This window comes from Dermochelys coriacea, chromosome 10, assembly GCF_009764565.3.
Source record: "Dermochelys coriacea isolate rDerCor1 chromosome 10, rDerCor1.pri.v4, whole genome shotgun sequence".
Classification (NCBI taxonomy): domain Eukaryota; kingdom Metazoa; phylum Chordata; order Testudines; family Dermochelyidae; genus Dermochelys; species Dermochelys coriacea.
The window spans coordinates 63504137-63629403 of record NC_050077.1 but is presented as its reverse complement, the minus strand read 5'-3'; the positions used below and the strand labels follow the sequence as shown (position 1 = coordinate 63629403).

The 125267-nt window shown below is 40.8% G+C and overlaps 2 protein-coding genes across 8 annotated transcripts; one reads left to right on the top strand and one right to left on the bottom strand.

Annotated features, from left to right (window-relative positions):
- Positions 1-11182: 11182 nt before the first annotated feature.
- On the bottom strand, positions 11183-50774 carry AP4E1 (adaptor related protein complex 4 subunit epsilon 1). Of its 4 annotated transcripts, none has more exons than XM_038418858.2 (21): positions 50554-50770; positions 47623-47694; positions 45908-46031; positions 38849-38922; positions 38317-38438; positions 37282-37441; positions 36561-36727; positions 35778-35851; positions 32749-32871; positions 32545-32654; positions 32003-32142; positions 31107-31219; positions 30840-30958; positions 29508-29810; positions 25197-25311; positions 22908-23043; positions 20521-20779; positions 19088-19663; positions 17094-17278; positions 15231-15388; positions 11183-14677 (listed from the first exon to the last, which is right to left on the bottom strand). In XM_038418858.2, exons 1-21 carry the CDS (start codon positions 50707-50709, stop codon positions 14517-14519), a joined length of 3447 nt encoding a protein of 1148 aa, XP_038274786.1. In that variant the 5' UTR covers positions 50710-50770; the 3' UTR covers positions 11183-14516. The 4 variants fall into 4 exon arrangements, with proteins under 4 accessions (XP_038274786.1, XP_043349193.1, XP_038274787.1 ...); XM_043493258.1 differs by lacking the exon at positions 50554-50770 and adding an exon at positions 48271-48345 and having other exon boundaries at positions 11365-14677; XM_038418859.2 differs by lacking the exon at positions 32749-32871 and having other exon boundaries at positions 11365-14677; positions 50554-50774.
- A 36-nt stretch (positions 50775-50810) lies between these two features.
- On the top strand, positions 50811-113875 carry SCG3 (secretogranin III). Of its 4 annotated transcripts, XM_043493260.1 has the most exons (13): positions 50811-51581; positions 70573-71647; positions 72317-72369; positions 72979-73024; positions 73117-73326; positions 74589-74731; positions 75791-75952; positions 76290-76476; positions 82477-82590; positions 98642-98725; positions 99456-99584; positions 103831-103911; positions 110539-113875. In XM_043493260.1, the coding sequence occupies exons 2-13, from the start codon at positions 71560-71562 to the stop codon at positions 110655-110657; spliced, it is 1416 nt and encodes a 471-aa protein (XP_043349195.1). In that variant the 5' UTR covers positions 50811-51581; positions 70573-71559; the 3' UTR covers positions 110658-113875. The 4 variants fall into 4 exon arrangements, with proteins under 4 accessions (XP_043349195.1, XP_043349196.1, XP_043349197.1 ...); XM_038418862.2 differs by lacking the exon at positions 50811-51581 and having other exon boundaries at positions 70598-71647; positions 76299-76476; XM_043493261.1 differs by lacking the exons at positions 50811-51581; positions 99456-99584.
- Positions 113876-125267: the final 11392 nt, after the last annotated feature.

The following is a 125267-nucleotide window of genomic DNA, read 5'->3' as shown; positions in this document are numbered from 1 at the left end:
CAATACACTGCTCTCTGTAGCCATTGCAAGAGCTGCTAATGTGGCCATGCCAGTGCGCTTGAATCTGATAGTGTGGACACACTGCAGTGCTTTCTGAGGGGTGGTTTAACTCACAGCGCCCTACATCTGCGAGTATAGCCAGGCCCCAAGACTGAGGAAATCTTGGTACCAAACAAAATGTTGGAAGAGAATTATATTGCTCGTTATTGAACTGAGGTGACTTTTCTCTTTTAGAGGCAGAGGGGAAATGCATTACCAATTCATCTGAAAGCCAACTTTGTTGTGCTAAAGTCTCCAAATGTCAAATTGTTAATTAATTTCAACCTTTACATTGCACCCATTAATCTACGGGCACTATCTGCAATAGAGCAGAGCACGATAGAAAGAGTAGGCTCTATGATAGGACATTTTTGTACCTCAAAGCCTCCTAGAAGCAAGACATTCACTGAAATATGCCAAGTGGTCAGTCTAAGAAAACAAGTTGGTCTACTCAACATACGTAGGTGAGAAATATATGCAGTACAAGAAAACTCTTTGAGAGTTCAAGATATTTTCCCATCTCAAATCAGGGCAAAAAGTCAAATTTCAAAAACATCCGGGGGGGGAGGGGAGAGAGAGCAGATTTTTGTTTTGAGTCAATCCAAATGTTTCATTTCAGTAATTTTGACTTTTTTTTTTATTTAAAAGTCTTTTTGAGGCTAATTAACTTAAATTTCAAAACAAAAAGTAGTTTTGAGCCAGCTAAATCAGAATTTTTCACTTCAAATGTTTTTCTCAACATTTTTTCAAGGTGGGAAATTCATTGAACTTGAGCATGTTCTGTGAAAACTTTGGTTTGGCAAATCAGCATTTTCTATAGGTCAAACATTTTAGCTCCTTATAACTAGTGGACATAGACCTCTATCACTAAGTGCAACAACATATCCGCCAACAGCAGGGATGTACAGTTAGTCAAAATATCCATTAAGTTACATAGGGCTAGAACATGGAGTCGTCAAGTCCCACCAGCTAAAGCTGGCAGAGTTCATTTCCCCATCTGTGCTGCGTTGATTGCAGCACAGATACGTTGGTGTCAGGTTGGAGACATAAAGGCTGCTCTCTGTCCCATGCCATGGCCTTTTGATATGAATAATTTGTGCAGAGTAAGAGGCATCTTATATTCCCATACTTCCCTGGACAAGTGCATGCTGCAGGTCAAGATTTGGCCCTTAAAACATAGTACTTAGGAGGGAACCCACTAAAAAGAAAATCTGCAGCAATATCAAATGTTATTGTGTCTTGATGCACTAACCTTTCCCTGTTTTGAAATTCTGTTAATTTTATAGCAACACCCTGGGCTTACAGACACAGCAGATTTATAGTACATTTAAAACTCTCCCCCCACCATTGTGTTCACCTGCTCTCACAGCTCTAAAGATACTTCAGTTTGAGACAGTACCTCCTTTTAGATGACATGCGAGTGATAGATAACCTTGAAGACAACACAGATGTCAAATACTACGCCAAAGGGTGTGTATTACAATAATTAGATGCATATTTTTAAAACTCATGAAAAAATGTATTTGAAAGCTATTTCTTTACCTAAGCAATGCTTACAGAGCAGATCACTGATCTCATCAGTATTAAAGAGTTGTTTTCACATGTAAACGTTATTCAAAATATTATAGTAACACAGACTTCAGAACATTTTCTTATACTTCTGTCTTTTCTCCCCCACAAAACAAATACGTCATATGCATTGCAACAACAATCCCATATTTCCTTTATATAGTGCAATTGTCCTTAGATAGCTGGAAGCTAAATGGGTACAGTTGCACATGAACAATCAGAAGTGTTCTTTTATCTCATCTTCGAAGAGTGTATTTCAAATGCACAGGAAAAAAAAGCCATTTAAAATGGCAGCACAGAAGGCCGCTTGTGTTGGAGCGATTTTCCACCCATTTCCCTTGAATCCATGAAGCTTCTGTTCAATAGCAACTTATGTGGACTGCTCTTCTGTGGCATAATACAGAGATGAAAATCTGCACAGAAGGACTTGCAAGATTTGCCTTAAGTGGTAAAAATGTAGACATTCACCAGAACCATATTTAATAATCTACATTTACATGCAACACTGCCCAAAATCTGCCCCAAAGCACTACATATCAAACTGATGGGGGGGTGGGTTTTTTTTTGAGAGTATATAATACATCCAACACACAAATCCTAGTGCACAGAGCGTATCAAATTTCAGAGGGTGTTTTTATTTTGTTTTGGAGCAAGCTAAGTGCATGTAAGATTTTTAAAAAAAAACAAAACCAGAATAAAGCTACCATTCAAAAAGGAGGACAGTTGAAAGAAAAACAATACTCTGTATGTGGTTTCTTTTTATGTCTTGCATATATCAGTATTCAGAGTCTGGTATTTTAGAAAACAGCCAAATGTCTAATCATTTTATTTATAAGTGTTAGTAGCCTTAAGGTGGAGGAAAAAAGTTTTCATGTATTTCTGATACTTGTATATCCTGTATATTCACTGTTTACTTTTATACTGGTGGCTTGGTATGTAATAATATTGGCAATGTTCAAGTCATCCATAAAGTATATGATGTATTATAATATTTGCAGATTAAATGATTTGTGATTACTGTATTTTTGGTTTCCTTTAGTTTTCATTTAGCTACCTTGTGATGGGGTGCTCTGCTCACCGCTAGGATGGTGCCTCCTCCTGATGGTTCTGGGAATTAGCCTTGCGGGTCAATGTCCCTTCCCACAGTTGCATGCCGTCTCTCCATCCTTCTCTCTCGGACCGTAACCTCTCTCTCTCGCTCCAGGAGCTGCCTCTTCTTGACTTGGCCCTCTGGCCAGGTCACTAAATACATTTTCCCCTTTCGGGGTATCAAAGTCTTTCAAAGTCTCTCTCCACACTAGCATTCTCAGGCAGTCTTCCCATTCACTACCCCCTGGTGCCACTCCCATGGTGGCTGGCAGGGGAACCCAGGCCCGCCCTCTACTCCAGGTTCTGGCTCAGGGACTCTCTAGTCAGCAGTCAAGGTCTGTTCCCTCCTGCCTTTCCCTGAGCCCTTTCTGAGAGGGGGGAATGCCAGAAAAAAGGAGTTTGCCAACCTCTCAACCCCTTCCTCCCATCCAGGGAGCAACCAGTGTTACTGGAACATTTTTAATAGTGGGGGTGCTGAAAACTAGCCTCCTTGCCTCCCGAACTGAGTTTGGGACCCCAGGCACACGGGGACAGGGCAGGGCTGGCTAGGGCAGCCAGCACCCCTACTTCCCACACCTATGGGAGTAACTGTGAGCTACCTGCCTCTGCAGCTTCCAAACACTCCTGCCTTCTCCCAAAGAGTCACTACAAACTTTCCCTCTGCTTCCTATTTCCTGTCCTTACAAGCCCAGCCCAGCTAGTTCCTCCACAGCTGGGCTCCCTCACTCAGTGGATTAATTGGCCACCTGATTCCCTTCAGCTGTGGTCTGCGAGGTTAATTAGCCCCCTTCTCAGTCTGTATTAGCCATTCGGGCAAGGGTGGTGTGAACAAACCCATCACCTGTGTAATTATCAAACGAAGTTCACAGGCGAACTCAGAACTTTTAGTATCCATTGCTACTTTAGATCAAACAATGATTATTAAATTAAGAGTAAGAGGTTATCAGCTTTAAGTGTCTATGCAATTGCAACCAATGCTACCATGCATAGGAATTTAGCACTCAGTAAATGTAAAATACATTGGAAAACTACATTAAAAGAACATTATTAGGGTTCCAAAGTCAAAAGTGAGGAAATGCCAGAATTAAGGCTGTCTGCACAACCTTAATTTGGCCCCATTGTGCATATGAATTAAGATAGACTAATTATATGATCACATACTATTTTTTCCCCCACAGGAACCCGCCTCACTCAATGCACAGGATGAACAGTGCTCACATAATGAGCAGCTATTCAATATTTTGTTTTCTCCCCATATTCAGTGTGGCCACAAGCCTTAGCTACTGTACTCTATTCAAATGCTTTTCTGCGGAAAGAAGCGTTCGGTTCCTCAGGGGGTTTTCTGTGGCACTCTATTGTTTCTGAATGCTTCACGAACATTCATGAATTTATTTTCACAACATCCCTGTGAGAGGAGCATTTATCACAGAGGTGGTCTGGCTCCTCCTGCTGGAGAATTGCCACGCTGCTGTGAGGGGATCCAAATTCTGAGTCCCCTGTGTATCAGGTGAATTGAAAAATGCGATTTCTTTTGTTTTTTTACAGTGTAAATTCTTGTAATCAAAAGTATAAAGTGAGTATTGTACATTTATTGTGTTGTAATTGAAATCGATATATTTGAAAATGTAGAAAACATCAAAAATATTTAAATAAATTGCATTTCTATTATTGTTTAACAATGGGATTAATTTTTTTAATTGATTACTTTTTTTAATCGCTTGACAGCCCTAATTTTCATATGGCAACTATGCCCATAGCATCCAAGCACATGGCTTTGGAATGTCATGGAGGACAAGGCCATTTCTGAAGTAACCAAGTCACATTCTGTTCACAGCTTCGTAGACTAGGAGCAGGCCTTTGAAAGTTGTTGGGAGGTATAAACAGAGCCAATGGAGTTCACAGAGCAGAGAGGTGCTGTGTACAGAGCTCGCTGATTTTTTTTTTTTTTTTTTTTTTTTTTTTAAGAGGATACAGGTTTTATTTCTTTTCAGTTCAGTTCAAACAATCACAATCCTGTATAATATTAAACCCCCATTTTGATGACGATTCCATGTTGATCTTAGAAAGGCTACCACTGCAATGTCAAATTATTACAATTATTATAGATCATTCTAAAATAAAATGAACTGAACTGAATTCCACGAAGAAGCAAGAAGTTTCCTTAAATTAAATATTACAGTGGTTTGGTTTACTTTGAGGCCATTCTCTTACACTCTAATTTCTGGACCATTTACATGTGTCTCCTTTGTGCTGCATATACAGTCAATGGTGAGCAGAGAGATTGAAAGGAGCTTCTTTATCATTCAAGTTCTGTGGTCATTCAGCGTTAGAGCTTCAAAGTGCGGCGGCTAGGCAGAGTTTAGGCTCTGTTCCTGGCTTCTAGGCTTGCATTCCACAAGCAGATCTCATGGCTGACACCCCTCTTTGCAGTGAGGACCCTGCAGTACAATTGCTTAGGCCCTGAAACTAGTGCCGTCTTCCCCACACTTCTTGCACGTTCCCCAGAATTCCACCTAAAACGCGGCCATCTTTAGGGAAAACCCAGGGAGCCAACAGCCTTTGCACAGGATTTTAAAACCCCATTGCTCTTTAATAGCGTGGGTGTGGAAGAGCTGACTCCCCTCTGGCACATACCATCAGGCCTAGGCATGGCATGAGCAGGGAGAACAAACACCATCCAAAGTCAGGGGCTGACTTACCCAGCCACATGGGGAAGCGCTGATCCAAAGCTGAGGAGGCGCCTTTCCACACATCTTTCTGGACTCACCGTCCCAGTCTTCCCCCAGGCCTAGTATCCATACTCAGTCTCTTTGCCCAGCCAGTCCCAGTTGCCTCCAGGCTCCTTGGCCAATCTCTCTCACCAACCCCCGCCCCAGCCTCCAGTGCCCCTCATTCTCATATTTCCTGTCCCCACTGACTGAGTCCCAATCTCCCTCCCCAGACTCCTTGTCCAATCTCAGTGTCCAACCCCTGGCTTCTTGTTCAAATTCTACCCACACACTCCAGCCCTGTGTCCCCTCCCCCGCTGGTTCTCCTTCCCAGTCTCCCCTTTGACTCATCTGACCTCAGTTTTCCTTTCACTCTAACTCCCAGTTCCCTCACCCCACACACTTCCTTCCCCAGCTCCCATTTTCCTTGCCCAGACAGACCCAGTTCCCCCCGCTCCCAGTTTCCCCTTTACCCCAACACCTAATTTTCCTCTCCCCCTCCCTGCCTGTCTCCAGTTCCAGTCCCAGTCCCAGTTTCCATTTCCCCCTCCCCACTCAAAGCTGCTACTCTGAAACCACTCAAAGTTCTGACTCTCATCCCCTCCACATTCACAGCAGACCGCTTCCTCCTCCACACTCCCTAGGCCCATCAGGTGATATGCTCTCAGTTTAATTGCCCAGATTAGGTGCAGCTGAAAGTAGCTTAGAACTAAAAAGAAAAGGAGTACTTGTGGCACGTACTCCTTTTCTTTTTGCGAATACAGACTAACACGGCTGCTACTCTGAAACCTAGCTTAGAACTGCAATTGCAGGGAAAGTCCTGCTCAGTTCCAGGCTTGAGTATGCTCAGTGTGGACAGAATCTTTGAGAAATGTAGCTGCTAAAATCCAAGAGGCATATGCAAACTGCAATATTTCCAAGCCAAATTTGGGCTTTTGGGGGGGAGGAGTGTCAAAAGGCACACCCCTGACACAAACTCAGGCTCCCTGACCAATTTCAAGTCCCTGCTCCAACATTAAGGTGGACTAGAGCATTTCAAAGAAAAGGATTGCCAGAATTTTTTTTTTTTTTTAAAACATGGACAAAACACAGAATTTTTCCCTTGTCTCATTCTCAAACATCTGAATCATTTTGGCTGAAATTTTCCAAAACTTTCAGCCTGAGGCAGACTCAGCATGGAAAATTTCAGCCCAGATTATTAAAGTCTGGCAAAGTTATAAGCAACTAAAAGGAGTGTCACTCACCATTTACCAGCCCTGCTTATAATAAACCACTTTCAGCCTGGTATAGAGGGCAGAAAATTAAACACAATATTCTTCACTTCATTCTTATTTAAATTAACTTGTGTCAAATATTTTTATGTATGTAATAGTAATAGTAAAGAATATAAGTATGATTCAGTACATCCTGAGAAGACGGCTAGTGGCATGCATTATGCAATCTATTTATTAAACAATATGAACACAATAAATAGTACTGAGTATATGCTGTCTTATTGCAAATATGTTGTAGAATAGTGTATAAGTGATGGATTCAAAATGGAGTTGGAAGCTTCACTACAATAGTCTCATTTCAGCAATAACATTGCAAAAGAAAGTCTTACAATAGATGGTAGAAGTAGGTTTATTTCCCCTTCTCTATGTAGAATGTCAGATTTGTAACAGTGTCAAAAATAGAGAGACACATACATACATTGAGAAAGGACTGTCAAGTTGTTTTAGGCCAAAAAGAGGTCTAAAAATGGTGTCTCAAGCATTTGCAAGGAGAGCAGCAACGTAATATCTGGGTGCTATATACAACCATCAAAATGACTACTGTCCATTAAACAGAACAAGTCTTTGCTCCTGCCCAAATTATGGGATGAGCAGGGATAGAGACTTATGGGAAGGGATATAATATGATTGCAATAGGGCAGTTTTAATTCATATTTAGAAATACAATAGATATGATGGATATTCCTATTCAGATGTCCCGTTGAAAATATTTTCAGAATATCTGAGAAAAAAATGACAACTAAAAAAGATAAAATGGGGATTGTGAGAGCAAAAGCAGTACTGCAAATGCAGACAGAAGGAACAGGTTTTTCCCCCAACAGCCTCTTCTCTAACAAAGTAGCAACTATCAGCACCAAAAAAAGGATGAATTACTACATAGTGGCAAGTACACAAAAATAGACGTTTTAGGACAGGCCTACACTTAAAACACTGCAGCTGCACCACCGTAGCACTTCAGTGAAGACACTATTAGGCCAACAGGAGACCTTCTCCCACTGGCATAGCTAATACACCTCCATGAGAGGTGGTAGCTATGTCGACGGGAGAAGCCCTCCCCACCAACATAGTGCTGTTTACATTGGCATTAGGTCAGTATAACTGCGTTGCTGAAGTGTGTGGATTTTTCATATCCCCAAATGATGTAGCTCTACTGATGTAAGTTCATTGTAGACCTGGCCTTAGAATGCTCTTGTGAGGTCTGGCTATCTTTTTTTTTTAACTCCATTACAACATGGGCACTTTGGAAGAACTGGCTAATTATGAATGTCAGATGGAAAATAACCATTGACTTTGCTAAACATTGTAAAATATCTGTCCTCTTTAGAAAACCGTTCAACTTCTCCCATCTCTATAACTCAGTTCTATTTACATGGGACAATTAAAGTATTATTCAATGCCCTCTGATGTACACTGTATATAAAATCCAATTTGCAAAGATTTCATTGTCTTTGTTTCTGTAGCAACCTGCAAAAAATGTCAAAGAGCCCTTAGTTCACAATAAAACACCAAAAGGAAGTTGTGTCATCCTGGTTCAGTCAGACTAGGAGTTAAAATCCTACACTTCAATAATTACATTTTCTCTAACTCCAATGTAGCTGTAAAAGCCAGCCTGTGACAATTCTTCAAACATAAGTGCTAAATGCAGACACAACATTGAGGTTTTGCACAAGTTATAAGAGACAGAAAAATTTCCCAATTTTAAATTAAGTCATGGTGGCTATTCCTGACCTCCAGGTAAAGTCTCAATCAGTTCTATTCATCCTTATGAATCTGTGTTCCAGTAGATTCTTAGGATGAGTAAACCCCGCACGTAGCTTGCGGGATTTTTAGAAATAATTTGTACTATGCAAACTAATAAACTAATAAATTACAAGGAAAATATCAAATGCAGATGTGCACATAAATGCAGAATCACACAAGAAAAAGTACAATGTATAAGTGTGAGCTTTAAATACAGCCACATTAGAATGTGGTAGTCTTGTAAATAGTGGTTAACACATAATTAGTGCTCAGTTTGATACACGTCTCCTGCCCCCTGGTTTTAACTCTCAGAAGCTGACACCACCAATGTGTGCAGGAGGGAGTTACAGAACAGGTCCAGGGAAGAGAGTTCATGTGAATGATTCTCATATCCTGTATACTCTAATGCCATCTAACTTTCTCTTGCTTTGCCTTCACATGAGACTACAGAGCCTGCAGTGGCAACTGGAGCTTTATAGCTGCATTAATGCTCTCTTCATGGACACAAGAGAGAAGATGGATGGGTCCCAGACGTTATTTTAAAAAATTAATTCCCTCTCATCCCACTGACTGCAAATCTTAATTTTGGGAGAGTGACAGGTAGGAAGAAAGGGGAATTAGCAAAAATAAAGAGAAATCCTGTGCCCAATCAGAGAGAGATGAATTTCACCTTACAATTATTTTATCTTCTGTCAGTCCTCATAATGTGGTTTCCTTCCTTCCACAGGGCATGGTGGCAGCTTCAGAATTGTCTATGAGATTATTAAGCACAGGACAGACTGTTCTGTCACAGAATTGCCCATAAATTCTAAACTTGCAGTAACTCTAGGATATTGCTAACACACCAAAGACATTTTTAAAAATAGGGGTTACTTACTAGTAACTGCTGTTCTTCAGCACAGCACCTTTAGCATTGAGCTGCAGAACTATGTAAAAATGCTGTATCTGCTGGGAGTGCAGGAATGCAATTGTACTTGGATAGTCATCTGCTCAATCTAAGGTTTCAGAGTATTAGCCGTGTTAGTCTGTATTCGCAAAAAGAAAAGGAGTACTTGTGGCACTTGTGAGCTGTAGCTCACGAAATCTTATGCTCTAATAAATTTGTTAGTCTCTAAGGTGCCACAAGTACTCCTTTTCTTTTGGCTCAATCTAAATGTGGGAATAGACGCCTCCCACACATCAGTTCCTTCTCTCTAGCCCTCAAAGTCCTGAAACACTATGAGACACAGAAGACGACAGGTGGGTAGTTTGAAGGCACAGAGGCAATTTTTGAGGAACAATTACTCGTAAGCCTCAGGGAATTCCCACTTGTGGGAGATTAGCAAGCGGGGGCCTGCAGAAGACAGTGGGCAAGGTGTTCTAGGCAGAAATGGATTGTAGCACCACCTTATGAAACCAAGTATTTCTAAGGCTAGCTAATTAGCCTGCAGACATGAGAGACAGTTCCATCTCTGCATTGGAGGCAAAAGAAAGAGGTTTGCTCCCTTATACAGAAGTGATTACATCATCTTAACACAGAGACACTCCTGGCACCCCCCAGTGGATACTGCTTTTTTATATAGTTCTATACCTCAATTCTAGAGGCTGGCTTTCATACGTGGGAATACACAGAAGCCCTTGAAGAAGAATCAGATATTTAATATAGAGACTGAACTATGTCTGTGGTTTGCACTACCTAATTAAAAAAAAATCAGAGGGTAGAACAGATTAGTGTCTACATCCTTTTAAAAGTAGAGAACTTTAACAGGCAAGGCAAAATTTCCTTTGTCTTATAAAGGCTCAGGTCTCCATATCTCAGAGCTGGGACCATAGTGAATTAATCAGTACAAAACATGAGTAACAAAGGCGGGGTATTTAAAACTGGAATTATATAATTCTTATATTTTGTAGAGCATCTTTTAAGTGCTATACAAAAGACAAAATAAAATAAGAACAGAATAATTTTTTTCCCTACAGCACTGATGTGGTTGCCAGGTGAGAACTGAGAAGCCTGCAATACCTCTTAAAAGGTTTTCATTATAAAAACTAGAGTAAGGATAATATAAATTGTTGTAGAATTACCTAAATAAATCCAACTATGCCCATCTCACCACCACCCTCCATTTTACAGATCAGGAAATTGATGCAGAGAGGTACAACTGACTTGCTCCAGAACAGATGCATTTAGGGCTAGATTTGGAGCCCCAGAATTCCCAGTTCCTGCTCCAAACTCTAGCAGCAATGTACCATATGACAAGCATGCTCAAAAGCAGACAGCCCCTTCCCTAAAGAGAGGTAGACAGGGGGGTACTAGGATACAAATATCCACACGACAGGCTGTGATCACAGCATACCAGTAGCCTAAGAATTGTCAAGTTTTTTTTGTAGGCAATAACACCATTGCACTAATGAACTCTAGGAATGATGAAAGCATGAATGCTCAACCCACAGTTTTCCTGTAGTGCCGAGATCATAATCTGGCTCAATTCCAAAAAGAATATGAAGCCGCCATGGAATACAAAATGCTGCTGAAATAACAGACTCAAAAATAGTGTGACATCTACCCTTCATATACCTGAAGCTAAAATACTTGTCATTACTAATTGCCATGGTGAGCAAATTTAGTGAAATACATACGTTACATTCTTTGTCACTATTTTGCACTGAGAAAGAATAATGAAATGGGGGCTAGTACTGTCATTCACCATGTAAAAACAGGCACGTCTGTCCCTGCTTGCTAACACATCTCATTTAAGTTTTATGTACACAATGCTTGCCAGTATAGACAGACCATTTTTCTGACTTTTATTTAATCTCTTGGCAGTCGCAGTCTAGACCTGCAGTCATTAAATTACAAATCATCTATGTTGGGTAATACTTCTTCAATAATATTAAATGCAATTATTCTAATAGTACCACTGTTAAGGTACACAGCACCAAAGACACATGCCCAGTTAAAACAGCTGTAAAACTGGGCTGGAGATTTTATTAGATGCACATTATTTAATTACAGAAAAGTGTAAACAAACAAAAGTTTTGGTGGACGATCTAAAAATAAAGGCTGTACCTCAGGTACAAGCGAGCAAACCCTTCATGTCACAGCAATATAAGACCCTTGATTGTTTTCTCAGAATCTGCATATTTACAGCTCAAAGTGCATTAACTATATGGTTAAGTTAAACAAACCAAGGTGGAAAAAATTAAGGATAAAGAGGAGAATCACACCTACAAGTAAACAGAAGGCATTACTGGTTTGTTTCATATCAGGAGAGACTCAACATCCCATTAAAGATATGGTGAAAAATGCATAGGCTAGAACAGATATTTCTGTAATTTTTTATAATACACTGAAATCCAATTATAGCACCCAACTTGATTTACATTCTGTACTAGCAGGGAAATTAAAATAAGCTTTCATTCATACAAATTGTCCCAGAGCATTAAATATACATTATTTAATATATGCAGAATGTTTAATATATTTACAGATTTAGTGCATTTTAATAAATCCCTCAATTAGAGGGTATTGTAAAAGCAGTGACCAAAAGATCTTTTCTTATGTCATAGTACCTGTGGTAATATAAGATAATTGGCTTAACCTCTAAAAGAAGTTATTAAAACAATGTTTGTGATCACTGGTGTATCAAAATTACATTCTTTATATGATTTTATGAACATTTAACAAAATGAAGCAAAATAAAAACAATTAATACTTTTCTTTCCTCAAACACTGATGTTTGCCAGATGAAAACTGAGAATATTAAGATATCTCCTAAGGTTTTCCTTTTCAATATAAAAATAGCAAAAGGATAATGCAAATTGATGTAGAATTCCATTTCCTTTGTATGCCACACTTGCAAGCATTGTTTGCACAAATGTCAATTCTTCTAAATGTAAAGAAAAAAGATAGCTACTTGTGAATTACTATAAAGTTGTGCGAGAAAGTGATGTGTTTCATTTGCTGTCTAAATAAATGCAGATCACAGGATTCCAAGGCGAAGATGCTGGGTTTTGGGAATGATAGTGACAAAGAAGGGGAGAAACAATTGAGACACACAGCATGCACGCTACGCTGATTAGATCTATTAAGCCTTATGGCTTGTCGACACAAAGCAGCAATGTACACTATGTGGGTGTGATTTTGAAAGCTCACTAACACATTGTGTATTAGCTGGTCCGTGTGGACCAGGGATCTCAAACTCAAATCACCACGAGGGCCACATGAGGATGAGTACATTGGCCCGAGGGCCACATCACTGAAACCTTTTCATACAACGATACAAAAGTATAGTCAAACATGAAAAAAAATGAAGAGTAATATAGTGTGCTATTAAAAGTTAATGTATTAACTTTTTTCAAAACTAATGTAAAGAGGGGTTTTAATAAAACAAATACTCAGTAATTCACCTCACTCAAATGACAAAGCACGCATTTACTTTTAGAATTACTTTGGTTAAAGCCCTACCTCTGTCCCCTGCCCCGCCCTCACTCCACCCCTTCCATAAGGCCCCGCCTCTTCCCACCCCCATTCCAACCCCTTCCCCAAAGTCCCCACCGCAACTCCACTCCCTCCCTGCCTCTGTTCCAACCCTTTCCCCAAATCCCCACCCCGGTCCCGCCACATCCCCGCTCCTCCCCCCTTCTTCTTGGAAACTCCTAAGCACTACTAAACAGCTGTTTGACAGCGGGAAGCGCTGGGAAGTAGGCGAAGGAGTGGGGATGCGGCACGCTCGGGGCGGAAGCGGGAGCAGGAGGGGAGGGGAGGGGAGGGGAGATTGGCTGCTGGTGGAGTCGGCACCCACGGCAGGCCACAGGAAATAACTCCAGCCCATGGGCCATGTTTTTGAGACCCCTGGTGTAGACCCTGCCAACGCACACTGAAAGTTCCCTAATGCACTTCAATGTACAGCACTAGAGTAAAACGCACTTGGGAACTTTTAGTGCGTACCAACAGTGTCTACCTAGACCAGTTAGTGCACTTTAGAAATCACACCCCCATAGTGCACATTGCTGCTCTGTGTAAACAAGCCTTTAGAAACATTCAGAACCACACAATTACGTCCAAACCATGTATAAGCAATAATTTGCAAAGACTGATAACCAATCAATACTGTAGATAATTAACATTATAAAATAAAACTCAAAGTAAATTTAAATGGTTTCAGTCCAAATTAAATACACAACACCTTCAATACTGTCACACAGCTATAATAAATCCAGGCTTAATATTTTCCTCTACTGTCCTTTTGAAAAATATCTTTGGGACATGCACAGTTCTTTTGATGAGTGTTACAGACTTCTACCAAAGACAAGTGAAGAAGAGGAATAAAATGAAAATGACAAGGAGCTGCAGATACCAGACACATGACTTGGATAGCAATGGACCTCCATCCAATGCAGCCATCACCATGCAACTCCCAGTTTTAGACACCTCTCCCATTCTCCAAAGACTGTCTGGATGACATGAGTCAAGTCCTTAACTGGTAAATGACCAAAAGATCACTTGCAGTACTTCTGATCATTTAAAGCCAGTGAAACAATTATGAAGCATGCACTTCTATCCTCTGTGGAAAGATAACATACCACGTGCAACAGCCAGTATAGGTCTTGTTTCCAATAGTGCTTAAAATGCAGCTTTAGAAAAAGCTCATAAATGAAGTAAATTGTAATGTTACAGACAAGCATTTTTACAGTATAAAGCTGACTTCATAGCAGTGATGTTTTCCTTAAAATAATATTTAAGTACTAAGTAGCTGCTCCTAACAGTAAAGGGTTGCTACATATAAAAATTATGTAATAGAAAAATAAATACTTTCAATCATCTACAATAAACTAAGGAACATACATTTCATTTAAACAGTTAGCAATACTTCATCGGGTCATCTGTCAGCAACTGTACAATCCTGAGCACATTTCTGCAGGCACATCGTAGATCATTCTGCTTTCCCATTAGTCCATATGGCACATGCCAGTCGGTGGGATGGGGGGGAGGGGCTTGAAACCACTTTTGAGTATCATCTTAACTCATTTTGCTTTGGTAAACATTTGTGTAACCCTGTAAGTCTTTTGTATGCATTATTTTTACACCAATAGGTTAGAAAAGCAGGCACTGTTGCAATTAAGATTCCTCCATCACCTTTTGACACTGATATAGTAAACTGTCTGGAAGAGCAGAACAAGAGGATCTAAACCACAGTGCCAGTGTCCTTGCATGAGTACGACAATGCAGCAGACAGGGGACTGATGGAAGTAGCTGGCATGCCACTATTCCCTCATTACCTTAAAAAACAAACAACAAATAAACTTTAAAACTAAATTAAATAATTGCAATTCATATTAAATATAGTTCAAATTGAAGTGCGTTTCAAATGTAACATTTTTCTGCCCTCTTCTTCTCTCACACCTGCAACCATCCCATGCTTCATCACCAAACATCATTCCTAATTAGCCCATCACTCCAATTTCATGCTTCATTTCATACAAACCTTCAAAGCTTGCAGGCCAGTTCCCTCACCTCTTTCAAAATACTTCTGAAAACATATCTATTTTGGGAAGCACTTAAGATAAAAATGAGAACATGCCACTCTATTATTTGCCATTGTATTATATCCACTTATACCTTTACACACCAGCCCTCAACATCTGAGCAGACTTACTAAAGTCAATGGAGCAATGACTGTGTAGAGTTACTCGTGCACAGGTGTACAGGATCACAGTCAGACTGTAAACTCTTTGATGCAGGAACTTATTTATTTGGCACAATCTATGTGCTGTGCAAAACCCTGGGCACTTACAGCACCAAGATATAGAATATAAATGTTAATTCACTCACCAATAATTTCAACAATATGGAGCTTTAATTTCTCCTTCAGGGCGTTCAGAACTACTGAGAGAGATCCCTGAGAAGGTGACATTTTTAGATTTTGTTTCACATCATTAGAAAAGGACAGCCACAGTTTCCCAAAGTCTTCAGTGGTAATTTTCATTGGTCTGAAAAAAAATTAAACACAAATCTGAGTCTGAATATATCTGATCTCCAAAATAATCTGTATCTGAAACCCATTATATAGCAAAGCAAGCAAACTATTTTAAAAATGCCCTTGTGGAAACACAAACCTTCCACCCCACAAAATATAGAGCCTGAATTGCTTTTTACAGCCCTCTAAATTAAAAAAAAAAATAATTTAACTTAAATCTAACATTAGTGCTGACCAACTTCAGAATAATGCCACTTAAATGTCCAAGTTATAAGCCCCTGAAATAAAGAGTTTACTATGGAAACCTTATGTCACTCTCAAGTATAAAGTCTAATTTAAAAAACTTAAATTGGCTGCTTGAACACAAAATGTTACTTCCACTACTTCAGGAATGAAAACATTGAGAGTTGAAAAATAAAGAGTATGAGCTGTTTTTACTGTAAAAGTGGTCAGTCCTTTCACGCAATTTGGGTCCCTGAATTTAAAATAAACTCAGTTTCAAAGATTTACAATTTACTTTCTGCTGAAGCAACGTCTTTATTCTCCTTTCTGTCCAATTTCATTCAACACTAGAAAAGAGTATTTAGGATTTCCAGTGAATGTGTCCAAGTGGAAAAGCATTAGGTAGTCTTAAGGGATTTGTACTTAGCTCTTAAATTGATAATTCAGTGGAAATCAATATTTTGGATAATCTAGGTAATTGAATCCTTTCTAAAGATAGTTTTGGTGTCTGCCCAAATAATTAAGCAGTCAGAGGTATTAACATTCTTTACTATGCAAAACCTTTGTGGCAACATTACTAAGTACCTTGTCTCACCACAAAACACCGTATTTTCCATGGTAGCAAATAAGTAGTGGATACTAAAAAAATTGTAAGTGTTAGTATAGAACAAAAGAAAGAGTTAATCTTTTATAGTGTGGTTTTGAGACAAGTATGTTTTTTTATTATTTGAAATACAAAGCTAAACTCCAAGGAAAGAAGTTGGGAAGAGGGAGGAGAGAAGAAGAGAAAAAGATTCCTGCCTGCATTACTAATCTCAGTCTCTCTCGTAGTACAATGCAAGGAATTTAGATCATACTATCTTAATTTACAACAGAAAAACTTCTCACTATCTCAAATATACATTTAAAAAGCAAAAGAGAAGGTGGCAGAAAAGCCTGTGAAAGTCACTATGTATATAATTTTTAAAGCTATGAAAATGATGGGAACTTTAATGCTCATTGAAGGTGTTGGACTGACATTCCTAATTTCTGAAATCGTCAATTTATAAGAATAGGCACAGCAAGGCAATTGCTGTACTAGCCTCCTTACAGTGCCCCTGCTATGAATGCTTAACCTGGACTGATGACTATTTAAGATGAGCTGGTTGCTCGCTCTCCATGCCTATTCATTCATCGTCTTTCTGCTGAGACTGTAACAAAGGAGCCAATTGTGATGATGGGGGGAATGGTAATGGCATTACTGGCCTCTAGAAACCAGACTAATGCCAACACACTTACTTCACATAATAATAGGCCATTGACAAGTGGTGACATACTGTACGAACATTACCAGTCTGAATTAAATTAAAAACCAACAGCCCACAGACAGAAGCCTCTATTTCCCATCATCAGCCTCTTGAGCCATCCTGTGCTATTTACTTTGACTGCAATACCAGATTTTTTATTTTATTTATTTATTTATTTTTAAAAAGAGTCTTATTTTATCAGTAATTTACCTGATGAAATCGGACAGTGAGAAAGTTAGTGAAAACTCAAGATGAGTATCCGTATCTAGATGATAACTAATGGAGCCAGAGAGAATGCCCTCTGTACAGATTTTTTCCAACTGCACACACTTTTGGCAGCTTTCCATGCTTTGAGCTTCTATTACAGGAAAATGACAGCTAAGACTCTCAAAGATCTACAAATAAAGAAAAAAGTTAACAGAAAATATTCAGATTACTTTCAACTAAAAATTGCTAATCCAGAATATACAATCCCTGAATGCACCAGGACTGACTCTGATCTTACACACATGTAACCTAATTGACTACAATGGCATCAATCCCGATTTCCATTAGGTGTAAGATCAGGATCACAAAGGACAATCCCACCCCATTATGCACACTAAATTACATTTAACTTCTATGGAAATACACACAGCAGTTTCACTAGTCAAACAATGAAATTCCAAACAGTCAACTGAACAAAATGCTAACTACTTCTCTACCAGGATTTTATTATAAAATAGCCATTTGTCTTAGCAGAGGGTAAACAGGAAATCTTGTAAACAGAGAATGCGCTTTGAATTGCTCTCACTGTACTCCATCATTGCTAAATAAAACCATGATACTGTTGCATGTTTTATCCACCACACTGTAAATTTACCCATGACTATTGTACTGCTGGTTCAGGTTTAACTATAAAATTGTATAGAAGTACACTTTGACTGACTATTCAAAGTGAATTTAGTGCTCAGGAAAGTTGTTGAACGGACAGCCCTGGAAACTGAAACCTTGATTTATCCTCAATACAGGTTCACACCACAGACAGTGAAACTGCAAGATTCCCCACACTGTGCCAACTATATGCAAAACCACAAAGTGGATACCACGTCTAGGAATGAAGATAATTCCATTTCCATCAACATTCACTCTTTGGCCTCTGCTGAGGCTGCCACTCTGCCACCGCACAGGTGCCAACTGTGGTAGCAGTCTGTGGTATGGACACTTGTCAGCTAAGAACAACATAACCAACTAGACATGTGATGGCAGCAACCTAGCATGATTCAAACCAGAAATTCTAAAGGAAAAAGGCATCAAAACCCATTACCTGTTAAAGCTACTTCTAATAAGCCTTTTGCTTATTTCCACTGATCCAGTTAGCAATGGACATCTGCAGAAACTGAATTCCCTTTCAGTGGATTCCCTCTCCCCTCCTACCCCAAAAGTCTGCCCTTTTGCTTTTGAACAGGAGACAATTTCTATAGATCAGTCAGCACTCTTATGAACATTGATTATCCAATGCTCAATGCTATCACTGGCATATACTGTCATTTTGAGGATATCTAAATGTTTTGGGGATGTGCAAGTGGCTACATCTTGGAATATAGCAATCCATAAATACTTTTTTGGGTATATCTACATTTGAGCTAGGAGGTGCGATTCCTAGTTTGCAAACATGTACCCATGTCTCGCTAGTGCCTAAAAGTAGCAGTGTGTCCTCAGCAGCACAGCTGGCGGCTCAGGTTAGCCACCTGAGTACATACCCGAATGTACACAGGGAGGCTAACCCAAACAACCAGCCATATTGCTGTGGACACACTTTTATTTTTAGGCAGTCATTCAAGCAGAGCCAGTGTGGATATGTGTACCCTTCCCAGCTCAAATGTAGACATACTCTTAGATTAATTAACACATGTAAAGGTTTGAGGTTCAATCAGTAAGATTTTTCTATTATATCCTTAATGGTTTTTTACCATGATACTCCTTTACCAACCATTATACAAATCCCAGATGTAGCTGAAGTCCTAAAGAAATCTCTAAAACATCTTGATTGCTCTCACTACATGAGAACAAAAATAGTAACATGTCTGATTCCTTAAAAGTCATCAAAAGCTTATCAACTGTCTGAACTACGTGAAAAGAAAAACTCACTGTATGTCATAAGTAAAAAACAGAGGAAACCAATGGTTCTCTTCTATTGTACAAGTAACAATTAATTTTCTTACCTTAAAATGCTCTGCACTTTCAAACACTAGGGTCACAGTTTTGAGTGGTGAGATGCTTTTGTTGGCAATGAACAAGATAAGCAGTAAACGGTCATCTGTCCAAACTTTACATGAGTACATAGTCAGGATGTCACTGCTACAAAGCTCTACTATTTCTGAATGAGGGTGATCAGCTAGTTCACCTGGTAAGCAAAGACTCAAGGGGGCCTTATTGGCAACTATATCTGGAACACTTTGGGAAGGCTGAAAAACTTCAATATTACTATCAGCAAACAAAGAGGATGCCGATAGTCTACAGTTTGAAAGCTTCTCATCCAGTACAGCTTCTGTTAGGGATTGAGACGTATCAAATGATACGCTAGCTTCCAAAACTTCTGAAGAACTCAGTGAGACTTTCCTTAATCCAAGATGTTCATTGCCCTGAAAGTTTTCCTTATTGTTAGGAGCTGTATCAGGTAAAGGACTGAAAGGCAAGGTAGCAATATTCTGGAAACTAGATGTTTCTTTGCTATTCTGGGTTTCACTTATTTTTGATTTTTTTTTGAACTTCTGAGGGGTGGTATCTGCTTTCCCCATCTGAAGAAAAAACAGAAGAGATTTTTATATTTATTTTCTTTAACTTGGTGATTGGCTCAATTAACAGAGTGAAACCTGTCTCGAAGGACCAGGGACAAAGGGCAGATAAAAGTCAACTGTCCAACAGAGGTGACCTTTAAATAAAGATTTGTTTTAAAATATGCACTGGACACTGCATGGGACACTTAAGAGGTTACTTTGAAGGCATTAGAGTTGTTCTGTAGTGCAGGCATCATTGTGGTCCCTGTACAATTAGGAAATACTTTATCTTCTGTTGAAAAGCATCTACATGTACATAAAGATTTCGCAGAAAATCAGGGATAAGATACTAAGATTTGAACAAGCAGTGCTGATAAAGGTCACTAGAAGAAGATTCTTTGAATGGTGAGTGATTTTACTTCTCACATTCTACTATAGCCAGGCACAAGTTATGGATAATGTGTCAGTCTTAACCTGTACTAACAGGTATGTGAGCTCTGCAACCTCCAATGGTCCTTTGAAGCTGGGTTAAAGGTAGCGAATACTTGGGAAGCTTAGCATAACTTGAGCTTTGTGAGGAGGCAGGGCAAGCAAACACAGGGGAGTTCTAGCTATTCAGGACAGTTCACTCCAAAGTCTTTAATAACCAAAGAAGTTGCTTGATTTAAAAATCTGTCATTTAAAGTATTTTTTGCTCCTTTCTTTTTAAGAGCCCCGATAACCGGGTTCTTTAGGTAATGACAATATCCTTTTTTTAATTCATGTCACAATTTTAAATGCTACTGAAACACTGATTTGAGAGCAACTGAATATAAATAACTAATTAAATACAGCTATTTTGTAAACTTTGTAACTTGTAATTTATAAAAATCACTTACCAGACTGATAGTGTTGTTTGACCCTAGCCCCACAAACAACGTTGATGCTAGCTGCTGCTTCTCCTTGTCTTCCTCTGAAAGGCTGACTACCTGTTGCTCAGACTGTGTCAGAGGAAGATCAACTACATGTCCCATTAATATGCTATCCTGAGGAACAGGTTGTGTTTTATCTTCTTTTCCTGTTTTGGTCTCTTTTTTCGGGAGGTAGCCTTCTTTCCCCCATAATTTCCTCACACTATCAAGTTTCAGACAATTGGTCCTAAAAAGATATGTAATAAAGCAGGGTCAGCTTGTGAAAGTGTTATTCTGAAAAGCAAAGCCATTCTTACAGAGATTTCTGTAAATTTGCACACACTTTGCACTTTAACATCCCAATGGACAGAATAGAAACTAGCCTTCTTTTGTCTCCATGGACATTCCATGCTAGCAACTTTCTCTGCTACTAGCTAAGCACTCCACAAATGCACACTCAGTCCCTGCTGTGAAATCAGCAAGAAGTGGATATACTATGCCCAATTTGCTCTCAGCTATTTAGGTTTTTATATACATCAGCAATTACAAAAAACTTTCCTTCACTTTTTATAAATATTTTTGTTGTAGATTTGACCATATTTAATTTAGGTGGGGTCACTAACGGTGAGGAAGATCCAGGAAATGGGATTTAACAGACATGGGCCAGATGTGGAGAAAACTGACTCATGCACACACAAAAGTCTCATTCTTGATATTGATATTTCTGTTGTTCCAGCAGAACTGAATTGTTTTGACAGATCATAATCATCTAGAGCAGTGGTTCCCAACTGGGGTTCGCGAAATGTTACAGGGGATTCTCAGGAAAAAATTGCCTAATGGCGGACAGAGCTGTCCCTAGGACCCCGGGCAGCATGGGGCCAGCAGCTCAGAGCCCCGGACTTCCAAGAGCTAAGCAGATCAAAGCAAGCGTATCTATCACACTGAGGAGGAGATTTAAACTTCAAGACTCCTTATAAAAAAAAAATGTAAAGGGATGTGGATATTTTTTGCTGTTTTTAAAATTAAACAGGCAGCTAGTATTGTTTTTAAAATTATTATGAAGAACGTGTTTAAGCTTTGTTGTAACGTGCTTGGACTGCTCAAGACTGAATGCTTCTTTGAGTTGGTTTCTTAAATACCTTCATGCTGTTTCACATCTGATACTCCCTGATGAAACATAAGAGCCTTGTGTTATAACAGGCTTATTCAAAGTGATACAAGCTATGAAAGTGAGATGTTGGAGGAGTGATGCTGTTTTCATAATGTAATAAAAGTATTGTAATGATAAATAATAAATAGTGTGTAATAAGCATGGTCATAAAAACAAATGTTATATTTCCAAGATCACTGCTTTTATCATTTATACTCAGGTATAAGAGAAAATCCCTGGAAATATTCATTTTTAGGAGGGGGTTTGTGAGACTTGACATTTTTGTGAAAGGGGTTCACAGGTTGTTAAAGTTTGGGAACCACTGATCTAGAGTGAGGCACTTCCTTGGATAAATTGGGCCAATCCCATGTAAGGCTTTGAAGATTAGGAATAAGATCTAGAGTTTGACAAGGTGTTTAATGAGAAGCCAGGGATGAGAAGCATAGTGAGACTGGAATACATTATTTCATAGAAGTATTGAACTTAGTAAGTAGTGAAAACCTGTAATAAACTTGAAGATGTAAAGCACTTTGTAAATGCTGCACATTATACGTTTGGACTTTACTTTAAAAATCTGAGATAAGTTAATTTTCTATTCAATTTAAACTAACCTCAACACCAGCAGAGCCTAATACCAGCACAAGAATATGCTTGAACACTCTGGACAGACTCTCAGATAAAGCACAAGACTTGCCAGACTTGTAAATATTCTATGGCTGTAAGTGCAATGAATGAGTAGGGTTTTATGTTTTCCCTTGTGCTAATAAAAAGAGAATTTCTGACTAAGTTGACATTTCTGAAATTCTTCAACAGTACTTGTGAGAAACATCCAGCTGTTCCATGATATTTTAAAGATGTTAAGTCCCATTTAATAACTAACTAATTTGTGTGGAACTATAATTATTCACGGATCTCTGAAACTTAAGGGAATTTCCTTTATTACAGAGTTTTGTACTGTCTGAAGAGTAAGATTCTGAAAAGCTTGCATTTTCAGTGCATAAATATCTTCTAGTTAATCTGACAAAAAAGGTATCCTTGATTATTTCTTTTTTGTATACTGGATTAGCATAGTGATTTCTTTTTACATAATAGCTGTTTTCAAGATCTACTGTTCTAAATTAAGTCCCATGTGATTAAACAAGTAGCAAGAAATCAACCCTTGACAAGAACATAGGTTTAACTGCACATGAAATTCTATATTTGAGTTCAAAGATTGAAAACTCACTCTTTCTGACCTATCTCGGCACTATTACCAGACACGTCTGAACCAAGAGAAAGACCAGCAGGAGATTGCCGGCCAGTGAAGCCAGATGAAGACATGCTTGAAGTAAATGACAATCCATAAGGTTCAAAATTCAGAGCTGCAATACAGACAGAATGGCATTTATCAAGACGGATCATAAAACTTTAAAAAAAAAAATTAAAAAAATCTAGCTCCTTTAGAAAAAGACAAGTTATTCTAGCTAAGATTTGTCAATTTTCAGCCTTTACATTCAGGATTTTATCCTTGTTAAAACCAGCTGTTCCTGTTGCTGATTTTTTATTTCATTTTAGACAGATAGGCTTTTTCCTCTCTCAAAGAAACATGTACACATACACCTCCTTGGTTCGTACGTAAATTCACATACAACTTTTTTTTTTTAAAATTGAAAAGCATCAGAAGTTATATTTTCTCCCCTAAAAATTATTGTCAATACCTTTTATTATTATTTTTTTCAAGAGACATTGCACAGGACCAAAATAAACCAACTTTTGCATGTGCTCTTCAGACTGCACATCCTCTAATGTGTTTTGAATTCACATTAAGTTTGTCCACACACACACACACACACACACACACACACACACACACACACACACAATTTTTTAGAGCACATACATATGAGAAGCTCTTCACTGGGGTTCATGCTTATTGCACTATTCTCTTGGCAATGGGGCATGTAGGCCATCATCAAAGCTGCTATGGTTTTCTGTTCAGATCCTTAACGGGGGGAAATAACCTTTTGTGTTTGCAATAGTTTTCTTTGAGGGCATAGGATTGGGTTTTTACTACATTTTTTAAATATAACACTTGATATAAATTATCAAACACTTAGATCTTCCACGAAACCATAAGGTTTTCATGTCACTGAACACACTGTCAGCAATAACATTTTTAAATTAAAGTTAACTGTTTCACCTCTTATTAAAAATATGTTTAAACCAGTAGAAGATACTAATGACTACCTGAAGAACCACTGTTTGTATATTTGATTTCTATAGTATAAATATAAATACTTTTCTTTATAAATCCATAATAAACTACACACCAGACCGCCACTTGGGGATGTTTGTCAATGTAAATACCAGTAATTCAGCCACCAATTCTTCCACATGAACAAAGAGGAACTAAATATATTTGCATCCACAACCAATATCAACGTTAAATACTTCTTAAAGTGTGATTTTTTTAATATTACCCGTTTCCACAGTTAACTTTCATTTCCCAGAAAAAGAGGACCGTACATGCCATATAACTTAAAAGAAAGCCAGGAGTACCTACCTTGCTTAAGAAAATCAAATGCTAGAAGTATCCATACTATACACAAGACTATTGTACTTTCTGATTTTCCACGGTGAACCACAACATTATACACTTGTAATCTTCCTTGGGACTTCATTTAAAACAATGTTTTGTGTATTTTTACACAAAATAGCTACAAAATGCTTTCTAAATATATACTAAAAATAGGGTAGATCAAATAATTCTGCTCTTAGATCTATAGAATCTTTCTACTTAAGGTTTTTATAAAGGGATATCCCCTGTTTTCTAAACTGTTTATATAAATAAAGCAAAAGTGGTATTTCTTCTAAAAAACAAAGCCCAGAAACCAATAAAAAAAAAAAAAAAAGGACAATAGTGTGGCCAAGATGTGAATGCTAAGTACTATAAGACTGGGAATTCCACGCCTTTATCTTTATGTTCTTGACTCCAGAGCAACAAGATATTTGTAGGTGAAGTAACACATGCTAATCAGGTATGACATTAGCCAAGTCCCAAAGGGAGCTTAGTCCAATCTTCAATAAAGAAGAGTTTTTTGGATGAATCCTAGTGGCCAAGGGTGAGCTAAGGAACTGGCACAAAGTAGCAGAGGGTCTGAAGAACATCACAGAGCAGCCTGAGATCCTCTGCATAATCAAAAGCTGAATATGCAAGATAGGGTCCCAGTGCACACTACGGGTTTGATCCAAAGTTCAGTGAAGTAAATTGGAGAATTTTAATCAACTTCAACGGACTTTGGACCAGGCCTTGTTTTAAGCACTGCAATCTATAGCCTATGTAATTCAGGAAGCTGGGCAACATGATTCGCTTCTAGAGTTGTGGATGACATTTTTAAATGGAGACGTAACATTTTGGGGAAGAAGAAGATGTAAATGGATGGTGTTCTTACACCAATGTTATACTAACATTTTAATTTGTTTTAATTGTTTGGCTAATTTGTCATACATTTAATAAATACAAACCAACAGCCACCTTTTTCCTGAGAAAGCTTCTCCTCCTGTCTCTGATGATGAGGTTTATATGGTGCTGCACCACAGCTAAGTCCTTCAGCCACAAACCCATCTAGGAAAGATAAGGAAGCATCTACCTACGTTGAATTCAGAAAGACAGTAATAATCAGAATCTTTCCACTAAATAAAACTAATATTTCTTAACAAAGGAACTTTCTATTTTATAAAAATGCAGAGTGCTGACATCTCACAGCTCTCACATCTGCATCACTAAGAAGATAATGACAGGTTTCAGAGTAGCAGCCATGTTAGTCTGTATTCGCAAAAAGAAAAGGAGTACTTGTGGCACCTTAGAGACTAACAAATTTATTAGAGCATAAGCTTTCATGAGCTACAGCTCACTTCATCGGATGCTCACGAAAGCTTATGCTCTAATAAATTTGTTAGTCTCTAAGGTGCCACAAGTACTCCTTTTCTTTTTGCGAATACAGACTAACACAGCTGCTATTCTAAAAGAATATCAGAGGAACAGTGGGGGTGGGGTGGGGGGGGAGAAATACCATGGGGAAATAGTTTTACTTTGTGTAATGACTCATCCATTCCCAGTCTCTATTCAAGCCTAAGTTAATTGTATCCAGTTTGCAAATTAATTCCAATTCAGCAGTCTCTCGTTGGAGTCTGTTTTTGAAGCTTTTTTGTTGAAGTATAGCCACTCTTAGGTCTGTGATCGAGTGACCAGAGAGATTGAAGTGTTCTCCAACTGGTTTTTGAATGTTATAATTCTTGACGTCTGATTTGTGTCCATTCATTCTTTTACGTAGAGACTGTCCAGTTTGGCCAATGTACATGGCAGAGGGGCATTGCTGACACATGATGGCATATATCACATTGGTAGATGCGCAGGTGAACGAGCCTCTGATAGTGTGGCTGATGTGATTAGGCCCTATGATGGTATCCCCTGAATAGATATGTGGACAACGGGCTTTGTTGCAAGGATAGGTTCCTGGGTTAGTGGTTCTGTTGTGTGGTTGCTGGTGAGTATTTGCTTCACATTGGGGGGCTGTCTGTAAGCAAGGACTGGCCTGTCTCCCAAGACCTGTGAGTGATGGGTCGTCCTTCAGGATAGGTTGTAGATCCTTGATGATGCATTGGAGAGGTTTTAGTTGGGGGCTGAAGGTGATGGCTAGTGGCGTTCTATTATTTTCTTTGTTGGGCCTGTCCTGTAGTAGGTGACTTTTGGGTACTCTTCTGGCTCTGTCAATCTGTTTCTTCACTTCAGCAGGTGGGTATTGTAGTTGTAGGAATGCATGATAGAGATCTTGTAGGTGTTTGTCTCTGTCTGAGGGGTTGGAGCAAATGCGGTTATATCGTAGAGCTTGGCTGTAGACAATGGATCGAGTGGTATGATCTGGATGAAAGCTAGAGGCATGTAGGTAGGAGTAGAGGTCAGTAGGTTTCCGATATAGGGTGGTGTTTATGTGACCATCGCTTATTAGCACCGTAGTGTCCAGGAAGTGGATCTCTTGTGTGGACTGGTCCAGGCTGAGGTTGATGGTGGGATGGAAATTGTTGAAATCATGGTGGAATTCCTCAAGAGCTTCTTTTCCATGGGTCCAGATGATGAAGATGTCATCAATGTAGCGCAAGTAGAGTAGGGGCATTAGGGGACGAGAGTTGAGGAAGCGTTGTTCTAAGTCAGCCATAAAAATGTTGGCCTACTGTGGGGCCATGCGGGTACCCGCTGATTTGAAGGTATACATTGTCACCAAATGTGAAATAGTTATGGGTGAGGACAAAGTCACAAAGTTCAGCCACCAGGTTAGCCGTGACAGTATCGGGGATACTGTTCCTGACGGCTTGTAGTCCATCTTTGTGTGGAATGTTGGTGTAGAGGGCTTCTACATCCATAGTGGCTAGGATGGTGTTTTTAGGAAGATCACCAATGGACTGTAGTTTCCTCAAGAAGTCAGTGGTGTCTCGAAGATAGCTGGGAGTGCTGGTAACGAAGGGCCTGAGGAGGGAGTCTACATAGCCAGACAATCCTGCTGTCAGGGTGCCAATGCCTGAGATGATGGGGCGTCCAGGATTTCCAGGTTTATGGATCTTGGGTAGCAGACAGAATACCCCAGGTCGGGGTTCTAGGGGTGTGTCTGTGCGGATTTGTTCTTGTGTTTTTCAGGGAGTTTCTTAAGCAAATGCTGTAGTTTCTTTTGGTAACTCTCAGTGGGATCAGAGGGTAATGGCTTGTAGAAAGTGGTGTTGGAGAGCTGCCTAGTAGCCTCTTGTTCATACTCCGACCTATTCATGATGACGACAGCACCTCCTTTGTCAGCCTTTTTGATTATGATGTCAGAGTTGTTTCTGAGGCTGTGGATGGCACTGTGTTCTGCATGGCTGAGGTTATGGGGTAAGCGATGCTGCTTTTCCTCCTGGACACTACGGTGCTAATAAGCGATGGTCACATAAACACCACCCTATATCGGAAACCTACTGACCGCTATTCCTACCTACATGCCTCTAGCTTTCATCCTGATCATACCACTCGATCCATTGTCTGCAGCCAAGCTCTACGATATAACCGCATTTGCTCCAACCCCTCAGACAGAGACAAACACCTACAAGATCTCTATCATGCATTCCTACAACTACAATACCCACCTGCTGAAGTGAAGAAACAGATTGACAGAGCCAGAAGAGTACCCAGAAGTCAACTACTACAGGACAGGCCCAACAAAGAAAACAACAGAACGCCACTAGCCATCACCTTCAGCCCCCAACTAAAACCTCTCCAACGCATCATCAAGGATCTACAACCTATCCTGAAGGACGACCCATCACTCTCACAGGTCTTGGGAGACAGGCCAGTCCTTGCTTACAGACAGCCCCCCAATGTGAAGCAAATACTCACCAGCAACCACACAACAGAACCACTAACCCAGGAACCAATCCTTGCAACAAAGCCCGTTGCCAACTCTGTCCACATATCTATTCAGGGGATACCATCATAGGGCCTAATCACATCAGCCACACTATCAGAGGCTCGTTCACCTGCGCATCTACCAATGTGATATATGCCATCATGTGCCAGCAATGCCCCTCTGCCATGTACATTGGCCAAACTGGACAGTCTCTACGTAAAAGAATGAATGGACACAAATCAGACGTCAAGAATTATAACATTCAAAAACCAGTTGGAGAACACTTCAATCTCTCTGGTCACTCGATCACAGACCTAAGAGTGGCTATCCTTCAACAAAAAAACTTCAAAAACAGACTCCAACGAGAGACTGCTGAATTGGAATTAATTTGCAAACTGGATACAATTAACTTAGGCTTCAATAGAGACTGGGAATGGATCAGTCATTACACAAAGTAAAACTATTTCCCCATGGTATTTCTCCCCCCCACCGCACCCCCCACTGTTCCTCTGATATTCTTGTTAACTGCTGGAATTAGCCTACCTTGCTTGTCACCATGAAAGGTTTTCCTCCTGATGGCGTATCTTAAGTGATCACTCTCCTTACAGTGTGTATGATAAACCCATTGTTTCATGTTCTCTGTGTGTGTGTGTATATAAATCTCTCCTCTGTTTTTTCCACCAAATGCATCTGATGAAGTGAGCTGTAGCTCACGAAAGCTTATGCTCTAATAAATTTGTTAGTTTCTAAGGTGCCACAAGTACTCCTTTTCTTTTTAAGAAGATAATGTATTCCATACTTACACTACCGTCCAAGGGATTATTTTGTATATAGAAGGTATTGAGATAACATGTTAAAACAGAACATCAATTTGGATGGTAGGTCTTAAACATAATTAGCTTCTCTACAATTTTCCAATATGACTGGTAGTTTAGACAAGGAATCTTGAACAAAAGAACTTGCATCCCAACACAATCTAACTGAACGCCATATAAATATACTAATTTTAGAGTAAAATTAGTAAGGGAAGTAAACATTTCCCTTCCCAAATACTATACTTCAATTCAACTACTAGTAGGCTGTTCTAACAAAAAGTAGACAACACAAAGACAAACTAATGCTGTATAACACTGGATACACAAAAGGCTGAATTTGCCTTCCTAAAAAAATCATTTTATAAAACAACAAATATGAATATAGCATAGCAAATGACAACTTCATTGCCTCTTAGTATCACAGCACATCAAGACTTATCAAGAATCCCATTAAGAATGCTTATTGCAACTCATTCTAAGTGATTTGATAGATTTGCATCTTTCCTCTTACACATATCTAAATATAATCATTTTAAATACATATTTTATAGAAATACATGAATCTTTAGGCTCAGAATACATATGTTACAGTTATCTTACCATTATCTCATCACAACTGGCATCAAGTGGAAGCAAGTTTTTCATCAGCTCCTTGTTTTCACACAAATGTTTTAATTCAAAGGCATACTGCCTCATGCATGTGTCTAAAGAAGTGCTGAATTCCTGCATTAGTTTATCAACTGTTTTAGAACAAGGCATACGGGATGATATTTTAGTGATTGCAGACATAATCCAGGCTTTGGTTTCAGAAGTAACAAAGGTCTGCTTCAGCAACCTGTACAGTTTTGTTATAATGACTTCTGGATCACCATCATTTACAAGGTAGGAATACTCCCCCAAAACCTACGAGCAAGACACAGATATAACAGACCTTCAGTTACACAGGAATCAGTGCTTTCATCTTGGAAAATTAATATGTAATGGTAATACTCTAACATAAAATCCACCTCACATTAAACAAACCATTATAAGATAAAGAAATCCTTTAAATTCTGGACTTATAAAAATTCCTTCTAATTATATATCCATCTAAAATAAAAACAAGGAATATACTGTGGAAAGAAACATAGTGTCTGCTGGTTTTCGAGTATTGCTGGCTGATCCTCAGTTTAAGATCATCTCACTGTAGTTCTACCTACTCTACAAAACTGACCACCACTCAGAACAGTGGTCAGCAACCAATTCTCTCTCACCCTGAAAACAGTTTAATTCCTAGTGTAGAGCAGATCAAACTACTTGCATTTATTTAAAAAAAAAAAATAATCAATCTCAACTTAAGGTTTCTGTTTGCAAATCAATAATGTTTTCTATAACGATGCCTGTCATGTCTACCCTAGTAATTAAACTGTTTTCAGCACTGGTTCGAGGGGACCCATTTGTGACAATCATAGTCAGCAAAGTGCAGATTTTCTAGTGCAGATAGTGTTTTCCAAGCTATATTTCAATTTTAAATGGAAAATGCCCGAGATTACATTTTACTGCATTTGTAAAAATGCAAGTGAAATACATCAGTGGGATGCCAATTTTTGGTTCATTAAATCAAGTAGCTGCCCAGTACAGTGTTAATCCAATACCTATACAAGCACAATTAACCATCTGCCCAATTTCCAGTTCAAGTGGAATCTGCTTGCTTTCACAGGTGTCACAGAAAACAAGTTCAGCAGCTGGGCAGGTCATCATAAGGTTACGAATGCTTTTCACAAACACATACAGCCTTACTATGGAAAAAACATAATCTCGCAGCCACTGAAACAGGTGCTTGTTTCAGTGTAATAAGTTTTTGTTTTTGTTTTTTAAAGAGAATATAAAGTTTAAAAAGCCATGACAGGCAGTTTTCATATCTATCATATTTTCATACTGCATCAATCTTACCCAACTCATTACTTGAAGAAATTTCTGTGGATAAAAAGTATCTTCCTCCTCCAGCAAAGAAAGATAAGACTGGACAGCATAAAGCCTTAGTTGCTCATCTTCCTTTTCATCATCAAATCCTAAAAAGAAAATTACACATTATTAAATCTTTGCTTAAAAACTTATGCTACATGTGTCACGGAATTCAAGACAGATTTAGAAAAATAAAACCAAGACATTAGCTAACAAAGCATGGCTTCTCTTTACAGAATTCAGTAAGTTACCCACCTTCAGCCAACAGCCTCAAGAAGTTGTTTGGGATGTCAGGGTGCATTACATCTCCTCCTACCGAAAATACTGCATTCATAGTCTGGATGAACCACTCATTGTCAGGGGCATATGTATACAGAACATTAAGGGAAGATAAACATAATACCCTAGTATATATTTTATCTATTTTTTACTTACAATCGGGGGGGGAGATGTAAAAAAAGTTGAGGGCACATACACATATGGAATATCTGAACAGACAAGTGTTCGCTATTTAAATATTTTCCAAGCTAAGGAAGGAGAAAGGATGAATAGGGCAGTTTTCCCAGAGCCTGTGGTTCCAAAAGTGTTACCATATGTGAATCTTTTTTCTTCGAAGTGTTTTGCAATTCCAAAGCATGCACCATTGCTGTCCTGCAGTGTTCTCATTTAATGAGGATACTTTTCGGACTACTGGGGATTTTTTATTTACTTATTTTAAATAAAGCCATATCATGCTCCACAACTACCTATTTCATTGGAAGAGCTGCACTCTACTAGGAAAACCATACTCACAATTAGGAATTGCTGAAGTCTAATTCAATAAGGCACTAAACTCCTTCTCTCCTTCAGATTACAGTGCATGTTTTTTAAAGTTTTCTTTTAAGAGAATTAATATTAACTTAAAAGGTGAACTCCAAAGCAAATCCCAAATGCTTCAGTGTCCTTTACTTTGTGATGAAATTTAAAAAAATATTGAGATCATTATTTCTTCTCTTTATTTTTTTAAATTTGAAATAAAAAATTATATTAACCTGGCTTCCCTCTTTTTCCTGGAAGACCACAAAATGATTTTTGGAGGGTGTGATTAGTGATGTCACATGAAACTGTAACAGAAGCTTTGGCTCTAAATCTTCAATAAAAGAAAAGGATATTTCTCAGCTAATTCTGCTATTTTGCCAGTTAAGTTGATGATGGTATATTCTTCCTTGCTTTGTCTTAAGTAGTCCAGCATCTTTTGAATTATGACGGTTACATTCTGCCCATTGGTAATTCTGTAAAGAAGCTCCAATGTCTGAAGGGGAAAACAAAAGAAACAACATTTAAGTAACTCTAATCACACAAACACAGGAGTGACACACAGACAGGAACTTAGTGCCAAATTGGACAAAAATCTTAAAAGCAATATATTATTTTGTTCTCCAATCATACTGGCATTTATCATCTTCTTAAGAAATGTTTTTAGAATGAAATATAAGATTTGTAGAAAAGGAAAGGAGAGAAAACAGAGTATAGAGAGGACTAAATTTTCTATAGAATTCTTTTCACACAGTTACCAGAGCCGAACAATATAAACATGCCTTTGTTTGATGACGCCACTATTGTAATATTAAGGGCATTTGCTCTAAAATGACATTAATATAGCATGGACTTTAAACATTAAGCTCTCTTTGTGGGTGTTCAAAAATCAACTTACCTCCCTTTTGATGATAGGATCAGGATGGTCTAGACACTCAATTATTGTCATTTGGTGCTGAAGTGCCAGATTTGGATCCTGCTGGATAACATAGGTCAGAGCCTTTAGTCCTAGAAAATAAATTATTGCACAGAGAGATGACAAAAGATCACATACACATGATCAGATTAAAATCTTCTTGCTGAGATGATCAGGTATCCTTACCTAAATACTTCAAATTAATTTTAGGCGATAGAACAAATTTTCCAATGCATTTGGCAGCCTTCTCAAGCAGATCAGATTTGGGGCAAATGGTATAAATTGTTTGTACACATTCAAATAAGATAGCTGGTGGGAAAACAACAAATAGTAAACAGCAGTAATTTAAGAGTATACATTTATATAACAATGCATTTTCATAAAAAAGCTAGCACATACAAGTAAAAAATCTTCATGTCAAATGACGACTTTCTCTGGAAAGGGGTTGGGCTTAATATTTTAAAGCAATCTGGTATGTGTGCTGCATGTAGATTTCTGGGATCTTAAATATTATCTCATGAAATATTTTAAACAAGTGTTACTGTTTAGATGTGAATAAATTTCCTTCTTTCAGGCAAGCAATAGCCCTATTCCATCTCCCATGAATGTGATTCACCCAACTAGAGGAGATATCAAGATTGTCCTGTTTAGAAGAGGCCAAATAATGTAGCTGGACAATGGCTAGGTTGGGTACATAGCCACCATTGCAGAGTGGGATTTCAATTACTTTGCACAAGTGGCTGGAAGTATTTTCTCTGCTTTATCATCCACATACCAGGAAGATGACATCAGAGGAAGATGATGTTTGTGTCTTAATGTAGAAAAATTTAGCAAGCAGTTATTGTTAGTAACATGAAAGCAAACAGAGGTCATCTGGTAGGGAGCCTAGTACAGTTTATGTAGTAGGATGGATAGATGAACTGCAGAAAGTGTGGGCAGAAGCTCAGTAGTTTGACTTAAAAAAAAAAAAACCCACCACCACAATAATACACTTCTCTGTCAACAACAGACAGGACTTTGGGGTCCAACAATGGATTATTAAGTTTTAAGGAAAGAAATCTATCTAAAACTGGTTTGCCATTTACGTTTAGTGTATGGAAGTTTGAATTGATTTTGTTGAACAGAAGTTTCCACCATCTGCTATTCTGACTGATTTTCAGGAAAGGTACATTCAATGTGAACTTGGGGACTATCACAGCAGCAGTTACAAAGTCATTACAAACAACCGAGATCAACAAACCTTATGACAGACAAAAGGGACAAGAGCTCAGAGGCATAATTCCTCTTGAGGGAAAAAAAATATTTCTGCTGGGAAAAGCTAAATGGGAAAACAAGTGAAGTGAAGGAAAAGAGATACAAATCAATCTTTTAGGGCACCAATTTAGGTGAGTCAATAGCAAAATTCAATATCCACGTTAGATTGCCAATTGGTATTTAGGACCATAACAGCAATTCACATGTTTTTTCCACATCTCATATTAGGTTAGCAACCGGATGAAAAGACCAGAATCCATCAATTGTTAGCAATTAAACTAAATATGAGACAGGTATGTGCACTAACTGTGCAGCTACATGCAACAAGCTAGGAATGTCTGCAAGGTATGGCTTTAAATATTAGAGAATTGGCTATATTGCAACAAAGTAATCAGAGATTTTAACATTTTCTCATTGGATCATAGATTCTTTAGCACTTTATCAACAATTAACATATGGTGAGCAAAGGAACGCACATATAAATTCTATTCTCGGTGTACATTTCACTTGATAAGTGCCAAAATAAGGCTTTTCACATATGGTTGTCTACTCTGATCCCTAAAGTATTTAACATTCAATCTTGGGAATCCAATTTCCTCTCACTGTGCAGAGAATTTATGCACATTAACTCTTTTGAGAGTTGCATGTGTAAATCCATCATACACTAACAAACCCCTCAATGTCTATGTTGCTGTTTGTGCATAAAAGCACACCTCTGACATACAAGCAAAGTGAAACACAGTGAACGGATGGTTGTAAGATTTGACACGTTTCATCAACGTATCATTTGCCAAAAACAAAAAATAAAATAAAGGGATGGGGGAAGTACTCAGCATTTCATGTACACCTCACTTTCATTAATTCTTAGAAAATACACCTCGTCAAGAAAATAGACTCCTAGAGCTTTGGGGCATATGTTCCAGTTATTCAGCCACTTGCAAAACCAAGTCTTAATTGTCCATCAATCGCTGGCAACATTTATGGCTTCATTTTAAAACCATTAACTACTATATTTTTTAAGAGTAAAAGAACAGTTGTTAATTTCGTGTTCTAGAACCTTAGATATTTGTTCTTGAAAGATAGCAAAAACAAGCCAACCTACCCACACGTCCTTAAAACTCTCCATAGTTTGCAATATGCCCTTATGAGTTGGAAATTATTGTTTCTTGTTGATTCTCCTCTACTGTCAAATATTTTTGAAGAGTAAATTAACATGGCCGTTTGCAACAATTATAAGATTTACGGTAGTGCCTTATGTCAAAATACACTTTCACATGCATCAGTGTCAATGAGCTCTGGAAATAATTTTAACAGGAGGTTCTAGAGTGCAACTCAAGAGATCACAAGTGTGTTTGTGAAAGGAAAGGATAGCGCATGTGTGTGGCGTGCACGCACACACACACACTTTTTGTTAAGTTTCTTAACAACTAATCATGTGGAGGATTTTTTTTTTTTTTTTTTTTTTTTTTTTTTTTTAAAGAAACCTGAAGCCCAGTCCTTCCTTCTGACACACAAGGCAGTATCACTATTTTTTTATTTTTAAGTTAGCTACTAACTATAACGAATACACCTGTGCAATTGATGATTTCGCAAGTACAAGATGTTGCATATTTGAGGAAAAGAGCAAGCCCAACATAATTTGGAGGACTTTCACATAGTATGCAGCAGTTTGAAGGCACGCAAATTTGGATCTACAAATATTTAGTTGTTTCCCATTAAATTCTCTTCACTTCAAAAACATTTCAAAACTACATTATACAGGAATATGTAATTTCTGTTCATGTGTTAACATTACTAACATTATATTTCCTTGCTTTATAATTCACCAGTCACAATACCCAAATTCATGACCTCACCATATTACTAAACAAAAAAATACATAGTTACTCATGTCAACAGCACAACACTTACATTTTCATTCTTTGCAAATATTTGTACTTATGCAATATATTCTCACCCACCATATGTAATATTATGATTTATTTCTGCTCTTCTTAAAGACTCATCCAGAACATCATACATTAATTCACTTGTCCTGTTACAAAATAAAAATTGTAAAAAAAGGTCTCACTTTATTTGAAGCCCAGTAAATTAATCACAAAAAACAAACAACCCCCCACATCTGTATGTAACTGTTTAGTGAAAAAAACAACATCCTAATCCTACAAACTGCTCCACGTGATTTCAATGAGACTATTCATATTAATGAATTTTCATTAGTGCGAGTAAGGGCTCTACAATCTGGCTCTAAATGGCATCTCACAAGATGTTTACTACTTTCAAATAAGCAGTCTATTGCATCAAAATAGACTAAAAATACATTCCTTGCTGATCAGTAAATAAGACAGACTTTTTGGTTAAGAGGAATAAAGAACTCAAACTAAACCCTTACAAAGGACAGCATTCTTTTTACACTGTCTTGTCTTAGATTTTCACTGTGATCATATCATCAACCAAATTCATGGAAATTCTGATCTCAAGTCCACAAGCGTCTCTCACCACATATCCCATAATCAGCTGCCTGACCCTCACAGGAGCTGAGAAACAAGTCGTCAAGTATAACAACTTTTCAATAAATCACTTTTCACAGTATTGGTTAATAAAGAGCAAATAGAACGTATTAATCCTTTATTTTCCTTTGTGTTGTGAAAGCACAGTAAAAGTTATGCATTACCACAAAATAATGACTCACTGTGTATTCTTTCTATTTTCAAATAATTTATTACATAGAAGAAACTGGTTACCTTGGATCATCTTTTCCTAACAGCCCCAGTATTCTTAAGAGCTGAATTTGTAGCCATGGTGCTGGCACGCTGTGGTAATTGAAGTCTATAGGAAGCTTTCCTCCCACTACCTGCTTTAGAATGGTTACAAAGCTCTCTGTCAAGTCCTTGTATCCAGATGCATTTTTCTAGACAAGGAAAAGAGAAATACAATTCAAATATTTTAAGTACAGAAATATACCATAAAGCCATGACAAGGATATAATCTTATTAACTATTATTCAATAAATTGTTCCATTTCCTAATCCATCACTTCTTCCTCTCAAACCCAAACATCAACTCCTTTTTGCTTTAAGCTTAAAGTGTTTTCCCTGCATTTTCAACAAGACAGTGAGTATGACTGAAAACATTTCCCTTGAAACGGTACACTGAATTCACAGGCAATCCTCAGCATAATCTATAACACACTGAAAAAAACCTAAACTTTGGACTTAAAAACAGGGCCATTATGCCAAAGGTGCTGATCACCAGGGTCAGGCTCCGAAATGGTCAGCTGGGGCTTTTGTCAAGGGTTGGAATGCTAATGAATATAGTACAGATTACCACGATTCACCTTCATAATTAAAGACAAGTTGACAGACTATCCTTCCAGAGTGATTTTCCTACAGAACAATTTTACAATTGTTTGTACATTTTAATAAACAGCCTATATGTTCAATTAGACTTCTAATTCTCAACCTACCTTAATCATTTGAAGGTAAATGTGTAAAGAAGCAGCCATGACTCCAACATCCCTGTCACACAGGGCTTTCCGGAACTTGTCATGGATGTGCTGGACTTGGTTGGGAGCAATGAGATAGAATTTGTACAAGGCCTGAACTGCTTTTCTTCGGATAATTTCCCTAAAGAGAAACATTTTTCTTTAAAAGATCAAGCAACTTGACCCTAAATAGAAGCTTTACTTAACCTAAATTGTTTCTCTATCTTATGAAATAGATACTTTATTTTTAAGAAAACTACTGACTTTGTAGCATTTCCCACTTTTATAGCTAGTTAGTTAGTTAAAATATTAACTAATCACCACATCATGACGCCTCTGAAAAAGTATCATCATTCAAGTTTTACAAATGAGGACACCGAGACAAGAGAGAGGATAAGTAATCTGGCAAAAGCCACATGATTAGTCAGTGGCACAGCAAGCATAGAGTTTAGTAGTTCCTGGAGTTAGATCATGCTTCTGCTACCTTTTAGTTTAGCATGTACACCGTGCTAGCTCTGTATTTTCATGTATGTAATGTTATTAACTACAAGGCCTGATAATCAAAGGGCTGAGCACCTGCACCTCACCAGTCTTCAGTAGGGTTTGTGCATGCTCAGCGTCTCCAGAAATCATGCATAGATCCTTCTGTGATGTAATGAATTCCAAGGGTACAATTTGTTCCTCCATTTACACTACAAACACTTCTTAACCCACATACATTGTATAACAGTATCTCCACATGTATAAAGTTACATGACATTTATCCATCAACAATGCTTAAGCAAAACAAAAGATATTCATTATGCAATCAAGAATGCACAAACTAAAGGGAGTGGGGGGGAGACACACAAAAGGAAAATTTGGAAAGGAACACAAAGTTGTGAATAATGACTAAGGAAGGATTCGGAGCAAAAACAGTATTTAAGAGAAATATTTATGTACTGAAATAAAATATCTAAATTTTAGGACATCCTAAGTTCATAACAATGCTTGAAATCCTTCTCAGTGAATACGTACTTAGAATGCTGAAGTTTGTCTTCTATGAGGGGAAGTACAGCTGGAATCATTTCCCGTGGAAAAATCTGGCTGACAACAGTAAGTGCCATACACACCTCAACCAGGTTAGTGCTCTGCAAGTCCTGTCACAGTCATTAAGACAACAAAATGGTCATTTCTAATTTAAACTATGGGAAACTTTTCATTTCTAAGGCCAAATGTGGGAAAGCTTCCACTTTTTATGCTATGCTGTGAAGCACTGCTCCCTAATGCTCTGCTAATTAAGGGATTGTTCAGTTTATCTGTGACATTTTCATTATATTTGTTTAATACTGCTACAAAACTTGAAACTATAACCACAGGAAAAGGATATATTAGATTCCCATCAGAAACTCGGGTGAATAGTCATTTTTCTTATTTCAGTGTTAACTGATAAACAAGTAGATTTTATTAATGAATACACAGTTTAGAATTAATTGGCATTATACTTGGAAAAGCACGGGCCTAAAATGTTAGTGTAATGTTTTTCTCCAAACCTCCCATAAAGCTGTACCTTCACAACTGTGTTCACAAGCAGAAGCAACAGTTCATGATTTTCATGGAGGAATAAAGAAACAGCCAAGTAACCTACAAAAGAAAAAAAAAAACAAAAAACCTCCATCACCTTTTCCAGTTATAAAGTGTTTCCAAATGTTAACAGGAAAACATAACACATCCAGAGCACAAGAGTTGACGGCTCAAATCATCGGTGAAAATACTGGCGGATTATAGGGTCTCTGTGGGTAAGTCTAGAAAAGGGAAAAATCCTGTGGCAATGGGTTTCAGAGCCCAAGTAACTGACTTGGATTCGCTGCCGTGCAGGATGGGCGGTTTGCTGTGTAGATGCACTCTATTTTTTTTTAATGTCAGGGTTTTCAATTAACTGGTTTTTTATCATCTGGTTGCTTGGAGATATTTAGCAGGTCATACTGTTCAGTAAGGATGGACTTGAAACCCACAAGTTGTGTCCAAAATTAAGAAGCCTCTGTAAAGCTGTCAGATCTAAAGCGCTGAGGATGACATCATACAACAGACAATTCATTAGAAAATGAATGCCTTTTTCCCCCACCCTAACAAAATTATATTCTCCCTAGACCAGACAACTACCCATAAGCAGCCTGCACTTCATTTTTAAGGATGGAGACACCGATATAGGAAATATTAGTTTTAAGTGAATTATTGTGTCCCAGTTTATTTACTAAATTAAATAATTCAACACTATATATTTTCCAGTGTTACTCTTCTATTTATTTGGATTGGTAATTATAAAACAGACCTATTCAAAGGAGCTCTAGATACTGTGACATCATTAAAATAACACAATCGAACACAAAAAAATCGGTTAAAACTGGTCATTCCAATCCCATAGCACAAATCAACCCACATAATTATAGCAGAGCAAACAAATCCTCTATCACAGCTCAAACCTCATTCATGCCCTCACCCTCCTCAGATACCCAGGAAATCAGACAGGGCTTGGGGCATGGCCCGAAGGTCACAGACTTCAACCATGTGGAATTAATGAGGGAACTAAATTCCAGAATCAAGGACCCTGATGGAATAAGCACCTCTTCTGATCCCATGTGATTATCCAGAAAAGGTGGAACTGTTTGTGGGTCTCAGACAGGTAGGGCTCAGGCCATTTAAGGTTTTACTATATAGAATTCCACAAAGGAACCAATAGATAGGTCATGAGCCACTGGTGAAATGTCTCCTGATATGATAAACCTCTAAACAATCAGATCACTGCATTCTGGACTACCTTCAGTGTCTGAATTAATTTCAGGTTTAGCCTACAATGAGTACACGGCAGTAGTCTAGTATCAGTAAGTGATAAAGACAGGGACTATGGTAGCAAATTCCATATTGCAAAGAAGAAATCACAGCCTTCTGGTCAGACATTGATTTTTTAAAAAGCAGCCTTCATGGTAACTAACAGGTGCTACCTTATTGTCTAACAGCAGTTGTTTTCTAACTGAACTCTCAAGTGGCAAACTTCAACGAAATAGGAGGTTACAGTGTGATGGGCACAATCCTGCAGTCAAGAAAGTCGATATAATCCCTGCCAGCCACTTCAGAGATTTATCCCAACCTATCAACAGCGCCTGTGTCATATCTGGACTTGGCCTCAACTAATTAACTAAATGTTCTCATTTTTGCCTAGATTGCCTCCTAACATTCAACCACAATGGCAAGATCAACTGAGAGGAGATGAACGTACCGAAGACATGAGGGCCCATGCCGTCTCACTGACTCTCCTAGAAGCCCCAAATATATATCCCAGGGGGTTGCATTCTGTGTGTGTTGTGTGTGTGAGAGAGAGAGAGAGAGAGAGAAAATAAGAACAAATAGTCCTACTGGGTCAGACCGAAGTATCTAGCCCAGTATCCTGTCTTCCAATAGTGACCAGAGCCAGGTGCCCCAGAGAGAATGAACAGAACAGATAATCATCCAGTGATCCATCCCCTGTTGCTCATTCCCAGCTTCTGGCAAACAGAGGCTAAGGACACCATTGCTGCCCATCCTAGCTAATAGCCATTAATGGACCTATCCTCCATTAATTTATCTAGTTCTTTTTTGAACCCTGTTATGGTCTTGGTCTTCACAACATCCTCCAGCAAGGAGTTCCATAGGTTGACTGTGCGCTGTGTGAAGAAATACTTTGTTTTATTTGTTTTAAACCTGCTCCCTATTAATTTAATTTGGTGACCCCTAGTTCTTGTGTTATGAGAAGTGGTAAACACTTCTTATCTACTTTCTCTATACCAGTCATGATTTTATAGACCTCAATCATCTCTCTCCTTAGCCGTCTCTTTTCCAAACTGAAAAGTCCCAGTCTTATTAATCTCTCCTCATACGGAAGCCATTCCATACCCCTAATCATTTTTGTTGCTCTTTTCTGAACCTTTTCCAATTCTAATATATCTTTTTTGAGATGGGGCAACCACATCTGTATGAAGTATTCAAGATGTGGGAGTACCATGGATTTATGTAGAGGCAACATGATATTTTCTGTCCTATTATCTATCCCTTTCTTAATTATTCCCAGCATTCTGCTCGCTTTTTTGATTGCCTCTGCATATTGAGTGGATGTTTTCAGAGAACTATCCACAATGACTCCAAGATCTCTTTCTTGAGTGGTAACAGCTAATTTAGACTCCATGATTTTATATGTATAGTTGGGATTATGCTTTCCAGTGTGCATCACTTTGCATTTATCATCAAATTTCATCTGCCATTTTATTGCCCAGTCACCCAGTTTTGAGAGATCCTTTTGTAGCTCTTTGCAGTCTGCCTGGGTCTTAACTATTTTTCGTAATTTTGGATCATCTGCAAATTTTGCCACCTCGCTCTTTCCCCTTTTTCCAGATCATTTATGAATATGTTGAATAGGACTTGTCCCAGAACAGACCTCTGGGGGACAGCACTATTTACCTCTCCATTCTGAAGACAGACCCTTTGTTTCCTATCTTTTAACCAGTTACCAGTCCATGAGAGCACCTTTCTTCTTATCCCGTGGCAGCTTACTTTGCGAAAGAGCCTTTGGTGAGGGACCTTGTCAAAGGCTTTCTGAAAAATCTAAGTATACTATATCCACTGGACCCCGTTGGTCCATATGCTTGTTGACCCCCTCAAAGAATTCTAGTAGATTGATGAGGCATAATTTCCCTTTATTAAAACCATGTTGACTCTTCCTCAACAAATTATGTTCATCTATATGTCTGACAATATTGTTCTTTATTATAGTTTCAACCAGTTTGCCCAGTACTGAAGTCAGGCTTAAAAACCTGAAATTGCTGGGATCACCTCTGGAGCCCTTTTTGAAAAATGGCATCACATTAGCTATCCTCCAGTCATCTGGTACAGAAGCTGATTCAAATGATGGATTACAGACTACAGTTAGTAGTTCTGCAATTTCACATTTGAGTTCCTTCAGAACTCTTGGGTGAATACCATCTGGTCCTGGTGACTTACTACTGTTTAATTTATCAATTTGTTCCAAAACCTCCTCTAATGATATCTCAGCTTTGGACAGTTTCTCAGATCTGTCACCTAAAAAGAATGGCTGTTTGTATCAGTCTTCCCAGCTGAGGATGTGAGGGAGATTCCAAAAAAATTCATTTAGTTTCTCCGCCTTATCATCCTTGAGTGCTCCTTTAGCACCTTGATCGTCCAGGGGCCCCACTGGTTGTTTAGCAGGCTTCCTGCTTCTAATGTACTTAAAAAAAAATTTGCTATTACTTTTTGAGTCTTTGGCTAACTGTTCCTCAAATTCTTTTTTGGCCTTCCTAATTGTATTTTTACATTTCATTTGCCAGCGTTTATGCTCCTTTCTATTTTTCTCACTAGGATTTAGCTTCCACTTTTTAAAGGATGCCTTTTGCCTCTCATTGCTTCTTTTACTTTGTTGTTCAGCCGCGGTGGCTCTTTTTTGGTTCTCTTTATGTTTTTTAATTTGGGGTATACATTTAAGTTGAGTCTCTATTATGGTGTCTTTTAAAAGTTTCCACGCAGCTTCCAGAGATTTCACTTTTGGCGCTGTACCCTTTAATTCCTGTTTAACTAACCTCCTCATTTTTTTGTCATTCCCCTTTCTGAAATTAAATGCTACAGTATTGGGCCACTGTGGTGTTTTTCCTGCCACAGAGATATGAAATTCAATTATATTATGGTCACTATTACCAAGCGGCCCAGCTATATTCACTTCTTGAACCAGATCCTGTGCTCAACTTAGAACTAAATCACTACACAATCAATACACACACACACCCCTCGAACAAGAGGAGTGACAAGATGGAGGATGACTCCACAAGAGAACCCTTGAGGCAGATGAACAATTCCCTATTGCAACCCCCTGGGACTGCTCACCCAGGAAAGAATGGAGACACTCAAGAGCCCTGTCCACCATTGCATACAACTGTAGTGTCAGCAGTACCAAAGACAATTGAACAACTTCATAATATCAGCATAGACACCTACTCATTCTCCATTACTAGTAGATCCCCAAGCCAAAGCAACAAGTGCTATTTTTTTGTCCAGGATATCTGAGGCATCTAGACACCTAAAGACTGGTCTCACACAACCTTCTCAATAATATTACCTACAAGAGAAGATATGAAACTGGTTGACAGTTAGCCAGATTATTTCTTGAGGTTGACAATCTCTTGATCAGAGACCATATACAAGCAGTCTTCAAAAGAGATTGCACCCTGCCTTCCACAAGGTGTTAACAATTCCTACGAACATCACACTGAGAACCTTTTCACTGGTCTTCAATAGTGAGGAAGGACATGGGTCTAAAATTAGAGTTTCTGATACAAGGTTTATCCAACTCCAGTGCTTGAGTGAATTATACCAGCTGAAATTCAAATACAGAAAACCTAACAGTTATTTTACCCAATATATTGCCTTCCTATTGTGGATGCAGATAATTTGGCCCACATCTGAACTATTTTCTCTGCAACACAAGAAATGTCTTCACTAAAAAAAAAAAATGAGTCCTTGTTGCACCTTAGAGACTTGCCCAAATAAATTTGTTAAAGCTTTCGTGGGCTAAAACCAAGTTTATTAGATGCATGGAGTGGAAAATAAAGAGGCAGGTATAAATACACACTACATGAAAAGATGGGAGTTGCCTTACCAAGCAGGGGATCAGTGCTAACGAGCCAATTCAACTGAGGTGGAAGTGGGCTATTTTCAACAGTTGACAAGAAGGGGTGAATACCAAGGGAGGAAAAATCACAATAGCCCACTTCCACCTTAATTGAATTGGCTTGTTAGCACTAACCCCCCACTTGGTAAGGCAACTCCCATCTTTTCATACCTGCCTCTGTATTTTACACTCCATGCATCTGATGAAGTGGGTTTTAGCCCACAAAAGCTTGTGACCAAATAAATTTGTTAATCTCTGAGGGCTTGACTACACTTGCAGATGTAGAGCACTGGGAGTTAAACCATCCTTCGGAGAACGCAGCAGAGAAAATGCTGCCCTGTGTTTACACTGTCAGCTGCCAGCGCACAGGCATGGCCATATTAGCCGCTCTTGCAATGCCAGGAAGAGCAGTGAATTGTGGTAGCTATCCCAGTGTGCAAATGGCTGAAATGTGTTTTTCAAATGGGGGGGAGTGTGACAGGGAGTGTGTTGTGTGTATGTGGGGGGGGGGGGGGGAGAGACAGTGTGTTTTGGGGGGCTGAGAGCGTGTCAGCATGCTGTCTCGTAAATTCAGATAGCAGCAGACCCACACCCTCTCACACGCGCTCACAACAGCAGCATTCCACACTGATCATTTGCTTTGTTCCAGAGCAGATAAGCATGCTGGCTGTCAGAAACGGAGCTTTGAAAGGGGATATCCGCATGCCTGCAGCAGATTTCAAAACAACGAGAAGAGTGGCCACTTGACTTCAGGGGATTATGGGATGTTTTCGGAGGCCAATCACAGCACAGTAATGCAACACCTCGTCCACACTGACGCCCGGGCATTTCAGCTGGGGCACAGCAAGCTTTAGGCTTCTTGTGGAGGTGGATTATCAGGAGCCCTCCAGCTGCAAAGTCCAGGTGTTCTACATGCCTCACCAGCGTGGACACCTCAGGAGTTAGGGTGCCAGGGGTCACTTTAATGCACTCTAACTTGCAAGTGTAGCCAAGCCGTAAGGTGCCACAAGGACTCTTCATTGTTTTTGCTGATACAGACTAACACGGTTACCACTCTGAAACATGTCTTCACTAAGACACTTGAATCAGCAACCTCTTGGAGATACTCCAGATTAATCAGAATGTCAACTCCTTGAAACAAATCTACTGATAAGACTTTGTAGATAAAGAAGAGTTTCATATCTCTGTTTTGTTACCCATACAATATGTGGTGTAAAATTTCAAAAATTCTTTTACACATCAATCAGATTTCTCCATAGGCTTCTGCACTGGCACTCTCATTATCTTCCCTCTCGCCTCATTTGTCACAAGCCACCTCTAACCCGAGGTGACCGGTGTGTACAAAGACAGGGAAGAATATGCTTAAAGGGCACTGCACTAATATTGAAAAGAAAAGCTTATAAAACCCTATAAAAGCATAAATACAGTTGAATGTTGGAGAACCGGCACTCTCCATTTGGAAGCACTCTTACTCCACTAAATATTGTCTCTTTAATATTCCACTTATATTATTTTAAGAGGGTTATTTATGACAACTATATATAAAGTTTCCACATGGAAATTGACCTTCAAGCCAATGTGTCTCTTTGAAATACCCTTTAAATGAAAATGCTTGTATGTGTCTACTGTTTACTAGAGCTGATATTCAAAATTATTAAATAATACAAAGGTGGTGGAGGGGTTTTATGGTTTCCCCTCTGTACCTATTTTTCAACCAGGTACAGAGCTCCTTAAAACTAAAATAATTTTGTATTTTCAAATTTTGAAATATTAAGTTGAATTTTTTTTCCCCAAAAAGAAAACATATTGAAAATAAACTTTCAACCAGTTCTTGTGTTTACTATGACTTCCAACCCAATTTCAGGGGACATTTGTGGCAATTTTGCACAATATTAAGATATACCAGTCTTATACACATACCAACTCTTTTTTCTAAAAGGTTTCCCTGTTGTGCTAGCTTAATAGCATGGATGTATCCGAAGGAGGACTCATATCCCAGCATTTCACAATAGATTAGTCTCACCATACATTCTTTCATCAGTCTCTGAAATACCAAGAATGAAATATTAAGAAATTTAGAATAGTTATAAGTGCTCTGTTCCTCTTTGCAGCTCTAACATATTGAGGTTTGAGACTTTGATAAGTATATTATAAACAAAAAGCACTACTTTTTCTAAAAACAGAAGTTAACATTTCTAAAATGAAAGTTTGTCAATATTTGATGCAATACTAATGTTTCAAAACAAATTTAAGTTAAACTACAACTGAACTTCATCAAATCCCATGCATAAATATGTTATCTGGTTATGAGTGGCATCCTTGCAATCAAAACAAAATTATGACCATCTTGGGTATTAAAATGAATAGTCACCAGGCACTGTACCACCGTACGTACAATACCACAAATTATTCCACATCCCATTGTTGTTGTATCACCAATGGGAGGAAAGTGGTCAGTGCAGACACAAATGGACAAGGAATGGTTCCACTAAATACTCTATTAAAAAACATTTTTGTAGTGTGGACCACAACTTTATAAAGCCAATAATGAATGACAGATAAAACATGATCTTGCGGTGTGACAATGTAGCAAAAAGACAGATAACATACTAAGGGTCTGTATACACATGGAATTATTCAGGAATAATTATTCCTGAATAACGTCATGTGTGGACAGACCTATTCCAGAATAAGAGAATCCACACATGGAGTTATTCTGGAACCACTTTTACTCTTTAAATTCACATGCTACCTTAATCCAAATTAATTTTCAAGTACAGATAATCCCTAGATTGCATGTACAATGGAATTGCATGCTAGGTTAGAAAGGTAATTATTACGAACACAGAAGCATGCCTGTCTGAAATCTGTAATGATTGGTCTGCATTAGAGAATTCCTTGACTAATCTCAAGCAACCAGTGGTTGGTAACTTGACAGATGGTAGAACCAGTGTTCTGAGACAGCACAAACAGATGGGCAGGAAAACTTTAAGGGTACATCTTCATTACCCACTGGATCTATCGGGGATAGATTTATCGCGTTTCATCTAGACGCGATAAATCGATCCCCGAATCGATGCCTGTACTCCACCTCAGCAGGAGGAGTAAGCGGAGTCGACAGGGAACCTCCGCAGTCAACTCGCCGCCATGAGAACGGCCAGGTAAGTCGAACTAAGTTACTTCGACTTCAGCTACGTGAATAGCGCAGCTGAAGTTGCATATCTTAGTTCGAACCCCCACCCCCAGTGTAGCCCAGGCCTTAAACTGCACTTGGGAGGAGTAATTGGACATGCTCAGCTGCATCACCTGATTTCCCTGTCTACACTAGTACTGCAAGAGTACACAGTGACTCACTACAAGATACAATAGTGGCAATACTTGCTCCAAGCAAGCACAGCTGCAATAGTACTCTCGCTGCTTGGGCACCATTGCAAAAACCTGGGTGTAGACATAACGTGTATTACAAGTACAACATGTTCCTGTAACGGCGCTAACAAATGCAAGATTTCTCTAGTGTATACCAACTATACCAAATTAGTATTCACTCACCTGCCAAGCACAAGTCTGCACATTGCTATTCTTAAATTCAGTCTACAGTAAAGGTAAATTTCCTTACAAATAAGACTAAAACTTACAAGTGTTGTAGTGGGAGCAGAAACCGTTGCTTTCAAATTAGTTTGTTCCTGTTGTATTAATTTTTCTTCCTCCTATAAAAGAATAGTTTAAACATTTTTAAGATCTTGCATAATTTTGGGGGGTTAAAAAAATAAAATGAATGATGGCAAGGAAAGCATGATCTATTAGAATCTATCAAAAATAATTTATATAATCTTACCGTCTTCATTTGTTTTTTGTATAAATAATATTACAAAGCTATTACACTTCCAATTTCACTAGTGAAACCCTTTGAAGCTGTAAATCTAGATTTCCATATACTGTTTTTTTTTAAAGCACAGAAAATGGTATACTTTCCGTATCGACATTTTCATCTGCTCACTCTTCCATTGGCCTGTATTACAGTACACATAAGTTTATTGATTTAAAAGGGTCTAACAGTACTTCATTTATATTCTTGGACTTGGAAAATATTTTAAAGTGCACAGTTTTAATACATGCCATTCAGAACAGAAACTGCATTCTGCAGCCATTTTGCAAGCTCAGCAAGCTTGGCCCTAGTTAGGACTTAGGCCTGGTCTACACTAGTGGGGTGGGATCGATCTAAGTTACGCAACTTCAGCTACATGAGTAGCGTAGCTGTAGTTGACATACTTAGATCTACTTACCGCGGTGTCTTCACTGCAATAAGTCGACTGCTGACGCTCCTCCATTGACTCCGCCAGCATCTCTCGCCCTGGAGTACCGGAGTCGACGGGAGAGCGCTCAGCAGTCAATTTATCGTGTCTTCACTAATGCAATAAATTGACCGCTGCTGGATCGATTGCTCTGGAGGTAAGTGTAGACATGCCCTTTGATGAGACCTCTAGTGCCTAGACAATTACACTGGTAATTCAGCCAGTAACACCTTTTCTTCTAAATCAGTATTTGAAATAATACACAGCATGGTGTCAGGGAATGATACGATTATTATTCTGGATGACAGATAACACTAAGGTCCTGCCCACCTGTACATCATGTACTCTTAGAATTAGAAAGGGATTTATCTCTGTATCCTGGCCAAGTTACATCATCTTATTTACACCTACTCCGACAAAAACTGATCACTGTGTATTGCATTCATATTTACTCCCTGTACTAAACTGGAAGGATGGTCCAATGGGTAGGTCTCTAGACTCTGGTTTTGAGATCCTGCTCTGTCACTGCCTTCCTGTGTGACTATGGACAAACCATTTAACCTCTCGGCACCTCAGCTCCCAATCTGTAAAATAGGGATTTACAGCACTCCTTTCTCTACCTGGGGCGAGGTAAGGATACTAAGTATAAATATATTAAAGATAGGGTTACTAATTTTGGTTGGAAGTATTCCTGGACATTTCATCACATGACAATCTTTAATTCCTGGAGATTCCAGGACAATCCTGGAGGGCTGACACCCTAATTAAAGCCTATGAGGAACCCAGATTCTATTGTAACTGGGGCCATATCAATAGGTTAGGTGGGTAGAAAGAAAAGCATATTACTGGGCAGGGCTGAACCGGTGTGTTTCACCCCAGAGGCAGCTGCCAACACCTGCTGACCTTCCACATTCAGGATTTTCTACCACACCCACGGCTGTCGCGGGCGGAGCTGCTTGGCCGAAAACCCGTCTGCTCTAATACCTGGCGACAAGGACCCCCATGGCTTCATGCCTTTCCAGAGCATGAGACACATGCGGTGCGGGAAGCCAGGGACACGGGTGAGAAGGGAGACCGCGGACCCAGCCTCCCCGCTCGCTTTCAGCCGGGGGTGGGGGGGGTGCGAGGCTATGACTACAATCAGTGGTGAGCTGGAGCCGGTTCGCTAGAACCGGTTGTTAATTTAGAAGCCCTTTTAGAACCGGTTGTTCCAGGAGGAACAACCTTCCAACCTTCGGCGCCAACTCCATGGGTGCTCCAACCCTAGAGCACCCAAGGGGAAAATTTGGTGGGTGCAGTGCACCCACCGGCAGCTTCCCCACCCCAGCCCCGGCCCCAGCTCACCTCTGCTCCATCTCCGCCTCCTCCCCTGAATATGCCGCCCCGCTCTGCTTCTCTACCCCCCCCCCAAGCTTCCCGCTAATCAGCTGTTCATGAAGGAAGCTGGGGCAGGCGGAGAAGCAGGCAGAGGCTTTGCACTCAGGCCCAGGGAGGCAGAGGTGAGCTTGGGCAGGTGGGCATGAGGAGGGCTGCCCGTGCCGCAGCAGATAACCCGGGGGGGAGGGGGCGCAGGGGAACCACTCCCTGCCCCAGCTCACCTCCGCCACCCTCGACCTGAGCGAGAAACCGCTGCCTGCTTCTCAGCCCTCCCAGGCTTCCCGAAAAACAGCTAATTCACAGGAAGCTGGCAGGGGCAGGGGAGGGCGGAGAAGCAGAGCGGGTCAGCGCGTTCAGCGGAGAAGGCGTAGTGGAGGTGAGGTGGGCTGGGGCCGGGTGCAGTGCAGGGAGCTGCCGGTGGATGCTCTGCACCAACCAAATTTCCCCCGTTGGTGCGCCAATCCTGGAGCACCCAGGGAGCCAGCACCTAATGCGCCACTTTTGATGTGACCCCTTGCTCCCACCCAGCTACGCTCCCCCGCCCCTAGGAGCCAGAGGGACCTGCCGGATGCTTCCTGGGAGCTACCCCAAGTAAGCACCGCCGGGACTCCCCACCTCGCCCCCCAGGCAGGTCCCGCTGGCTCTTAGGGGTGGGGTGGGCACCCACTACAGTGAGACCCTCCTGCCCGGTTCTGGGGGCAGACAGGGAAGGGGGTTGGATGGGGCAGGAGTCCCGGGGAGGGCGGGGGTGGGCAACGACCCCCTCGTGGGGTGAGGAGAGAACCCGCTGTTAAGATTTTGGCAGCTCATCACGGGCTACAATACACAGGGGAAAAGGTCCGGCCGGCCAGGGGCCCAGCCCCCGCGGAGCCACCCCGCTCCCCCCCCAGCCCGTACATGTTTGGAGGAGAGCGCGGTGATGCTCCGGATCAAGCCGCCCAGCCGCGAGGTGGCCGAGACCCGACCCGGGCCCCCGCCGGGCCCGGCCCCCGGGTCGTGCTGCCCCAGCAGGCCGGGCAGCGCGCTCAGCGTCCGCTCCACCACGTCGCTCATAGCCGGCCCCGCCGCCAGCGGCGGCCCCCACTCGCCTCCGGCCGCCTCCCGGAAGGGCAGGGCCTGATCCCGCCCCCGCCGCCCCGCACTTCCGGTTTCCCTGACTGAAAACAACTTTATTGAGGCTCCCGGCGCGGACAGCGGACACCGCGGCGCTGCTGGCGCGGGGAGAGAGGCGCCTAGGGTCCCGGTAGCCCGAGTCCCCGCCAGGTGATGTAGGACCTCAGGGGGCCCTGGGGAAAGCAGCGACCCCCCCCCCCCGAGCACCGTGCCCGACCAGGCCTGGCCGCGCAGAGCCGAGGGGCTGGGGCCCGAGGCGCTGCCTAGAAGCCGCTGCGGGCGGCAGCTTATGCAGTTCTCCCGCACAGGCCGTATTGATCCACCCCAGCGGGCCAAGCATGTGGGGCCGAGGCCCCGGCCCAGAGTAGGAGTCCGCCCCTTTGGCACCGTGCGCTGGTCTTGACCGACGCTGGTTTTCCCCCTCGGGCCCTTGTCTGAGCTTGGGGGGCATGGCGACTTGGCATTCCCTCCGGCACAGCGTGCCCTGCTCGTCAGCTTCACCTCGGCACAGCAAGTGGGCTACAGATGGACACAGCTCAGTTGTGTGGGGGAGCAGAGCTGGCCATCCGCTGTGCCATCGCCACTGATCGCGATTGGTGAGTGGCAACGCCCAATTCTTTGAGGGGTTTCCTGGCCTCCCTTCACTCCCAACACCCTGCCCCACACACAGCCTGCTAAACCTGAAGGTGGAGCTGAAACACCGCTTTATAAACTGGCGCGGACAGCTAGGGGATTCAGTCTGTACAGAAGGATCCTGGAATCAGACAGGACTGCTCCCACAAGGTTTCGAAACTTGGCAAGATTTGCTCTAGGTAACCTCTCTTCATAAGTCCTTTTACAAAATCTCAAAACCCTAGGATGGTCACCCATCCTGCCAACCCGAGAGGGACACAATGGTTGGGATAGGTTAGTAAAATACTTATTTTGATGTGTAAAAGCTGTAACAAATCAAAAAGAAAAGGAGTACTTAGGGCACCTTAGAGACTAACAAATTATTTGAGCATAAGCTTTCGTGAGTATAGCTCACTTCATCGGATACATTCAGTGAAAAATACAGTAGGGAGATGATTTATATACACAGAGAACATGAAACAATGGGTGTTATCATACACACTAAGGAGAGTGATCACTTAAGATGAGCTATTACCAGCAGGAGGGAGGGGGGGGACGGAAGAAAACCTTTGTAGTGATAATCAAGGTGGGCCATTTCCAGCAGTTGACAAGAACTTCTGAGGAACGGGCGGGGGGGATAACGGGGGAAATAGTTTTACTTTGTGTAATGACCAACTCACTCCCAGTATCTGTTCAAGGCTAAGTTCTCCACCCCCCATTGTTCCCCCCTCCCCTCCTGCTGGTAATAGCTCATCTTAAGTGATCACTCTCCTTACAATGTGTATGGTAACACCCATTGTTTCATGTTCTCTGTGTATATAAATCATCTCCCCACTGTATTTTCCACTGAATGCATCCGATGAAGTGAGCTGTAGCTCACGAAAGCTTATGCTCAAATAAATGTGTTAGTCTCTAAGGTGCCACAAGTACTCCTTTTCTTTTTTGCGAATACAGACTAACACAGCTGCTACTCTGAAACCTGTAACAAATCAGTTACATGCTTATAGGTCTTTCTTTTCAGTCTTTCACAGATGAATAATGAGTTTAAAATTAAGTAGCAGAATTAACTGAATTTTCAGATCCTTTATTCCAATGGAAAATATCAATAAGAGATTTTTCTTTTTCTTCAGTAGCAGAAACAACAAAATAAACCCCAAAGAAATAAATTAAAATGCCCCAGGGGGCTAATTTGTTAAAGGTTTTTCTCAGTAGCTTTTCATTTAGAAATAAAAAATTTGTTTTTACAGTATCCGCTCTTGAAAGTGAAGAAATGTGTGTATAGCATGAGACATGAGCCTGATTTTTCAACAATGAAGTCAATGGGAGTGTTGTGGTTGTCTTTAATGGGAACAGCATGGATAAGGCTGAAAAACAAAATGTACAATCACACACTGATTCAGATTTCATAATTAAATTGAGAGATCATAGCAATGTACGATCATTTTCTCAGTTGTGATTGTTGTTACAAATTATTCCAGTTAGGACACGTACAGTTGGTTTCTAGGCTGAGGCAACCAAATAAAGACAGACTGCAGAGTGTCTCAAAGTTTGCAGGTTTATTACGCACGAGCGTGGTACTGCTCTGTTAAGCAGAACGGGACCCCAATTACTGGTTACACAAAGATTATATACGGTTGGCAAAACATCCTGCCTGTGTGCCTTGGGGGACCTAAACCAATAAACAGGCCTTCTCCTTATCTATTACCAATCCCCTGCAGCCACCTTCCCCATGCAAAAAGGCTGAAGCGGCAACTATTTCAGGCATGTCGGCTGATTCCCGTCTCCTTTGTTTCCCTTATCTTGAAACTGTCCAGCTGTCCACTTTGAAGGATCCTTCCTTCCTTGGTACGTGATGTGATTGCTTCTAGTTAATGGCCGACAGGAAACCCAAAATGGAGTCACATATGCTAACTAGGTTGATTTCCCCTAACAGTTCCTCCTTTTCTTATGTACGTCAGTAAACTATACGGTGGCAGAATAACCTCGATGCAAGATTAAAATTTGCCGGCAGCACGTACTACTGTATTGTAGTCATACAAAGAATAATACAAAAACAGAAACAGCCATAAGAATGAGGGACAAAATATGCCTTCCCCAAGCCCGGCAGCCAGGAATCCGGTACTGGTGTCGTCAAGAGTGATACGGTGGAGCGAGGTGGCCTGCTACATAAGGGTGTGGATATTGGTTTCCACCCTGCGGTGTTGATTCACAAAGACACAACATCTTGAGTTAACAAGAACACAATCCCTCCCCTCCCCCCCCCCCAGGTTTGCAAGGAGATAGTCCAAGGCTAAGCAGTTCTGCAGTGTGGTCTGAGATAACTTAGTCACCTCAATTTGAAGGGTAAACAAGGTGTCTGCGGTGGCATTTGCCATTAATTCTAAGGCTGCAGAAACATTATCTATAGCCTTTTCCAATTCACTCACCCCCACCCAGGGCAAAAACCAATGAACAAAGGAGTGAAAGCCTGTAGGCCGTTCAGAGAGAGGGTTTAATGGGACATTTTGTCGGTTCCTCCGTACCAGGTTCCGAATTTTCCCCTGGGCCAGGGTCTGGTGTACTGCAACTGCAGGTACTATGACTCGTAAGGTGCATGTACCACACCAACCTGCTGGGAGGACTTTATAAGCCGTGTGGTTGCACAACCAGAACCAGTCTGATCCCTCAGGGACCGGCCACAGCACCCTGGAATACTTGGGGGAACTTGCCACACCAGAGCTAATGTGGGTGGTATCGTTGCACCTTACAAAGTTACCCACAAAAACAGTATTTTTGAAATTCTTACGTCGGGACACACATAAAGCATAACTACCTTGGGCCACCATATCAATAGACCAAGTTTGGATTGTAACATTCCAGTTAAATGGAGTGTCTGTCCATAATCCAGCCTGGAGGGTTTGGTTGAGAGGGATAGGCACCCCTACCAACGGGATTCCCTGACCTATGTACGTGGGGGTATGAATACAGACCCAACCCTGCGTTCGATTAACCTTCTGCGCTATAGCATGGGTTAAATCCAGCAAGCTGTTGCCTTCCCATCCATGTACTGAACTTGGGAATAGAAAGGGGATTCCACAGGCCACCCATACCAGTATTTGCATCCTCCCATGTACTACGCAAAAAACAGGACAACAAATATAAGTCCAAGTAACAAGAAAACAAAAAGTCCTGATGGAGTCTCGAGATCACAATAGTTGGGGAGTTCAGCCCAGGGACTGCCAGTGGTGTTCATTCGCGGGGCAGCTCATCAGACAGCTCGTCGGGCCCAGGCAGGGGTCCCTGCGTCAACTTAGCGTAGCTGTGATGGATCCAGGAACTTCTACCTGCAACTTTTAAAGCAGGATTAGTACATAACAGAACCTGGTACGGCCCCTCCCATCGGGGTGCCAAGGGGTCTGTACGGGGGAATTTTTTTACCACCACCCAATCCCCTGGTTTGAAGGGATGAACCTGTAACCCCAATGGTGCGGTTTGAAACAATTGAGCTGCAGACTGGTTGCTATTGAGCTCTATTTGTAATCTGGCTACATACCTGGCCAAGGTCTCATCTCCATCCAAGAGGCTAGTCTGAGCGGGAACATAGGTTCCCAGAACCAAAGCCGGCCTCCCAAACAATACCTCGAATGGGAACAAGCCAGAGGCATGTGTGGGGCCCACCTTACATGCCACCGGACTATGGGCAAAACCTCTGGCCACTTCAGTCCAGTCTCTTTGCAAAACTTCGCTACCATCGTCTTCAGGGTTCGATTCATGCGGTCCATCTGCCCTGCCGACTGGGGATGACAAGGGGTGTGGAGTTGTCACGCAATCCCCAGGCACCGGTACAGCTCCTCTAAAATCTTTGCAGTGAAGTGTGATCCTCGGTCCGAGTCGATGATTTCAGGGACTCCAAATCTGGGCACAATGTCTTTCAGCAGAAATTTTACCACAGATCGGGCATCTGCTTTTCTGGTTGGTACTGCTTCGGGCCATCCGGAAAGTTGATCCACTATTACAAAGAGGTGGTGAAACCCCCAGTTTTTAGGCATTTCTGCATAGTCCATCTGTAATCGCTGAAATGGGAAGTTAGCCCAAGGTCTTCCCCTGCCTCCCCAGTGTTGGCATCGAGCTGAGACTGAGCAGAGAAGGCCAGGCAAGTAGAGCAGAAGCCAAGAGCTTGCTTCACCGCCGGATAGACATGAGGCGTTGTCCAACATTTAAGAATAGCAGCTGCAATGGCCTGAATGCCGGCATGACCCAAAGAATGAAAATAGTGGGCGGCTGAGAGCAGATAGCAACGGGAGAGAATAGGTTTGTTCCCGATTCGCCAAACCTTATCGATGCCTTCAGAGCCTTCCCAATGTTTCCAGTCCTGGAGCTCGTCAGGCGGCACATCAGCATACAAGTGCGTCCAGTCCGTCGGCGGGAAGGACGTATCCAGAAGAAAAGTTGCTGACTGGGAGGGGCTGAAGGGCAGCAGTCTTTGCGGCCGCATCAGCCAAGGCATGACCTTGAGAGACAGGATTCTCAGACTGCTGGTGAGCATAACAGTGGACAACAGCCAGTTCAAGAGGACCTTGAATGGCGTCCAAAAGTGCAGAGATTAAAGGGCCATTTGCAATCTTAGTGCCTGAGGAGGTTAGAAACCCTCACTGTTTCCAGAGCTGGCCCATAACATGGCAAACCCCGAAGGCATAACTAGAGTCTGTATAAACGGTAACAGTTTTCCCAACAAGCAAGCCCTAGTAATTCTGTGCCCTGAGCAATAAAGGAAGGTGGAAGGGGGGCTGCTTCTACAACTGTTGTCTGAGTAGTGACGGAATAGCTGGATGCGCAATGGCCCGCTAAATAGAAGGAGGAGCCATCGGTAAAAAGGAACAGGTTGGGACAGGTTCAGAGGGAGGTTGCGTAAATCCAGGCGAGGTTTACCACTCTCTGCGACAACGTCCATACATACATGGTGTATGCGTGCCATCCTCCGGAAGGGGTGTCAGTGTAGCGGGGCTGAGGACGTTGCAGCGGGGAAGGGTGATGTTGTCAGCGGCCAGCAGAATCTGCTCGTATTTGTGTGCCCGCTGCGGAGATAGCACCTGCATTGTATGCTGTTTTAAGAGAATCTCAACTTCGTGGGGGACCCAGACAGTCAAAGGGTGCCCCAGTACAATAGGGCGTGACCATTCCACCATAAGGGCTGCAGTGGCAATGGACCTCACATAGGAGACTGATCCCCAATGACAGGATCTAATTGTACAGAATAGTAAGCTATGAAGCATGGGCAATCCCCTAGGTATTGCAATAGGACACTGCTGGCCACTCCCCGCTGCTCGTGACTGAAGAGAAAAAATGATTTACCATAATCCGGGAGCCCCAAGGCGGGTGCAGAAATCAGGGCTTTCTTTGTGGACGCGAAAGCGGCTTCCATCCTCAGGGTCCAGAGAACAGGATCAGGGTTAGAAGTTGTGGTGGCCTTGACTAATGGTTTCACCAGTTCTCCGAAGGCCACTATCCAGGGTCGGCAGAACCCCGCAGCCCCCAGGAAAGCCCGCAACTGCTTTTTTGTAGTCGGGCGTGGGTAATCCTGGATTTCCTGCACCCTATCAGGGGAGAGTAAATGCTCTCCAGGCCGAATCACAAAACCTAAATAGATCACCTGGGTTCGGCACAGCTGCAGCTTGGATGGAGATGCACAGTGGCCCTTATTAGATAATGCAGTAAGCAGAGTAACAGAATCAGGTAAACATGCATTATAATCAACAAATCATCCATATATTGGACTAGAACAGAGGAGCTAGGCAAAACAATGTCTTTCAAATCATCTGCTAGAATTCGGGAAAAAATAGTGGGGGAGCCTGAGAACCCTTGGGGGAGGCGCATCCAGGTTAGCTGCTGACCTCCTTAAGTGAACGCAAACAGATATTGGGAGTCAGGGTACAAAGGAATACTGGAAAATGCAGCACACAAGTCTACAACCATGAAACAAGTGGCCAACTGGGTAATCAGTGTCAGGATAGTACTCAGATCAGGGACCACTGGGTGGGGGATTATAACATAACTATTTATCGCACGCAGATCTTGAACGAACCGATAAACTGGGTGCCCATCCGGGCCCGGTTTTGGCTTTTTCACAGGAAGGATAGGAGTATTACAAGGAGAATTACATGGAACCAAGACCTCCTGGGTTAAGTAGATAGAGATAAGAAGGGAAATACCTTCCTCCGCCTCCTTCGGCAAGGGATATTGTTTTACGGAGGGAGGCGGCCCATCCCTCACCTGCAGACTGACTGGAATGGCTAATTTAAGGAAGCCCACATCGGTGGAACTCCCACTCCACAAATTGGGTGGATCGCTGGACAATTCTGTGGGGAGATTGGGAATCAGGGTAACTGAGGCCATAAGAGAAGCAACCGCCGAGTCTGGGACGGACATGCGAAGCCCCTTAGGGGCACAATATATGTGGGCTCCCAGCTTGCAAAGCATGTCCCTCCCAAGAAGGTTAGCAGGGCCTTCTGGCATGACAACAAATCTGTGTGACAACTTTAAAGAACCCAGCTCCACAGGTACGGGGCAGGATAGGGGAGCCAGGCACGGGTTGCCCTCAATACCCTGCACCCAGACCTTGGTATTAGAAAGAGAGCCTGGAACAAAAGTTAAAGTGGAAAGGGTGGCTCCGGTATCCACCAAAAAGGGCACAAACGGTTCCCCAATTTTCAAATAAATTTGCGAGTGCAATCCAAGATCCCATTCCAACTCTCCCACAGCTCCCAAAATCTCCGCCTCTAGTCACTGGGGATTAGCAAAGTCCTGGGGAGCGTTAGAGGGAAAGGAAGAACCTTCTCTGGCTGATCCTGCCAAGGAGCCCCTCGTGGAAGCAGGGGGCATTCCCTCTTCCAGTACCCCGGTTGTTTACAATAATTACAGTTCCCGTTCCTTGTCCCACCCCAGCCTCCTCCCCGTCCTGTCCCGCATCCGCGTCCCCTCCCCCTTGTATCCCCCTGTCCCTGCCAGTGTTGATTCCCCAGGGGAACCTGCAATGCAGCTGCCAACATACTTACTTCCTCCTTCTTTTGCTTACATTTTTCCTTAGCTTTCTCCTCGTCCCTACCATTAAATACAAAAGTGGCCAGGCGAACTACTTCACTTAGGGGTTTCCCTGGCCAATCGGGAACATGTTTAGTTAAATACTTCTTTATGTCCGGCGCCGCTTGATCAACAAAGTAAGACCATCATCGTGCGGCTAACCTCGACTTCTGGCTCCACACCCCCCCCATACATTCTAACCTGCTTAAACAAGCGGGCCAAAAATGCAGACGGATGCTCGTTTAGGTCTTGCTGGCACTCTCTAATTTTTGACCAATTTGCCATCTTACTACCCACCCTACAGATGCTCTCCAGGAGCCCTTCCCGGGCAGCTGAGAGGTGGGCCCAGCCATTGGGGTCGTTAGGATTCCAACCTGGATCGGCTTCGGGCCAAGGGGTGCGATTCTCAGCATCCCCCACCCAACACCGATTAGCGTCTAGAATAGAATACCTCTCGTCAGGGGTAAATAGGGTTTGCAAAATAGCCTGGACATCTGCCCAGTTAGGGTTAAAAGCCGTAAAGACTGAACGGATAGTCTGTAGGACTCTTTCCAGATTGTCGTGCAATCTCAGCATCTGTGACTGCCAGGTTACCAGGTCCCCAGGGCCAAAAGGGCGGTGGACCGTGACCATAGTCGCAACGGGCTGTTGTATCGGGGCGCTTGAAGCGCAGCAGAGGTTAGGGTTAGAGACGGGTATAGAGGGGCAACAGGAGGAGGAGTAGAGGGAAGAGACGGAGGAGGGAAAGCAGCATAGGGCGGAGCGGAACCCCCAAGTGGCATGCAAACCTTAGCTATTGTACCAGAGCCCAAAGTCGAGGGGCGCTCCTTATCTTGGGCATATGCCCAATTATCCCATACATACCAATAATCCATTTGAGCTGGATGCTTGTCCTCCATCTGTTGTCTAAGGCAGGTTAATTCATCCTGTCCAAAATTTCCGTCGGGTGGCTATCCAAAGGGCGTCTGAATAATCAGTGCTGGCCACTCGACTTTACACAAAATTACAGCTCTCCTTTTACCTAACCCATGGGTGCCAGAAATATTTTTCCAGTTCTCGAGAATCTCAGCCAAAGGGGTTCCCCTGCTCACACTCTGCCCAGAGCCCATTCTAGGGCTACCAAAAGAACACCTAATGTGCCACCTTATCGCCTAAGCGATGGCCCACGCTCCCGTTCCTCTGAGTTCTCGAAGGTGAACTCACCTGGTGCCAGCTGGAGTTGTCCAAGGGAAGGAGTGCGGCTTCGCTTTCAAGGGTGAGCCTAGAGTCCCATCTGGGTCACCAAACCGTTATGAATTATTCCAGTTAGGACACGTACAGTTGGTTTCTAGGCTGAGGCAACCAAATAAAGACAGACTGCAGAGTGTCTCAAAGTTTGCAGGTTTATTATGCACGAGCGTGGTACCGCTCTGTTAAGCAGAATGAGACCCCAATTACAGGTTACACAAAGATTATATACTGTTGGCAAAACATCCTGCCTGTGTGCCTTGGGGGACCTAAACCAATAAACAGGCCTTCTCCTTATCTATTACCAATCCCCTGCAGCCACCTTCCCCATGCAAAAAGGCTGAAGCGGCAACTATTTCAGACATGTCGGCTGGTTCCTGTCTCCTTTGTTTCCCTTATCTTGAAACTGTCTAACTGTCCACCTTGAAGGATCCTTCCTTCCTTGGCACATGATGTGCTCGCTTCTAGTTAATGGCTGATAGGAAACCCAAAATGGAGTCACATATGCTAACTAGGTTGATTTCCCTAACATTGTTTTCTTTTGTACTGTGAAATTACTCTCTCCAGACACATTACCCATAATATTCAGTAAGCATCTACTTTGTAAATAACGATTAATTTAAGAAGAGTTTCTTTTTGTTGTATATTAAGGTTGTTCTTTTCCTCCATCTTGTTTTAAATTCTGATTGACTGTTTTCTGTCAGTGTAAATGCAGACAGAGTAAGTAAGGAGTGAAATATTCTACCCAATACCTGATCTTTTTTGTTTTTAAAAGCCCCTTTAACCTTTAAATTAATAAATCTGAATCAGTTTCTGTTAAATTTCAAAAAGAAAAAGGAGTACTTGTGGCACCTTAGAGACTAACAAATTTATTAGAGCATAAGCTTTCGTGAGCTACAGCTCACTTCATCGGATGCATTTGGTGGAAAAAACAGAGGAGAGATTTATATACACACACACACACAGAGAACATGAAACAATGGGTTTATCATACACACTGTAAGGAGAGTGATCACTTAAGATACGCCATCAGGAGGAAAACCTTTCATGGTGACAAGCAAGGTAGGCTAATTCCAGCAGTTAACAAGAATATCAGAGGAACAGTGGGGGGTGGGGTGGGAGGGAGAGAGAGAGAAATACCATGGGGAAATAGTTTTACTTTGTGTAATGACTCATCCATTCCCAGTCACTATTCAAGCCTAAGTTAATTGTATCCAGTTTGCAAATTAATTCCAATTCAGCAGTCTCTCGTTGGAGTCTGTTTTTGAAGCTTTTTTGTTGAAGTATAGCCACTCTTAGGTCTGTGATCGAGTGACCAGAGAGATTGAAGTGTTCTCCAACTGGTTTTTGAATGTTATAATTCTTGACGTCTGATTTGTGTCCATTCATTCTTTTACGTAGAGACTGTCCAGTTTGGCCAATGTACATGGCAGAGGGGCATTGCTGGCACATGATGGCATATATCACATTGGTAGATGCGCAGGTGAACGAGCCTCTGATAGTGTGGCTGATGTGATTAGGCCCTATGATGGTATCCCCTGAATAGATATGTGGACAGAGTTGGCAACGGGCTTTGTTGCAAGGATAGGTTCCTGGGTTAGTGGTTCTGTTGTGTGGTGTGTGGTTGCTGGTGAGTATTTGCTTCATATTGGGGGGCTGTCTGTAAGCAAGGACTGGCCTGTCTCCCAAGATCTGTGAGAGTGATGGGTCGTCCTTCAGGATAGGTTGTAGATCCTTGATGATGCGTTGGAGAGGTTTTAGTTGGGGGCTGAAGGTGATGGCTAGTGGCGTTCTGTTTTCTTTGTTGGGCCTGTCCTGTAGTAGGTGAATTCTGGGTACTCTTCTGGCTCTATCAATCTGTTTCTTCACTTCAGCAGGTGGGTATTGTAGTTGTAGGAATGCATGATAGAGATCTTGTAGGTGTTTGTCTCTGTCTGAGGGGTTGGAGCAAATGCGGTTATATCGTAGCGCTTGGCTGTAGACAATGGATCGAGTGGTATGATCTGGATGAAAGCTAGAGGCATGTAGGTAGGAATAGCGGTCAGTAGGTTTCCGATATAGGGTGGTGTTTATGTGACCATCGCTTATTAGCACCGTAGTGTCCAGGAAGTGGATCTCTTGTGTGGACTGGTCCAGGCTGAGGTTGATGGTGGGATGGAAATTGTTGAAATCATGGTGGAATTCCTCAAGAGCTTCTTTTCCATGGGTCCAGATGATGAAGATGTCATCAATGTAGCGCAAGTAGAGTAGGGGCATTAGGGGACGAGAGCTGAGGAAGCGTTGTTCTAAGTCAGCCATAAAAATGTTGGCATACTGTGGGGCCATGCGGGTACCCATCGCAGTGCCGCTGATTTGAAGGTATACATTGTCACCAAATGTGAAATAGTTATGGGTCAGGACAAAGTCACAAAGTTCAGCCACCAGGTTAGCCGTGACAGTATCGGGGATACTGTTCCTGACGGCTTGTAGTCCATCTTTGTGTGGAATGTTGGTGTAGAAGGCTTCTACATCCATAGTGGCTAGGATGGTGTTTTTAGGAAGATCACCAATGGACTGTAGTTTCCTCAGGAAGTCAGTGGTGTCTCGAAGATAGCTGGGAGTGCTGGTAACGAAGGGCCTGAGGAGGGAGTCTACATAGCCAGACAATCCTGCTGTCAGGGTGCCAATGCCTGAGATGATGGGGCGTCCAGGATTTCCAGGTTTATGGATCTTGGGTAGCAGATAGAATACCCCAGGTCGGGGCTCCAGGGGTGTGTCTGTGCGGATTTGTTCTTGTGCTTTTTCAGGGAGTTTCTTGAGCAAATGCTGTAGTTTCTTTTGGCAACTCTCAGTGGGATCAGTTGGTAATGGCTTGTAGAAAGTGGTGTTGGAGAGCTGCCTAGTAGCCTCTTGTTCATACTCCGACCTATTCATGATGACGACAGCACCTCCTTTGTCAGCCTTTTTGATTATGATGTCAGAGTTGTTTCTGGGGCTGTGGATGGCACTGTGTTCTGCATGGCTGAGGTTATGGGGTAAGCGATGCTGCTTTTCCACAATTTCAGCTCGTGCACGTCGGCGGAAGCAGTCTATGTAGTCTGTTTTGTAACCTGAAGAGTGTAATTAAAAGCTAAAACTTCCTTCTTTTTCTTTTCTTTTTTTTTAAACTTGGTTCAGCAATAAATATTGGGCTGGATCCTACGGTATAGTGTCAGAATCATAGAAATGTAGGATTGTAAGGGACCTCGACCTAGTTCACCTAGTTGACCTAGTTCAACTAGTCCAATCCCCTGCACTGAGGCAGGGCTAAGTATTATCTAGACTGTCCCTGACAGGTGTTTGTCTAACCTGTTTTTAAAAACCTCCAATTTTGGAGATTCTACAACCTCCTTAGGTAACTTGTTCTAGTGTTGTGATGCAGCTGCTTTACCAAATAGCTGATGGAATGTGGTTGGAGAGACAGTATAGTCAGCCCTGGTACAATCACATCAATGTAAAATGGATTATCCAGTAGGTTGAAGCTCCCCAAAGGCTTAGCCACCTCCCTTCTGCTGGCATAGTGGGTGTGGCTGGAACAAAGCATGTGCCAATCTCTGGTTGTGGTTTTAGCTCCTTAGAACAACTGGCATGAGTGAAAGCAGCCCTCAGCCTGCTCTAGCTCTTATGCTGGGCAATTGGGCCTGTTCACAGTGGCCCCAGGATCACAGGAGCGGAAAGGTGCCACCACTGCACCATACCATCCCTACATGCATTCTGTACACTTCAGACAGACCCAGGATCTGACACATCATTTACAATGTTATGGCTGCTTGTTTGTTTCAGTACTGTCTCTTTAACTAGCATGTGGTTTTGATACTGCAAACACTAACATTATTATTATTTATATTACCATAGGAGCACTGTTTAGAGCTCTGCAAATATGCGGATATCCACAGACTATTTTTGTGGATCGTGGCTCCGATGCTGATACACTTTTTGTATCTGCACAGGGCTCTAAAGATTTAGGCATAGCCTGGATGTGAGAACCTAGAGAGAGGTCCAAGTCCAGGATGATGCTCAGGAGTTGGTCTGATTCATATGATTTTGTTGCTCTCAATAGTAGTAGTCCTACAAGCAAAGATTGTTCATATCAGTAAGGGTTTGCAGAATGCAGCCCTTGAGTGTCACTTATGATTTTTGTTCCACTTTTAAATTAAACCTAAAATTTCTTACCTGTGAAAAATAATATTTGTGGTGAGAAAGTGAAAACCTTGAAATTCATGAGTCTGACTGTCTTTAGATACCATTTTTTCCCCCATGCAATACTCCATCTTTTCCAAATAGGATTCATTTTATATGATCACTTTTACGTCTGTTTCACAGGTATTAAATTACAACAGGTGCTAAAAGCAAAAGCCTTGTTGTCCTCAGCAGTTTGACACTGAAGGAGCTTAATCCTGATTTCAGTGGCCCCCATCTCTTGCTTTTTTTGTCAGTCACATACCTCAGGCTTTGGCCATGTCTCAGAACTGCCCTGAAACACAACAATGTAACTTCCCATGCTTCTATATGGAAGGAGAACCTCATAGATGATGCTAAGGGTGGAACACAACAGGCATCAAGACAGCAATGGCATAAATATGTGGAGGAGGGAACCACTGTGTCTAACTGACAGCCTCAGTCTATATTTCACCCCCTAAAGGAAAATGCACTGTTTGTCTATTCATTTCTCTCTGATCTCTGAGATCAGGCATTTCTAGGCCTGGTATATTGGGATTTTCCACCAATTGCTACAAGCTATGCTCACATAATTGTTGATGTATTTTTGAATACAGATGTGAAAGCTTTTTTCCATTGCTGAATAGTAAATAGGGGAAAATCCTAGTTCCACTGAAATCAGTGAGAGTCAGTCAGCTTGCTCATGATAGCAGAATAGCAGGCTTTCCATTTTGCTAAGGTTGAATGCCTACTTCCATTTAAAATACAGACACATACACCTTTTTTTTTTAGTTTTACATGATTTTCTCAAATTCTTTTTGGATTGAAATATCCCATATTTAATTTCAACCCAAGGATTAATTGATTTAGAGAGTGAGCAAGCTGTGTCAACCATTTTTGAGTTATATGATTGCAAGGGAAAAATAATTTTCCTTATATGTCTGATCAGAAAATTTGACTTGAAGATAAAAGCTTTAAATTGGTTGGCTTGTTTTTGTACCTCTCTGATATTAACAAAGCAATTAGGAGGAAACTCAGGTCTGTAGTCTGAAAATTAAAACATTTAAAGTTGGCAATTTCATGAAGATGTATTAAAAGCTTTCTGTTTGTGTTCTTAGATATTTTTAAGGACTACATTTGTTAAGGACAACATAGTTTAGACTATCCCTTTTGAAGACATCCTACTGTGTGAGTGAAGCTGGCAAAGCTTCTAAGCTTTGCACACCGAATGTTTTCAGTTAAATGAAGATAATAATTATTCTCTTAGTGAAGATGATGGAATTTGCATAAGCTCTGGAGGATGATTAGCTCAATTTTATTATTTATTATTTTTATTGTGGTAACACCTAGAGGCCCCAGCCCCATTGTAAAAATAGAACAAAGACAATCACTGCCATGAAGAATATGTAATCTAAGGCCTCAATTCTGCAAAGACTAACTTGATGTGCAGTGAGTAGTTCCACTGAAGTCAACAGGACTACTTGCCATGCATAAAGGTATGCACATATATATTTGTAGTACCAGGGCCAAGTCACATGTTATGTGACTTACAAGCACTGTTAAGAATGACCAATTTGGGGTATTTCTATTATGGATGATTCAGGTTGGCTAATAACTCTTTTTCTAACAATTTCTTTCCCTTTAAATAACAAGGATGCTTAATGTGGAGACTTAGCATTAATGCAACATTAAGGTAGAGAAATAAAGAACACAAAATAAAACTGCTCCCTTCGCGTAAGGATGCAATGTTGCATTCATGTAATATATTCAATTCCTGCTTTTCTTGTTAATTATAAACCTAAAGAGTGGTTATATCCCAAAATGTGAGTGTAAAATAACGTTGATGGGATCAGAATTTTATTCTCAGTGTCTGCATGTCAAATGTACTCAATTTACCAATAAAGAGTTTGGATTTTTTTAGTTGCTACTCCTGTAAATTCGTCCTGGCATTTGACTGTCAAATTGTCTGCTTTCTGGTTCATGCGTCATCACCAGTAACAAACAATTCTACAATAGGAGCTTATTTGATAATGCATGAGCCAAAATAGAATACCACACATGCTTTTTGCCGTCTGTGTCTGCAGTATGAAGAGAAGTAGGAAATAGTAAAAACTTATTTTTGTCTGTAAAAAAAAGTAGATGATTCCAAATAAAGCCACAGATTTATTGAGAAAAAAGGTGGATTTTTTTTACCAAGTTACTTTTCTGACAATGATATTCCTTCAATATATTCTGATGATTAAAGGAGAATGTTAAAGGAGGATATTGATATAATAGGCATCACAGAAGACTGGTGGAGTGAGGACAAATCAATGGGACACAATCCTTCCAATCAATGGTACAAAATCAGAAGGACAGAACAGGTGGTGCGGGGTGGGGAGTGGCACTATATGTGAAAGAAAATGTAGAATCAAATGAAATAAAAATCTTAAATGAATCCACATGTTCCATAGAATCTCTATGGATAGTAATTCCATGCTCTAATAAGAATATAACAGTAGGGATCTATTATCGACCACCTGACCAGGACGGTGATAATGACAATGAAATGCTAACGGAGATTAGAGAGGCTATCAAAATAAAAAACGTAATAATAGTGGGGGACTTCAATTATCCCCATATTGACTGGGTACATGTCACCTCAGGACGAAATGCAGAGACAAAATTTCTCAATACTTTAAATGACTGCTTCTTGGAGCAGCTGGTACAGCTCCACAAGGGGAGAGGCAACTGTCGATCTAGTCCTGAGTGGAACGCAGGCTCTGGTCCAAGAGGTAACTATAACAGGACCACTTGGAAATAGTGACCATAATATAATAACATTTAACATTCCTGTGGTAGGAAGAACACCTCAACAGCCCAACACTGTGGCATTTAATTTCAGAAAGGGAAACTATGCAAAAATGAGGAGGTTAGTTAAACAGAAATTAAAAAGTACAGTGACGAGTGAAATCCCTGCAAGCTGCATGGACACTTTTCAAAGATACCATAATAGAGGCTCAACTTAAATATATGCCCCAAATTAAAAAACACAGTAAAAGAACTAAAAAAGAGCCACGAGGCTTAACAATCATATAAAAGAAACAGTGAGAGATAAAAAGGCATCTTTTAAAAAGTGGAAGTCAGATCCTGGTGAGGTAAATAGAAAGGAGCATAAACACTGCCAAATTAAATGTAAAAATGTAATAAGAAAAGCCAAAAAGAAGTCTGAAGAACAGCTAGCCAAAAACTCAAAAGGTAATAACAAAATGTTTTTAAGTACATCAGAAGCAGGAAGCCTGCTAAACAACCAGTGGGGACCCTGGACGATCAAGATACAAAAGGAGCACTTAAAGACGATAAAGTCATCATAGAGAAACTAAATTAATTATTTGCTTCAGTCTTCATGGCTGAGGATGTTAGGGAAATTCCCAAACCTGAGCCATCTTTTGTAGGTGACAAATATGAGGAATTGTCACAGATTGAAGTGACACTAGAGGAGGTTTTGGAATTAATTGAGAAACTTAACAGTAGCAAGTCACTGGGACCAGATGGCATTCACCCAAGAGTTCTGAAAGAACTATTAACTATGGTTTGTAACCTGTCCTTTAAATCAGCTACTGTACCCAATGACTGGAAGATAGCTAATGTAACGCCAATATTTAAGAAGGGCTCTAGAGGTGATCCTGGCAATTACAGACTGCTAAGTCTAACGTCAGTACCTGGCAAATTAGTTGAAACAATAGTAAAGAATAAAATGGTCAGACACGTAGAAGAACGTAAATTGTTGCACAGAAGTCAACATGGTTTCTGTAAAGCAAGATCATGTCTTACTAATCTATTAGAGGGGGTCAACACACGTGGACAAGGGGGATCCAGTGGACATAGTGTACTTAGATTTCCAGAAAGCCTTTGACAAGGTCCCTCGCCAAAGGCTCTTACGTAAATTAAATTGTCATGGGATAAGAGGGAAGATCCTTTCATGGATTGAGAACTGGTTAAAAGACAGGGAACAAAGGGTAGGAATAAATGGTAAATTTTCAGAATGGAGAGGGGTAACTAGTGGTGTTTCCCAAGGGTCAGTCCTAGGACCAATCTATTCATAAATGATCTGGAGAAAGGGGTAAACAGTGAGGTGGCAAAGTTTTCAGATGACACTAAACTGCTCTAGATAGTTAAGACCAAAACAGACTGTGAAGAACTTCAAAAAGATCTCACAAAACTAAGTGATTGGGCAACAAAATGGCAAATGAAATTTAATGTGGATAAATGTAAAGTAATGCACTTTGGAAAAAATAACTCCAATTATACATACAATATGATGGGAGCTAATTTAGCTACAACTAATCAAGAGAAAGATCTTGGACTTACTGTTCATAGTTCTCTGAAGACGTCCATGCAATGTGCAGCAGCAGTCAAAAAAGCAAACGGGATGTTAGGAATCATTAAAAAAGGGATAGAGAATAAAATGGAGAATCCCTTATTACCCTTATATAAATCCAGGGTACGCCCACATCTTGAATACTGCATACAGATATGATCCCCTCATCTCAAAAAGAGATATACTGGCATTAGAAAAGGTTCAGAAAGGGCAATTAAAATGATTAGGCATTTGAACGGGTCCAATATGAGGAGAGATTAAAGAGGCTAGGACTTTTCAGCTTGGAAAAGAGGAGACTAAGGGGGGATATGATAGAGGTATATAAAATTATGAGTGATGTGGAGAAAGTGAATAAGGAAAAGCTATTTACTTGTTCCCATAATATAAGAACTATGGGTCACCAAATGAAATTAATGGGTAGCAGGTTTAAAAGAAATAAAAGGAAGTTCTTCTTCACTCAGCGCAGAGTCAACCTGTGGAGCTCCTTGCCTGAGGAGGTTGTGAAGGCTAGGACTATAAAAGGGTTTAAAAGAGAACTGGATAAATTCATGGAAGTTAAGTCCATTAATGGATGTTAGCCAGGATGGGTAAAGAATGGTGTCCCTAGCCTCTATTTGTCAGAGGGTGGAGAAGGATGGCAGGAGAGAGATCACTTGATCATTACCTGTTAGGTTCACTCCCTCTGGGGCACCTGGTATTGGCCACTGTCGGCAGACAGGATACTGGGCTGGATGGACCTTTGGTCTGACCCAGTATGGCCATTCTTATGTTCTTATGATTAGTGTATATTGTGTTGTTATATGTTGTAGTGCAAGGGTTTTGAAACTGTGGTCGGGACCCCAAAGTGGGTCGGGACCCTGTTTTAATGGGGTGGCTTAGACTTGCTGGGGCCTGGGGCTAAAGCCAAAGCCTGAGCCCCACCACCTGGGACTGAAGCCTAAGCCCTGGGCTCAGGTTGTAGGCCCCCACCTGGGGCTGAAGACTTTGGGCTTTGGCTTTGCCCCCCACTCCCACCAGAGGAGGTGAGGCTTTGGCTTTGCCCCCCCACCCCACCCTGAGTGGCAAGGCTTGGGTGGGCTCAGGCTTCGGTCCCCCCTCCTGGGATCATATAGTATTTTTTGTTTTTCAGAAGGGGGTCACGGTGCAATGAAGTGAGAACCCCTGTTGTAGTTCATGCTTGTTATTAGTGTATTATAATGCATATTTGGCCAAATGTTCAGAAACAGTCTGTAGCATCGTGAGTGTACTTTGTACTTGCAAGTAAAAACTGGTTCAATTATATGTGCTCATACTGCACCCATTTAGATATCTGATTTCTGATTGCAGTTGTAAATTAAATGGAAAGAAATACTGTATATTTTCTTTTGGAAACTACCAGCGATAGTCAGTTGCTTATCCCATGTGGTCTTAAATTGTGGGGCAGCTTCTGTTTATGTTTATGTTATGTTCTGTCTATGTTTTCCTGCATCATGGCTAACCCTAGTGCAGCTCCAGCAGTGATAGTAATAGTGAGAGCCATAATGTAGATAAGTCTCCTGTGATTACCTGTTGTTTAACTAAATGTCATTTGACTTGCTCTGAGCAGGGTGCAGGGAATCTTATGTACATAAGAGCTTCCATCATTGCTACCACTATTCTATTTAAAAACTGTACGGAGGAGAGATGGCTATTAATCCATTGTGGCTTCTATACAAATATAGATAGATTGATATATGGCTAAATGGACAGATAGGAAACTGAGACATTACTAACACTTATGACATTATTTGCATTTCTGTGGTTCTACACATTTTCCCAAGTATTTCTATAATAGTTGGTGTAAGGAACTAGCTGAAGTTTGAACCACTCCACTGCAGTCTCTGTTCTCAGATTTCAGAGTTGCAGAACCATGCTCCAGATTGGTAAATTTACCTCCAGTGCTTTTCTAAATTGGGATTCTTTAGACAGAAATTCTATCAGCTATCACCACTCTAACTATTGAGATGCAATCAGTTAGTTAATACTGAAATTTTTCAATTACACTTTCAGTTTTCCATCCACAGTTAACTGTGGGTGCAAAATTAGAAGCCTTTTTTTGAAGATGTTACCATAATTAATCTCCCATTTTTCAAGCAGACCCAATAGTCTTATTTAAGATTCTCACTAGTCCTGAAATAGAACTGCTGCAGGCACAGGCCATGACCTTTTTTCCAAACATAAAACTGAGATAAGGAAATATATTCCTCATATTGCAGGGGAATCACAGAAGAGTATTTGTTGTGGTTACATTTTATTTTACATATATAATCATGTGTCTGGTTATTCATAATTAAGCCTCTAGATCTATTTTCTCTTTTCAGTTGTGCTCCTGTTTCTTTTTTCTTTATTCATAGGCAAGATGTGCTGCGGCTACGCTTTTGATGGTGCCCTGCCTATGGAATAAAAAGAATAATTCATGAAGATGCCTGGACGGTGAAATTAAGTGGTGCATGGGCTGGCCTGCTAAAGAGGGGCGAATTTCACCTTTAAAGAGTATGAAGCTGGTAACATGCTGCTTTTCTGTGTTGACTCCAAACCAAATCTTTCTGTGATACCGGGCTTTGAATAGCATGATCTGATTCTCCCTTGGGTGTTCTCCTAAAGATTGCCTTACAATTAAACCGTGCTATTCAGTCCCATCTCAATGCAATTAGGAAATAAAGCTGGCCCACGCTGCCCATGAATCATATGTCATGTGCATCAGTTTGATGGATACCATAAAAACGCCTCAGTCCGATTTGACCTTCTCCTCTGGGGAGACACTGACGCCTCCCCGGAAGCTAGCTAGGCGGTGACCTTGTTGTCCTGCAGATCAGAAGGGGAATGGGAAGCCTCTGTCTTTGCATTGGAAAGGGAGCTCATTAGTACGGCGGCAGCAGCGCCGTCCCAGCCCTGGCCCGGAGAGCTCCAGCCAGCAGGGTGAGCCCGTGCTGTGGAGCCAGGTGGTGCACGCATGCTCCTCCATCTGCAACTCCCCCCCCCCCCGCCTTGTCTCCTCCCACTCCTGTCCCGAGCCATCAAGAGGGACCAGCTCATCCACTTCTGCCAGGGAAGGGACCAAGGGGCTGAACAATACGGCACCACGCCCTAGCCCTCAATCCCGCCGGCTGCTTCTAGCCGCGGCAGCTCCTGGGCCTTCAGCACCAGGAGGCTCGGACAGCTCCCTGTGCCTCCGCCGCAGGCTGGTGCGGGGTTCGGCGCCGCGGGTTGGGGCTCAGGTTACACACAAAGCCGGCTTGGGCAAAGCAGGGCGCCTCCCCATTCCTCAGTCCAGCGAGCCCGCCTCTCTGCGAGCTCTGCAGCCAGCCTCGCCTCTAGCAGCTACCCCGAAGGCCACAAGGATGGTTTTCAACTGGACGGCGCTGGTTCAGGTCCTGGCGCTGATCGTGAGCCAGGTTCACGGCTTCCCTAAGCCCGAGAGCAGCAGAGGTAAGTCATGACCTCATTATCCCTTTGCACCAAGATGGGGAAACTTTTCCATGGAATCAATGAGGTAGAGTTACAACTTTGCTCTCCCTTGGCTAAACACGATTAGATCCCAAGGAATCAACACACTGAACTGGAGGGGTGGGAGGGAGCATTTTAAACTGAAAATAGATTTTAAAAAATAGGTAGAGGGGTGGGGATCGGTTCTTAATTCACATTTTGTTCTTTTCCCAGGGCTGTTTTCTCTGTCCTGCAGTAGCTTTCAAATCTTTGTCTCCTTCTCTGGTGGTGTTCTGGATGTCATAGATCTTTTAATCTCTTGATTATGCCAATCCGATTATGCTATTACTATTTTAGTCATGCTCTTACACAAGTTTTTTTTAATGCGTTTGTTATTTTTCTGATCAGAGAGCATAAGGTTAGTCCAGTATGTAGAGCCTTCTCTTAGAGGAGGAAAAAACAACTATTTCTTTTTTCTCCTAATTTAAACGTGTGGCTTATTCCCCCTTCTTTCCAGATGTATTGATTTTATTTCACAAGGTTTTATATTTGACATCAATTTTCAATGCATGTGTTCTTAGGAAAAAAACTACAATTCATTTTTTAAATACTATGCTGCCTCTGTGTGCATAACACATATCATAACTGAATATATGTATGTATTTATTCTAGATAAAGGTATATATAACAGAGAATTAAGTGAAGAGAGACCATTGGAGGAACAGGTAGGTAAAATGAAAAATTATCAAAATGCTTTTTAACAATTTTAACTGTAGTAAATATAATTTTGTGAGCTTTCAGTTGTGAGACTGATGAGACTCTCAACAGCTGAACAGAAACTCTAAGAGTAAAATTAACATTGGAAGCCTTTGGTGAAATGTCTTAGAGTTCCAGTAATTCATAAGTATTAATAGTGAGCTAAAAGAAAGTTTTACTGGCCTAGATGCTAAAGTTATCTAGCATCCAACAGCACAACAAATCCTTTAGCACCCAAACTCTCACTGAAGAGAATGGGAGCTTGGGGTGAACAAGGAAAGTGGGATCAGCATCCATCTACGAATCTGCAGTCTATTACAACTTTCCACCAAGAGGCTCTTTAACCCAAAGATACAATGTTACAAAAAACAAAAACCACCACAACCTACCAACAACCCTAAGAGCTTGATCATATTTAGGCAAACTTCCTAACTCCTGAATAAAGAGTGCAGATCAGGCCCTATGGCTTTTCCAGAATAAAGTCTGATAAAATAAATTGTATTGTGTATAACTGAATAAAGAATGTATGATTACAATGTACTCATTGTTCCCATCTCGGATTTGTTCTCACACACCAGATTGCAGAAGCTGGGGCAGGCAAGATCAGGAAAACACTCCCTATAGGTAAAACATGTCCCCTACTAATTATATTAATCTACATAGTAAAATATTGTGAGGGTTAGATTATATGACATGTGTGTTCATAAATTTTCCAGAAAATAATCCAGAATTCAGAAATTATTCCTTTACTGATGACTTGAACCTGCTAAAGTCAGTAACAGAAAAAGAGAGGAATGAAAAGGAGAGGGAATCAATCCTACATGATCATCAACAACCGGCCCCTGATGATGCAGACTCCACCAAGAACCGCAGGCTGGTAGATGACTATGACTCCACTAAAAGTGGACTGGATTATAAAATTCAAGGTATTTCATAATCTTTTCAGTAACATCTAGCTTTGATTTTTCATGCAAGTTACTGCAGTTATGGATCATACAAAATTACCTACCTAAAAATGCACAATACTCATCAGTGGTCTATAAATTTAAGTTATTGTCAATTTTTTTTAGAAACCTACCACATAGGAAGTGCAGCTTGACACAAAAGCACAAAGAATTTCACAATTATTGGCAAAAAGAAAAGGAGTACTTGTGGCTCTTTAGAGACTAACAAATTTATTTGACCATAAGCTTTTGTGAGCTACAGCTTAAATTTGTTAGTCTCTAAAGTGCCACAAGTACTCTCTTTTTTCAGATACAGACTAACATGGCTGCTACTCTGAAACCTACAATTATTGGCAGTTTTCACAGACAACTTGCATAGATTTGCTCCAAATGTGTAATCTGCATATTTTTTAGAGCTTTCATATTCAGTGGTAGGGGTATCCTGATGGTGTTATACCTCAAAACCACTTTAAAAATAAAAATATATAAATTTCAATTAGTAAAAAGAATGTATGTATTAGTGATATAGAACTACCTGATTTGCATACCTGTTTATTTCAGATATTAAGTCTATTTAGCACATTTGTTATTTTTCACATAGTGGAGAATGAAAAATGATTTAGGACCAGATTATGCCTGCTTTACTTGAAGGAGTAGTTAATTGACTTCAGTGGGTTAAGTAAGTCCTATGAGTAAGGTAAGCAGTATTTGGCTCAAGGTGTTTTATATTTATACCAAAACCGACTGGTCATGGGTCAAAGCCTGCTCATCATATTCACTGTCGCATTGGCTTAGAATGGCATTATTTGCCTAAGTAAGGATTGCAGGATTGAACCTTTGATTTACTGAAATCCAAACAGGAAATAAACAACATGACCTGTTTTGTTCTACAAAGCCATACGATTAAAATAAAATACCAACAACGCAAGCATATACGGGAGCAATGGTATATCATTTTAAAGTACTTTTCTACAAACAGCAATTGAATATATTTCCCTGTGCTTATTAGAAAGCTTCAGCCAGAGAAAGGCATTTTTCAGAAAGGGTAAGCACTTGTGTGTTAAGACCATTGTATTGTTATTGATGTGATGCTTTACAAAATACTGTAACCCTACTTCAACATTTGGAGAAAAGTGGATGTTTGTGTTGAAAGGAGAAAGCAACGTACACATCTTTTTTTAAAAGATACCTAAATCAAATGAAAAAGAGATGTTCAGTGAATAGTTAAACTGTAATCCTTTTAGATGATCCAGATGGTCTTCATCAGTTAGATGGCACTCCCTTAACTGCTGAAGACATTGTCCAGAAGATTGCCACGAGAATTTATGAGGAAAATGATAGAGGAGTATTTGACAAAATTGTCTCAAAGCTTCTAAATCTGGGTCTAGTAAGTTTCCTATTGTCATTTCATCTAGCTATTTTGTCAGTTTATTTTCCCTTCTTTGTTTAATAGTTGGGCTGAATGCAGTGTCTGTGCAACTGAAAAGTTAATGACACTGGCTTGAATCAGGAAGCGTGAGAGTCAGGCTATAAGCAAGCTTCTCAATTCAATTGTGCCATTGCACATCAATCTTATCCTTCAATAACCCTGCTATTCCAGCCCTGAGCTTTGCTATGAAAGATGCCGAATTGTAAAATGGTTTTGTGGTGTGTAAATAAAAGTCCACTGAGGACAAGAAAGAGAGCAGCACATTCATTTTTACTTCCATTTCACTTTTTGTTTTCATTGAATTCTTTTGTATTGTCAAGTGCCTTGTGATTTTTGTAAATGATGCTCCAAATGGTGTAAATCAGCATAGCTCCATTGACTTCAGTGACACTACAGTGATTTACACCAGCTGAGAATCTGGTGCAATAAGTGCTGCTTGTTGTTGTTGATTTATGGCATAAAATGGATTTGATTCTAGGTCTCCAGAGATGACGGGCTGGTGTTTTAACCTACTGCTCTACCCAGTCCTTACGTTTTAATCTAATAGTACTATTATCTATCCTATTAAACCTCCACTTGCTGCATGCTGAACTCCCACCAATTTGAATGGGAGATCTGTGTGGAACAGTTGCAGGACCGAATCCAGGCTCAAAAAATAGTTAAGAAGGAACATAAAAGAGCAAATGCATTTTAGTGGAGCTGTGGACAATTGATTTTATTTTCCATCTTTATGTAACTGTACTCTATCGAATATTTATTTCTTAGTGGCATCTACAGGCTACAATCAGTTCAGTGACCCATTGTGCTAGGCACTGTACTGATATATAGCAAAAGCCAGTCCTTTATTTCGTGGGAAAAAATGTCTGTGTAGGTTTTTAACTTAATTTGGCTACATTCAGTCTTGAAGCAAACTAGCTAAGTAACTAACATACATAAGATCAGTTTATAAAGTTCAATTCTCAAATTACATATTAAATTTAAGAAAAAAACCAAATCCTATTATTAAATTATTAACAGATCACAGAGAGCCAGGCCTATACATTAGAGGATGAAGTAGCTGAGGTTTTACAGCAGTTAATTGCTAATGAAGCAAAAGATCATGAGAAGGAATCAGAAGATCTTGATTACCCTCCAAGCAGAACAGACAGTGATACAGAAGAAAAGCAAGAGGAAAAAATGGTAATTATTGTTAGCTAATTGTTTTGACTCACATACCAAATAGTCTGAGAAGACCAATGTACTGTTCTGTGCTTCAGGGAATAATTTGTTCAATTTGGAAATGATAAAAAGATTTTTAAAGAAATGCCAGCAACTAAAAAATATGAGCAATGCATTACATAAAAGTTTATAACAAGATCCAAAATTGGAATAACTGAGTAACTCATTGACCTCCTTCTAATTACAGAAATGCTGGCTCTAGTTGAGACCCAGCATAAGAAAATTATGCTGTTTGTTGGTCTTTTAATGACATCATCCATATCCATGTACTTACATATTTTTTTATTTTTCAATGTTGTTTGTGGAGACACCAAACATTGCTGATCAAGTTGGTGTTATGAATGGAGAAATTGACGATACTTTGGATAATACCTGGCCCTCCTCCAGTGTCTTGGAAAGAAGAAACGAGCTGCCTTCTGAGGATAATTTTGAGGACCTCCAGTATTTCCCAAACTTTTATGGACTACTAAAAAGTCTTAACTCCGGTGAGCTCTATATTTTCTCTGTCATGTGTTTATAGAAATATTTAGTAAAAAAATCTAGGTGCAAAGGATTCCCCCATTTTCTTCCTCTCAGCCTGAAATCCCTTCCCTCTAACTTCAAAGCCCCATATCTTAAGGGCTTTCCTTAAGATGAGGAGGCTGAACACAACTCCCTTTGGCTCTCATCACCCTCACTTCTAGATCAGCTAGAGAGAATGATGTGATGAACTTCATTTATCAGGTGCAAAGTATTCTACCTCTGCAGCTCCACCAGGCATGTGATATGAGACCCAGGAGCCTTGAATTTGTCTTCTGTTCATCTCCTCCCACTAAGATATAAGATGAAAGAGATGGCAGGTTGTTTTACCCAGAAACATTTCCAGTAACACCCTTGTCTCCTAAGCTAAGGGAGATACAAAAAGTGAATCAGGCTACATTATCATCAACACAATGATCGTGCCGGTAAATTGGCCTTAGCCTCCCCACCCTATTCACAAAACCACAGACTTTGTTAGACATTGCAGTGAAAGCCCTGAATCACTTCTTGCTATTCTGGAGTTAGGCATTATTCTGTCCCAGTTTATTATGAGCTAGATTGTGGCACCTAGCCACAGACACTGTCAGCACACACTCGGTTTCACTCCCACTCTTACTCCCCACAGCCAGCAACATTCTCTCTCTCTCTCACCCCATCGTAGCCAGTAACCACTTACTCTTTAGATTCCTCTTTCTGCAGGAGTCTGGATCCTCTCCCAACACATCTCCACAGGCAATGAGTGGGGAGCAGGAACCAGAGGGGATTTTCTCCCCTGGTCATTCCAGAAGGCTTGGGTTCTTCTTTTTTTCTCTTCCTCTAGGTAGCCTCAGGTGATGGTTCTTCCTGTTTTCTCTCTCTGCCTACAGAGCAGAGAGGGACCTGTATGCCTCAGTAGGTTGTCAAGAACAAGGAACTGGATACCAGCCTTTGCATATGTCTCTATATCTTCTTGTATTCCACCCTCCTCCCCTGCCAGCCTGTATCAAACCACGAGAGAGAAGATGCAACACCCTGCAGCTGTGTGTTGACTGACAGGCAGCAATGTAAAAACCTGCACAGGCAGGGAAAGTGTTTCCACCTGGCCCTGCCTGAAAGTGGACCTGATTCCTCATTGTGTACATTAGTGGCAATTTAGCATGCGGAAGGCCATGCACATAACTGTGTGGGGGTGGATGAGTTTCATGCTGCTGAGGCAGAAATAGCAATGACTTGTTTGGTATGTAACTGTGATAGAATGGAGCAGAGAAGAATGAGGAGCAAAAGTAATGAGGAAAGTCAGGGGTATATAGGGCAAGAAAGTAGGATATATGGACACTGTTTAATTTAGCTCTAACTTTAGCTCCCATTTATCATGAAATCGCTGGCTAAGAAGCAGGCCCTGAGAGGGTCAGGATCCACCCCAACGCTGAATGTGCAGATATACCTTTCCAATATGTGAGTCATACCCGTGTGGCAATCCATAAACTTCTCTTGGGACACTTTGTCTCCCTTTGTGAGCCCATGGATCTGATATGAGTTTCCCATATACAAAGTGGCATTGCCATGTTCATATCTTTTTCTAAGACGTGCCTTTAAAGAATTATATTTTCTTCCAGTATTCTTCATTGGACAGTCCTGAGACACATGCTGCTTTGTCCCTGCACCTTTCAAGCATTGACAGAAAAGATTAGAATCCTTGAGTCCAAGCCTGCAAAGTTCTCCAGGGGTCCAGTAAACTTTTTGCCAGAGTATTAAAATTTATTAATTTCATGACAACCCCTGGCTACTCTATAGCATAAGGAACAGATGTTATTCCAAGCCTTTTTTAAAAGGTCATTAATTCTTGCTCCCCAAAAATAATTTCCCATCACAAGGAGTTTTGACCTCAAGGTATGCTATCCAGTTGTAGGTATAAGAAGTTCATTATGATTGCTGGAGGATAAGACCACTTCTAAATTAGATTCTTGAACATTTCAGACAATGTACAATAACTCTGGGTGCAGCTTTCAGCTGATTGTACCTGGGCAACTCTCTGGCCTCCAGATTGGTTTTTATCTTGTAGTTCTTGGAAGGATATACATTTCTGGTGCAAGAATAAACTTAAGATAAATATGATATATATTTAAAATATATATAAATAAATAAATATAAATAAATAAATAAAGATAAATTTTCTTGTTAAGCATTTCGGGGATTTCAAAGGCTAGATTTTTTGGTTTTAAATCTCTCACATTGTATCAAGTGTCAGGATCTCGTGTTTTTCTCACATCCCAACTTTACTCACAATGGAAAATCTTCATCCAGCTACCTGTGCTTGATGGACTAAAATTTGGGGTCTGCTTCAAAGCCTGGGTGTCTTTCTATTAGCTTCAATCAACTTTGCATCAGACCTTTAATCCCTGCTCTTCTAGTCTTGTCTTGAAAAAAATTGAGGCTTTTTTTATCCTGAGCCTTTATTACTCAAAGGGAGATTGAGAAAGATGTTTCTAATTGTTGGAAACATGAAGCTGGGATATCTAAGGCAGCATTTGGAACAGACACTGTAGTTTTGGGGATAAAATTATTTACTAGTGCTTGTTCTACTACAAAAACAGAGTGCTAACAAAGCATGGGATTTAAGGTCTTTCCTTATGTTCTGGATTACTGAGTCAAAATTGCTCCTGTCTATGTTAGGAAAAGTCCTGATGACTTCTGAATAACTATACCTTACGCTATACAACACAAGAGGACTAGCAACAAGCCAATGCAACAACAGATAGGGGAGTACTCCAGTTAACTCTCCACCTAATTGCACAATATGGTAATTCAAATAAAGGCAAATCCTTCTGTATCCCCTTTACTCCTGCAGTCACATCAGGCTTTGAGAAGAGTGGAACTGATGCAGTTTTGCTGCACAGTGGAAGTGTTTGCACCCCCTCCATATAGGGAAGCATGACTCAGAGGGATCTCCTGCACCTCAGTGCACAAAAGGGTTCTGGGCGCTAGTCCACCAGCCTAACTTCCACTGAGTGGGGGATGGCACAACAGCAGTGTAGATTGCTGAAGTCCAGAGGCTGCAATAATACCCTCATAATAATCTCAGAATGAGTCCACTGGCACTCTCTAGCTGGGGGATGATTCCTCTTGTCATCCGTCCACCCCCTCCCCATCCAACCCCCTCAGCCCAACCCAGTATCCCACACTGGGAATAGGATTTGCCCCGGAGATATTAAAAAGGGAATTTGGGGCGGGGAGAGCGCTCTACAACAAAGCCTGCCCTTGCTTCCATTAGGCTAACCCTGTTAGGTGGAGTAATCTTACCCTCTCAAGCCTTTTCTCTTCCAGCCACTATTTCCAGTCTCATGTTTAGGTTAACACTTGGTTGAAGAACCAGTAGTGTAGATCCACACCTCCAGCACCAGGCAGCTTCAATTTACAGCCATATTTCTGTGAGTTTATCCCCTTAGAAACATGCAGAAATTACTCATTAGAGCAAAAAGCTTACTGCTTTTGTTTCTTTTTTTGGCTTCACTTCTCTTTGGAGTATAATTAGGGCTGGGAAGTTAAATATAATGGACATGAGACCTGTAAAAGAACACCCCAGGACTGTGGAATATGCATTATTGAAACATTAAGCTCATTTTATGTATAAATTGAGACTTTATAGTGTAAGACTTGTTCAGCCCTCAGTTATCAGGACCTTCAGATTGTTTTTTAAATGGTATTATTGAATTGCAGCATTGAGAGCACTGTAAATTAGGGTCCTAATCCTGCCAGTACAGGATTTCCTCTCCCATTAAAGCTGAAGTGTTTTAAATGATGCAGATCGCTTAAGACCCTGTATCCATGCTAAATCCAGATAAGAAAAATTCACTGGATGACATCTCCCTCTCAGCTGCCAAGCCAGTGCGTTAAGTTCCATCCAATCATTCACCATCAATCGTCAATGGAAGTGGAGTAGGTGTGGTGGCAGGCCTTTGAGTGACTATTTGAATGGTGGTACAGAACGAGCTGTAGCCAGCACAGGGAGTTATTGATCTTACACAGTAAGGCAGTCTTTTGCTTCGGCTATGTGGATTGTAATATTTATTTTAACGATATGTTTTTAATTCAAGCGAAGGATCCAGATGCTACTGCAATTAGTGCCATGTATAAATGAATAAATAAACTCCATGCATCACATCCTAGATCTTGGGCTTTTTAAAGGTCTGTTTAATTAAAGAAAAAAGCCCTGTAGTGTAGGTACGAAGACTAGTGATTCAAGGTCTAAATAATAAGCAGCCAGTTGATTTTACTGTCTTTGCTTGAGGGGAGAATGCAGGCATCACATTCTGTAGACGTTTCAAGTAAAAGTACCAGTAAGTGAAAACATCTTTATATCTACATTGACATCAGCTTTCAGAGCTACTCACTGAGGGTGAAATACTGAGGAGCATCCCTGTTTTGAGGATTTACATGGTATGTAAGTGCTGCATAGCTCTTATACCGTTCCTCTGCACAGGAGTGAATGTCACCATGAGAAAATAATGTAATTGTCATTGAAGACTAATCTTCTTGATGTGACTAAGTAAATAGACTTTAAAGTGGTAAAATATAGTTTTGCTTTCATGTAACCCACTCTGTGTCAGGCTGACAATTTAGGGGCTCGCTCTTCTGAGTCATAAGTTTGGGAAGAACAGAGGAGTAGTGCCCAAGCAGAAAGTCTCTGAGCTATCTTGCTAGTGCAGGGCAGGATATAATGCCAGTACTGTGATAGGTTCTTCCCAGATAAATAAGAAGATGGGGAGAGGTATGTAGTCCAGTGGCTAGGGAAGTGGACTGGCAATCAGAAAACCTGGGTTCTAGTCCCAACTCTGTCCCTGGCCTGCTGGGTGACCATTGTCACTTTACCTCAGGGTACGTCTACACTGAAGCTGAGAGTAAGCCTCCAAGGGCAGCTAGGTAGGTAGACTCAAGCTAGTACATTAAAGATAGCAGTGTGGACATGGCAGTTCTTTCAGAGACCCAGGCTAGCCACCCAAGATCACCCGTGAGGGGGGTCAGGTGGGCTTGAGAGCCTGAGCTGCTGCCAAAGTCACATCCATACTTGCTATTTTTAGTGTGCTAGCTTGAGCCCTGCTAGCATGAGTCAGTCTACCCAGGCTGGAAGGCTCACTTCCTGCTGCAGTGTAAACATGCCCTTAGTTTCCTCATCTGTAAAATAGAGATAATGATACTTGCCCTCCTTCATAAAGTGCTTTGAGATACACAGACAAAAAGCTCTATAGAAAAGCTAAGGCCAAGATTTTTAAAGGTACTGATGCACTGCTGGACTCAGCATCACCGTGCCTAATTGATTGTCCCTAGGATTAGACTTCTAAGTGCCTAAATCCCTTTTGAAAGTGATATTCCCTTTTGAAAGATCCTAAATCTGTTTGGTTTTGTGATGCTGAGCACAGCAACACCTAAATACATTTAAAAATCTAGGCCCAAGTGACAAGCATTATTCTGAAGGTCGCAACCAGGGACATATGCCCTGGGCTGCAGAGTCCATTGTGATTCCTGGTGAGAAGAGCCCATCCTTCCACATCAGATATTGGGGAGGCTCCCCTGCTGACAACCACAAACGAAGTCATGGACTGTGCCTTACAGAATGAGTGAAATTGGGTAACGGAGCAACTGCCAGCTTCTGAGGGTGAATAACTGCTCCGAATAAGATGCAGCCCCTACAGCTTTGTAATTCAGGGGCTTTGTAAAGTTGTTCTGGGTTGGCTACTGGGGAATAGATTTGGGCCTGACTAGATCTCTACAGTACTTTTTTCCGCAGTAGGCCATAATAGCTTTGAAGGAGCAGTTTTAGTTCATTACATAAGACATAGGACACCTCTCCTCTTCACTAAGCCATCTCAGCCTTTTCTTTTCATGACCAGAACATGTTTTTTATCCGTGAACATGACAAAAAGTTTTCAGGACTCAATCTCTTGGCCATAGTTCTGACTACTTATATTTTGCTTTGTCCCTTAACACAGAGGAGGCAAAAGAAAAAGAAACCCTAATAACTATCATGAAGACACTGATTGATTTTGTGAAGATGATGGTTAAATATGGAACAATCACACCAGAAGAAGGTGTTTCGTATCTGGGTAAGAGCACATACTTTACTCTTTATAATTATGTTATTCATCCTAAATTCTTATACCACTAACAGTGATAATTATATTGTCATCCCACTTGATGCCAGTCTTATTTCAGGCATGATCACTCAGAATATTGAGGCATCACTTTTATGATCATTCTTCATAATAGTATTGAATTTCATATGTTTCACTGTTTTTGTCTTATGAAATGAAAGGTTATCAATCAAATGTAAATTTAGAGGCTAATTCATTGAAGTGTTACTCCATTTTGACACTGGTGTAAGTCCATTGATTTCAGTGACATTACACTGGTGATGAATCAGGCCCTTATATTTTCCCAAAAGAAATACTACATATTGGGACCTTTATTCTGCCTTCCACGAACATCTATAGTAGAGTGGGCCTAACTCTGGGGACCTGGGTCACGTAACTATCCCACCATCTGTCAAGTTTGCTGCATTGTAACTTTGGGTCACAGCTCAGCAATAGGCTATGAGGCTGCTGGCTCCCAGAACCCCTTCATATCATTCTTGGCTATGCAAACTCCCTTTTCTTTAAGAGAGATCTTGGAATGATACAAACTCTCCCTCATAAACCTCCTCTTTTGACATCACATACTCTTGTACATTAAGCATTCATAGCCATTCAAACTGAGCAGCCAGGGATGCAGGAGGAGGGCTCATCTACATGAGGTCTCCTCGACCCGTCACTTTCTCAACTATCCCTGGTCTGGTTTTGCATAATAAGTTTTTGACCTCTCAGCTAAATAAATCAGCCTGTCACAGAGCCAGGATCAGCAGTGACCTTTCATGGAGCCCATAGCCTTGTATAACATAGACAGTTGCAGATATCTGATTACTGGATCCTACTGTAATTGCATGGATTTGTTATCAATAACCTGGTCACAGACAGTACTGTAGTTCATAATGAAAATACACTGCATGATTATTTTTGTACTGTAAATAATGTAGTAAATCTCTGGACAAGTCTTGCACTCCATTCTAGTGGGCTGCTAAAAGCATCATATGTTCAGACAACATCTGTCAGTATTTGGTCCTTTACTGCACAGTCTCTGTATGTGAATTAAAAGTGCCACATACAATAAAGTGATTGATATAAGTACTGTGGAGGTTTCACTATCATCATTGCAAATGGAGATAGTGTGGCTTGTATGCTTTTCACCATAGCATCATGCCAAAACATAATGGGCTCATTTTATCTCTGATCTAACTCCATTGAAGTCAATGGAGTTACATTGGGGACACATTTAACCTATTAATATTTAGGACATTTGTTCAAATTGGCTTTGATTTGGGTATATAAATACTTCAATCCTGGAAACAAATTGCCAGGATGACACAGTGGGGAAGAGGACAGGGATTAGGTTAAGAGTTTTTGGTGACAAAACATATTCTAGCAACTGATGTAGTCAGGTTATGGCTCAAAGAAAAGGAGTACCGGTGGCACCTTAGAGACTAACAAATTTATTAGAGCATAAGCTTTCGTGAGCTACAGCTCACTCTCACGAAAGCTTATGCTCTAATAAATTTGTTAGTCTCTAAGGTGCCACCGGTACTCCTTTTCTTTTTGCGAATACAGACTAACACGGCTGCTACTCTGAAACCTGAGGTTATGGCTCGCAAACCTGTGATTTGTAGAGAGACAGAGAGAGAGAAAAGGAGTACTTGTGGCACCTTAGAGACTAACAAATTTATTTGAGCATAAGCTTTCGTGAGCTACAGCTCACTTCATCAGATGCATTGATTGAGAGATTTTTTTGTGCTCTATTGAAGCAATTTACTGTAATGGAAAAAGCTCTTTCATAGGTCTCAAGTTGCTTCTGTGGTAATCTTTTTTTAGATTTACTGTTGACTGACTTGGGAAATGACTTTAAATTTGACCTTCATAGATTGAGCAAATATTTTCAAGAGTTCAAGGATAGAAAACATATGAGAATATTAGCTTGGTATAGTGGCATAGTCAATGTTATACATCTAAACATTACAAAATGATTTAATATACATGTAAATTCTGCCATATGTACAAGTGCTATTTAGTGAAGTCTAGGTGCTACAGATATGGGCTCAATGTATAACACATACACAGTAAAAAATACAATTATTATAAATGTGTCAGAAGAAAAAATTGCCTTTATTAAAAAAAAACACAACTATTTAATTTCTCCCTTCGACCAGAATTAGTTGGCATCATCAAATCCCATGTTGCTTGACAAAGGAGGAATACTTAGAGTATCTGAGCAGATGGAAATATATTCTCGCCCTGTTTTACTACAGCATTAAGCTGCATAAATTACTTTTGCCTGTCTTTTGATTGAAGCCATGTGGAAACTACATCCCTGAATTATATATTAAAAATAATAAATCATTTATTAAATCAAGTCATAAGCTTTTGTGTCTTCCATGGACATAGAGGCAGTGAGTTTAAATGAATCCACCAGTAACAGCTGGTTTGGGATTTGAAACCACAGCATTATGTCATCATCACTATATCCCACTCAGGGGGAAAATGTCTTGCTGCAACAGTGAATGATACTATTAGGTTTAGCCCTAAGTTGCACAGGATCTAGCTGAAGGATGGTGCTGGGGAAACACACACACACAGAGAAAAACAAAATTGATAATTAAATATATAAAACCAATACATATTGAAAGTCTCGTAATATATCCATAATGCAGAAGCCAGACATCAAGAAACACTATATATGTAAAACCAGTGATGCACTTTAGCAGAAAGCACAAGTCTGGAAGCATTAAAGAGAAGCTAGAACAAACTGAGGTAAAATGTGCATTCATCCAAAACACATCATACTGGGCAACTGTCCTGCGGTTGGAAGAATGCCAGCTATCCTCCCAACACACTCCACTTTTTAACTATTGATGCCACACTTTGGGGGGAAATTCTTCAGCAATGTGAAAGCTCTGCAGTATGTTTCTAGGGAGAGTCTTCCCCTTTACAAATTCTTTCTGGGGAGTACCCCTGCCCTGTGAAGGTTGGATACTATTTTAGTAAAAATCTTTGCAGCCAAAAAAAGAGTATAAAGGGTGTCAGGGTAAAGGGACAACATGGATATAGGGTACAGTTTTATTGCCTGGACTTAGAAAAATTCCAGAAAGCTTGCATACATTTCAAATATTAAACTCTGGTGTATGGGAGATCTATTTTCATTAGCTTGGGGAGTGGAGAGGGGCAGCAGAATTTCTGGAGCAGGGAGATCTAGGATTGTTAGTGACTTGGGGTGAAAATTCATGCAAATGATGCACAGATGAAAGGGCAGACAGCTGTTCTCTACACTTCATGCGCCATAGCAACTAATAAATAATAAAGCAAATAGACAGATGCTCTAACACACATTGCTCAAAATCCAATATTTAAAATGGCAGGTTGAGATTTTCAGTGCAGTCTATGAGATTTAGACATGTTGTCGGGCATTAAAGCTAATTGTAGATGTGTGTCTACTGTCCTCCAGATTGCTTTGAAAAATCTATCGGAGAGACTGAATCCAGGCAGTTTCTGAACAATGCAAAGGAGCATTCGAGCCCTTCAGAGTGGGGAAGTTGGGTTACTGTATGCCGAATAGGACACGTAGTTCATTATATTTATACTTTGAAGATAAGGCTTCTATTTATTTAACAACTAACTGATTCTGAATGTTCTACAAACAGTTTGAGATTGATCACTAAAGGCCCAAATCCTGCAAGGTGCCGAGTGCCTCCTTAGAGATGCTGACAAGCCTCATCTCCTGTTCAAGTTAATGGCAAACTACCATTGACTTCAGCAGAACAGGATCAAGGCCACATTGTATAGATCCTTGTGCAATGCACCATTTTAATATTGGAGTATGAACAATATATCACTTTCCTTCTGTAGCTTTCTTTCACTGTGCTGAGTAGAAGCATGATGGAGTTTCCCTTTGACAGCTTGTCTCTCCTATCTGAGGCATGTGTCTATAATGATGAGATAAATATATACAGGCTGAACAGCACAAAGAAAGGGATTTCTCTGTGTGCTGAGAGAGTCTCCTCTCCAGTGTGTTGTATGTGGGTTCCCCACCACCATATTATCACCCCAGCTCATTTTAAGGTGGAAGGGTATCTCCAAGTAGGTGAATCTTATTTTTTTTTAAGGTGTTGAATTGTTCTTAATTTATCTGGAGCTAATCCAGAACTGCACTATGGTGCTTTATAACTGGTTGTGAGGCTAGGATTTCCTTCTTTCTGGTTGGGCAGATGAAGACGACTGCAGGTTAATCTATCATCCCACTCTTCTATTGATGCTAAATGCATAAAGAAAATCATCTAGTTTTAATAAATATTTAGTGTGAAAGCCTCCCAGGATACCAAACAAATAGCTTGGCTCCCAAAAGAGCTCCAGTTCATTTAAATATGGTAATGAATTACTTAAAACTTTAACCTATACTCTTTAGAGAAGAGTTGACTTGTTGACATTGCATTTATGGGGGTAATATGGTAGCAATCTTATCCTTTGCCATCCCAATTCAATAAAATCTGCACTAGCACGTGAACTTCTAACCCCATGTATCCCCCAAGTGTAGGTTGTGTTGTGTAACATGCTGCTTTAATGAATCGTATTCCCTCTAGTGCAGGGATTCTCAAAATGTGGGTTGTGACCCCCTAGGGGGTCACGGGGTTATTACATGGGGGGTCGCAAGCTGTCATCCTCCACCCCAAACCCCGGTTCATCTCCAACATTTATAATAGTGTTAAATATTAAAAATGTGTTTTAATTTATATGGGGGGGTCTCACTCATAGGCTTGCTGTGTGAAAGGGGTCACCAGTACAAAAGTTTGAGAACCACTGCTCTAGTGGTTAGTGTACAGAAGATAATAGCCTACTATTGCAACCAGCTAATGGAGTTACTCCTTTAGCTCCAGTGAGAGAGACTTATGCTTTGGTGCTAAACGTCTTGTATTGTATCTTCAGTGATGACCTGGGTGGGTCCGTTTATTTTCAGTATCCAAATTAAGGGTTTACGTGCCCTGCTTTTGTACAGCATGGAAGGGAGTAAATTTGAAGAGAATCCACATAGAGTGGAATTTGGGGGCATGGTCTGCATGATGATAAGAAAAGGCATCTACATGGTATGTTTCCTCCCACCACATAGTCACTTTTGGCAACTTTGCACCAGGAATATAGATTGCCCATGAATAAAGGAGCCAGGTGGAGAGGGGAGGAGTCAGGGAACATGTTGCTCTGTGCAACAGTACCCTGAGCAGAAGTAACTCATGTTATGTTTTCCCAATCTGGACAGGGCCTTGGTGGGTGGGAAATATCAGGCTGCTCCAAGTAGCATGGATAAAAACTTGGAGACAGAGGAGGGAAAGGGGACAAAGGAAGAATCAGAGAGAGAGACTGGGCAGAGTGTGGGGCACAAAGGGGAGAATAGGAGGAAATGAGGATTCATGTGTAGGCAGATTGCCCCGTCTGTAATTCCATAGATATATAAATGGGAGGATTTGGCCATTATTACCCAGGATGACTGGTTGGGTTTTGAGCAAGTACCATCTCATCAGCATCCTAAGTAGCTACTGAAGTGTGAAGGGGAATAGCAAAACATGACAAGGAGGAGAGATGAAAGCAGAGCAGTGAGAAGGAAAACACATTTAAGTGTTCTGTGGATTTGGTGTCTATGATGGATTTCCCTCTTAACCTGCTTTGAGTAAAGCAATTAGCATGTTGTGGTTAGAGGTGAAGCAGCAGTGGTACATATAGAGAGCAGTGACATGCCGGACATAGAACCAAAAGCAGACCAGTTCTGAGGAAAAATAGACATGGCTTCATCTCTTCAATATTTATAGTGTTTGAGTCAGAACCACCTCCTTACTTCAAATATGAGCCAGAGCCACCTCTTTCACACCTCCTTCCTTCAGCTCTGAATCACTGTCTGATTCTCTCGCCCCTTCCACAGCTGAGTAGGAGATTATTTTGGTTGGAACTGGACATGAACAGATGTCTCTGTGCATTTGTTTCTCATGGGCTATTCAGAGAAGGATTCTAAATGACATGACATACCAGCAATGGGTAAGTGGTTCATAGGTAGGCACACACCCTCTGTATGAGCAATTGCCTGGGTGGACATACCCGGAGTTTTTAAAACTAGTTTGTCCTTTCTCTAAAGATATTACTCATAATACAATTTTACTGTAACGCTATATTGGAGCCAAATTGTACCTCTGAAGGAAATTCCACCAGGAGGGAAAAGAAGACCCAGGAATCTCCATATGGTTCAGCTGCAAAGATGTTCTCTGGTGGAAAGTTTTGAGGACACAGGGAGTGCAGACCCCAAACCCTTCAGACCCTGGGGAAATGCACCTCTGATCCCATAGGGGAACTGACTCACTGTGCTGCTCTCATGCTCTCTCAGCTACCATTTGGGATGCTAAAGTGGGTGTTCTTTCCTTGGCCCTCCTGTAAAGTGCCCCTCAGAGCTCCACCACAACACAGACCAGTGCCCAGGAGACACAACTTGGACTATAATGGGGAGACACAAGGACACAGCTGAGTATACTGCCAAGCTTGTGCAGTACTCCTCAATACAGCCACTCCAGACACTGAGCCTGAACATGTTCCCATTGAAACCAGTGACAAAATTTCCAGCTACTTAGGTTGGCTCAGGTCTGGGCCAATAGCGTAATGCAGAGAGCAGAAAAGTGTCTAGCAGTTTGTTCCTCTTTCACCCACTGTTACTGCGTCTGAATTGCCAGGTGAAAGCCTCCCTGTCAATGTAGGATACACACAGGTTGGTGAGTGTAACTTACATGATGAGCGGAAGGAAGGATGAGGGCTGTGGCAGGAGTGTATAAGCAGGTGAGACATAAGGAGGGCACCCCATGAATATAATTAAGCCTTATCAAACCCCTCATTACACAGTGCCAGTTGCTTTTCTTGCTACAACCTTCTGCCCCCATCAACGAATAAATTATATCTACTTATATGCACACACTCACTAATGTTTAACTTTCACCACCATGTAGGTCACCTCTCAGTTTGGCCCTAAGCCTTCCATCTCAAAAAAGGGATGTGTTGGTCAGCTAGGTCCTGAGGGCCAAATCCACTCCTTCGCACCATAAAGAGGCACCAAAGGGATGGTCTGGATCCATCCACTCCTATCTAGAAGGACATTGGGGGTCAGTCTCCCTTTGCCAATCTATGGGATGGCATTGAATTTAACAGCAAAACAAGTCAAATGGTTTTCCTGCTTTCCCCAGAGAAGGTGTGGCACTTGTGTGGGTTGTCCCAGAACAAAAATTCCAATAATGACCTGATCCTACATTTCTTTCCCACCCAAAGCCCCAGACGCTTCAAGTGAGAGTTCTTCAGTCTGGTGAGAGTGCCAGATCTGACTCCAGAAAGAACCAATGACAGCCCCAGATTGAAAAGCATGTGACTGCCGGCCTAGGACGTGGCACTGAGATTCTGAAAGGATTTGCCCCATATTGTAGTGTATAGATATGGAGATCTTGGGCCAAGAGAGAAATCTGAGTGACATGTGAGATCATAGCATATCCACAGGCTCATCAGCTGAATTACTATAGGGAGGTTTCAGTTGTTTCAGTATTACTAGACCCCTCTCATTGAACCACTCCTCCCTCATTGACTCCCCAAACCTCATGAAACACCCTTTCAACTAAAAAGAGGATATTGCATTTCATTCCTCTGTTCTTGCAAATACCATGGCTCTTCTTCTACATCCCTTTGCTGACTTCTTCCCACTCTCCCTGCTGGATCTCCTAATATTTTCTCTGTTGATGTTTAGTTTCTCTGATTCTTAAAAGCCCAGTGCTTTGCACCCTGTCACTTTTTTTTTTTTTTGTGGTGAAAAGATCATTTTCCATCCCATTTGTTGATATTTAACAGCTCAGCATAAGGACTGCCTTCTGGAGTCAGTGTCTCTGTAGGCACATCTGAGCTCTGAAACCGTAAATGTGGGATTAGGACTAGGATGTTGGGTAGGGAGGGTGCCATGTATCTGAATTTCCCAAATTAAGTTTCTCCCCTTGAGTTACAGGTGGGTTTACATGACCCCTGTCCCACTCCAGTGCCCTTCGCAAGATGCATGCTATCAAACTGTTACTTAATGGGCTGCACAGGCAGCCTGAGCTGCCCCACAGAGGGAGGGGGTTAGATAGGAGGAGGAATTGCATCATATGGCTCTTGAGAGATTTCCCATCTGGCTAACCCCAGAGTGATGTTGATGAAATCCTCTGAAGCAGTGGTTCTCAACCTGCGGCCCAGTCAGCACACAGCTGTGGCCGTAGGCGGTGATTTGTAATGGCACTGGTGGGTGCTCGACCCCCTTTGCCCCCATCCCCACCTGACTCCACCCCTGCCCTGCCCCCTCCTGCCCCCATTCTACCCCCTTCCCCAAAGTCCCCACCCCAACTCCACCCCCCTCCCTGCCCCTATTCGACTCCTTCCCCAAATCCATTCCCCAGCCCTGCTTCTTCTCTGCCTCCTCCCCTGAGTTTGCCGTGTTCCCACTCCCCCCTCCCTCACAGCAAGCTCCGGGAGGGAGGGGGAGGAGGCGAGTGGAGGTGAGGTGGGGTGGGGGAGTGGGAAGCTTGACTGCCATTGGGTGCAGAATACTCACTAATTTTTCCCTGTGGGTGCTCCAGCCCCGGAGCACCCATGGAGTTGGCACCTATGGCTGTGGCCCCCGTGACATCTTCAGGACCATACAGGTAGTATATATATTGTGTGGAGGTGGCCCACACAACACAGAGAGAGCTGCATATGCGGCCCACAATGGTAAATAGGTTGAGAACTACTGCTCTGGAGGGAGCTGCCTCTAGCTATCCTGAGCCGCATGAAGGAGTTAGCCTGATGCCCAGCCTTTGTGGGAGGGGATTAAACAGAAATAACAAAGGAAATCCTGACACTGCTTCCACCTCAGACAAACAAACTAACTAACTCTTAATTGTGATGTCCCCCTCAGAATGTCCTCTCCTTCTCATTGCTGATTACCAAGAGAGCAGTGTGTGAGGCTGCATCTGTCTCCTTTCAGATCAGCCTGCCCCTCTTGGCTGATTCATTCCACGATGCCCCCACCTGGGATATGTGACATGACTCTCTCATGAGTGGTAATGATGAGGCTGCAAACACTTGGTTGTGACACCACGCAGGCAGATTCTAAAGGAGACATGTTCACATGTAAAAATATTCTGGTGATAAGTGTGTTGGGAAGAAGTCCCAGAAACATGCATGACAAATTCACATGGCTTAAGTAAGAATTGGGGACATTTACTCTGCCAGAATTTCCCAGTGATCCTTGTGTTCTGACAGATGATCAACAGTAAGAAGGAGCCACACCCCAGCCTCGGAGGACAGTTTTGCTGGCCACCTGGTGTACATACATTGCATGTAGCCATTACTTTTTTTAGGAAGCCCTGTCTCCTGCTCTCCCACACTTCACCCTTGAGAGTGAGAGTTCCATGTTTCTTGTAGAATGTAGCGGTCAGGGGAGGTTATTATCATGGAAAGAGAAGGGTTCTCTTAGGTAGCTGGGGCGAGTTCTGTGGATGTTTGTGTGTTTATGCTTATGTATAGCCTGGATGTCACAAAGGCATGGAGCAGCACAGCTAGAGCTTCACAACAAACAGTAGAGGCCTCAGCCTCCTAGCCACTGGCAGACTGTCAGCATTCTGGTCCTGCACCAGTGTCCCCTGTGGGTGTTGATGGGTTATACACTAACTCCAGATCTGGTCACTCAAGTGGCTGTAGCACTCTGAAGGGGATGGAGTCTCAGCTCTCCGCCTGAGTCCCTCTGGATGCTTACCCCTTTCGGGACCTGGGAAACAAACAAACAGCAATGGGGAGTCTAGAAGGACCTAAAGGCTGTGGTTTGAGCTGATGATATGGAGGCAGACTCCCTTGGTAGAAAATGATGTGACAATAGTTGCTAGATGTTCAAAGTGTCTCCCTCTTCCCACCATCACCTCTGTCTTGTGTGGGTTCAGCTTCAGCCAGCTTGCTTACATCCAGGTGCTGATCATGGCTGGTCCATGGGACAGTTGGAAATGATGCTCCTTGTGTCAGAAGTAATGAAGATATAGGGCTGGGTGTTGTCTGAATGTTGCTGTCATTTGAGACCATGGTGCCTTAGGATTGCTCTTTTAACTTGGTGTGGATGTTAAATAGGATGGAAGAGAGACTCAACACTCCAGAGGTGAGTTCTCTGGAAGCAAAGGGGCAGTTACCTATCACTATCACATCTCTCTGCAGTATCCCTAGAGGAAGGATGTGGGCCATTTCAGTGCTTCCCTCTGAGGAAGGACAGTAGTATGCCATGATCAGTGATGATAAATGCCACAGACAGATCCAGATGTCCATAGATGTGTCACTGTGGACATCTTTCTCCTGTGTATGGGCAAGAGTGAATCATCAATCAGCAAAACCAGTGCTACCTCCATTCCATGACTGCAGCCCACCTCTAGTTCGGTGCCGGAGGCCCAACTTTAGCTACTAGTAGTTCATATAACCCCTTTTTGATGGGGTGAGATATGTGAAGCTGATTAAGGGCCAAACACTGCATTCAGTTTCACTGGTGAAAAGCCATTGAAGTAAACAGAATTACTTGTGTTTACATCAGTGTAACAGAGAGCAGAATTTGGTCCAAATTATTGAGCCAGCCTGACATTCCATGCAGGAGGGAGCAGTGAATCATATATACACAAGTCAATACATAAACAAATACTGAGCAGACTTGCGTCTTCTGAGAGATGGAAAGAGAGCTTGCAAGATCTCTCAGATCACCCATTGCAAGAAGCAGGAGAGCCTGGTTGAGCTCTGCTTTTCTTGGTGACTGAAACATACATAAACATACTGGTAACTATCAGCACAAACTCTAATGCTGAAGCCTGCTATAGTATGTTAAACTGATTTCTTTACCTGTAGTTAAGTTGCTATCAAGAGCTATGATCATCACATTCTGTTTAAAAACCCAGCATTTCTATGCTGCATGGGAACAACACAACAGAGCAAGTCTTTTTTGCAGAAGTGTTGTTTAATGCCATAAATTTTTGTCATCAGTCAACTTTCAAATTAAGTTGACAAGTGAACAAGGTTATAATATGAAAGTGCCTCCTAGGCACAGGTTGATTATGCAAAGAAATTATATCTTTCCAGGAAATGTTACAAAACCCCAGAAATCATCATGAAAAGATCTGTACACAGGGACAGAAGTATCAGCTTTGGATTTCATTATTCATTCAGCTAAACATTAGCATGGGCAGATTACTCACTGCCCACTAACAAGCCCATAGTCATTTAAGTAATAATAATTGGCTCTCACAACAATAATTAGCTCTTACACAACAATTTCAAAGGGGTTTATGACAGTAGATTAATATTACTATCCCATTTTACAAATGGGAAACTGAGGCAGAGAGGTGTAAGGCTAATCATTTTTAAGGGGGCCTCTGATTTTAGGTGCCTTCGTTTTTTGAGAAACTTTGGGCCTGATTTTCAGAAGGGCTGAGTTCTCACATTTCTAGCTGAAGTCAGAGGGAAATGCGGTACTCTGGACCTCTGTAAATCTGTCTCTTGATGTCTCAAATTGCATACCCAAAATAAGAGGCCACTTTGGAAAATGGCCCCAGTGACTCACCCAAGATCAAAGAGTAAGCTAGTGGTAGAGCTGGGAGTAGAAACCAGATCTGCTTGATGTCTGGTTTCTGGATCTAACCATTAGACACAGTGCCTTCATGATAATTAATAACATTCTCAAAGCCTATTGCCGTTGAGATAGCTGTTTTACTAACCTGAGTCACATCCATTAGCTCCTTAGCTCTTGTTTTTTTGTCTTGATTAGTACCATTACAAAGAGGTGGCCAGGCTGACAAAAGGTCAACACCTTTATGAATTCTTACTCTGTAACAAATAGGTTGCTAGGGTAACCAAACTAGAAAAGTCATCAGATCTTGTTAGACCACCAAGTAGGACATTCAGTTGCTTAGCTACAGGCCCTGCACATGTCATTTCTGAGATGACTCACGCCATTAATGTAACTCAAAGCAAACATCATTCAACCGTGGTCCATCCACATCTGATGGAAACACAAGTGCCTTGAAAAAATGAAAACTGCTGGGAGGGAGGGGAAATTAATTTTGAAAAAAAGAAAGCAACCAATCCTGTTTAATAAGAAATTGGCCTCTTGGGTAATCGTATCACTGTTGTGTGTGAGAATGTGTCATTGCAATTCCCACTAATGGCTTGCACAGCTAACTCCCAATATATGAAACTGAAAATACAGTAGTTCGCTAAATGTTTATATTAAGGTTAACGTGCCAGGCAGCTAACTAGGCAGCTTCAAAGTTTTACTTGTAAAAAGCACTCCCTATTGAAAGGGCTTGTATAAGAAATTGTCCACATCTTGTGAGGACTAGAGTTTTATACATCAGCTTTTGAAGATGAAACTTTTTTCTATCATCATGTTTTGTTCTATGTTGATTTCAGTGACAAACCCCAATTTACTAGTGGTAAACAATGTTAATTATATATATATACACACACACACACACTTGCATTGCTGGTGAACAATAGACATTATTGTCTTGTGCACAGAGTACTCAACAAGACGATAATGTGTATTGTTTACCAGCAATAAATTGAGTTGAAATTGGACTGCACTGATAATATAGAAAAATACAAAGAAATGTTAGGCATGTGGGTGGGAATTGCATAAGCGGTGAAGTGACTGAGGAGCACAAATCCCATTGGGTCTTGTGCTCCTAAAGCATTTTGGCGCTTATGTAGATCCCACCCCCTGTGAAAATTTCAAAAAGTGATTTTTTAAAAAGTTAGCAACTAAAAATCTTTTTAAATTTCCTTCTCATTCATATTTGGTAACATAGAAATATACATCTACAGATTTATATCGGGGTTTGAAGATCAGCCTTTCAGTGGAACCCTGTTGTAACTTTAACCGTGGAGAACTCTTGGTCTCTCCATAATACAGGTTTCAGAGTATCAGCCGTGTTAGTCTGCGTCCACAAAAAGAAAAGGAGTACTTGTGGCACCTTAGAGACTAACAAATTTATTTGAGCATAAGCTTTCGTGAGCTACAGCTCACTTCATCGGATGCATTCAGTGATCATTTCATAATACAGGGATCATTTCACCTGCCACTAAAATGCTGTTACTTCTGGGGTAGAGCGTGGAAGGCCCTAATCAATCATTCCACATAAGCATATGTTTAACTTTACACATCTGAATAGACCATTGACTTCAAATGTCTACTCACTTGCTTAAAATTAAGCATATGCTTAAATGGCTAGCCGGATTAGGGCCTAAAAGAAGTGTCAATACTTCACAACAGCATAAAACAGAATGTGAATGAGAATAATTTATCCAACTGAAACTGCAAGAGAAATGTATAGAGCAAATCTATTTGCATGGTTAAAATTGATCCAGAATTTAATGAACATAAGCACAAGGACCTCAGTTTTACACCCCATTCAAAAGATCCTACCTACTGCAGCATGGTAGTCCCCAAAACCAGGCTGGAGTACTGGCACTGTACGGATTCAGAATGAAAAATAACGTTGAGGGTTTGACTCAAAGCTTTGGAGTAGGTGATTACTGAGAAATAAATATGACTTTCTACAACACAAATTTTTTTTTATTCGTGGATCTGCTTACCAACGCTTACCAAGTCCAGTCCTCCTTAGCTGAGCAAATGTCGCCAAGTCACAATCTCATATTACAGAAATGTATAATGAATGAAACGTTTTTACAAAGAAACTTAATTTTGTGTATAATTAACAGATTTGCAGTCATGCAAAACATTGTATCAGCCACAAAAAACTGCCATTTTTATTTAATGTAAATAAAAATATAGATGACTCCATCAGCCATGCAGGATTATAATATTTCTCACCAGTTGTAGGGCAAAATTTCTCTTGGTTATCTGCTGTGAAGTAAAATATATTTCTTGCTGGTGATCTCTCCTTTGGAAAAATATGCTCTTAGAACATGGGTAAAATGATTAGCTCTGTGTGTTTTCTTCATTGCCTCATAAGTAAAATATGATTTGAAATATTTAAGGCTTTTACTAATCCCATAACCATCTACTCTGTCATAGTCACCATACCTAATAATGAATGATGAATGATTCAGTTATTTCTACAAAGGAAAAGTTAGCATTAACTAGAATTAAACCACTCAAAAATCTCACAGAGCAACTGTTGGTTTAGAAGTTTAGAAGTTAAATTAGATGTTACCACTCAAGAAAGAGATCTTGGAGTCATTGTGGATAGTTCTCTGAAAACATCCACTCAATGTGCAGCGACAGTCAAAAAAGCGAACGGAATGCTGGGAATCATTAGGAAAGGGATAGATAATAGGACAGAAAATATCATGTTGCCTCTACATAAATCCCTGGTATGCCCACATCTTGAATACTGGGTGCAGATGTGGTTGCCTCATCTGCAAAAAGATGTATTGGAATTGAAAAGGGTTCAGAAAAGAGCAACAAAAATTATTAGGGGTATGGAACGGCTTCCGTACGAGGAGAGATTAATAAAACTGGGACTTTTCAGCTTGGAAAAGAGATGGCTAAGGAGAGATATGATTGAGGTCTATAAAATCATGACTGGTGTACAGAAAGTAGATAAGGAAGTGTTTACCACTTCTCATAACACAAGAACTAGGGGTCACCAAATGAAATTAATAGGGAGCAGGTTTAAAACAAATAAAAGGAAGTATTTCTTCACACAACGCAGAGTCAACCTGTGGAACTCCTTGCGAGAGGATGTTGTGAAGACCAAGACCATAACAAGGTTCAAAAAAGAACTAGATCAATTCATGGATGATAGGTCCATCAATGGCTATTAGCCAGGATGGACAGGAATGGTGTCCCTAGCCTCTGTTTGCCAGAAGCTGGGAATGAGCAACAGGGGATGGATCACTGGATGATTATCTGTTCTATTAATTCCCTCTGGGGCACCTGACACAGTCCACTGTCGGAAGAGAAGATACTGGGCTAGATGGATCTTTGGTCTGAGCCAGTAGGGCCATTCTTATGTTCTTAAATATAGAATTGTGGATTGATGTTCAATTGTACTTTTAAAAGGTTGCTGAAAGAACAAGCAAATTCTAGATTACTGCCACAATATAAATGAAAAAGCATAACTAATTACATGATAATCTGCATTTGCATGTGTGTAATTAAATACAATATCTAAAGGGTTTTGTTTTCCTTGTACTAGTATGCACTGATTGTATCTGAGATGTAAATGTTTTTCCTTCCAAGAGCCAAATTCTGCTTTGACTTTTGTAGGATACAAGAGTTAGCCCTAAAGATTTTTAAAGTACTAGAAAGTATTGTTCTACAGTCTCCTAGGGCTGCGTAAAGTCTCCATAGTCTGCTAAGTTTTTAATAAATGTTTGTTTTCTGCGGCACTTGTACAAATGCTGTTTTAATCTAGTGAACTTTCTAAAAGTTGATTCCACTTTAAATATCACATAAAACCTTTTTACTGGACTTATTTCCCAACTAGACTATAAAAGCACTTGTCAGAGAAACTGTTCTGGAGAATATGTTCCTTCCAGGAAAAAGAAACATGCTGTTTGCAGTTTAGATTGAGATAATGTCTGTAATTGCATAGATCCATTTCTTACACCACAAGCAGTTGGTAGGCACAATGTGGTCTGTATTTTTTGTCTGCTCATTCACTGAATCAAAATGGAAGAAGAGTCTGGATGATTTAAATACTCTAATTTGAATAGATCTACATTCTCTTGCTGTCTTTTATGCATATTGGTATTATTTGGTGCCCATATTATCATGCTGTAGCATATTTTCTAACTTTAAAATATTCAAAGTTCTCTGTAGCCAAATAGCTATTCTGTTACTTGGTAATCAATTGCCTTTACATTATATCTTCAGTGACAAGAATTATTAATTCCTTGTTAACCCTTTTGTTTTCTACAGGCAATTTAACCATGTTCTTGCACAGGTGGGTAATCTGGGCACTGTCATTTTCAGTATGAGAGTAACTAGATGTTTTTTATTTTCCAGAAAACTTGGATACAATGATAGCTCTGCAGACAAAGAATAAACTTGAAAGCCCCCTGACCAGCACCAAAAACAAGCTACTAGCAGGTATTTACTCTATTCCTCTATCTTCTTGCAATCACCGTTTAATAGCACATTGTTGTTCAACCTATTTAGTTATAAGTAAACTAATTTCATGAGGTGTCAGACTGGTAATTTAAGGGTCTGAGCCTGCAAAATGCAGGGCTGTAACTATCGTGTCTATGCTGGAAGGAAGGAGTTGTCACATAATGCCAAAACCTCCAAATCTTTATTCACAAGCATTCTTATTCCACTGGGGACTATCCTTACTTCAGTGACCATTACCCATACGCAAGGACAACCCTTGTGTAATGCTTTGGAGGACCTGGCTCTAGACTTCGATGGGTTTGATTTCTTTGTACACACTGCAATAAAAGAAAAAAATAAAGACTGGCCCCATTCTGTGGATTGTATGGCCTGATCTAAAGCCCATTGAAGTCAATGGAGAAACTCCCATAATCTTCCATGAACTTTGAAACCAGCCCTTAGGGAATATATATTATTATATCTTAATTGACTGACTTAAATTAGTGTTTGCATGAGAAAATGTAGGCATTTTCAGTGACCAAGGCAGGAGATGACCTTTAGAGATGCACCATTTTCAGGCTTCTGTGAGTTTCTTTCTGAATCAATAGTCAAAGTCTTTGAAATTCCCAAAAGAACATGCTAATGCTTAGCAATGAATGATGTGATTTCAAAACACTTATGCTACGTATGGTACAAAAGTAAGGGAATGTTCTGATTGCAACTTCTTTAGATAAGAGCAATGAAGAGGCAGACAGTACAAAGGAAGAAGCAGCTAAAATGGAAAAACTGTATGAAACATTGAAGGATTCCACAAAAGTGGAAGAACAAAATACAGCAGGAAACAATGAAGAACCAAAAGGTACTCTTGCTATTAGCCTGTGCACCGAATGATTGGATTTTTTTCCTGGTCAGGCTAGCAGTGGATTACATACACAGCAGAGTGGCACAGGTGTGTGGATACAGAATAACACCACCACTGGAATAATTTTTTAATGAGACAAGCCCGTTGGTCCTGTGTTTAGCACTCTGTGTGGTCATGGGACCAATTCCTATTCAACTCTTGGGTCTGAACTCTCAGTCTCTGAGCTGACATGCTTGTCGTGTGCATGGTGTTTTGATGAACAATCAAAATTTTCCATTGAACGCAGGCATTTTTCATAAACATTTTCATTTAATCAAAAAACAATTTCCCATTGATGGAAAGTTTTCAGCCAGCCCTAATATTAATACAATTCCATTCATGCATATGTGACCTGCTCTTCCCAAATGCACCCAACACTGCTGGGCAGCAGACCTTCATGAATTTCAACCCATAAAAGTGAATTCCCTACTCTCCTCTGCACTGTGAAGTTTTTTCTTCATATATTCTTTGACCCCTAACCTGATTGGAATTGCTCAGGCCTTTCAGATAAGCTGGTACTGAGTAATGACAATTCTAATTTAGCACTTTGGCTTAAATCCAGCAGTCTGTATTCCCTGCCACCAATCCTCAGTCTAAACAGCCTGGAATGATTATTAGTATCCTTAAACTACCCTAGTGACTGAAGTGGAATATCAGCAGCCTCTTTATGCAAGAGCGTAATTCTGTGTAATGTAAATGAGATACAGATACACATCAAGGGAAGAAGAGATCCCTTAAATGTGAATGCAGTATAGTCACATGTATATTATCATTTAGTACTTGTTTAAGCACTAGACATGGTTGGCTCCATGTAAAGCAGAGGAAGACAGTCTCTCTGCCCTGAGAAGTTTCTCGGTGCAAATTATTTTGTTTAAAACGTATTTTAAAGAGCCTGGATAGTGCAGCCGTGTACAGTGGAGTCAATCGGAATTATATTGTTGAGTCCAATGAGAGAGCAGGATTGGGCCTTTGATCTGTTTTGAATCTCAAAGGTGCTCAGAAAAGAACCCAAAATGCTTATTTTTAAATTATGAAAATAAGACAATATGAGTTTAAAATAGGTTTTTTTTCCTTTTCTAAGATTTTAACCCTTTGCAACTTAAGGTTTTTAGGAATGAATGAAAGAAATTCATACGGGAATGATTAACAGTCTTCTTATACAGGTTTGCTTGCTGACATCTGTAAAGTCAAAATATCATTAATTTAGTCCATTATCTGCAAAAAAGTATCAATTAATTTATTAAATTGGTTAATTACCATTTTATGAATATTATAGTCCCTTAACATGATTCTTTCGCAATCCCAATGGCTGAATGAAGATAACTCGTTAGTGTAGTTGTGATTGCAGTGTGTATGCAGCTAGTGTATTATCTAGTAAATATGATCCTACCCCAAAGGATGTCTCTAGCAACAGTACTGTTTTCTCATTTTGTCTCCTAAAATGTATTTTATTTTGTTTCATGCTATTCCTAAGCCTCAGCACATAGGCCTTGATTCAGAAAGGTACTTAAGCATATGCCTAATTTTAAATACACAGATCCATGTGCCTAGCTGAACTGTGGCCATAATCCTTTATTACACAATTTATAGCCTACATTAGGAATCAGATCAAATGCCTTTTAATACACTAGTGCAATGAGATATGGCTTCTTTGCATCTGTGGCACTTTAGTGACGTAAGATCATCGGTGCATTCAATATTCTGGACTGAGCATATTGATTTCTCCAATCTGTGTAATGAGAAGCTGATATTGAAAGGCAGTGAGTTGTCTGTTCTACAGAATGAAGTAATTTGGACGGCCCACTGCTAGACAGTGAGGGTGCTTTTAACAACATTGTCAGCCTAAGCAATTGCCTTTTCAAAGTTATGCAGAACTTTATGTTCTGGCAGTAAATTAGCAGCTCAAAGAGGAAACAGAGCATTGATACCTGTTACCATGCCAGCTGCCTCAACACAGCATTTAATGTTGTATGCAATGGCAGGTTAGCCTGACCATAAGCTACTCTTTCCACAGAAATCCATAGTAAATGGAAAAAACTCAACTCGGCTGGCATACCACACAGAAAATCCATGGAAAACAGCATGTCTCGCCAGTGTGTATTTCAGACACGGAATGACCCAAAATCCAAAGACAAGCATAAATGTACTTTTAGCTAAATCTCTTGTGTCAAGGCACTTCCATAATGTCCATCACTATTGTGTTTCAGCACCTCTCAAGTACTTAAATAGAATAGTAACACTTTCTCTGTATAATTATTTCCTTGCAGCTTGTAGGAAAAATACTTTGATTCCTTCATAGGATTTTTTGGTTGGTGGTTGTTTGTGTATGAGAGAGAGTGGGTGTCGTGTGTGTGCGTGCAGGACTTACTGAGAGAAAACTAAGTTTTGCATGTGTTCAACATTTAGCTATGAGAGTGGCAAGCTCCAGGGTCTTTTGTATCTGTTGCTGAGGTGAATTCTATAGTCTAGTTACATCTCCCATGGACGGTCTGTCTCTTACACTCACAAGCCTCCTCAATGGTCAACAGTTTCCTTGTTCCAGTAGAAGGTAGCTATCATGGGAGGTCGTGGTTGCAGAGACGGGTGATTTGTTAGGTAACTGAGGCCAGTCTTATGGAGGACTTTGAATATCAGAGCAGAATCATTGAAATGGATTCTTTGTTAACTGATGAACCAGTACCAGAGAGTGATGAACTGGGATGATATGTTTATGGCAACCTGGTTGCCAAGCTGGCAGCTGCTGTATTTTGTATTGGTTGGAGCTTTTCCAGCATATGTGGTTTCACTACTAGATATAACGAGTTGCAATAATCAAGCCTAGAGGTCACAATTCATGAGTCACCATACCGAGGTTGGCACCCAGTAGGATGGAGTGCACTCTTATAGCCAATCACAGAGAGAAGTGGGTATTTTTGCTACGGTGGCTATTTGAGCATCCAGTAGCAATGAGAAGTTGACAACTGCAGACTAATTTAACAATCTGAGGCAAGATACCCTAGGTATGTCTATGGAGGATGTATCCAGTTTGGGCCAAATTTTGCTCTCAGACCTTCACAACCACATTCAACTCAATGGACCTGCACAGGTATAAATTAAATCAGAATTTGACCCTTTGTCTCTTCATCTAACATGCTTTGCTATTTCACAGATTGACTTCCTTCCACGCTAACTCTGCACTCCTAGCTCAAAGGTTTCAGTATATTTACTATTGTATCCACTTATTGATGGGATCAGACATGCACATTAGGCTGTAACAGTCTTCCACAAGCTAATCACACTAGTCTTTTCCTGACAAATATGAGCATGTTACATCAATAAAGCTCTAGCCAAGTTAAGAATTCAGAATCCATTATCTATAACATTCCCTTCAGAGCCTTATTAGGTAATCCTTGAACTAATTTTGACCTGTGTGCTCTTGGGGCTAAAAATAGACACCATTTCAAAATTCAGAATATAAAGGCTATAACGAGATTATATAGTTTTCATGCTTTCCTTTTCTCAGCTAATACTGTGCCTGCATTTCAGGTTGTAGGTTTTTTTCTTATGCCTTTCAGAACATTACAATCTTATATTTGATGTGCACTGTTATACCAGTCAATAGAAGATTTCAGAGTAGCAGCTGTGTTAGTCTGTATTTGCAAAAAGAAAAGGAGTACTTGTGGCACCTTAGAGACTAACAAATTTATTAGAGCATAAGCTTTCGTGAGCTACAGTGAGCTGTAGCTCACGAAAGCTTATGCTCTAATAAATTTGTTAGTCTCTAAGGTGCCACAAGTACTCCTTTTCTTTTAGTCAATAGAAGAGCTTTCTGATGTTTTTAGTATGTGAGCTGATGCACAAAGCTTTCAGTCTTATTAAAATCATACCCCAGTGTCTTAACACTTTAATCTTTGTTTAACAGCTGTTGGGCTCTAAACACCACAGACTGACCCCAGTCCATGCATGCAATATCCCTGCATATCAATGGGAGTGACACAAATCAAAGTGAGGAAACGACCATAAATTCATTTCGGAGCTGACCAATCTCTCACGGACAGGATCTGCTAACCACGCATGGGAATTTTGCTTGAATAAGGCCGGTCCCTTAAATGGAAACTAAGCACAGTTTTAATCTGCCCTCACTGTAACCAAGCTTTCTCAGTTAAACAAGCTGCATCCATCACTGATGAAGGGTGTTTGGTTTGTCTCTCATTTGTCCCTCCAGGGAAAGCTGAGGCTTATTTGGAAGCCATCAGGAAGAATATAGAATGGCTGAAGAAGCATAACAAGCAGGAAAATAAAGAAGGTACGAAATGAATAATCTTGCACATGTGGGATGGACGCTACTCAGATTACAGTTTAGTTTACAAATTACATTGTATAAATTAGCCTGATGAGATGAGCTGAATCATAGAAATATAAAATGTGAGACTAGGGACACGTCTGGATCACTGCCTCATAATTAGTGATGCTAAATCACTGTCAAGTAGTCTAGGCCCAAATGTAGGCTATGTGTACCAATTATATAAATAGTCTGTATAAAGACCCATGATCTTATGGAAATATATTTAATATTGCACTGAACTACTACAAAATATAAAAACTAGCCTGTCCAAACTGGCCCTGAATTCACAACATTTATGTTGACTAACTTGCTGGAAATAAACTCCTTGAGCCCCCTCATCTCCCCCTCCCCCACCTAAGCCCTCACTCACCAAAATCCAGAGAATACTAAATTAGCCTTGCAGAGTGCATTGAATGTCAGTCCTACACCGTGAGATCAATAGAAGTGTTTTAAGGATTATTTTTTTTAGCATTCATGAAGAGGATCTTTTTAATATATGCATGCATCTGTGGGAACCCAATGGCATTGTGCTAGTGCTGTGCCTCCCTTTCCAAGTAGCAGGAAGCTCTAATCCTGTAGATTTTGTTTCATATACAGTCAAGGTGAAAACATCTAGGAATCGTATCTGTAGGATAAGAGCATTATGGTGTTATTAATTGCACCTAGGATTGGCTCTAAGGACACTGTGCATCTTTCATATGTAAAGCTCTGTAGAAGAGGAACACTGACTGAAACAGCTGCCCAACCTTCCTTAGGCTGGTTCTCCAACACGTTGCTTCTCCTAGGAGATGGGGCTGGCAACAGTGTGGAAAGGCTGGGGACGGGTAGAGGGGCAAGGGCAGGATCCACAGGAACAACAGGACCACTTGGCTTGTCCATACAATCTCCTCCCTCAAAGCATCATACAGAATCAGCGTCCCAGCTCTTGTCTCAGCCCTGGTGCTATTGGCTGGGTTTCCACCATCATCCTGACCATGGTAAGGAGAAACCACAGGGCATGGTGGGGGAAAGTGTGTAAAGCATTTGGAAAAGGAGAGAAGGAGCTCCGCCACCAGCCATGGAGGAGGGGGAGTTGAGATTGAGTCTGCCCCACGTGCTCTCAGCAGCCCCTATGTATGATGAAGGTTCTGCCCCATGTGCTCTCAGTAGCCCCTATGTGTGGTAAAGTGTAAGATGGGCACTATTTAATCAGTGCCTGAGTACAGCTTGACACATTCATTTCCTTTGTAGAAGCTCAGTAGAAGATGTTTGGACTGAACAATAATGACCTGATTTTCTCACATATAACTCCTTCCCTCTTAAAATCCTCTCCACACAACCCACAGCAACAGTTGTAGTTGGTGGCAGGCTTGCATTTTACTGCAGAGTTTTCATGCCAATTCCAATAAATATTTCCATTTATCAGTGTGTTTGTTACAGCAATTAGTGTTCAGTCACATGGGATTGTTTTCTGTTTACCATTTCCTGAGCAGCCCCTCACTCCTCTTCACAGTAACCTTTTCCCCATCATTACTGCAAATTGAAAATGACTGTGACTACGGATATAATAGCATTTTATCTGTCTGGAAAAGCCTTAAGATGTGCTGATGTGAATTCCTTAAATGAATGGATCCACAATGGCAATCTTGAATATCATTATATTTTATACTATTAGGGCCTTAAACTGTAAGTAAATGAGAATAAAATCCTTAATCTCCTGTTGCTTTACCCCTTAGTTTCTATACTGTGTATTCTGGCAACTGCTCATTCAAAAATCTAGCAGTGGTTGTAATTGGAGTACAAACTGAGTAAGTTTATCCCAGACTGAATCATACAGGGTCATAATCCTTCACTTCAAGGTTATATGCTCATCAATCCTTTGTCTACTTTCAGACTAGCAAATTGGACATGGTGGAATAATACAAAAAGTGATTCACAAATATATTTGTGCATAAACATGGCACATTTGCTCCACTCATGGGCCTGTATTAGTAATTGCTTGTGAGTATTTGGATGAGTCAGCTTACTTGGGAAAATGTTTGCAAGTCCAGAATGTTTCATGAATTTTAACAGAAATGATTATTCATCTGAAAATTCCCTCTGGGACTTCATCAGCCCTTATTTGCTATTTGGCATTTTTCTGTTTAAAAAAAGTCATCCAATCAGGAAACAGAAACAATCCCGTGTGATTTAGGTGACCATTAATAGAAATTGGGGCCTGATTTCTGGCCTTATACTCTTCTATAACCAAACTTTGCTGAACAGGGGAACAGGCAGGTCATCAGGAACCCAGTTATGGCTCCCTGATTCTGTGGGCCCATCTGTGCTGTCTCCAGGCCTGGTGGGAGCTGAAGACCCAGGCAAATTGGTGGAGTTACACTGGCATAAAACAAGCAATGCAGTGGTGAATCAGGCCATTATTTGAATGCTCTATCCACCTTTGAGATCCGCACTCTTAGGGCCAGAATCTCAGCTGATGTAAATTGGCATAGCTCCCAGCCCTGAAGGTTGCCTTCTTTCTGAATAACTCTATATTAATTTTTAGTCCTCAGAAACAGAACTGTGAGTTACCTAATTACTATATGCAAATCAGCATATTTTGAATTGTTCACAAAATACTTAGATAATGAGAGAGCCATCAAGTTTCATAACACTCACTCTCACCATTCATAGATTAGAAAGATTTCAACGATTATTTTTAGGAAATACCACCAATTGACTTCATTTGTATATATAAATTAGCCTCACTATAATTTAGTATGGCCATTTCAGAGTTCAGTGTAATGTTTCAGATGTGTGAAAGAAGATTTTTTTGTTTACATATTCAAGTTAATGAGGTGTAAAGAAATATTTCAGTTAAAAGGCATATAACATAGCTGACATATGCTGAGTTTGAAAGGAAACTACAATAATGTTGCCACTTTACATATGCAAATTAGCCAAAATTGGATAAAATCTTCACTGTTGTAATTTCTATTAGCATTAATTAAACCATCAAATTTCCATGTAATTGATCCTGCAGTTGCAAATATTAATGTAAAACAAGAGTGAATCTGGGGATTTTGTAAATGAAAGCAATAGGAATTCTGCTTGAGTAAAGACTGAAGAATTGGGTATATTTTCATCATGGAGGCATATAAGACTTAACTCACCAGCATTAATGTATCTGCATATTAAAAACCAGAGTCTTTACCCTGCTCTGGCTATTTTGCCATGCTCTGGTCATACAAAGCAACTGTAAAATCAGCAGATCTGGTCCCCAGGCATTTTCTTTGAATATAGTAATCCTCAGTTGGCATAGAGCCACCATGAAGGCTCATACACAGCTTTTCCACTCTGCCCCCAGCATAAAGGTCCATGCATGTCCAGGGAAAAGGGAGCATGGCTGGAGCACCCATAAATCCTGCTAGCCCCTGGAATTAATGCTATTGAGGCTATATTCAGCTAGGCATTACTTAGCAGGGCTGCTCTATCTTATGCTGAGAACTAGATTGGTCTCTGGCAGGCCCTTAGCTCATGGGATCATAAAGACTCAAAGCCATCTTTGCCTATCCCATGCAGTCTTGCACCAAGAACAACTTGGCAAAACTGTGGAGTATCTCAGTCGAAGAAGAAGTGCCCTCTTAAAAACCCAATCTCTCAGCCTTTACACACACATTGCTTCTACTGGGCTCAGTAAGAGTTCTCATGTACAATGACTGGGTTCATAGACTGTGTGTTTAATATCTTCCATGCTTTGCAAGGACCTGGCATATATATTCTTAAATGCAGGCCTATCTTGTGTTACCTTTCACTTTCTGCAAATTAGTCTGCTCATTCTTGACTTTGCTAAATGTTTTATGGTAATCTATCTTGGCTCCAGAGCAAGAAGTTATGGGGTTAGTATTGAAACCTAATAGAAATGTGAAATTTATGCTAACAGGGCACTGGCTACTTTTATATGTATTCAGTTAACTGTAGTAACTGTTCCACATAAAGAAGAGAGCATGTCCCATCTCTGGCCTGTTTTGATGTCTGATGTCTATGGACCACAGTCAGCCTCGGTGAAACTACGCCCGCCATGTCACTTTCACAGCAAGGCTGCATTTGGCTCTGTCATTTGAGCAGATGTCTTAAACTAGTGCCTTCAGAATCCTTACCTTGATAGCCTGCTTTATCCACAGCTCTCACAGAAATTTCCCAGGAACTACAGCCTTTTAATATTGGCACATTAACACAAGCCAAGATTATGAGGTGTTCAGTCCTTCTAATTTAGGTCCACAAGAAATGTCCCATGTCAGGTCGGTCACAGGTGAAGTGTTACTGATAGCCAGACCTGCAGTATCATGTTAAAAAGGGGAAGGTTTGGGGGGAATCAAAATGGTTAATAATAAATAAATAAGACTATTACAATAAATATTTTTCACTTCCCTTTCATCTGAGAATCTCACAGCACTTTACAAACATTAGTGAACCTCATAGCTCTGCTATTAGATAGGTAAGCATTATTATAGCTATTATGCAAATGGATACACTGAGGGAAGGCTGTATTAAGTGATTTACCTGAGGTCAGGTTTCAGAGTAGCAGCCGTGTTAGTCTGTATTCGCAAAAAGAAAAGGAGTACTTGTGGCACCTTAGAGACTAACAAATTTATTAGAGCATAAGCTTTCGTGAGCTACAGCTCACTTCATCGGATGCATTTGGTGGAAAAAACAGAGGGGAGATTGATATACACACACAGAGAACATGAAACAATGGGTTTATCATACACACTGTAAGGAGAGTGATCACTTAAGATAAGCCATCACCAGCAGCAAGGGGGGGAAAGGAGGAAAACCTTTCATGGTGACAAGCAAGGTAGGCTAATTCCAGCAGTTAACAAGAATATCTGAGGAACAGTGGGGGGTGGGGTGGGGGGGAGAAATAACATGGGGAAATAGTTTTACTTTGTGTAATGACTCATCCATTCCCAGTCTCTATTCAAGCCTAAATTAATTGTATCCAGTTTGCAAATTAATTCCAATTCAGCAGTCTCTCGTTGGAGTCTGTTTTTGAAGCTTTTTTGTTGAAGGATAGCCACTCTTAGGTCTGTAATCGAGTGACCAGAGAGATTGAAGTGTTCTCCAACTGGTTTTTGAATGTTATAATTCTTGACGTCTGATTTGTGTCCATTCATTCTTTTACGTAGAGACTGTCCAGTTTGGCCAATGTACATGGCAGAGGGGCATTGCTGGCACATGATACAGACCATGGAACACAAACCAGGAGTGAAATCCTGGCCACATTAAAATCAGTGGCAAAACTCCTGTTGGATTCAGTGGGACCAAGATTTCATCCCAGGAGTCCTGACTCCCAGCCCCCTGCTCTTGGCACTGTTATCATTGCACTGTTACCACTGCCTCAATATTTAACTCTTTTCATTGCAAGAACTGAATTGCATAAATTAATCTGCTTTTGAAAGTGTCCCTGCACATCGTCCCTCCTTACTCATTCAACCATTACAAGGCAGAGAAAGGTATTATGGTCTATTATGCATAGTTAGAGGAAGATGTCCTTAAATTCATATTTATATGATAATACACATTTGAACAAGTCACAACACATTTTCTATGAGAATTCTGATGCCTCTGTTTATGGACTAAATAATTCATACTGTAAAAATTAAACAGGAATACATTTCTAGGAAAGATATTCATTCATTTAAATTAAATTAACATAAATCTTTAGAACGTTGGTATTCTCCAGACTGCCAGCCATTGATTCCTCCATTGAATCTTGCCTCTGTGTGTGCATTAGTGTATTATATCTAATGTCAGAGTTAAGATTGCCCACTGGCTGCTCAGGAAGAGTTTTTCAGATTTCTTTGCAGAATTGGTGCCTAAAGCTACACTTCTTCCATGGAAAACGGTAACATTTTCAATCATAGCAAGGTTTTGTTCAGTGGCATTCGGCCTGCATTATGCTGTGTAGATGCAATTTCTTTGGTGTAGGCGCCTGTGTTTATCATTTAGCAGTGCAGCAGAACAAAGCGTCTTTCAGTACTTGTAATGTGGACTGGCACATACAGAGAACTCACTGCAATACTTTTCACATCTGGAAATTATTCTTGGAGCCTGCCAAAGCTGGATAATCATATCCTGTCCACTTAATCCCAGTGACTTGATTTCTTGAATTTCTTACATGTCTGTTCTCAGGAAGGGAAGTTTGTCATAAGCAAAAAGCTGTCAGAGTTGAAGAACACAGGCTTTATATTTTTCAATGGGAAACTGTCAGTTTAGTATTTTTGTGAAGTCCATGATAACTGGGAACATAACAGGGCCTTAACAACAACTTCTGCATGCACAGACTTCCAGCACATTGAACCACTGGACTGAAGGATGATCTATGTTAAAAAAAACAATTACAGATCAAGAAAGATACATGAATAATACTTATTGCATCTCACAAATAAGAGGATGTTGCACAAGGGTGTTTTTTATTACTGTGCCAAGATTTATTGGTAGCGAGTTCCATTCTTTCCTAGGTGACAGAGAATGGATTTGATGTATAATGTTTTCAATTACATTGTTTCATAAGTGAAACAGCAAAGCGGGGAAAGCTCATGGTGTTCATGAATTCATGTTTTGCAGATTATGATCTTTCAAAGCTGAGGGATTTCATTGATCAGCAAGCTGATGCTTACGTGGACAAGGGCATCCTTGACAAAGAAGAGGCGGATGTGATCAAGCGCATATACGGCAGCCTGTAGAAACACAGGAAGGATGGTGAAGTCACTTGACTGCCCAATATGTAGGAAACTATAGTATAGCGTCACCCACTCCTAGCTCAGTGACCTCAGATCTGTTACTTTGAGGATATCATTAGAAAATGCTCTGTTTGCATTGTACTGAATCTTTTCTAGGCAAAAGTGAAGAGCTCTATTGCTATGTACACTGACTGCATACTGTATTTTCCTACACACAGATATCAACCCCAAAGGCCGAATTATGACATCAAATTTATACTTAACAGGGTAAACAACAGAACGTTCTCTTTGACATACTGTCTGCATTTGGTTTGCTCTGGTCGAAAGCCATGTGTTTTTGAAGGAAAGTTATTTTGACACTGCATCCTTCTGCTCTCACTCCATTAGCTTTTCAAAGATGCTATTGTATGTATTTGTAAAGGGCATTATTAGAACATGAATGATAGTTACTAGTTTTACAAATAAATATTTGAAAATAATTTCCATATTAAAATTGTCATTAGTCTCCATATTATTTTATGTCTAGAATGTCTTATTTTTAAATCATTGGTGTATCATCGTTTTTTCTGTCAGTGTTTGTGTTTGCACATTCACTATTACAGCTCCTTGAGTACGTGTGCCATTAACTAACTAATGTATCTTTGACACTGCAACTGCCTTTAATACAGGTGGTACAGGAAAGAGCTGAAGTTTCCCCTGCCAACCACAGTAGAGACATTGTCATTATCACCCTTAGCAGTTCTTTAGTGTATCCTTTGATAACTGTCAGTTCTTTGTGCATGTATAAACAACTGCATTCTTGATGTGAGTAGCCTGGTAACAGTGTAAATAGCGTTGAATTGCTAAGTAAAAAATGTAAAGATAATGAAATCATTTTGAGGGGAGCTTGCAATTAGAGATGTGCTTAGGAACATGTGGCCTGATTTTCAGATGGACTTTAATGGGAGTGGAAGGAGTGCAGCATTTCTGAAAATCAAGCCAATGGTCCATTTATTGACCTCTGAACTGTACTGGGTAATATTATTTCCTTTAGCATTATGGGGAAACTCTCTCTCTCTGTGTTGTATGTAAAAGCGAAGGCAAAGCAATGAGTTTTGAAGTTAGTTCTGGAAGTTGTCAGGCTTAACTTTTGTGGGATTGAGTGAGTTCTCTAGTCTAGCTCCTGGGAAAGTTCTGTCTCCTGCACTCATTGGCCCTCCTCCTGAATGATTGAGATTAACTCCCATTTGACATTATTTTTAAAATCTGGGATGTTCACTTGACTGCCATGAAGACTATAGGTAAATACTTGTCTGGCTATGTAGGAACTGTGGATGTACAATATGCCCTTGATCACCCCAAGGTCTGTGTTAGCGCCACATAGGGAGACTACCTACTTCCTTATTTTCTCAGCACTCTTGAGAATAAAAAGGGAAAAGATCTGAACTACATTTTTCCTGACGGCCAGAATGAACTCTGGCCAATAGCCAGCATAGTGCAAACACCTACAAATGTTACCAGTAGCAAACTTCAAGCGAACGTGATAGCCATGAGCCACAATAATATGTACATTAGAAGGCTGTTGGTGCATGGATTGATTAGTGCCTTCAGGCATCCAAGAAATGCACCATACCCTGCTTATATGCACCCTGGTTATTGCATTATCGGTGTGGGTTATTGCATTATAGCTTTGCTCATTAACAATATTTTTTTAAGAAATCAAAAAGAATATTGAGTAATGTGATCCCTGTACTCTTCTGCTATGAAAAACAGTACCTAGTAGCAGTATAAGAGAAAATTATGGGAAAAGGTTCCACTGCTATTTCAAATGAATGTGTGTGGTGGGATGTTCCTAGCCCTTCTTATCTCTTTTACATTTTCCTTTTGTTCGCTCACTCCCCATTTTAAGGTTCCCTAGACTATTTAGACTCCTTTTGCCTCCTCATGCCCCTCAAAAGATCATTTACCCTTTGATAGCAGTTCGTGGCTCACCAGTCACTTTTAACTGACTTTCTTGTTTGAAAACTAAATTGGAAATATTGACTCATTTCCAATTTGGGGGTTACAAGAGAAAGTGAGTTAAAAGTGGCTGTAACTCTTGGCACTTTGGAAGGCAATAGCACATTAAGACTGTTGTCTTTTTATTTTACTAATGCAGATTCTTCTTCCTCCTTACAGTTGCTTCCTTCCCCCTACCGCTTTCTCCTCCCTCCTTTGTTTAATCTTTCTTCTTCTGCCAACATCATGGGTCACAGAATATTTTTGAATGATTTTTCAAGGATGAGGTCCTAGCTGTGTATTGTCAGAAGCTTGTGCAGGGGTGTGACATCATAAGAAAGGCACGGCCAGCCAATATTATGTGACTAGTCTATAGGTAATCAGTGTCCACAGCAGACCTGGTCCAAAATTGTTATAATTCACAATTTTAATGAAACTTTTTGAACTTTTGCAAAATTGTTAATTTTGACCAAAAAGGGATGAAATTTTTGAGAAAATTGTTCCAAAAACATACATCCCGTTGTTTGACCAGCTCTAAACCAGTCAGAATCTCACTCTGTGGCCCTGACTCCTGCTGAGTAATCACTCACCCATGTAGTCTCATTGAAGTCAACATGAAAAGATGAGTAGATAAGCACTACTCTGGTGAGTAGATTCGCATTTTTAAACCATTGTTTAAGCTGGATTAATTTCTCCTCCTGACAGCTGGTCTAGTTTGTTATGTGAATGTTTCCGCCGCTGGTTTGATTGGTGGCACATCAAGTCAAGTTCAGGCAGTCACATCACCTTTCATAACATGACATGACAAGACAGAGCCAGCCTAATGCATCATCCTATGCTGCAAAACAGCTGTGGCTTGTGCTAAATGAAGGTCAGAGTGATCTGAGCTATAAGTGATACTGCAGATTAATAGCCATTTATGAATGCAACACTTGCAGCACGTTGCTTGCTACCGGGGCACTTGGTGGAAATCAGTAGACCATGTTCTGCCAACATTTTCTCTACTAACAACTAGGGGAAATATTTTCCATCCTTGCACATCTCTAGTTCTAATACCACAAAAGAAATTTGTCTATGTTGTTCGGTTTGTATCTCTGCTAGATGCATCAAAAAATCTTTCACTATCTAAATGATCACTGACAACTGTAACAAGTACAAAATATACAGTATTCACAGTATGAGCTTTTCTATTGGAATATTGTTTCTGATACTGTACTTTATTAAACACTTTGCTACAAGCTACAGCAGTTGAGAGTGGTTTGTTTTTTCTTTTCAAACGGACTAAATATATCATTCCCACTGACAGGCTCTTGAAGGGCCCAATTCTGCTCCACTGAAATCAATAGGAGCTTTCTCATGGGTATCAATGTGAATACCGTAGGCCCCAATGATTGAAGAATGTTGGCTGGAATTATGGGCTCAGTCTATCACCCTCTAAAGTCAATGGACAGACTTCATAGCCTGAGCCCTACATCCACACTTCTGTCCACACTAGCAATGGGCCCCAAACCAAAACTAAAACCTATTATATGACACACCCTGTCTTTGGTGATTTGAGTCAAATGGAACCCAGTCCAAATCCCCCTGAGGTTTTGATTTTACAAACCCTGACTGAAAAAGGTTTCGGAAAGCTGAAATCACAAATGCCTGGTTTGCTCATCAGAAAAATACAACAAAACCAGAAGTGTTTACACACTGTGCTCTTCACCCCTGCCAGAACTCTGATCATTCACCTCCTGAACCACTGCTCATGGTGGTGTTTTAAAACTGATCAGGTTTTGCAAACCCAGGCTGCAGCTTCCTTGATCCATCTCCGATCCAAACAAGTTTTTCATATTGTCTATCCCTATGCCACTCACTTTGGTTCATGCCATTGGGACTCTCACGTGTCAAATATTTTTCTCTCTTCATATTTAATTGATACAAATACAAGGACATAATAGTGTCTTCCCAAGTGAATAAAGTTAATTGCATGTGCAGTAATAATAGAAGTAGAGTGAGAAGCAACAAGGACTACACAAAGAGAACAGTCCCCTTGAAACTGTCACTCATATTGACTGATACAATGACAGCCAAGGTCCTAATACATAAAACATTTCAGTATCTTAAAGAGCTCGTCCCTCACCAAATGCAGAAACTTCCCCCTGCAGTAGCAATAAAGAGACATTGCTAGTAAGCGCCAAGTCCTTTAATTTATTTTCTGTTTTCTGGAGTTCAACATGTTTAAAGTACATTTTTATTACCATTTAGCTATGAGAGTGTGTGCTGGAGCAGTTGCCTTTTGTGCAAGTCGCAGAGCATTCAAAATGACAAAGAAATTCAACAATATGTGGTAACCACTAAACAATTCCACAGGAGGCCTTTATTTCAAAAGTACAGGAAAAGCATTTACAATGCTTCTAATGGGAGAGCATCAATTTAATTCATTTTATGGGAACCTTCAGTCTGTATGGCAGAAGCCTTTGTTTCACTGGAATAAAAGGATGTGTACAAACAGTATGCCGAGGAACTCACAGTGAGGCAATTTTAAAATGAAGTCTGCACACACTCAGTCACAGATGTATATTCACCTTTTAAAGTATGAAATATAATCTGAAAAACCAGCAACAGACATCCTCTGAATAGGCCAAATTTATAATTTTTTGCGATCCATGTTCAAAAAGGTCAGGCCAAAGAAAGTGAATGTTTGCCATTTAAATAAATCTAAGACATTAACAGGCTAATTGTGTTATATACACAGGTGCAGCTCCTCAACTGGAGTTAATTAATTTGGCATAGCTCCAGTGAAGTCAATGGAGTGCCACAGATTTACACCAGTTCAGGATCTGGTCCCCAAGTTCAGGCCAAACCTTGGGCAGTGTAACAGAGTGCATTCTGACCCTTTCACGACACCTAATGGTCAAGCACACCCTACTCCTGGTTCATTGTGGAACAAAGGAATTCTGGGATGGCTAATCCCCTGAGGGACCCTGGGACTTGTAGGCTGGTGCAAGGCATGCTGGGAGGAGTGCCAGAGACTATAAGGAGCAATTTTCCTTCAACTGTAAAAGAAAAACAGGGAGAGGGCAGGTCTGGGGTTTGGCTGTGCACTGAGAGAGCAAGGGAGGTTATTCAGGAGGGGCTGTTGAACCTGTCAAGAGGTAGGTTGAGAAAATGGAAGCTGGGGCAGGGACAACACAGCAAGATGTGGTCTTAAGGCCTAGTGTTGGCATGGGGGTTTGTTTAGTAGGCCTAGGCTAGGGCTTTCAGTAAGCATGGAAGTCCCATTAGCAAGGCTAAGAGACTGTTAGCCCTGCACCAACAAACTGGTTTGCCTGGGGAGGGCTTAAGGAACTGTTTTGTTCTGGACTCTTTGTCCACCCCTGAAGGAGTGGACTTCTGGCTTTGGCTGGAGGACCAAAAGCACTCAGAATACCCCCAAATGACCCTGCAACAGGCTGGAAATTGAGGCACAGCTCCAAGGGAGAAACTGAGGCATGACTACCTGACACTGAAGAGGTAAGAGCCTACTATAGGCAGCCTTCCTTTTGAATAGCTTTAGGCTACTTCAATGCTATTACCAGGAAAACCCATATTTGTAACTGAGTGTTTAAATGTCAGTATGGCAGAGCAATCTTGGCCCATGTATGCCAAATGCAGATAAGAATAGAGGCCAGCTTATAGAGTCCGCACTTGGACAAAACTTTTTTCAGGGTAAATGGGAGTTCTGACAAATAAGGACTGTAGGATCAGCCCCAAAGGGAGTAGTCATAGCTGTGTCCTCACCAGCAAACTTTGTAGCCACATTTCACCACCAGTTGTAGTTTCACCAACAGTGGAAGATGTAGCATACTCAGGCCTAAACCTGTCTGCGCTATAGCTTCCACTGGTGATGCAGTCAAGGTCCCAGATAACATCTTTAGTCTACAGGATACCCGATTAATAGAGGACACATGATGCTCTATTACCTTGCACCTTAGTTTAGCTACTCCCACTGGTGAAAAGTGAGACTAAAGTACTACAATTTTGCTTTAGTAGTGAATTCCTTACCCCACCCCCACTCACATTCATGTAAAATCCTGGGGCGTGAGACAGTGGAAGATCAAGCCAACTGAGTTCTTGGGGAAAGACAGGTTGAAATTAAGGTTCTAGTAACGGAGTCTCATCTCAGTTGCACAGCTGGAATAGCTGTAGTAACTCCATTGATTTAAGTGTAACTACTCTGGATTTAGCCTGGCGTAACTGAAATCATAGCCTAGCTTCCCCTCACAATGCATGAGTGCAAAATTCCCATTAACTTCAATGGGACCAAGATTTCATCTCCGTACTTAGCTATTGTTAGGTACGGATGTGATGGGTTGGACCTCCCTTCTGGGATGCCACCTGAGGCACTGGGATTTCACTGAGCCTCTCTTGCTCAACCAGCCTGGATTTCCTTTCCCTGCTTTGCTGAATTAGGCTCTCCAGCCTCTTGCAGCACACGCGCACGCACACACAGCCAAATCCCGCTGCAGTCACAGACTGAAGTCAGCTCTGTGTGAGAGGACTCCCCCAGCACTCACGTACACACCCCTTTTAGGAGATAAACCCAAAATAATACTGTCTTGCACTGTACAGAAAAATCTGCACAGCACAAGCTCATAAAAATCCATCCTCTTCCTCAATGTGAAGAGTTATGTGAATGACTTCTTTCCCTCCCCCCATTAGAAATTACATAAACTGGGTTTAATAATAAAATAAGTTTATTACCTACAAAAGGTGAATTTTAAGTGAATATAAGCAATTACAGACAGAACAAAGCAGATTACAAAGTAAATAAAAGCAAACACACAAACTAAGTTTAGTTCACTAAAGAAACTGGTTACAAATAGTAATTTCTCACCCTAGATATTGTTGCAGGCAGATTAAAAAAAAACCTTTCTGTAAACATATCACCATTTTATATGAGGGAGAGTGGGTGTAATGTGGAAGATGTTAACACATATTTACTGTGGTGCTCTGGTTCTAGGGGAATGAAGACAGGAAAAAGGAAAGCATTCCTTAATCTCAGCCAAGCACCATTTTATTGTCTGAGTGAAAAGGTAATACAGGTGGATAGTCACACTGCCCTTTAATCAGATTTGTGTGGAAAGCATTCAGTGGGGAACAGTAGCTGCCTAATGTCACAAAGGAAAGAGGTTTGCAAGGGTAGCACTTGCTGACCCGAGAGGCAGTATAGACTGCCTGTGATCAGAGTGGATGCACATTGTTGTTCCTCCCATGCCACTTTGAAAAATAAGGTAGGTCTCTGACCACCCATAAACAGAGCTTAGGACACCCAAGTTGTGTCCCTTTGCAGGAGCCTGATAAGCTTTTCAGGGGAAAGGCTGAAAGCCACTGATCACCAGCCATTAACTTGTCAGCAGAAACAGCCATGCAACTGATCTACTGCCACAGCTCCACCAGTGGGAGAGCTAGAAAAGACAAAGTGCTGACAGGCCAGCAGCATTATAACCAACATTCTTTCTAGAGCGTCTCCAAGCAGAATTAGGTAATGCTGGGGTAGAAGATCAGTACCCAGTGTATTCTGGAACACCCATTGGTGCTAGCACTCAGAGCAGCTGTAGGAAACTTTAAGAAAAAAGTCCTAGTACAGACAAACCCTAAGACTTTTTTTAAGGCAGCTACACAGGTCTCTAGCTTGAGACTTCAGGTATTGTTACAAGCTAGATGCCCTTCCAGCTTGGGTTCACCCCTTCTCCCCCCAGTTCAGTTCTTGCTTCCGGGTGTTTTTCAGTGTCTCTTTGGGTGGGGAGGCAGAGCAGAACCATGATGATGTCACTCCTGCTTTATATAGCTCTTGTGTATGGCGGGGAACCCTTTGTCTCCCAATGGAAGAACACTAACATTCCAAGGGGTGAGTCCAGTACCAGGTCACTCACACCCCTGTCTCTGCAGGGTTGTGGCAGCCATTACTCGTAGGCTGACTGGAGCATCCACAGGAAGACTAAGTTCTTTTACAGTCCATTCTTTTTGCTAATGGGCCATTAGCCCTTTATGGCTTTTCCATTGTTGTACTTGAAGGGCTACTTGGGGGTGACACCCAAAGTAATATGTTTGAAATATAGATACATAGTCAATAATCCTAACTTCAGATACAAAAATCATACAGGCATACAAATTGGATAATCGCATTCAGTAAATCACAACCTTTCCAATATCTTACATGTGCCATCTTGCATAAAGTGTATCTGTTATATCATATTCCTATCATAAGCATATTTTCATAAAGAATGTGGAGTGAAAGGTCAAAATGGATCCACAGCAAAAGAATAGATCTCTTGATGATTCCTGATCACTTATATGGTGTACTGGCCATATAAATAAAGCAGTTTTGGCTTGTCAAATAAGGTACAACTATTCCACATGTGTGTGATGCAAAGAGTATAATGTCTGAAATAGTTTGTAAGCTCCTTGGGCACAGATCATGTCTTATCTGTAGTGAGAAGCACCATTTGGGTGCCATTAAAGTAATATAGAATAACTACAAGCATTCAGCAAGGCAGCCTTGAGGTCTCTATACTGAACCTATACCCATCACGAGGGAAACCCCTGACTAGAGGCCCACCTGTATCTTGTCGGTGTTAATTTAATTAGGCCCTAGTCCTGCTCCCACTGAAGTCAATGACGGCATTCCAACCTACTTAAATGGATTAGGCCTATATATAATAAACTATATGACAAATGCTGAAAGTGATACCAGAGCAAATGCTTAAGCTTAAAAAAAAAAAATTAAACCTACATAATTTTGAGCTTTCCTCTGTACTATGGAGAGCCTGATCCTGCACACCAGAGGCATCAAATCATTTTGGTATATTCTGGCTCTTCTTCAGGTTTAGAGCTAGAGATGGGCCCGAACAAAAGCCACAGATCTGAACTCCTGCAAACTTTGTGGAAGCTCCAGTCCACATCTGAATTGGAACTTTACAGTCTGTACTCATCTCCAGTTCTAGGAAACACAATCAAAGCAATATATGAAGCTCAATTACTGAATTCTTAAGAGCTGCCCTTTATTTCTAGTGAACAGCTAAATATAAAGAATGAAAGTGGGCTGTTTGGCAGCTGCTGCATTCCAGGTTGGGGGATGAAATGATCCCTTATCTACTACATAACAGGGATGTTGTGATGTTTAGTTTAATCCCTGTGAAGTATATGGAGATGCCTAGAAGGAAGATGTTGGATATGGTAACTGCAAAGTTTGTAGTGGTAATGGTGCACATTATGCCCTCTAAACTTCAAATGGGCTCATTTTACAAGGTAAAATTAAATAGGTTCAGATTTCCAAAGCAGTGAAGGGGATTTAGCCACACATTTTTCATTAAAATTCATGGAAGACCTGGCTCTCTTCCTTCCATTGCTTTGAAAATCTCCTTATCTATCTCGTTACTTGTTTGTGAGAGCCAGTGAGTAATTTCAAAGAGTCAGCCACCTCTCTGAGTAGGAAACGAGATGGCTTATTGAATAGCTAGATGTAGGCAACAAGACATGTAAACCAAAGCCCATGGGAACTTACAAAAAATATTATTCTGCCTTTCAAAGAAATTGGTTGGAGTGACTCAATAATAAACTATTCTGGTTTATTACATGACTTTTCGTAACACTTAGCAAAAAAACAGACTCAGCTTTGTTACAAGACATTTTTGTTTACAAAACAACTTCCTAACATGATCAGCCTAGGATGAAAGCTTTTGCATCATCTGCCATCTACCTCAGAGTTTGTTTACACATTCAAGTAATGCACATTATGGGGGAGTGATTTCTAACACAGACAAATGTGTTGTGCATTAATTGGTCTCTTTAGACTCTGTAGGTGCACACTAAAGATTTCCTAGTGTGCTTTAGCATAGTAGTGTTGTATGAGCCCCATGTGAAACAGAGATTTGCCCAAGTACATAATTGCAATATCAGACCCAATGTACACTTCTGTAATTAACTTTAGACTAGAAATTTTAGAAAGATCACAATCTTTCAGGGAGACGTCCATTACTTTACATTTTTTTATTTTTTAGCCTCACTTCAGAGTGCAAATTTGTCCATTTGTAATCAAAATGTAAAGATGAAGATGGGCTGAAATATCTGCTAAATTATTCAGATTTGATCTAATGCAATAAGCACACTGTATGCAACCAGATATGAGACGCTTGTATTTGAGCGGCCTTTAGAATAATTGCGTTGTCGTTGCTTGCCTCATTAAAATAGCTGAGGAAAAAGGATCAAGTTTATTAAGAAATCTGAGATTTGGCTAATCATCTAGGCTTAGTTACATTTTTATTTTACTATTCTGTTGTGTGAATTCACTGCAAGGTAGCTGAGTTCCCAAAGATGAAAGCGTCATAAGTAGGCTGAGTGAGAACAGTTCTAATTCTAATCTCTTAATCACTGATGAACATTTTAAATCTCTATTAAAATAAACTATATCTTCTTCTTTTTTTTTTTTAAACAAAACACCAACCACCATCTTGTATTTCATAAACTAACTTGCCAAACGTGTCCTGATATTTGGAACACACATGTAAAATAGATACAAAACTTGCCCATTTCATATCACAAACCATACTTTTCGTGTAGTTTATTTGATGCTGGATCTTGGCATGGATGTAACCTGTATGAAGACTGGGAAAACTGAGAAGTCCTGTTAAAGGAATATGCTGAGAATTCAAGCCCAGAACAGTAATGGTGGAGAACTACATGCATCTTTTGGTATCACTTGTGCTACTATACCAAAGCAAGGAGCTAGGTTCTCTATCTTAAAATATCTTATCTGTGTTAGTCCACAAAGTTGCACTTGTTTAAAAAAGTTGTGCTTTTTAAACCTACTTAAACCAATGTAACTTTGTATGTGGACACACTTGCACCAGTTTAATTGGTAGAATTTCTATGCCAATGAGACTTTAGGTCTGTTTTCTTTCAGTATTCTACAGTTCTGTGGACTGCAGATGACTTTTCTATATTGTCTCTTATTTTCTAACTTGACAATTCCTTTAATTCAGATCTAAATTGTGGATGGCTTATATTTACCCAATGATTTTCTTGGTGATTTGCTATGGGCCTGATCTTGCAACCGTGTCTCACGTGAGCTAGTACTGTTGACATCTAATGTACCCATTCTCACGTACATAATTTAGCCTTGTTACATACTTGCCAAACTCTGAGAATATGGTTGCTAAGAAGGAGGAAGTGGTTTTGGGGGCAGTAATCTGAGGTTCATAAAGAAGTCAATGTTGCTGGTTCTGGCTTTGGGGTCCAAAGCTCTGATCCATGAACAGGAACTCCTCTCTTCACTCAGTGGTGAAGATTCAAACTGGCTCCTAGTGGCTTCCAACTAGTCCCTTTTTCCCCCTAGGAGAGCAGAAGGAGTTAGAAAATTAAGTCTACAAGGGCAGTCATATTGGTAGTACTAGCCTGGAACAAGGTATGCTGGGAAATAAAGGAAATAAATTAACTTTACCCTTCTCCCACACATGGAGGGAGACTAGGAAGGAAGTAGCTTATACTGATGGTCTCTCCTGAAAGTTGTGCAAACCCATTTTGTTTATGGGGGTTTGTGTAATCCTTAGTACACTTGAGATGCACCTTTTGAGAAGTGTCAGAACAAATGTCTGATATACTGGATGTATTTTATTACCTTCTTGGGAGTGGATGGCAACAAAGCCCATTGCAAGGGGAATTTTTTTTCTGGTTACAAATCTCAGACCTCCATTCTTTTGCCGGACTTGGTGTAGCAACTAAATTTCATTCAATTTAAGAGCCAACACTTTCCAAGTGACATAAATTTCGGATTGGTAACTTCTGAGATTTCATCAGATTCTGTTTTGTGCTCATGTTATTCCATGATGGCATATTTTGTATAAAATTATTTCTCTCCTTCCCCTCCTGTTAGTTTTCATTCCCACAAACTTTTCACTTGATTTCTTGAATCAAAGTCTAACTTCTATCACAGTTACCCTTGGCATAATAGGCATGTGAGTAAATTCTTTTCATGGTTGCAGAGAAAGTCATGAAAATATGACTTCAGTTACCCTAAAGGCTCAAACCAGAAGACAAATAACTGCAAATTTATTATTTTTAAATTATTTTTGAACGTTTTGGCTTGGCAATATTGGATTTTGTACCATCCTGTCTGACTTGTTTCATGACCTTCCTGTCCTTAGAACTGATTCACTGCTTATCCCTTCACATATAAATTTAGAGGACCAATATAAAAAATAGGTTGTTACGTTCAAGCACAGTAAATAACCCAAACACCAATTCTTTATCTGTTGTGAAGATTAAATGCAACAGGAATTCTAAACGGATAGAAAAATGACTGTAGCAAGAAGGTAAATAAGATTTATAGAAGTCACTGTAAAAAAAAACAACAACAAAAAAAAAAACTAAGATTGCAGCTAATGTCAATTCATTCACAGTTGGCTGACTGGTTCTCTCCATGCCAAAGTTTCAAGCATGCAGCCCATATTAATGAGAATCTACATCAATACATTTCTATTCATTTTTAAAGCAGGTTTTTTATAGTATTTGAGTTATGGATCAATGGAGAGTTTAAGATGACAATACAATGTTAAATAAGCCTATCTAGTGATATATTCTATAGTATTTTTTAAAAAAAGAAAAGGAGTACTTGTGGCACCTTAGAGACTAACAAATTTATTAGAGCATAAGCTTTCGTGAGCTACAGCTCACTTCATCGGATGCATTTGGTGGAAAAAACAGAGGAGAGATTTATATATACACACACAGAGAACATGAAACAATGGGTTTATCACAGCCCCCCAATCTGAAGCAAATACTCACCAGCAACCACACACCACACAACAGAACCACTAACCCAGGAACCTATCCTTGCAACAAAGCCCGTTGCCAACTCTGTCCACATATCTATTCAGGGGATACCATCATAGGGCCTAATCACATCAGCCACACTATCAGAGGCTCGTTCACCTGCGCATCTACCAATGTGATATATGCCATCATGTGCCAGCAATGCCCCTCTGCCATGTACATTGGCCAAACTGGACAGTCTCTACGTAAAAGAATGAATGGACACAAATCAGACGTCAAGAATTATAACATTCAAAAACCAGTTGGAGAACACTTCAATCTCTCTGGTCACTCGATCACAGACCTAAGAGTGGCTATACTTCAACAAAAAAGCTTCAAAAACAGACTCCAACGAGAGACTGCTGAATTGGAATTAATTTGCAAACTGGATACAATTAACTTAGGCTTGAATAGAGACTGGGAATGGATGAGTCATTACACAAAGTAAAACTATTTCCCCATGGTATTTCTCCCTCCCACCCCACCCCCCACTGTTCCTCTGATATTCTTGTTAACTGCTGGAATTAGCCTACCTGCTTGTCACCATGAAAGGTTTTCCTCCTTTCCCCCCCCCTACTGTTGGTGATGGCTTATCTTAAGTGATCACTCTCCTTACAGTGTGTATGATAAACCCATTGTTTCATGTTCTCTGTGTGTGTGTATATAAATCTCTCCTCTGTTTTTTCCACCAAATGCATCCGATGAAGTGAGCTGTAGCTCACGAAAGCTTATGCTCTAATAAATTTGTTAGTCTCTAAGGTGCCACAAGTACTCCTTTTCTTTTTGCGAATACAGACTAACACGGCTGCTACTCTGAAACCAGTATTTTTAAAATAATCGGTCACAAAAGAAAAACCCTCTCAAGCCATGAAACCTAATAAAACTCTCAACAGTTGCCCTCAGCTCCAAATCTAGGCTAAGAGCTTGGATCAATTTTAACACTATCCCTAGGGAGTCATACATCTGGCAATTTGAAACTCTTTTACTGACAACAATGGGATCATCACCTTTCCTGGAGCACAGCAATTCTGATGCTGTTTCCACTTTTGCTGTTCATTTAAAATAACCTAATTTCCTTTAACCACATGTTGAGCAGTGACAGCTTTCTAGCTCCCCTGAATCCTCACATCAAGCACATCCATCTCTGCAAAGAAACTCTTCTAGAAAGAAGACTCAATGGGCCACAAATAGAAGTTCAGACACAACGCTGTAGAGATATACAGCTCTTTAATTCTAACACTGACTCTCACAACACAAGTGGGTAGAGCATGTTAGGCATTTTTCCTTTTCAGCTTTGCAGATCTGAATCCAAGCGTTTAATCATAAGTGAAAACTTATTTGTTCGTAACCTAGACCTCACTTGTACGTGCAACACAATAACATGGTTAGCAGCCTCTCCTATGGAGAGGCCCAATACTAAAATAGCACAAATGTTTTTAGGAGTAAGCTTTTTGACAGAACCAAAGGATGTCTCGAATAATGGCATGAACACTACGTTTGCTCTCAGATTGTAGCAATGAAAGTTACACAGCCATTAAATGATTCTAGTGTTCAATCTTTACCCACGGTCTCTATTCCCTTTTCACAGGTTAGTAGATTGTGACTTCCATATTTCAGGCAGTTTAAAAGAATGTATGGTTTAAAGACAAAGTCAAGGCAGTGGTGAGATTTTATCACCATCACTCCCCAACCTGAGCAGTTTTCTTTTCTAGTACTATATATCATATCACTCTGGATACCTAGAGTTTTAACTTTCCTTTAACTCTGAAATCTTGCTTCATCCCCATCCCCAGGGGGCAC

Excerpts from the sequence above, each read along its gene's own strand:
- AP4E1 (XM_038418858.2), bottom strand. The coding sequence starts at position 50,709 with ATGAGCGACGTGGTGGAGCGGACGCTGAGCGCGCTGCCCGGCCTGCTG. Across the intron at positions 29,811-30,839 it reads TTCTTCAAGTAATGAGTTGG|GTTTTGGGGGAGTATTCCTA; the intron begins GTAAGATTGATG and ends TCTTGCTCGTAG. Across the intron at positions 25,312-29,507 it reads CCAGTTGTGATGAGATAATG|GTAGATGCTTCCTTATCTTT; the intron begins GTAAGATAACTG and ends AATTCAACGTAG.
- SCG3 (XM_043493260.1), top strand. The coding sequence starts at position 71,560 with ATGGTTTTCAACTGGACGGCGCTGGTTCAGGTCCTGGCGCTGATCGTG. Across the intron at positions 74,732-75,790 it reads AGCTTCTAAATCTGGGTCTA|ATCACAGAGAGCCAGGCCTA; the intron begins GTAAGTTTCCTA and ends AATTATTAACAG. Across the intron at positions 82,591-98,641 it reads AGAAGGTGTTTCGTATCTGG|AAAACTTGGATACAATGATA; the intron begins GTAAGAGCACAT and ends TTTATTTTCCAG.